General features: G+C 27.3%; 7 protein-coding genes across 11 annotated transcripts; 3 read left to right on the plus strand and 4 right to left on the minus strand.

The window, feature by feature from the left end:
• Positions 1-11,501: 11,501 nt before the first annotated feature.
• Positions 11,502-18,333, minus strand: LOC132921115 (Golgi phosphoprotein 3 homolog sauron). Its single transcript, XM_060983960.1, has 4 exons — positions 17,613-18,333; positions 14,093-14,339; positions 13,833-14,008; positions 11,502-13,723 (listed from the first exon to the last, which is right to left on the minus strand). The coding sequence occupies exons 1-4, from the start codon at positions 17,805-17,807 to the stop codon at positions 13,475-13,477; spliced, it is 867 nt and encodes a 288-aa protein (XP_060839943.1). The 5' UTR covers positions 17,808-18,333; the 3' UTR covers positions 11,502-13,474.
• A 1,091-nt stretch (positions 18,334-19,424) lies between these two features.
• On the plus strand, positions 19,425-24,969 carry LOC132919806 (phosphatidylinositol 4,5-bisphosphate 3-kinase catalytic subunit delta isoform). 2 transcript variants are annotated; one of them, XM_060981671.1, is made up of 16 exons: positions 19,425-19,735; positions 19,841-20,071; positions 20,139-20,367; positions 20,439-20,680; positions 20,747-20,993; positions 21,047-21,459; positions 21,520-21,719; positions 21,781-21,921; positions 21,983-22,261; positions 22,323-22,466; positions 22,532-22,801; positions 22,878-23,066; positions 23,634-23,776; positions 23,844-23,995; positions 24,057-24,227; positions 24,318-24,969. In XM_060981671.1, exons 2-16 carry the CDS (start codon positions 19,925-19,927, stop codon positions 24,564-24,566), a joined length of 3,216 nt encoding a protein of 1,071 aa, XP_060837654.1. In that variant the 5' UTR covers positions 19,425-19,735; positions 19,841-19,924; the 3' UTR covers positions 24,567-24,969. The 2 variants fall into 2 exon arrangements, with proteins under 2 accessions (XP_060837654.1, XP_060837656.1); XM_060981673.1 differs by having other exon boundaries at positions 19,426-19,735; positions 21,059-21,459.
• A 922-nt stretch (positions 24,970-25,891) lies between these two features.
• On the plus strand, positions 25,892-32,061 carry LOC132919808 (vacuolar protein-sorting-associated protein 25). The gene is made up of 5 exons (XM_060981678.1): positions 25,892-26,117; positions 26,216-26,361; positions 30,280-30,367; positions 30,939-31,057; positions 31,735-32,061. The coding sequence occupies exons 1-5, from the start codon at positions 26,068-26,070 to the stop codon at positions 31,848-31,850; spliced, it is 519 nt and encodes a 172-aa protein (XP_060837661.1). The 5' UTR covers positions 25,892-26,067; the 3' UTR covers positions 31,851-32,061.
• Positions 32,062-32,231: 170 nt separating this feature from the next.
• LOC132919807 (low-density lipoprotein receptor-like) lies at positions 32,232-110,120 on the minus strand. 4 transcript variants are annotated; one of them, XM_060981674.1, is made up of 16 exons: positions 109,619-110,120; positions 92,158-92,322; positions 51,778-51,906; positions 47,159-47,281; positions 46,543-46,769; positions 43,808-44,069; positions 42,866-43,129; positions 40,883-41,183; positions 40,445-40,663; positions 39,952-40,306; positions 38,959-39,157; positions 38,523-38,594; positions 34,170-34,288; positions 33,852-34,007; positions 33,636-33,653; positions 32,232-33,411 (listed from the first exon to the last, which is right to left on the minus strand). In XM_060981674.1, exons 1-16 carry the CDS (start codon positions 109,683-109,685, stop codon positions 33,367-33,369), a joined length of 2,721 nt encoding a protein of 906 aa, XP_060837657.1. In that variant the 5' UTR covers positions 109,686-110,120; the 3' UTR covers positions 32,232-33,366. The 4 variants fall into 4 exon arrangements, with proteins under 4 accessions (XP_060837657.1, XP_060837660.1, XP_060837659.1 ...); XM_060981677.1 differs by lacking the exon at positions 47,159-47,281; XM_060981676.1 differs by lacking the exon at positions 38,523-38,594.
• Positions 58,325-58,770, minus strand: LOC132919809 (mitochondrial import inner membrane translocase subunit Tim10). Its single transcript, XM_060981679.1, has one exon. The coding sequence runs from the start codon at positions 58,768-58,770 to the stop codon at positions 58,522-58,524; it is 249 nt and encodes an 82-aa protein (XP_060837662.1). The 3' UTR covers positions 58,325-58,521.
• LOC132919810 (uncharacterized) lies at positions 58,659-59,957 on the minus strand. The gene is made up of 2 exons (XM_060981680.1): positions 59,753-59,957; positions 58,659-58,944 (listed from the first exon to the last, which is right to left on the minus strand). The coding sequence occupies exons 1-2, from the start codon at positions 59,788-59,790 to the stop codon at positions 58,800-58,802; spliced, it is 183 nt and encodes a 60-aa protein (XP_060837663.1). The 5' UTR covers positions 59,791-59,957; the 3' UTR covers positions 58,659-58,799.
• A 32,197-nt stretch (positions 110,121-142,317) lies between the features above and the next one.
• On the plus strand, positions 142,318-143,152 carry LOC132923105 (uncharacterized). The gene is made up of 3 exons (XM_060986927.1): positions 142,318-142,429; positions 142,569-142,682; positions 142,757-143,152. Exons 2-3 carry the CDS (start codon positions 142,571-142,573, stop codon positions 143,089-143,091), a joined length of 447 nt encoding a protein of 148 aa, XP_060842910.1. The 5' UTR covers positions 142,318-142,429; positions 142,569-142,570; the 3' UTR covers positions 143,092-143,152.
• The last annotated feature ends 1,027 nt before the right edge of the window (positions 143,153-144,179 follow it).

Below are 144,179 nucleotides of genomic sequence, written 5' to 3' on the forward strand. Positions count from 1 at the left end.
GTAGATATGAAATAATGATTTCAGATATGACTGACTTTTTTGAAAATGATAACAATAAGGTACTATTCAATACAATATAAATTAACTAAAATTTTATAATTTTTAAAAAAGTTTCTAAGTATATTAAAAACTAAATTATATTACACTATTAAATATAATGACAATATTGAATATAAAACCATTAAAACCGTTATTAAAAAGTCTATAATACGCACGCGGCACGCATAAAATAAATTAATTTATGCAACTGGTCACTGGTGTACAACTATATGCATTTAAATGTATAAACATTTTCACAAAAGTTATCTACTTGAAAATTTACAATAAATAAAAATTCCAAAAATATCAGATTTAAGACACACTTTATATATAGGATTTACATTATACATTTGATATTTGAATATTGGATTATTAATTATTATAATAGAAGACAAATGTATTTAAACGCAAGTACTCAGTATATATTTACTTAAACTCCAATATTCCAATGTATCATATAACTATATAAGCATATATAAGCAGCGTTTCCCAAACTGTGGTCCGCGAACGTAAATTAAGTTTAGTTCAGAAAATAAAGCAATCAATTTAGTATTATTATATCTATTATTGTTTATTTAGTTTTTATTATTATTAAAGTCGGTCATAGGAAACGTTTGGGAAACGCTGCTATATAGATTCTATAATACAGACTATGTAGAGAGTGGTTCACCAAGCATACTTCCCCTTTATCCTTAAAAATCTGATTTTTGGATAACTTATTATTACAACTATAATACTATTATAAGAAATAATATTATAATTATTATTATTTAATATATGGAATTTAATTAGTAATAGTAAATTACTAATAGCAAAATAAATATTATTTTATTTTATATGCAATATAAGCTGATGATAAATATCAAATTTAACACATCCATTATACAGTAACCTCCATCAATCTAGTTATATTACGACTATATGAACATTTGACACCTACTATATACTGTAGACCGACTTTCCTGGTTTTTCAAAATAAATTCTTCAATTATTTTAGATGATTATACAAGTATATTATATAACAATACCAGATACCTATTGATACGCACTCTTGGTCATCGCAACTCATGATTATTATTATTAATTTATAAGTGTTGTATAATATCTATTAATTTATATATTTTATCTTATATAGGTTATAACATAGCAATAAACTTGCAGCAGGTCGAAAATCCAAATGCATTATTTATTTAAAAGTCATCATCGATTGTTTTGCGTAATTTCAGGGACGTAACTATGTGGTTAAATAAACTGCATATTAGACTGAAATATATAAAAGTTTATAATATTTATAGTTGGTTATTTTAATCGATCGTCGAATATTAGGAAAAACAAATTTAATATTTTGTATATACGGATTTTGTATGCAAATATAGAACATCAACATTAGGATTTAAGCCACTCAAAAATAAATAAATGTAGGCATACCCTATGTGGATTATCGATACCTAATATCTGTGTAAAAATAATTATCGAATATAATTTAGTTATAATATGTTTGTATTTGGGTGTGGCTGATGGCAGGGTTGACGCCATTATTCCGTGACTCGAGTTTGGAAAAAATAAAATAAATAATATATTATTATGGTATAGGTACGTAAATGTCAACACTGGGTCACTATTATTGAATATAGTTTATAATAGCTGATATACACGAATAAATATTTTATACAGACATAAAAAATAATGTTGAGAAGCTATACGAAAGATTTTATTTTTTCGAACACGTGACTCGATCTTGACGAATTTCGTTTAGTTTTTACCATATATTTAATTGGAAGTAGGAACGACCAAATTACATCAATATACAATTTGTATACATAAATAATGTTTTCAACGCGAGCTTATATTCTATAGTTCAATGATCAGATTAGAATATTGAACTCATAAATTAAGATCAATAAAAATATCTTGTCAAACTTCAGGTTCATATTAAAGTATAGCCGCTTTCATAACCAATTCAAACAATACACATGATCTCTTTAGACCGAGTATAATAATAGTAGCTACATCAATTATATTAAGTCAATTAAATCTAAGTACAATGTTGCTTTCTGCAGGTCAAGATTACCACATTATTATATAAAATTATATAATATTAATATTTTATATATTTATGCAATACCATTGATTATAAAATATAAGTACCTATACTATTATTTATAACTATATTAACTATATTAATACCGATATTTCTACGCTTATCCGAAATTCAAACTAGGCGTCTAATCCAATTTCGACATATCGTTATAAAATTAATATATAGAAATGGACGAAACACGCAGAATGGTTTAGGTCATATTTACTATATAAATACTATTAGTTCGCATCTGACGTATAGATGATAAATGACAAATACTAGAAATATTCAGTCTTATATAATAATAATATATATTTGTTGCCGTGACAAAGAAAATTATCATTTTTTAAACCAGTAGTACCAGTACCTATAGACCTACCAGTGTTTCACTGCTTGTGCTCCGCAGAACCCCAGGGTTCCACGAAATTTAAGTGTTTTTTTTTTCAAAATATTCAAAAATTACTTTAAAAATTTATTATTTATCTATAAAATATTAATATATTTTAATTTTACACTGGGTTAATTACAGTATGAAATGTACGTTAAATAATAGTACTTATATATTTTTATTATTACCTATTTTTCCTTTAATAAAAGTCAAATATTATATTACTTTTGAAATTTTGATTGTTATGATAACTCCTAAATAAATAATTCTATTACATTTTGTTGTATTTAGTATACTAGATATATTATCATTGTTGCCGTTTATTGTCATGTTTAATAGTATCCTCATTTTTTGAAGATAATTTTGATAGAGGTTCCGCATAAAAAAATATTATTGTTTGGTGTTACGGGATTTCAAAAAGTTTAAGAAACACTGGTATATACAATATACTTTACCACTATTGCCTATTGTATAAGACGTGACATGCTGCAATACGATATACCTATCCATTATTGATACAGAATAAAACTGTAAAAGTATTGTCTGACAGTCATGATTAAAAATATTAAACTATTTCTTTGAAAGTTTAAAAATAGTAATTTCACGCAGAATATGATGTCATATTTTTCGGGCCATTTTTCTTAGGTAATATGATTTTACAGTGACAGCGTGAAGTACAAGTTAAGTTATTTTGCCAATGAGACAGTTTTAGACTCGCAACAAGACAATTTTGGTAGCATCGTTCATATACTTTATTCGCTCAAAATTATGGGGTTTTTTTGCCTTCTCTCCCCTTGTGACATGACATAAATTATATTTCGTTGAAATGTATTATTATAATTCAATAGATTTATAATTTTTCATAGTTAAACAAATATACGTATACGGTATACCTACTACTTTAATTAAAATTTTAAATATTATTAATAAATAATAAATTAAAATAAAGCATATTCTAATGTTAAAAAGCTAAGGTTTTCAGACAATGTTGCTTAAGAGATTATTATTACATTAATTTTTACTTTGAAAAAAGTTTAATGCATTTTTATTTTTTTTTTTAATTGTGATATAAGATATTATGGTTGAATGAATTGATTTTTAAATTCTGATCATAGCTATAAATGTTTTAGAATGATGTTTGTGTGTGTATTTAATTTTGGAGGTAATAAAACTATACTATAATTTTTACTTTAAAATTAGTTTTTTAACAATAGGATTGTTCCTCATAATATTTTTATACAAGAATTTTCTAGACATGATAATTTTCAAAATATTCTACTATTTTTATGCTTTTCAAATTATAGAGATTCAAAATATTCACGTTTTTAGTTATTTATTAATTTATGTATTACTAAATATATAAACATTATTTGTTTAATAGTAAACAAGCTTGAAAATGTAATACAAACAATAGTATATTTTTATTTCAGAAAGAACGCATTTTTAAGTTGTAAGTACCTATATAAGTTAAAATAATAAGCACGATGGTCATAATTTGTTTGTTTTATTACATGCATCGTTAAAAATCATACTTATTTTTTTAAATAATCAATTAATAATTTTTTGATATCCACATTTTTCGGTTATATTGATATAACTTTTACTATATGAAAAACGGATTTTTAAAATCAATATAACTATTGTTTTTGAAAAAAAAAACTGGCTACAATGTAGATTTACATTATTATTATACACGTGCAATAAGTCAGGCGCACATAATATGGTTACGAATGTACGATGTATAGGTATACAAGTATACCTACTCAATTTAACTCATATTCATATATTCTAACTATCCGTTTTTATAAACATTTAAATATTTATTCCGCATAATATTATGTAAGAAGTATTTTACCTAAGTAAGCAGTATAAGTATACGTGACCATAATACCGCTGTTTATAATAATTTATATTGTTATATTAATTTATTATACTATTGCATAATACACATGCGATAAATAACTATAACAATAGATAAGTGCTAGTGGCATTTTTTTGTTAAATAGTATTGCATGTTTGTTTTTAATCAAATAAATCGATCGGAAATCATAATAACGCACGTCTCCGCCTTGCGTCCCAGCAGAGTACCTAACATTTCCAGTGCACGTGCATATACCGTCATTACGTAGCCCCTCGCTCGGTCATCCAACTAAAGCTATTGCGAAAGAGGACAAGAGACGACCTAGCAAATGGATTTCCTGTGTCCATAGAGTATAGTTCATAGGTTATATAATATAATTAACATAAACATTTTTTTATTATTATTATGAAGGTAATTGTTACCGCTTATTAATGCCTATTATATATAGTGTCGCTACTATAGGCAATCGTTCAAACGATTAATATAAATATTCAAAATAAAATAACATATATTTGTATACCAAATTATTGGTATTTAGCTTAGTGGCTTATAAATTAGCATCTAATATATATTGAGATGGAATAATATTGTTTTAAAATTAAAGGTTAAAACCTTAAACAATTTTATTTTTATTTTTAAGATTTGAAAATGTAATACAAGATACATAATTTGCTCATAAGTTTTCTACTTGTGATAAAAAAAAATTTTCCACGACTTATTAAATATTATTTTTATAATATCATCCATTTTTATGTGCACATTAAATGTTCATCCTTCAATTCAATGAAATAATATGAATCGTGTTGATTCTGGGAGATTCATTCACTAGCACAGATTCATAACCGTTATAATATGTAAAATCATAAAATTCCAACCTCCGACCTCTAGGCTATTAATTATTAATAAATTACTAATCGCGTCAATTTAATGTACCTATTTATAACATGCAATGATATTTCACGATTGCAGACGTGTTTTTTACCAGAGTCCAACGCGCCGGTGTAAGAAAATATAGGTATACATACACTTTATATATAATTGTACTTATATATATATAGATTACCTATATAGATACTCACCTCGTAATCATCATTTGCTGATTCGATGTATAGTGGCGACCGAGTTCTTGTACATAAAACATTATATTATATATATTGAAAAGCAGTGTTTTTTTCGACTATGATTCGGTTATGGTGCACACAATTTTATGCGTAAATTATACTCTCGCGGGAAATATTTACATATACGAATTGCACCCATATTATTATAATTTATAATAAACAGTTTAATTTAATCATGGATTTACATCGCATTAATGCACGTTTACCATAAATTCATAAGTCATAAACTCACGACACATACAAATATAGTTACCTATCGAGACTTATCACTACATATTCGTTATTTTGCACAAGAATATGCACTTATATATACCTAGTTGGATTTAAAATTCGAAATATTAATTAGAAAAAACGTATTTTACGGTTAGTGAACTTAAAATCAATATGTAAGTATAGGTAGTACTGGTAGTAAGTACCTACTCTGTTATTTTATGTCCACGAATCGCAATGGCACCCACAAAGGCTAAAAAGGCCATTGCCATTCCCGATATTTTGTCAACTATAATAATATAGTAATTCAATTTCACGCATAATAAAGTTTATTATAAACATATGGTTAGGTACCAAACCATTGAGGTATTTAAATACTCCTATTCATTGAATTGTAATTTTGCTCCAACTGAACTTTTATTTGCAGAGGCACTATATACAGAGCTGTCATAGCTGTACGTTGCACGAGTACATCGTATACCGTTATGTCGATAGGTATGAAATAAGTTAAATATATCATTTAGTTCAATAATTAGCTTTTACCCAGAGATTGAAAGACCCAAAATAATTCTTCTAATAACGTTCAAATTTTAATTTTGTATCAATTATTTGGAAGTCAGAAAATTATATGAAATATTTTAAATATGTATTATAAAACAACTTATATTTAGTATCATAATAAATATTAATAAATCAATATATCATACACCTATCAAAGAAAATATAATTTAATAAAACGTTTTATTATCTCTTTTATAATAGGTATAGGTTATACTGTTATAGGTATAGGTACTTACTACTTAGTACTTACTAATACTAAACAATTTATTTCAAGTACTTTATTTTACAAATGTTATACTACCTAATAAGTCAATTAAATTAAAATTAAGCTTATGCGCTTGGTTAATAATTTGATTGAAAATTTTTAACCACTTGTAGGTTTATTGTTATTTGTTTTATATGATTAAACATAATAATGTGATCCTATATACCATGACTACGAGTCTTGAAGTCTACATACATTGGACTAGCTGTTGTAATATTCGTGACTAAACGTTATTTAAAATTGTTATTAAAAAATAAACTTTTAAATATTGATACCTACCAACAAATTAATGTATTTTACCCATCTGTCTAAAGTTGTTATACTGCGTAATATATTATAATAATAATAAACAATCGGGTGGGTCGAATATTATTAGTGAAAAAATTTTAAAAAGATTTTCGACGTCGATGTTGATAAAAGCTCACCTATAATGATGTGTTAAAGAAAAGTAGGTACTTACTACTTAAAAAAAAATAAAAATAAAATAAAATATATATTGCAATTTGCTTTTAGTAACTTATTAAATATAGGTACTTACACCTATCCAGCTTTTTTATATAATATTACATTTACATTTATTACATTTTTACATTTAGTAAAGTGTGTGTATTTTTATTTTTAGTTCATAAATTGATAATATATTTTGAATACTTCTCTGTTAGTGTTAAATAATAATACACGAATTGGTGTCTTTAAATAATATTTTTGTAATAACTTAAAACAAAATAGATAACTATACCTATAACCGTTATTTTTCGTTAAAATATCCAGTTTTGTCAATATTCAAATTTGGTATGTACTAACAGTAGGTATAGCGTCGAACACGGGTATGAACTGGGAAAATTACCCAGAAATATTTATGGGTGGGTGATAATCAAAAATAGTTTGTTATGCAGTATCTTGTATGTATAAAGTTAGAAATAAATATAGTACCATTCGAACGTAACTTACTAAACATTTTTTTAGTAGGTGGGTCTAACACCAGTATTTTTTCCTCATAACATGAAATATAGATCGGCGCCACTGGACTTACGACTAACCTCTGAGACTGGGAGTGAGAATATGAATAAAGTTAAAACTTTTAAGCAATAATAATAATAATATAATAGTACCTAGCTATAGTTATACTAAGTTATATACTACTATACCTTATAGTATAGTATACTATATAGGTACTATAGTTAAGGTATTTAAAAACCATTAGAAATTAAATCTAAGTAAGTATTACTAAGATAGTCGCTGTTTATAAGTACATTTTCACTGTTTACAGTAGGCTGTAGGTACCTACTTATTATTTATTAAGTTATTACATTGTATATATGTACCTACCTCCTATTTTGTACTAACGATGGTACATATCTATAGCTACCTAGCTATATGTTTAAACTATATAAGTGTTGAAAAATATTTTATGTTATTTCTTAGTATAACGCGTATTATTTAATTAAACACTATAAATTATTACAGACGTTACAGTCTTACAGAAATCGTATGATAATACTTTATAAGTTTACGAATTTACGATATAAAAGTTAAACGTTTAATTCGATTTTGAAAAAAAAAATAACCTTTTTGACTGCCTTTTAAGTTTTAATATTGATTGCCTATGATAATGCACGCGCGACGAGCGTAATACTATATAATATCCAATAAAAAAGTAGCCCGCATTATTGTATGTACTGCAGGTCTGATATTTGATTAATGTATTGAAATTATATGAAAAATTAAAAGACTATCTATACGACTATACCGTACTTACTATGTGTACAATTTATATAACATGAAGTGGGGTCGGTATTCGTTTTGGCGGCCGACGAGGGCTGCGACTTAAATACTAAATACAATAATTCTATACGATGCAGGCACCCTCACATAGTCACATATATTAATAATTTACTCCCGACTTCCGACAATCACCACTTAAAATTTAAAATTATCATTTAAATGCGAGCTATTACTAATTAGGTAGACATCATTTTTTTACTGGATAGACCCACTAGACCGGCATGAAAGGAATTATTCTATTATACTGAATGTATAAAAATAACTGAAAAATTGAAAGAATAAAAAATAAATATATATAATTTAAATTGTCGATAATATTTTCACGGACTTTTCTAAGGTATTCAACTCGGCAGATCATGGAAATAGGCAATCGAATACACGTCTTAGATAAATTATAAGGTATTGGAGATCCGCGCACTTATCATGATATTCGATAGATGGTAATTTGTCATAAATTTATTCGGGATTTCATGAAAAATGCTCAAGGTTTATATCGGGATTATATGTCATCAAGGCTCAAGGACAGCTGTTCTCTATATTTTTCAACCATTATTTTTATCAACACAGTTTTTCTCAATACTCCTTCTTGTCGTACTTTATTTGACGCTAACGATGATAAGTCATTAGCTCGGGTAATCTTAACCACAGTGATTGCGATCCGAAGTTCTTCGATCATCCAGTTTTTTTAGCTGGTGCAATGCTGACGGTATAACTCTCAACGCTTACAAATGTATTTTGTTTGTTTTTCCTGATTATAAAAAAAATATTTTATTATTATAAGAATTTTTAATTTGGACTTCTATAATGTACAATATACATCCAATTTGCTATCCAAAACCACCCTTAAAGTTAAAAATCGAAGTTTCTTCCGACTGCTTATCGTGTACGCTCGCAAAGTCGGAAAAAAAACAAAACACAAATTATTGTAAAATCGCGATGATACATGTATTGCTCCGCTCAGAATCTGAAGTATAGTAAAACTATTATTTTGAAGTTTGAGTTGAAATAAGGGGTCCACTAAGTGTTTTGTGTACTGAGGCAGTGAGGCCTATATTCGGATTTAAATTATACTTCTTTCAGATTTTCGAAATTTAAAAAAAAATGACTATTATAATACTAATATGTATTATCATAATTATTGTATTCAATTTTATTTGAGAATATAATATTGTAATAAACTGTAATACCTCACTAACTTCTATAAATATTTTATTATGTGCTACGTTTGAGCGAAAATACGCCCTGGAAATGTATTGATTGAGTATCTACCATACTTACTATAGATAAATAAATTATTTATTATTATTAAATAATAATAAATTTGATAAATACCGTTATAGGTTAGTAATTATCATAGACTTATAATAAGTCTAAGGTAATTATTAATAATATATTGATTATTTGATTAATGATTGACGAAAGAGAAAAGCAAACCGTACAAGCATATATATATATAAACTTATTTAAAAATACACGATGATCTTATCGTAGGTACCTATGTACATATTAATTAGGTATACAAAATATAAGACTTCATTATACTTCTATTATTTATTATTTTAATATAAAATATGTACCTACTTACCACTAAAAAACCAATTCAAATAATCTACAGATAGCTGATAGAACAATCGATAAAACATATAAAACGATTATACAGTCGGTCCCACTAAACTATTTTAAGACTTTATGTTCTTATATTTTATTTAATGTTCCAATTTTAATGTTAAACTTACACGTTTGGTATAAAGAAATAGAATTCAGTTTGAGGCGCAAGAGACCATACACAGCCCATGTGGCCATGTGTAAAATAATTATAATATTTACTTATTTTTAGTTATTAAATGTACGTTAAAAATATCAATAGTATGGAAAATTAAAAACTGGGTATATTAGGTATATGAATATATAATATGTTTGTATTAGTTGTATAAGCCCATAATCAATTTAGTCGAAAGCTGATTTAGCATAAAAATTCCATTTGTTTGTTTTAAAACAAATATAACAAATACTATAATATAAACATTCAATTTTAATTTCTTTAGAATACAAAGTAGATTGAATTCGTTATCCAAAACCACTCTTAACGCTGAAAATAGTGAAAATTAACTGTTTATCGTGGTTATAATTTATAAACAATATAAACACTAAAACAGACGATAAAAAACACCGTAAAAAACAAAATTACAGCTAAATAAACGTAATAGCTTTTTTTAACCATAGTAATGCCTCATTTTAAATTCTTTATTTAACTTAAATATTTTTCCTAAATTTTTAGTGCTTAAATTTTGGAACCACTAAATTATATAATTCAAATTATGCCACTGATTTAACTCATACTTTGTACAATATTGATAATTTGTTGTAAGTAAAGTTTAAGGATCGTGGTTAATGACCTCACCAAATCTAGTAAAACATCAAAATTACACTTCAAAATACAGTTTGATATATTGGATTGCTATACAAATTAATGTAAATTATTATTAATGCAGATCATTGAAAATAGGTAACCGAATGCAGACTTTTGATCTTCAATGTTTAAGCAATATTCTTGTTATATATTTTTGAATTATACAATTACATAAAACAAAAAATTAACTGCACAGTTCAGAAAACACACTATAGTCTGGGACTAGCACTTGTCACGTAAATTACAATTTAAATTTGTTATTTAAACTCAACATAGACATATATTTTTTTACAAATACAATTTATTGGACAGCACATGTGAAAAGAAAAACATATACTGCAAGTATTGAGCACCTGATGTTTTAATACAATATTAGGTATTGTAATATGTATATATAATATATAATGTCTAGGTTATACAAAGAATAATAAATAATAATATATATTAATAATATTCATAAATGTTTCATCTGTACGAAACAACACTGCAGCCTAAAAAATTAATCATACATATTACGTTGAATATAATTTAATATAACAAATGTTTACGGGTAACTTGAATAATGTAAACATTATTATTTTTTACAATTAAAACGGCACAAGTTCAATACAAAATTATCAAATAAATATAATTCTGAGAAGTATATTTTAACAAATATATATATTATATTCAATTGTCATGGAATTGTAGACAGTTTTGAGTGTAATTCAGTTTGCATTCATTCATACACCATCTACATTTATTATTATTAAATTGCTTTTAATATTCGCACACTGGAGAGTACTTTTCATTTTTTTATTAAAACAATTAAATGATGTACAAAGTTCACATACATTTTTTTGTATAAGATTAAAATTATTATATTTATAAATGTATAATTACATAAGTCATTATGTTTAAGTAGACAGCGCGCTGGAAGACTAAAATTATATGTGTAAATACTTTATGTAGGTGCTAAAATCAGGGCTACGAGAAGTAAGCAGTGACCAACTTGATCCTAGTTTTGAATATTAACAATGAATACTAAAAATATAGTTATTTACAAAGGCAAGTGCATTCAACATTACAGTAAGCATTAGATGAACATGATGAGAATCTATGGCTACAGATAGAACTAATAGTTGTGGTTGTGATACAGCTTGATCACCACTTACTTTTTGTGTCACTATAAAACCACTAACCATTATAATTTATGTGATTGTTATTTTTGTTATGTATTATATATTTTCCAAAATTATTAATTTAATATCATTATATAATCATACACTTGTAGATAATGATGGTAAAAATATTGTTTTATATTATTATTTTTTAAAGCCATTTATAAAAATTATAAGAATGTTACCCATAGCCTAACCCTCACAATATAATAAACTTAATAGATTTTTAAAAGCAACAATTTTAATACTTAACAAATTATATTATATTGTAGAGTTCTTATAAATTTACTAATAATAATTTAAAAAAATATTAAAATATTTAACATAAAGTGAAAACAATATATTATAATAAACACAATAATAATTAAAATAAATAAATTTAGATGAAGTTAATGTACATAATTATTGATGGTATAATAATAATTTTGCATTTTAATTGTATGGTGTACAATATGTTAATAATGTATTTTTATATTCTAATCAAATTTTTTAAATAAATTATATACAATGTTTTCCTAACTAAATTAATCAAATTATGCGAAAACCCATCACAGCCAAATAAAGCATTTTTTCATACAACCATTGTTAATATATATTATACTCAGTACCCATACTGCAATAATGTTGAATATTATTTATTTAATTTATATATAATGTAAGAAAAGAATATGATACTACAACAAGATAAAAATTTAACTTAAGATACCCCTAGAAGACAAAATAAAAAAGGTATATTAGATGTAAATAGCCAAAGCTAATTTATCAATAAAAAAATATTACTAGTAGCTTCAACCAAAATTAATTAACAATGTTTGATGGTGCATGATATTGGAGAATTTTGTAGAACTTGAAATTTATAATATTTCCAATGGAGTAAAATGTATTATGTAAAAATGCTTATATCAAAGCTTAGTAAATGATCGTAAATACAAAAACTTTTTTTTTTGTGATATTTTTACAACTAAAATTAAATCCAAAAACACTTGAAATATAAATATTTTGATAAGTATGATATATGAATATTGAATAATGAAAATAATTATACAAATTGGTAGTTTTAAGAAAGGAATAATATATTTCATACTTATAAAACAAAATTATCTTAAATCTCAACATAAAAATTTAACTAAAAATACATTTTTAATAACAATAGCGGATTTAAGAATAAAATGGCACTAAAATTGTAGCTATATGATCAGTATTATTACTGAACTATAAGATGCAAGTTTATATTTTTATAAGTGTATCATATAAATTAACTACTCACAATTTTAGTTTAACTCATAATAACCAAAAAAGTAATATTTGGTATTACAAAATAATTAATACACATATATTACAAGGCATTCACATTTGATATTTAACCATGATTTTTTATACAACAGTCTATTGACTTTCTAGTTATTTACATTTTTGCAAATACATTAGGTTTATCTAGTCAATGCATTTTAGATAAAAAATATAATATCATTACGAAAATCAATAAATCGTAAAATGGCAAAAGATTATACAACAATATTTTTTATTACATATATATATTTCCCCCCCAGAAATGTATTAAGAATGTTGGTTAACTATTTGGTCTTAAATGGACTTATTTATTGAAATTGGCAAATACAGCCCAAATTACGTCATTAGTAGAACCTTTCATTGACTCAACTTCTAAATCCATATCTGATAATTCTCTTAGTCTTCTAGTGGCTAATTCATAATCTTCATCATTTAGTGGAGAAAATGCACTTTCCAGTACATCTGATGCTTGAGCTAACAATAATAAAGCCAATAGTCGTTTATCCATTCTATGTGGATCATTAATCCATCGAGACAAAACAGCATCTTGTACCTAATATTTATATCAAAACATCATAAAAAAAATAATTAATATTCAAACATTTTTGTTATGTAAATTACAGTATAGGTACATAAAAACAACTTAATACTGAGTTAATTACCTTTTTAACTAGTCTCACTTTAGCTTCATTATCTGTTAATGGATGCGTAGTCATATCAAATAAAAGGAAGTTTTGTTTTTCAGTGGTAAGAACACCTTTCTCTACTAAATTTTTTGCTAATCGTTCTCTCACATTTTTCAGCTGATATTTGATTTTCAAAGGATTCCACGTTTCACCTACAAATAAAAATTAAGTTAATTATGCTCTTGTAATCATTAAACAAATACTGAATTATCTATAAGAGATTATATATAACACACCACTCAAATATTCAATCCAACTTTGTATCGTTTCAGGAGGATTGGTCTCTTTGATATGCTTGAGAGCTTCATCTAATAGAACATCACCTGTAGGTGTCTCATTTTTTATAATTACTTTTCTCATTTGTAGGCTTTTCCTTCGCATACCTGCCTTTTCTAGTTCAATTCTTTGACGAAGTGCAAGTTCGACAAGTATACATCCACGTAAGCCAGATGAAATTGAATCATTCCAAAATGATGTATACCCCTGTAAAATGATTATAAAAATGAACCTTTTGTAAATATGTAAAAGTATGTTAAATAATTTAAATTCTAACTTATAAAATTCAACAAAAGTGTGACTGGCAAAGCTATACTCTAATATTAATGATATGCTTAATTTTGAATAATATATTAGAAATAATAATACTTAAAACTAGAGTTTGGTTAAATTTCAGTTTTTACTAAATCAAGCTTAAATATTAATTACAATTTAAAACTTCTACTAATTAAAAAATGTATTAGTAATAAAATAGTGTTTACACTTAATAAAAAAAAGTATTATCAAATACAACAACTGTATTAAACAATATTCAAATTGTTGAACATTTAATTTCTAACTTTAATTTTACTTTAATTTCTTAAAGTTCAAGTGTTTGAAGAGAATTATAAATAATAATAACTAATAGGTACTTATCATATTGCTCATTTTGAATCATTTATTTAAAATGATTAATAATTTAAAATAATAGTCAGAAATAAATTTATAAGACTAGTGATACTTGACAAATTTTAAATTTAAAGTTTTAGATTATAAGCCTATCTATATTTAAACATATACAAAATGTTTGATCTTTTATTATCCATACAATTATTATGTTTTAGACTCATGGTAAATATTACAGTAAATTAAAACACTTTTATAATATGTATATAAAATAATAAAATAATAAATATTATTTGTTTATCTAGCAATTGATATTTGTATTTAAAATGTTTATTGGGGTTCTCAAAATTAAAACAATCAATGTGTTACATAATTATTTTCCAAATAATTAAAAGTTACATTTACCACTGTCAACAATATTTAAAAAGCAAACATAAATATTATCTTCATTATATCATAATAATATTTTTCATTTATTAGTAGATATTTTTTAACAAGCATAATTTAATTTAATATGAATATCAAATACAGTGTATTAAATTATGAATTACTTAAATATTGATACATGAATTTATACATGAATACATCAATAATCACCGAATATGGTGCTCAAATAAACCATACAGATTACTATATTTGTACAACTGTATGTAACTGGCCATCAGTAACAAATGTATGCTGTAAAATTAGATATGAAAGTAGAATACATATAAATTATCACATAACAAATAAAATTTTTTTTATTTTAGTTCTTCGCCTTATTTAAGTTTATAACAAATAGTACACTTATTTGCACCAGTCATTATAATATTATTATTTAAGAGGACGCCATACCCGCATGTGTTGTCTCTGTCTTACTAACGTACATCATAACAAATTTTTGTTCAGTAGAATGCATTTTGTGACGTTAGCTTTAATATTAGAGTAAATTTACCTATAATAAAATTTAAAGGTAAGAATATTATCTAGACAATGGCATAATATGATTTTATTGATAATATCATTTTAATGTGAGTTATGAACATTTTAAAGTTGTAATATTTTACATAGCTATAACTCACTTTAAAATGATAATATCATTAAAAGCATTTGTCATTGTCTAGATAATATTCTTACCTTTAAATTTTTTAATAGGTAAATTACTCTAATATTAAAGCTGACGTCACAAAATGTATTCTACTGAACGAAAATTTGTTATGATGTACGTTAGTAAGACAGAGACAACACATGCGGGTATGGCGTCCTCTTAAGTAAATCTTTTTATTTATTTTGCTACTGCCTACTTACTTTGATTGTTAACTTAAAATATTTTTAGCCCTACAGACAAATTTAAGAAGTGAACATTAATACTTAGCAGCATTAGATAATTCAGTTTTATAAAGAATACTTTTTTTTGTATTCAGAATACATATTCAAATGTATTGATACATTATGTAATATTATTACTAACAAGTGGGTACAATACTTTTTGAATAAGATAAAATAATTATCATTTATACTTTATTATTTTTAATTATTAAGTAAAAATAAACATTTTTATTTCTGGAAATAATAAATGGGTATTCATTCAAATATAAATAAAAAATAATATATTTAGAATATGTATTTGACTACATTTTTTAAATATTTATAATATTTAAATTGGGCTTAAAAAATAAAAATGTTAAATGTACTTAATACCTTTATTCAAATACTGTACCTATAGATTGATTAAAATAAAACAATTACAGGAATAAATACCTAACAAAAGTTTTAATAAATGTTAATATTAAATAAATAGGTAAGAGCATTTTGCCAGACAAAAAAGTAATTAAATGTTACTCAACACATTTTTATTTTTTTTTATGAATATAAATCCATGATGGAAAGTAGTTTTATAAACAATAAATAATCTGCATAAAACAAGAAAAAAAATTTAAAAATATCAAGGACTTGGGACATAAAAGAAATCTAAATCTTAGAATTCTTATAAAAATTAAAGTTTCTTTACAAAAATTGTATTATGCTAAATATTTACATTATACATAATGAATGTTATACTACCTACCAAGTACCATGTAACAATAGGTACCTAACTATATTTAATATTTTTTCTTTTAGTATTTATGGCATTGTAAACAATGTACCTATAAAAAAATACTAAGAATTATATAGGTACATGAAAATGTGAGAGAAATAATTATTATAAATACTTAAAATAATTATTAGGCATATGCCTACTCTTATGCAAGAAGGTATAGATGTAGTTTTGTTGTTTTTTAATCGAAGTAAAATGAAAAATTTGTAGTCTGCAAGCTCTTAATTACCTAGAAAGTACCTACCTATATATTAAATAAATATATTCATAATTGTACACAATTTCTTTTCAAAATATTTTTATTAATTTTAACTCTTAAAATATTTTGTATAGTTGTTTAAAATATATCATATATCTACTTAAATTAATTTAGCACAAATAGGTAATAGAATTTTATTATTTAGATACTGACTAACCAGCTGACTGATGGGTAGTTGTGCACAGGGAAAAATTATCAATTTACTACTATGAAAAATGTCTTGAATTTAACATTGTAACATAATTATACATTGCATTGTCTAAAAAAATATTTACAAGATATTAGACCCATGAAATGGGGCCAAAAAGATCATTTTCAAATCATTTTTCTAATAGTAATACCACGTTCAGCAGTGATTAGAAAGTGTATAAAACAGTCGATTTGAACCACTGAATAGAGATATTTAATCCATTACCTGTGTGCTCGAAACGATATAATGACTAGTACGCTTAGTCGGGTATTTATATAACAAATGTTTAAGACGTATAAGCCGCTGATCACGAATCTTAATAGAAGTTAACGTACACCTACAATATACCTCTTTGTCTTTGAGACCAAGCAGCAGCACTTCTTCCATTAACGTGAGCCGTGTTTCTTTCGAGTCACCATCGTCGATGTCCTCCTCGTAGTCAAGCTTGTCTGCCGCCGACTGCCCGTTCTCCTTGGACACGCCGTCCGTATTGTCCCTATTGACGTTGCGCCTCTGCACCAGACCATCAGCGCGGCTCATCATCTCGGCGGACCGTGTTTGGGTACTCGCCTGTAATCACCCGGGTATCGTGTTGGAAACAAAATTTCCGCGAAAAATACCAAACCCAATGGACTGAAAAACGAACGTTGCCGTGCAAAGGGTTACGCTCTCTGCGTTTTTGACGCGAATGCGAATTCCGAGAGGGCGAGAACGCACAATTATTGATAAGGATTTTTTTTGTTGACGTCTACACAATATTACAGACTACAGTAGTAGTAATGGCATAATAATAATAATAATATCGTATGGCGGTATCACAATTCACGATAATGTAATACGTTTTCACCGCCCCTTCCTAAGCGCACAAATACCAAAACCACGGCCTCAGATAAAATGCAGTCGTCCACGGACGATTAAATCGTTCTGTGGTCTATGGGCCAAGCGAGATGATAACATACTAACACGGCGTGGAAGATGTTCGCTATCGCAATAACGCGTCGCGCCTAGACTTTTCCTACGAAAATCGAGATTGCGATTGTTATTATTATTATTCGTTATATCAGTCATAATAGTATATATGCTCATCATATTGTAGCATTTCGGCGGACTGCGATCCGTGATAGAGCTGCATTGGTCACGAACGTATTATGAAAATTAATTTAATGAATGTAATCGCAAGCGTAATATATTTAATCAATGGTTTAAGATTAAATGTACGTCCAATTTTACACACAGCTTCCGTCAGAAATACTGTACGAGAATCGCGGCTATAGAATTAGAATATTATAGATGATAATTATATGGTTGCAACTGTTGCAAGCTTGCGTGGCGGCCAGCTGACGCCGTCAGCAGGGAAAATGAAAAACAACGTGAAATATTCTTATCAAATTCGATAAATACCTGTTCAATCCCTTTCCGATTCTGTTCCGTTCGGTGGCGAATGAGCAGGTACTTGACATTCTACTGTTTGAATATTTTTAGCGTCCAGCACATATTGTGAATATAATTACAGAAAATAAAATTGTAGAGAGTAAAATTACAAAAAACGAAATAAATTGAAATGAACGTTTCAGAATTTGTTTTTATATCGTTAACAAAATTAACATAATGTTTTGAACAGAATTGTAATCTTGGCGAGTTGAAATATTGAAATTATAATCACAGAACGTAGTTTTACTGAAAATGATTATAATATAGACTGTAATGAAGAAAACCTTTTATACATGTATTATATATTATAAGTTTCATACAAAAACAATTTAAAAAGTTATAATTCGTTATTTATTTATCAAAAATGTTTAAATGTTTAAACTTATCTTTCTTTTTATTATCATTTATATAAGTAAAATGTATAATATATTGATATACAATTAACATTAAACATGGCAAATACATTATTTGATTTTTTTTTTTATAGTTTTGAACTTACCGCCATAACATTCAGAACATGTTATTCACAACTTGTCTATGCTTATAATAGATATTGAAATTATATTTGGAAGTTATGCAACAAGAATCTTCGCACATAGATGGCACTTGAGGCTGGATCAGTGTTACCAGGTGCACCGTCAACAGCCTGTTTCTTCCTCTTATACAGGCGCTGTATTGCAGTAGTTTTTTTCGAAATTACGGGGAAGAAAAAAAAACCAGAAATGAACAATAAATAATAATCAAATAGTGAAAATATTTTAGTACATAATGCAGTGATAAATGATAATTCTGCGATGATAATAGTGATATATTTTTTTTTATTTTTAATGTTTTTGTAATTCAGAATTCTACTTGTTATTTGTTAATGGTAATTACTTAGTAGTCAGCACTCCTCCAGTAATTCGAAAGAAACTGTCTGCCTACGTCTAATCGCGTTGATTGACACCCTTTGAATTTGACTTCCTACCCATCAAAAAATAAAATAACGAGTAATAATGGCATAATTCATGCAATAATGAATTATTATTTTAGTAAATAAGGTGAGTTGTATACATCTCATACTGGTTTGTTACCGATTTTTCATGCATAATTAAAAATTATTATTGCCTCTTTTGTTTTTTAATTTTATTTCGTTACTTTACAAGGCCTTTTAGGTACACACACCGAGAAGTATAAGATGTTTAATTATTAGCATTATGGTGTGAACAGTCTTTACAAAACAATTCAAGATGGTGTGTGAAAATCCAGCTTTCCATTTCGATTTTTGGAACGACATCAACCATGATTCTGTCGTGGAAGTCACTTGTTTAATGCCCAATAGTATTTCAATACCTTTAACTGTTTCTACAAGCACATCACTCCACGAGTTAAAAGAGGTGTGTGGATGACTGTATATCCCTTGAAGTATTTAGGTGTCACAATACACATATTATTATTTAATAGGAATTATGGGAGGAAGCAGTCAAATATCCATTGCATGGTATGTTGCACGATTCAAGTAGTTACAGCATATCTTATGTCAATGCAATGGCCCAACGCGAAATGCTTGTGGACGAGAATAAGAGACTATGTGATGTACGCCCATTTTTAGCAGTTCTTAACATTGTAGAACGCCAAGAAGATAAAGCAGATAATGTACTTAATGCCCAAATAAGTAATCTCATTGGTAAAGGTATGTATAACTATTATTTTTCGATGATATAAGAACATTTTTTATTGTGTTGCGTTGTATTATTTATTTAGGTTTAATGGAATTTGATTCATTGAAAAGTTCAGAAGTAAATCAGTTTCGTGGTAAAATGAAAGCATTAGCTGATCAAATGCAAGCTAATCGAAGACGGCAAAGTTGGTTAGAACGACTTATGTATCAATTTGCACCACGCTTAGCTGCATCTACTTTATCATCAAATGTCTTGCCTACTACAGTAACCAGGAGACTAAGAGATGATAATTTTTCAGTTGTAATAAAATTTGATAATACAGAGGTATATTTTAAAATTAAATGTGTATTTTAGTATCACACAAATTAAAATATCTATGTTATTTTTTAGACTACTTTTACATTTAATGTGGGTCTTACGACAACACCTGATCAACTGATGTTGCAAATACTAAATAAACGTGCAATGACATTAAAAACTAGGAATGAAAAGTGTTCAGATTTTACTCTAAAAGTTTGTGGCCGAGAAGAATATATTGTTGGTCAACATCCTTTAATAGATTTCGCCTATATTCAAGATAGTCTGTCTCAAGATCTCAACCCCATTTTGATTGCTGTTTCCAAGTTTAATGCTCCAGGTTAATAATTATTATTATTGTTACTGTTACTATTAATCATAAATTCATAACAGAAAATATTTTAGTTCCAGAAGAAGTAACTAAAGATCAGACTGAATACATTGAGCAAAATAAGACTCGTTCAACATTAACATTACGTAAAAAAACTAAACACAAATTGTCATTTGATATTGATGAACAATTTAAGTTTAAAGTGAACTACATTAGTAAATTAAACTGTGATGATACCAGAACTGTTGAAGTTGGAATTGAAGCGGCTTTGTTCCACGGGGGTAAAGCATTATGTGAATGTGTTAGAACATCTGAAAAGATTGTTAACAACGGTGACTGTACCTGGGACGAAGAACTAGCATTTGACATGAGTATAGCTGACATACCGCGAATGGCTCGTTTATGTTTAGTTGTGTATGAAGTCTCCAAGACATCAAAAGGATTAAGAACTAGACGTATTAAAGAATCAAAACAAGTAAATTTAAATTATAATAAATTATTATTTGAAAATTTTATTTTTAATTGTAATTTGTAGGAAATGTTTGTAACACCAATGGACTGGGTCAACACAACTGTATATGACTTTAAAAATCAACTAAAAAGTGGGTCAATCACTCTATATATGTGGACATATGCTGATGATTTGCAAAATGAAGATTTGTTACACCCACTTGGTACTGTTGTATCTAACCCAAATGTTGAACAAACAACAGCACTAACTATAACTTTTCATAGGTTTAAAATTATATTTTATTTTTAGTATCTCAACAACTAATATAGGTTTATTTATTTATAGTTATCAACCAGCTGAACACGTAATTGTATATCCAAGTTTGGATAAATTGCGAGAGTATGCTGATAAAAAAGGAAAAGAAGATTTAAAAGATCAAGCAATTGGAGATTCACAATCACTAAAAACTTACTTAGATCAAATAAAGTATGATAGAACATTTAAATATTATTATAATAATATTCATTGTGATGTTGTTAATTTATAGGACAATGGCTGAGCGCGGAGAACCTTTAGACGAAATGCATGAACAGGATCGAAAGAAACTGTGGCGTCATAGGTATCACATATTGCAATCAGTGCCTGGACTTTTAGCTAAGCTTTTAGACTGTGTGGAATGGGGTATACGGTGGGAAGTCGCAGAAGCCACTTCGTTGGTCTCTAGATGGCCTCTTTTGGGACCACAACAAGCTCTAGAATTACTAGACTATGCTTATGCTGACCAAGTAGTTCGAAGTTTTGCTGTTAAATGCTTACAAATACTAAGGTAAGAAGATATTCTCTTAAAATTAATAGTTAATCAATGATAACTAAAACTATTATTTTAGTGATGAAGATCTTTCATTGTTTCTTTTACAACTGGTCCAAGCTCTAAAACATGAATCATATTTATGCTGTGACCTAGTTGAATTTTTGCTTACAAGAGCATTACAAAATCAAAAAATTGGCCATTATTTATTTTGGCATCTCAGGTATGTTAAAATGATGTATATTTTTTAGTATAGCGTATCACTAATATTATTATCATTATTATTAGATCAGAAATGCAAGTTGCGTCTGTCTCTGTACGCTTTGGTTTGATGTTGGAAGCATATTGCCGAGGGTCTATTGAACACATGAAAACATTAATAAGACAAATGGATTTTTTGGAAAAACTGAAAAAGACCACAGAGTTAGTGAGGCAGCGCCGTGACAAAGAAAAAGCACGTTCTTTTTTACAAGAATATTTTCAAGAAGGACATTGCATTGAAGCTATGTCATCTGTAAATAGTCCTTTAGATCCAAGTTATAAGTACAAAAGAGTTAGGTATGTTGAATTTGCCCTGTCAAAGTTTATAATATTATAGTATAAAACAATGGTCTTATCAAATTATATAATTTAGGACTGAAAAGTGTCGTGTGATGGATAGCAAAATGAAACCTTTATGGATAGTTTTTGAAAATGTTGATTCACATGGCGATGACATTTACGTTATATTTAAAAATGGTGATGACTTGAGGCAGGATATGCTTGCTTTACAGATGATACGTATTATGGATAAACTATGGAAAAATGAAGGTTTGGATTTAAGGTAAGTTCAAAGCTGTATAGAGACTATTTTAGATTAAAATATCCAGAAAAGTGTTAAGAAGATTGGGAATAATCCTAATACCTATATTGTATTCTTTACATAGATGTTTTAATTAATTTTTCGTTTACATCATAAATTCATATATACACACTGCTAATTGTATTACAGTAATAAAATAATATGAAAAATTTTAATTTTATTTTTGATTTGATATTTAAATGAAAATATACAAATCATTAAATACATTTGCCAAACTAGATTTAAATATATTCAATTCTTACAAATATGAGTCACATAAAGTTTTAAGTCATGAACTATATTATATATTGCATAACAGCACACCTGTATTTAATACTTTGTGAATTTGATGAACCTAATTATATTATTAATTAACAATTATAATTTAATATTATGTGATATCATTATTATTTGTTATTAACTTATAAAGTAATACCAATCTCAAATTATTGAAGGAAAAATATTATATATTAGTATAATGTTTATTCATAAATATTTTGATTGAATATCACAGGACAGTAATTTACTTACAATTTAATTTTATTCTAGGATGAATCCATACCAATGTATATCCACAGATAACCGTGTAGGTATGATTGAAGTAGTGTTGAATGCAGAAACCATAGCTAATATTCAAAAAGAAAAAGGGATGTTTTCAGCAACATCTGCTTTTAAAAAGGGATCATTATTAGGTAAGATTGTATTGTAAAATATAATTACTAAAAATGTTATTAATTTATTCAACAATAACATTTTTAGCATGGTTAAAAGACTACAATCAAACAGAGCAGTCGTTGCAAAAAGCAATTGAAGAATTTACTTTTTCGTGTGCTGGTTATTGTGTAGCAACTTATGTACTCGGTGTTGCTGATCGCCATTCAGACAATATAATGGTCAAAAAAACAGGACAAGTGTGTATATTCAATTATCATAACTTAAAAGTTATTTTTAAATTATTTCATTTTTTTCCAGCTGTTTCACATTGATTTTGGTCACATTCTTGGTCATTTTAAAGAGAAATTTGGTTTCCGCCGTGAACGTGTACCATTTGTTTTGACTCACGACTTTGTGCATGTTATTAATAAAGGCCAGACTAGAAAAGAGGCCCTTGAATTCCAAATGTTCCAAAATTACTGTGAGAAGGTAATTCAGCAGTTACTAATTTTTAAACTATATAATTATTAAATAATGTTATATTTGTTGAAAAATATTATATAAATGTTTTTATTTCAGGCTTTTTTAATACTAAGGCGCCATGGTTCATTAATACTTTCTCTTTTTGCAATGATGATTTCAACTGGACTGCCTGAATTGGGTTCCGAAAAAGATCTCAACTATTTACGTGAGACACTTGTAATGGACCTATCAGAAAATGATGCTAAACTACATTTTAGATCCAAGTTTGAAGAAGCCTTAGGTAATTCATGGAAGACTTCACTTAACTGGGCATCTCATAATTTAGCAAAAAACAACAAACAATGACAAAAGTTTCTAATTGGCTTGGAGCTGGCCATACTGCCGTAATTTCAGTTTGAGCTTATTAATACTGTGTTTTCCTAAATTATAGTAGACAAATTGTATTTAAATTTTTAAAACAAATGTTTAATTTGTAAATGGGAGAGAAAGACGTAATTCATATTATTATGGTTACCTCAGTATGATTTTTTTTCTAAGTACATAAGTGTATAAATTATTTTTAATACATTTAAAACATGCAATATTAATATAGTATATAAATTAATAATTTATATATATTATTATCAACTATTATAATAGAACTATATTATTATAGTTAAATGTGATTTATTTTATTTGTGTAAAATATTCAACATTGAGCAAGATATCTATGATGGAGTTGGATTAAAATAAATTATAACTGCTACAATTGTCCATTGGACTGTTTTTCATAGTTATATTACACATATGACCATAACTTATAGGTTAGGCAAGTTTACAAATTTGCACACATAACGCATTAAAAATCTTCTCAACATAATTAAATAAAATTATAAATATTAGTTCAACTTAATAATTAAAAAAAAAAAAAAAATTTTATCTACAAAATATTTTAGTTTTTTAATAATAATTTTATTTTGTATTTCTATCTAATATCTGTGGTTGATTAATTTTGTTTTTAAAACACAAGTTAAATTTTTTTACCCCATATCAACAGATAGCTAGTATAGAAATTTAAATCATAATTTACCTGTTCTAAACAGTGTATTTAATTTTACATGCTCTTCACATTCGTGATGTCATATTTTTATTTAAAACTAACAATCAGTTAAGATTTAAAAAGTCACAATATTAGGTTTATGTTTTTGGTGGTTTGAGGTAGGTAACCAGTGATGCACAGTATAAGAAAAACATTTTAATATAATTTGAACGTGTTTCACTTTCAATCCTATTTTTAATTTTAGGTGCACTGTGATTTGATCCTAAAATACCTGCAAAAGTGCAAATTTCTTTTTTTGTCCCTTTCCTATTGTCTTTTTATGCTCTTTAGTTCATGGTGCATGATAATATAATTAATATATCATATTATATATATATATATAATATATCATGATTAATGGTTATTACTTATTCATTCGTGTGGGGCTGTAATTACAGTAGTTAGTAGCTACTACCACTAACGGCACGAACTAAGATATTATATATATATCTTTATTTGTCTTAATTCGTGATTACTACTCATCTTATAGTCGTTGGGCATTACGATAATATTCGTTTGCTACATTAGAGTTTTCTGTGGTTGCACTGTATTATTATCAGAGCGATAACAGTAATTTATTTTTTATTTTGTCTGATAACGATAACCGATACGATAATATAGGAAATTTGAATTTTTATTATTTTAAACTTGACAAATGCAACCATAGTTTTTACAATTTTTTGTATTTTTATCGACTTATTCTTTCCTCTTTTATAATTCCAAATTTGTAAATAACGATAACTATCTATATGTATATATAACACCGACATGGGTGACATCCAATGGCCATGGCAATACAGTTTCCCACCGTTCTTCACGTAAGTTGGGAAGGTGTCTGAAATCGACATTAATTACATTATTATAATGTTAGATGTATTTGCAATTACTAATACTATTGGTCGAATGCGGTTAACAGGATTCAGCCAAACGCGGAGACGAGACAGAAGCAATTAGACGCTTGGAGGACATTGGTGTTAGATTACTGTCGCACGCAGAAAGTGTCTGTTATTGATGTACGCGAAGGAGACCTGTTGCCAGTTTTCAACAATACTACTATATCCAGTAGGTGTATAAGTTGACTAGAATCTGTTGAACATAGTTCACAGGCCCTATAGCACTCTAGAGCCTTTTAAAATCTAGGCTCAATAGGCACTAGTATTGATAACATACTTTTTTAAAATTTACAATTAGCATTTTTTGTTATACTAGTACCCAGTTAAATATTTGTATCCTATTATTTTGAAAAATGTTACAATAGTTGAAAAATTAGAATTAATTTAAATGTTTCTTATTACTACAATTTTAAAGTTATATAATAAATTAATAATCAATTATGTACATTTGTACTCTCTTTTTTTTGTTAGTTGTAACTTACAACTTGTAAGTGTTATCTTACTTTTAACAAATAGTTCTATGACTGTTATATTTCATATAGCCAGGGTTAAAATATTTTATTTTTGATTAAACATGAATAAAATGTCAAAATAGTCTAGCAGTATCAATGCCAATAATAGATTGGATTCATTCATATTATGTTTGTTGTGGATGACTCAGAAGACAATTTATAACTCAATAATGATACATTAGTGGAATAGTAATAGAAAAATAAAACTATAGTAGTAGACTAGGTAATGATGTACCTATTGATGTTGTTAAGTAGTTTTTTGATTATATAGAATAAAGTGCCAAAGTAATATCTGCGTTTTAATGGGCAATTCAGTTGATAATATAATAACATAAAGATGGTATTTTTCAATGATTATTAATTTCTGAAAATGTACATAATCAAAAAACTGAAGGTTTAATTTTTTTTCAAAATCGAGAACATACTAATGTAGAGTATCCTAAATGATGAAAATAGTGATCTTCAGATCTAAATAAAAATAAAAAACATAATAACAAATTAAAATCCCAATTAATTTTGCTCCTACTGAAAAGTTGATAAGATCGAGATACGACCTTTTTCGTTGCGGCAGGCGATGTATACATACACAGTTATATTATTCAACCAAGTTCAATGTCAAAATTTTCAGGTGCAGTCTTTTCTATTATATATTCGAGGTTTTAATTAAAACGATAAAACAAGTTTGATTATATTTTGTGTAATCAATTTCACCTAGAGTAAACAAATATAAATAAATAAAACAACTTGTTTTCTGTTTGTGTATAAATTAATAACAAAACAATTACCTTTTTTATGATTAAAAAACTTATTTTATTGAATAAGGCAGAAAATATGATTGTATCTTTAAATAAATAAGAATATGTTGTATGTTATAAGTTATAACTTATAATGTCGCAGGTCAAATACAGATTTAAATGTTTGGTGTAAATACCTATATAACTATATGAGTCTATGGGCTATAAATTTATAATATTATGTAATATTATATTATTATATACATCATAGGTATTATGCAGGCGCGAACACAGGAAAAAATTTCGGTGGGGGGAGGGATCTAAATATATTCATAAATATACTATTTATTTGTAGGATAGGTAATTTATTTTTGTTATTTCGGTGGGAGGGGGGGGGGGTTAAACATTCAAAACCCTTCTGTGTTCGCGCCTGGTATTATGTTATGTGCATATTTTATAACTTCATCTGTTAATTAATTTACTTTACAATATTGTGTCAACAATAATAGTAGTCAGCGGAAGAATTTAAAATGAAACAAAACATTATTTCTGGTTTAAAAATATTTACTTTAAGGTCGTTCGTAATAATACCAATGCCCCTTTTCAATGAAATTTGTATGAAATGCGGAAATGGTTGGGATTGAAATGTTATTAAATTATTTCAAACAGGTTCTGCGCGTCGTATATTGGCGATGTTAAACTAAAATAAATAAATCGTAGACATAAATTAGTTTGCTCTTTTATGTAGGTACCTAATAGGTTTATAATACATTAATTCGTACATTTATAAATATGTAATAGAAGAATATAAGAGCGGCTCTCGCTTGTTTTTAATTATAATTCATAAAATAATTAACATAACTTACATACAAATTATTATATGAATTCGTTAAATAATTATCAGTTATCCACATTAGCTAATTAATATACTCGTATGTATTTATTTAATGTACAATATTACAATGTGTCAATGTACATATTTTTTTCAATCGGAGTTTTTGCAAAAAGTTTGGTATTCATTCTTATGAAGAATAAGTAATCAGTAATAACTATATTAACTATTTGAAGTGCGAATAGTGCGATTACTATTTGTATGTTAATATGTTATTTTTTCTTATGTTATTAATTTTCGTTACACGTTAAACAGTTAATGCCAAATTATTTGGTATTTAGGTATTACATTGGTAGGTACGCTTAAAAACGATAAATCATATTTACCTGTATACAGTATACAGTATTACATGCATATAGTATAGTTTTCGTCTTGTAGTTCTACAAAATTTTTAAATATTTTAAACTTTTAGCCAACTCTGTTTCAATATTTACATTACGTTTTTAACTATAAACCGTAGTGTGTTCTAAAAGTGTTGTACATTTATTAAAGAAAAATATTATCTATAGTATAATGTATTTTGTGATACACAAAAACCATGATTTATTTTATATATTATCACGCGTTTATTTAAAACTTTTATGTACAAAAATAAAAGGAAATTGAAATTTTTTTGTAATTGAGCCTGTGATGGTGTTATTATTATCGTTTATAAAAAAAAGAAAAAATTCTCTTCGCATAATCGAATATATTGTTATTATTATTGTATTATGTTTTAATAAATTGATGTTTGTGTTTATATACCTACAGTCTGCTTTTTCGTGAAATATTATTATTATTATTATGTATATACATGCAAATATACAATATACATATTATTATAAAGCGTTTAAATATAATTAAAATCATTGGCTGCTCTCTGCATTATGCAATAAACTTTGTAGACTCAATTTTGAATTTTGCAATATGCACTATTTGTCAAGTTAATGTTGCATCAAACTAATATCTAAATGTATATATAATTTTATAAATAAACTATTTCATTCTATTTAAATTTAAACTAAACTTGCTTATAGAAATAAGTATAGTTTAATAAAATCTCTAGACATTTATATACATACAACCTATAATATCTAAGTTAATGGCTTATGCTGAAATAAATTATATTTTTAAATAAAATATACAATTTTTTTTTTTTATAAATATAATAGGGTATTAAAAGATTGTTTACATAAAATATAATAACTTATTAAATTGTATGTAGGCAATCTTTTAAATATTACTATTATTTTATTGTTTCAATTAGTTTGTTTGATCAAAAATATACATCTATAGTTTATTATATTTTTAAAAATATTATTATATTGTAATATTTGTAAATATTAGATAATAAGCAAAAAAAAATAATAATTTCATATTAAATAATAATATAAAATTATTAAATTGTAAACTTTAAAAAAATATGAGGGGAAAATGTCCAAGATTCGACTCTATATACTTATATATTGATGACGAAAAAGAAGAATATAATATAATATTATGTAATTTTTAAAATATTTTAGTATTGTTTCTAATTGTATAATATTTGTAACTAGGTACCCGTCCGAATGAGTCGTATTACTAACAAACCCCGGCCGTGTACGGTGTAGGTACCTCGTTAAAATGTGACAAAAGTAATATTATACGTCAGTAACGCCCATAATATTCTTTAAGATAAATTATAGGTCTTTTATTTTGTCTTCGCTGGTTATTACAATGAATTTTTTTAATACTTAACAGTAATAACGGAAATAATTGATATGGTCGTGTACTGTGTATACTTTCCGCATGGATATTAAATATTTTATCTTTGTAATAATTATCGTAAAAAAATTAAAAAAAATATGTTTTATTTTAAAATAAAAGTTATCAAACTGTCTTATCATAGAGTTGTAATTATAATGAGTAGTGGCGTAATGTAGTACACAGTAAAATATAAAATATTAATAAAAAATATTTTTCGTTTTCAGGAAAACTGTCATCCGAAGCGATCATGACGGTTTTAGGAGTTTTACAGAAGACGGGAAATGCCGAACCGCTTGACAAGTCTAGAACAAGGTACACTGATACTGATTCTTATTTTACACAGCGCGGTGATACATATGTACTTACAAACATTTAGAATGAGATTTTGGTTTTTTTCAACCACGAGTCGGTATAATATGTGAACAACTTACTATCTATTCCGGTCATTCCGGGTCCGTATTGGTAATTTACTGTTTTATATTGCCATCATATCCACACGTGGGAGGGTATTTCTATGTTATTCTATGATGGATATCTATAATACATGTTGTGTGTCGAGAAAGTTTGACGAAAATAAAATTTGAAATGATATTTTCGAGAATTCGAGCGTTATATATGCTAGTGTTTGGCCGGTCTCTAGATACAAACTCGGGTCGTCGCACGAAATTCTTTAAAATTCCAAATCATCTTGACATGATAACTCGCATTGGAATTTCATGCGCACAGCAATAGAAATGCCTGCTGTTCAGAGCTGTAAACTATTTATTGAGTCTTGCTTTGTATAACTATTAAACGTATTCGCATATTAAATTATACTTCTGATATTCTGGAGTGTAGAAACGTAAATACGTTGTTTGTTTAAAATAAAACATATCATTTTTAGGTGGAATATTTATTGGCACACGTTGGACGAATGGGCGTCGATAGTGTACAAATGGGCTCAGGACAACGCCATGCTCAATACGGTGTGTACGTTCTACGAGATATCCAGCGACAGTGGCGGTAATATAATTGACTTTTTTTTTAGTGGTGTAGGGTGGTAGGATAAGCTGTATATTTAAATATGTTATATCAGTATCAAATGAAACATACCTTAAACATTTATAAATTTACGACAGAAATCATTTTCATATATTTATTTATGGGTTTGTTTAGCCAGTCACGACCCATAGGTTGGAAATCACTGTATTATATAATATATAATATATAATAATATAACATACGCTCAGTTTAAAACGTGTGTACGTAACTATGTCCTAGGTATATACCCAGGCACGTAAATAGGTGCTTATTTTTTTTGAGGTGGGGGGATTAACCTTCTTCAGAATAGTTGAGGCTTAAAATATGTTTTTTTTTTAATTATTAGTTACTACAATACGATCTTGGAGGGGGGGCGATCACTCTCTGTATATACCAAAATGACTAAATATATGAAAATGTATATTATACAATGGCAAAACGAACTTAAAATTTCTCACAAACGCACGTAATATTTACCTGCAAGTAAGTACCTGCTTATAGACAGTTAGACATGTTAGAGGTCTAAAAAATCACGGGAAGTAATCTATAACCTGTTTACGATTATCGCCTTCGTTTTGTCACTGAATGTAGTGTTGTGTAACTTGTATGCGTGTTTATCAAAGTATTATTATTATTTATTTATTTATTTTTGAGTATAGATCTGAATGGTATTGACGATGCCGTACTGACCAAAGCGTTGCGGGTGTTGGAGCGACGTCAACAGGCGGAAATACTTACGTTGGACGGAGGATCGGGTGTGAAATTTTTCTCGTAGACGTGGAACTCATCCTGTACCAGCTACGAGGAGCTATACTTCATACCTCGTATACAATACCTAAAAAAATATGACGTATTTGTGTGTTCACTGTTCAACCGTATCATACGTATAACGTATGAGGTGAAACATATTACACTATATAGATATGATATTATGTACGATATTAATAAGATATAAGGCCATAGTGTATAATGATCGATCATGTTTATTTAATTTGTTTTTGTTTATCCATCGATTAAAAAAAAAAAAAAAAAAAAAATTAACAAACCACTTTTCACTATATGTTTGAGTTTACAAAATGGGACTCACTAATATTTATATTATATAATTTTATAATAATTAATAAATTTAAATATAATTAAAAACAAAAAATCACAGTTATAAATAATATAAACTATATATTTATCTAACGCAATGTTACACATATATAATATATATGTTTTATCATATTTTTACAACCTCGATGACTAATAAATGTTAATAGGTCTTCCTTCACAACATCGTTTTGTAAACCGAGACATGAGTGTGTGTTTGTGCACACCTTCGTTTGAAGAATGTGTGTTTTATTTTAGCGAAAAACAATATACAGTTTTCGAATGAAATAAATCCAATACGCTTATCACTATTTGCTAAGCTTATAACTGATTCCTTTATATGTACATTTATAATAAATTATTTTTTTTATATAATATCCAATTAAAAACACGATTTGTTTGATATATAATAAGACGTTAAGCTTAAAAAATATCTTCAATATATAACGGAACTATAATATATATAATTAAATATAATTAGCTGCTAAATTGACTACTCGACAGTAATGGCGCTAATATATATATATATATAATATATATATTTATTTATACACATACATATATTGTAAATTCCTTATAATTACAATAATTATTTTATATTACTTTTCCAAACAAACCAGAAGGGACAACAAATTTACTGATTAAAATAATTGAACAACGAGCGAACTGATGCAGATCAAAGGATTTCTACTTTTGAGCAACAAACAATAATAAATTAAAAAAAAAAAACTCAATTCATAAATTTTGGCACTTACACCTCAGTCGTTAAAGGCAAACCGCATAGCTTAAATAAAATATTCTTTTTTCTTTTTTTTTTACACAAACATTAATAATATAACTTAAAAAAAAAAATATACAATAGGAACTGTTTCGTTTAAATATTGGCGTGAGGAATAATCATTATATTATTAAATGTATACGAAAAACGCTGGGAAGACTTTGAACAAAGTTATACAACATGAAATTAATAATAATAATAATATTAAAAGAAAGAAAAAATACGGAGAATAAAATAAGTCGTTCGGTAAGTTGAACACTATTTGAGCGCATTTGCGCATGAAATTGGTAACTCGCCAGATATTTCGTTGTGGGCTGGGCACAAATTGCGCTCCGTCGTGAACAACGCGATTTGTAATTTGTTTATTTTTATTTTTTCATTGACTAGTGTTGTGTGCAGAGAAACTAAAACGGTCTATACTTTAGACGTACTCGTTCGTGCCAGGACGAGTCAACGGCTCTTCGGCCTGAAAAAAAAAATAATTAAATCAAATAAACATCGCGTAATTACGTATGAATGTATGATAAACACCATCCCACGCGTGTCGCTTATATTATGTAAATATAAAATTGCACGTGTGGTACATGTTACTAGTTTACTACTACTACTACGACTACTATAACATGAATGAATATGACGTTGTACTTTAATAACATCATATTTCAATATAATATTGATCGGTGGACTTACCGAGTTGTCGTTAAAGAACTAACACGCAGCGTGTAAAAATGCAAAAAAATTAAGAGCAGAAAAGATCGAATATAGCTTAACGGTGTTGCATCGACGATAATATACATATAAGTATAGGTACTTGGCTGTGGTTGTCGGGGGGGGAGGGGGGATGGGCCATGGTGAGGAGGGGGAGAAGGTGTTTCAGGGTCTTTAAATGATAACGTTGAAGTTTACCTCCTCGCCGACAGATGTGGGGTATACCCTCGCCGGTTGATACTGACTCTTCTCCAGCGTGAACTGGTCTTCGGTTGTTTTCCTGTAGATCGGGTTGTCAAAGTTCATGCTGGTCACGTTGCGATGCAAGTAGTGCCGGTACAACAGGAAAGCGCCCTGGAATATATATAAAAAAAAATGATCGAGTATTAGAGGCGCTGATCGCGTGATGACCGTGTAGCGCGTCATAGGTATACCGCGGTATCTGTATATTATAGCTAGACTACCGCGATATACCTAACGGTCCGAGGGGGTCGGGCGGGATGCGGGCTCACTCACCAGGGCTGCGAGAGTGATCAATAGCGAGCCGGAGAATATTATTATGGCGGCTATGAGTCCGCTGTCCTCTGGTTCGGTGTGGTCGTTGACGTTTACTTCCGTCATCGTTCTGTTCGTATCTGCAACGAGAGCGAACGGGCGTTATAACGTATCGCCAATGGACGTGCGGGGAATTGCAAACAACATGATCATATTATAATATATTATGTTTATACAACTATACACAGAATGAAGTCGGTCAATATATCGTACAATATATTATTATGACCAGCACCGCCACCAAAAGAAAAACATAAATAGTAATAAAAATATTATATAATATTATATTAAATAGTGCACTAAAGCAGCCGATGACGACACGTATAATAGGTAGGTAATACATAATACCAATAATAATAGACCGAAGTAAAATAAAATGTACCGTACCTATTGGTAATTATTGGTATTTAAAAATAAAATAATATGATTTATAAGACGGTATAACAATAATAATAATATAATACGCATAAAACATATATAGATACAACGTCACAACGAGCGAATTCACTGGAGGTGAGAAATCTCATCTGGTCAGCATAATAGAACTCATAGAAGGTTTTTGATGACCGGTTGCGCGCTTTTCAGACAATATGAAAAAAAATTTAAAAAATGCCTTTCCAGAAAGCGCGGGCAGTGCGTCTTCAATATAATACGCAATATATTTATACATATTATAATATATACGATGTACGTACAGCCGACGATGACGAAAAGCCGTTCATAGAGGATCACGAGACTCTATGAAAGCACTTACCGTTTTTTTGTTTTGTGTTTTTGACCGCAAACAATGGGAACGACTGGTAAATACTAATGCAAAAACTATGTATATATATATATTACACCTAATATACACAGTACTACAGTAGCAAATATGTTATCGAAGTTATGTGTTACTATTAATACTGTTGTCGTTATTACACGTGTTTCACTCAAAAACCAAACAAAATAGATCTCCCGACAGATATTATAATATTATATTGTTACGATGACTTTGTTATGCACACTACACTACGACTGTCGGACGAGAAGAATACACTGACTGCGGGCGAGGCGCGCGTGTATATAATGCGTAGGTATATACATGCACAATAATATTAATAATATCATAATATTATACTGCACACGAGCGCGCAGCGTCGGTTCCGTCAAGGACTCCTATGCGAGCGATTCGATTTTATTATTTTACTTCCCGATGCGGATTCCAAGGGCATTTACTACATAACAGTCTCTCTCACCGGTCTCCGCAGTTGTATGGAACTCTCCGAACAGGCAAGCAACGTACACACCTAATATACCTATTACGAATAAATTATACAGTCGCGATAGTTGCGCGCACAAATATATACACATAAATATTAAAATATATATACTACTCTACAGGTATCTATATATAATATTATTATATACGACTGCTGTTAACATATTACATATATGCGACGTTTTTTTTAACTATACATATAATATATATATATTATACGCGTATTGCTATTATTATAGCTCTATTGATGAACCTCCACCATACTGCAGAAGACACGCGTATAGTATATAATAATAATGATATAATATGATATATATATATTTATTTAGCGTGTATTATCAAACAAATTATAAGCCATAATATTATTGTGTCGCATACTGCAGATATACGACTACTTTTGTGTCTTTTGGGAGCGACTACGAGAGTGCGCAACTCGCGGAGAAATGACGTCGCACCCGACTCGTTGGGTTGCTATTTCGGTACAATGCGTGCAATGTGTGTATATATATTAGGTACTGTGCGTGCTCATGCATTTTCAGAAGTGCGTATTAGGGTCTATGACGTGTATTGTGTTATTGTTATTTTTAAAAGTGCAAATTATTTATATATAATATAATATACAGGACGGAACGCCGGACGTCGCCAGATTAGATAGTCAGACGACTCCCGCCGAACGTGACTATATAGTATAGAGAAAATCTCATTTGAACCATAACACATTTCCTTTAATATAAGGTATTTATTAGAATACGTGTAAAAAATAATTTATACATTTATATAGTGGATTGAGTTATAAAGTCGATTGTTGACTTATTATTGAATATTATTTAAGTTTTAAAGTTTGACTGTACCGTACTGTCAAGTCCTAATACGAGTATATTACATGTACGCGGTAAATACGTATAACTAATTAACTAAATACACGTATTTAGTGCGTTATAGCCGTATGTTCATTTCGTCTTTGCTGATGCTTGTTCAATAGTATGCATTACGCGTCGCAGAGTTTATAAATTATAATAATAATATTATATTATATTAAAATATGTTCGCGGAACTGAGAGATATTTCGTGGCACATGCATTTTATATTGTTGAATTATAGCGTATACAGTCAGCGAAATTTTTTTCTCAACAGAATTTCATAAATCACTGTATCCGCCTGTGTCTTAAACATTGTTTCCCAGCTATATGCCACTCGATCCTAAATGGTTTTTGTTTTTACCGGTCGCCGAGCAGACGAAACCAATACGGTACTATCCAATTTGAAGTTTGATTCACAAAGGAATATTGTAAACGAGTTCTTTGTGGCTTATGGTTTGACGTTTTATTTTATCCTATATACATTTGAACGAATGCGAATGCATATTTTGTATTTGGGCATCACTGGGTTCTTGATTTAAAAGTTGAAATAAATTATTTTTAAATTGTGGCAAGTCATATTATTATAATAGCATACGTGATTTCTAGTTAAAAAGCTATAGTCAGTCGCAAAGAGAAAAAAATGTCTATGCTAATAGCATGTAAATTATTGAACAATAAATCATTCCGATGGAATTCACTTATTTTGAGTTATTTAACATTCTAAATTATAATATATTACTGCATAATAAGTATACTTTTTAAATATTTCAAAGTTATTTTTTCTGAAGCTCAAAGTTTTAAGTTTTAAGTGAATTCTTTAAATATGAAAATAATATAGTGACTCTTTTATTTTAAAGGAAAACTAAAATGACCCTCGAAGTGATGAAAATAAATAAAGTTTAACGGTGAGCGAGATCACGAGATTTTAACACGCATTTATTACTTTCTTGCGACCTCGGGAAGTTTTCTGATTGTTCGGGATGGTGTGAGCCGAAAGAGAGCTAAATAGGTATATATCCTTCGAAACTCATAAAACAAAACCCACAGTGATATTGCCGCATATTGATCAGTATAATAATATAATATAGTAGTCTGCAGTTATTACTGTCACGTACTTGGTTTGAAGGAAAATATAAAGTTTTATTTTTCAAAATTGCATTGATGTGGCAAACTTTAAACAGCTACAGAAAAGCGTATACAAAACACTGTCGACCGTTCAATTTCCGATTTAAAATGTATATTGAGACAATCCAAACCCATCGACGTGGCGCGTCGTTATAAATATAAATAATATAATATATACACGAATTTATTCCGATTCACGGTTTTCCTCAACACCATCGGTTTAGTTTTAACCAGATAGTAAACACATTACAGGTAATAAAAATGTAATATTTTTAAGTGGTTAACGAGAAAAACGACGTTTTACCCGTATATTAGAATATATTATTATAGAGACAGGCGAAGAGAACACAAAAATGTACAAGGTATAACCAACCACCGCAAGCGTGTGTATATTATAACGCATGATATGAATATATACATTATACATAATTTTGGAATGGGCAAATAAAGTATTTTAAAATATTGTTTGTAAATACACATAATACATTTAACATATTTGAAACATTAAAGATACATTTACTAAATCAAAAACATACATTTTTCTTTTTTTCAATTGTTTACCATGCCCGTTATGAACTATTATATGAATTGAGCTATTATATTATTTTTTAAGACTACATGTGGTATAGCATAAAAATAAATACAACGTTTTCTTAGTAGCTATAATGGTACATTTTGTTATTAATTACTTTTGTGAATAAGAAATATGTTTTATGTGCGACTGCAACAATGGAATTTAATTCGTTTTATATTATTATCAATATAATAGGTACGAGTAATAAAAACCTTTTATAATATTTTATGAGGTCAGGTCAAAGGCTGCAACAATTTAGTACGTATTTAATCTTTTTTGAATATAATATGTGTATATTTAGTATTTTAGACACATAGAATGTATTTATTTTGTGCTTGGGGTATGAATAGTAAAATACTTTGCCCATTCCTGTAGTATAATATATATATTATACATATTGCATTATGATATTATGTAGAAGTTTTGCACAGAAGAAAGAAGATATACATTAATATGTACACAGGTTTTCGTCCACGGATATTGATATATGTACTCACTTATCGGCGTAACATTGGCTTTTTTATAAGGTCTGTGTTTCGTGTGTTTGGATAAAACCGTTTTGTTCTTAACTGTAAAATTATTCAACCAAAAAACAAATGACGATGAAAAACAAAAACAAAAAAATAAAAACGATCAAAAAAAAAAAAAAACGTAATTCTAACTAATAATAATTATCATCACAGCAATGTCCACTCGGAAGAAAAATCAATCAATCAATCAAATACTATAATATTAGTGTTACAAAAATATATAAATAAAAATATTATAATATGGTTGAAAAAAACAATATTACCGTTACCGCGCACGCTCTTGGCGGGCGCAAAACTGCGTGTACGGAGCTACGAATATTTTAAGTGTCGCGATAGTTGTACAAATTATAATACCTATTGTGTATATCGAACAAAATTATGTAATAGCAGTAACGACGCTTACCTTCTTCGGCGCACATCAGACCGTCGGACATCAGCATCAGACCGTTGGGACAAGAGCACGAGATTTTCGGCGACTTGCTGTTGATTTGAGGTGCCGGCAGGCACAGATGAGAACAGTGGCCGTTGACGGCGGCGCAGTGGTTCACGCCGTCCGGTTGCCTGTACGGGTGATAGACGTGCACCACCATTGGGTTCTGAGTCTGAAACGACATTATAACGTTGATATATAATACATATATACGTATAAATTGACATCGTTTTGACTAAGGTCGCCGCGATCGTATGATATATGCAGGAAATTTGAGATCGGTATTCGTAGGAGACTGGAGAGGAGTACATAATCGAGACTTTTAGGTGGTCGTTGTGGCACAAATTATAAAATATAATTACACCGATACCAAAAGGAAAACGTGTAAGAGGGAAAGTCAGGTCTCAGTCCATTACACTCCCCACCCTAGATACATTCGTTACGACGAGGTGAGATGTTCGACTTTGACGACTATTTTGAATTCGCTACATTGTTGTTTTTAATAAGAATTTTAAAACGGAACGATAAATTTTAATTTATAAACTAGCGTTTTCGTGCACTTAGTGTGCCCGTTCAGAATGCATTCGTGTTAAATTTGGTTGTCTAATGCTAACATTTAGCGTAACAAGTGTGTATAAAAATAATATATTTGGTTTTCTGACTTGGTGTGTAGATGATATTTCCGACATATAAACTTTACATAGCTGTCCCGCCTGACGTTGCCTGTGCAAATGTTTTTGATATTTTAAGTTACATTTTTTAAAAATTATTTTTCACTCGGGTTAGGTCCGTGTTAGACTAATAAGAGGGGTATAGAACATATATATAAATATTTTCTGAGCTTACACGGGAGCAAATAACAGCTGTAGTTGTGCTCGTGCACTTCGTTACGTATTAAAATTACGCCTGTTATGTGGTTCAAACTTGGTTTAATTGGTTATATATACAATATAAAGATTACATTACCATGTGCAGGGCGGTGACCGTGGTGATGTTGGAACCGTTAAACTTGTTAGCCTTGATTATCGCCTTTTGGTTCCAGTCGGACCAATACAGCGAGTCCTCGAACGTGGATATGCTGAACGGGTGCGGTAGCCAAGTGGTGCTGAACAAGACCAGGCGCCTTTGGCTGCCGTCGAAGTTGCACGACGATATGGTGTGCAGCTTGGCGTCCACCCAGTACAGCCGGCCGGACACCAGGTCCAGGGTAATGCCGTTTGGCCATTTCACGTCAAACGAGGCGATCACCTCGCGGTGTGTGCCGTCCATTCCGGCCCGTTCAATTTTCGCGTTGCTACCCCAATCGCTCCAGTACAGCCACCTACCAATGAACGCGTTTGTTGCGCATTTAATAATATATTATCAGTCATCATGGTGTGACGGAAAAATGGGCTGAGTTTGCGTTTTGTTTAGATGATGGGGGGGGGGAGGTAGAGATAGCGTTGTCTTTGTAAATTACCCGTTGAGTGGATCTACGGCTATAGACCTGGGCTCCTTCAGTTCCGACCTGAAAAGCGTCTTTTGCATGTTGCCTTCGAAGTTGGCCAATTCAATCGAATCCCTGTCGGCGTTCGTCCAATAAATGTGCCCGTAAATCCAGTCCACGGCTAAACCGTCAGCTGATGACAAGCCGCTTTCCACTACGATCGATCGTTCTCGACCTTCGTCGATCGGCGCTCTGGGAAGAACAATAAAAGTAAAATCCACACATAGACGACCGAATTAACAAATCAATTATTTATTACATTATACACTATCGATTTTGAAGCCACCGGCCAATCGAAGTACCAAAATTGGTAGACAGTTTTATTTATACCGGTGTTTTTATCATTGACGTTTTGAAAATAAGCGTAAGAATATTGCGGATATATGGCTGTATTATAATATTATCACTTACTTGTAAATTTTCTTTTCGGATACGTCTCCCCAGAATATCATTCCGGTGCGGAATACAAAATCGATGGCGGTGGCAGATTTCGTGCTGTTGATTATGGCGGACATCTCGTGATGATCTAACGATATTTTCCGTATATTGTGTTGCATGGAGAATAAGAGCGACGCGTGTCCTTCCATCGCCTTGCATCTAGTGTGATCTTGCGGGTCCCGCAGGTATCCCGGCTCGCATTCGCATTTGTACGTACCTTTTTCGTTGATGCATATTTGTGAACAACTGCCTTCGATCTCGCATTCGTTCACGTCTAAAAATTTTAATATTGCACGATTAATAACCATAACCATGTCGGGGACACCCCAGTAAGTAGATTTATTGGTTCGATATAAAAATATTTAGTGTTACACACACTGAGTTTTAAAATGTGTTCCTGTAGGTTAATAAATTATGTGTATAGGTTCGACTTTACCATCCTGATATTATGAATATTTTATCAGATCTATAAACCCCGGTATCATCATAATATTGCATGTGGTTATTATTTTTGCTTTTACAGTATGAAATCGTGGTCTGAAAATTTAATTTATTATAATGAATTCCGATTTTTCATTTTTTGCATATTCGAGACAAGACTTAATGACTAATATTATGAATATATATTATTTCACGTCACGCAAATGGATTTACAAAAATAGAGATAACCCAGTTTCCCTTGACGTTCAAATAAATATCTCGGACACGTAAAAATAAAGTAGAGTCTGTAAAAATCTAACCAACATTTAACGGGAGTTGTCAGCGTTATCATTTCTAGCACATAACGAGTTTGGGCGAAACCAGAAATTATGTATAGGTTAGATAGGTATATTTATAGTTTTTTGTTATATTTGTTTCCTTATTAATTGGATATAATTTTTTTATTTACACGAATTAATACGAACCAATATGATGGCTATATGGGTCCTATACGTGTATCATTATCGACTCCCAGTGCCGCCATAAAAATATTAAGGCATCAGTGTATAAATACTTTAGTGTTATAAATTATATTCATCTATTTAAATTTGTATACAATTCTGATTTTTATCAGATTACTTTTCTTGTACAAATTTAGAATACGTATAATCAATACACATTCATAATATTTCATAGGTGATCATGTTGCAGCTAGTAATTGTTAGGAACTATTTACTTTTAAAATATGCGATTTTTTAAAGCGTTATAATTCTAAAAATATTATATTTAAAAAAATGTATATGATAGTTCATCAGCTACTGAATCAAACCACGGCAAATGTGAGTGACACATTTATTAGATAAATGTAAGTATAATAACTATTATTATATTATTATCATAGTATGTACATTGATAATCGTTCTAATTACTTTTGGTTTCGTTGAATATTATTGTATTTAAAATTATAAAATCGATGTATTTTCATCGTTTGTTTTTTATTTAAGATTATGCTTTAAAAAACCATGCGTGAGAGAAAACGGTTTGCAGGTTCCTGAAATTGTGAAATATATTTAAATAAACGAGACTGTTCAAAATTGAAATTAATTTAAACTGCATCATCGATATAATACGATAATCGGTGACATATCTGACGCAGTTTGTGGAGGCCAGCGACTATAACCATTAACCGATGATACTACATGGCTTAGGCTTATTGCGTATATAACAGTTTTCTGACGGCGCAACATCGTAAGAAATTGACGTTTAACACCGAATAATCACGTATTCGAGGGAGACCACCTGTCGATTAGCTCTATACCCAAGTCGAAGGGGGGGGGGGGAATAAATAGATAGGGATAAGTACTGTGCAAAATATCAGATGAGCGTTTATAATTAAATTATACCCCACTCGAGGTATACATAAGCCGACGATTAGACCCGAGGGTTGAACTTGTACATTATACTATAGGACGACGTCGACAATGATGATATTAATAATAATAATAATAATAATAAAAAGAAAATTACGATACAAACCGTCACATGTGTTGTTGTTGATGAGCTTGTAGCCGGGCTTGCAGGCGCAGCGGAACGTGTGTGGTAAATCGATACAGAGCTGCGAACAGCCTCCGTTGTTGATCAAACATTCGTTCACGTTGCACGCTTCCTGTTCCTCGTCCTCGAACCCGGGACAGTCCATGTTCTTATCGCACACTTTCTCCAAGGGTATGCATATGCCGCCCGTCTCGTCGTTGCCGCAATCGAACTCCGTGAACGGGTCGCATTTGTGCACCGGTTCTTCTGATATAACGAAGACGGCTGATTAAGCAATTTTATAAACTAAGTTTTTCATAACGAATAATTATATATCGCGACCCTTAATCAGTGTGATTTAAAGTGATTGCACCAGTTCAATCACTTAAAGAATAATTTTGTGGATTAATTTTTCAGGACCAATGATTACAAAGAAATTAGCGATTATATATTAGCAACCCGAGTTCTCAAATTAATTTTAAAATTGAATATGTTATAATTAAAAACTAATTTTAAGTCTTGTTATAAATGTGTATTAGATTATATGTTTTTTCGTCCGATTCCGGCGGTATCTTTAACATAATATATTTGTACGAAATCGGATATCATTTTTAGAACGATCCGAACGTTTCATTTAAAATGTTAAAGCATATCCGCTGAATCCCTAGATCTTTGTATGATAATATGCTATTTTAATATGCATATGTAGTAGTTTTTTTGTTGATATTCACTTCGTTTATTCCGAACAGAAGATAACAAATAAATATATAATAACCATAACATCGTCGCGTGTGTACTACCATATACATAATATACATATAACGGCAAAGAAATGCTTTTACCGACAGCCGCTTACGAACGCGGGTCGCGCGCGAAACACTGATATTAAACCGGTATGGCGGTGCGATTTAAATATTATATTATTATAACGTGCGGCGGACTCACTGCAGTTTTCTTCGTCGCTACCGTCGGCACAGTCGGGCGTACCGGAACAGTGGAGGAATCCGGGAATGCACGTGTTGTCCCGGCAACGGAACTGGTCGGACCGACAAGTGGTGTTGTGGCATCGGTGCGGCGCTTCGTCGGATCCGTCGGCGCAGTCCACGCTGCCGTCGCACACCCACGACTGTATGACGCAGTGGCTGTGGTCGTCGCACTCGAACTCGGAAGAACGGCACTGCGACACTCTGGTAGTTTCGGCGCAACCCTGTGTGTGTGTAAAGTATATAATGTATATAAATCGGAACCGATCGTGACAAGACGCAGTACATCGTAATCTGTGGTATATCATCGGTATTACAGTTTGTTATATACGCGCCAATACACTCGACCAGAACGACCAGATGTGGCCGCGGCGCGGGGGAGTATAGTTCATAAGTAAACCAAATTCAAATTATTCTTAAATAAGATTGCAGAGCAAAAAACATTGTTTGAAAACCTTTCAAAGTTGCTTTGAACCTCGAATCCGAATTGGATCGACAAACGTATATATAATATATATGTATATAATATTGTTCAATGTTTAAACTTTACTCCCAGAGATTAAATAAATTAACCTCCCACTCCAACACTGCAACTTATAATAAAATAAATATTTTTTAGGTCGATGAATGTTTACTAAAAAGTATTAAATTAAATATCAATTATTTTGTCCAAAGTTCGTCAAAGTTTAACTTACCAATATTTCTAAATAAAAAATTGAAAATTATAATTAATTAAAGATTATTATAATTTACATAAAAATGTATAATATACTTAAGTTATTTAAGTTATTATATAAATTATTGATCGATAATCATAGAACATTTTTTATTGAATTGTATTCACAATCTATTTCAATGGTTCGCTATACACATGATTCCGTACATATATATAAATAAAATACAAACGTATAAACTATGTTAAGATAAATGATTTATTTAATTAAATTAAACCATATAGTAAAACACAAATTGTTGAAGTCTTACATTATTTATTTTTAAGATGACTAGTTAAAACAAGAAAATCACCGAGGAACTCATATGTTTTTTCGAATTATTAATGTTTAAGATATTGCGAATGATTGTGTATAAAAATATTATTATGATTTATGATAATGTATAATTACTTAAATATTAAATATGTATCATGGCAATAATAGTTCGTGGTTAAAATAATCTAATTTCATTCTATGCATATCTACACCGTAGTCGTCAGAGAAGTGCAATAATTTTTGGGTATTTCATAATTTTTCATGGGATTTCAGCTAAAGGTATCTACTCGTAATATGCGTGTATTAATGTATTATAATATATTATATTATTAAATCATTATATTTATTGTAGGATACCGAATGATGCATCCACGACACTGGTGTAGCGAATTAGCCTATCCAGAACACCGTTTTACCACGATGGTTACGTATTTTTGAAATTTATATGAACGTACTTACAATATTTTAACAGCATATTCTATTATATCATTAAACGTTTTGTAAATCAAAATTGTTGTTATCGTGATTGGTGTAAATTATTAAGTAATGAACAATGATGTAAAATACTCGTCATACAGCCGTAATATAATTTACTAAATATGTGATTTTAGTCAATAGTTATTGTTGTGTGAACTACTTGCCATTCCATTTCTCGTGTACAAAATGTGAAATGTCTATATTAATAGGAACCGTTTTTGAGAAATAATTATTGCACGATCTTTGAAATTTGAACTCTCGCATTCACGCTCATTAGAACTTATGCATACATCAAAAGAAAAGAGCCTACTTCAAGTCTCAATGATTTCAAATATGATGAGAACTTGGGCGTTGAATTCTTTGAACTTGCGGTCGGAAATTATTATAACGAAAATGTAAAAATCCTAAATGTATACGTAGAATTTTCATAATGTTAATAAACATTCAAATAAGCATAACAATTGCGTTTGCTTTTGTTAATATAGTATATAATTTCCTATTTTCCTTTATAATATGTATATGAGTAAAGCTGGTTGTAATATTCTCGAAAAAATTGTTTTTAGGCTTTAAAAATAACAATGAATACAAATTATTAATTTTGTTCCATCATAATAATTGTTGTTTCCCGTTGTAATAAATATTAAAACGGACTCCCGTGTCACTTAATATTTTTTTACAGTTTTTAAAGCAACTCACAATAATAGGTAGGAAAAAAATAAAATGAAAAATGAAAATGTATAAATTGTTTAACGATTTCAATAAAGATAATTTTTATATTTATGGCGATAATTATTGTTATATTTCGACGATAACAATAATAGTTTCCAAAAAAGTCAAATTCCCAAAAATAAAAAAATAATAACAAACCTATATAATAATTATATAACGATTTAGTTAATGAATATATCGTGTGATTTTTAACTATGTACTTATATACTCATACGGTCACATTATAGTTTCTTTGGTCCTACTAAAAGTTAAATGCACATCAAGCTTTACATGTGGCAAATTTATGTATCGATACGCGATAGGATGCAATGAACACTATAAAATTATCGTCGTATAATAATAATATTATACATTTTATAAATTGTTTTTATACCTCGATAACTGATAAGGTACATGGCTCCAGAATAGTATCTACTCACAAAACCATTAATTGTCTCGAGAAATTATTTTTTTAGGCAACTATATAATAAATGTACTCAACAATGATCAGTTCATCACTTACGATTTCGTCAGTTTGGTCGGTACAATCGAAGTCGCCATCGCAACGCCAGTTCAACGTGATGCAAGTGTTGTCTTTGACGCACGCGAATTCGGACTCGGAACAGGTGATGTTGGGACAGTTGAGCTCATCTGTGCCGTCTTGACAATCGTCGTCTCTGTCGCACACCCAAATCTTTTGAATACACTTTCCGTTGCCACACGTAAACTCATCGTCTCTACATGTTTCGTCTACAGTAGACAGAAATAATGTTAAAAAACAAAAAACAACAACAAGCGATTAGCTACGGCGGTTGTATTATACACTTTACATATATATTTGTAAGTAAAAAAAATATATATGTGTAGGGGCTCAAAAATAATTTATTATGATATTAAATTGATAATTAGCGGATATTAAAGTCAAAGATATTAAGAAGAGAATTGTATCCAACCGACACCAAGAAAAATTGATATTATAAAATATACGTAAGAATAATAACAAAATTAAATATAAATATAATGATGATATATATTAAATAGGCAGGTATGAATGTGATGGTATGTATAAACGAATCGTCATATTTGAAGGGAGAAGAATGGGGGGAAAAAAATCAAAAAGTTATCGTTTCGTCGCTTACTGCACTCCTTCTCGTCCGAGCCATCCGAACAGTCGGGATTGCCGTCACACATCCATGTCAGCGGAATGCACTCGCCTTTGGCTTTACGGCAAGTGAACTCATCCGTGTTGCATACTCGTTTTTCTGAAATCACAACACAACAATACGTTCGTACAGATTCATGCAAATAATGATGTTAAATGATGGACGCCAATGATGATTCAATAACTACTCCATTATATGATATTATTTTCAAATGATTTACATACATCTATAATACTGTGTGTCATGCTTGTGTGTGTTATTGTGTTACTTTGATTTAGTATTGTGTACAAAGGTGTTTTTATAAATATTTATTATATATTATTAAACGAGAAGGTACATGTGATGACATAAATACATTCATATGGTTCAAAACAAATATATAATCTTATTTAATAAAATGATCAAATTATATATAATATGTAGGCGTTATACGATTGTGTATATTTAGTATTTCTATACAAGACATTATATATACAGTAGTCGGCCGATGTATTTTTTAGACTTAAGGAAAAGGGACATAGAAGTTAGACCAAATCGAATTGTTTTTTATATGTAATTATACGTTCATACATGTTTCCTCACTGTAAAAAGTATTTTTTAGTACATCAGTAATAATCTGGAAACTATCAAAAACTTAATCCGGGTTCGTATTGGAGTTTTAAAGAAATCGATTGATTGTTAAACGTCTTATTGTATGATGTTAAGTATAATTCGTAGTTTCTGACCTATACGTAGTAAATATAGGTATCTAAATATTTTAAACGATTTACCATCAAACAGATCTATCCACCAACAACAAACGTGGCTTTAAAACAGTGCAAACGGTCTATATACTATTAAACCCAACAATTTTATAAATAATTTACGAAAAAACTTTTTTTTTATTATTATTAAAAATTGGAAAGAATAAAATTTATATTATATCTTAACCGCAATATATTTTTGAAATCAAACAAATATGACGAATATTGTCTGAGATAAATAAACTGTACATAATTTATCATCTGATTTAAACAATCCCCTGTACTTATATTGTAAAAAGTAAGAACAAAGATAACAAATTAAAAAAGTTTATCGTTTACACTATTATTCCTGCATTTTATGCTTAGAAGATAATAATCATCATATTTACAACTATTAAATTAAAAAAACTTAAGGCTTAATAATAAATAATAATGCCGTTTTTAAACTTTACCTTTGTTAGGTAATAAAGATTTATTATAACAGAAATTATATATATGAAAAATAATATGTCTTATCTATGGAATTGTATGAACGGCAAACATCGTAAAAAATTTAATTTGAAAAGCAAGTAGTATAATAAATTCTACGTTTTTTGAGCAAACGAGGAATAATTTATTGTTTTATTTACTAGTACATGTACATATTTTTTATACTATAAATGTAGTGAATATATCTGTACTCTGTTTGTCGAGATATTGTGGTTACTTCACGCATACAACTGTGATCAAGGAATGTGGAGGTTGGTTGTTGCAGCAGCTAGGGCGCAACGCGTTTTGACTTGTGAGTACCAGCATTGGGTACGAAAAATAAAATAGTAAAATTACAGTTATTCTTTAGTTCCTGCTTACGAATATTAAAAGTAAACAAAAATGCCATTTTTTCGAGTATATAATATATACTAAATATATAAATAAATTTCATAATACCCTATTTTTGTGTTGTTATTTTAATGGAATTTTGATAATCATATTGCTTCTAAAATTACTATTGATGAGAATTTTTTTAGATGACATTTAGGTACCTATGTAAAATAATGTATTGAATTGAGATCTAAATTAAAAAATAAGACGATGCTTATACATACATGTTTACAATTTAGAGTTTGACATTTCAGTTCAAGGTCTAAGGACTAAACCTAACCAGGATCTAAGATCTAACCTAACCAGGTACGTGAAAAATGTTTGGAATAGTTATTTATACACAAGGGCAAAATAAATTTGATATAATTTGATAATATAATTAATGTGACCCATTAAATTAACTACTAACTACGTATATTTTGTTATAATCATGTATGCCTTAGTTAAATACAACTTTACACTCAAGTAGTAGAATGAAATTGAATAATAAGCTTTCCTGTAATCAATGTCAAAACGTCATGCTAGGTGGAAAATTGAGAAACAAAAATAATATCAATAACCTGACCGTTCATAAGAAAACGTTTTATTTTTGTAAAGCTTTTATTTGCAATACTTATATCGTTGTTGAGAACAACAATAGGAAATTTTCGTATTAGGTTTCAGTTGTAAAATAAAGCAATGTGTAAGCACAAGGAAAAAAATAACTTAATGTTTTCAAGTAGTAAGGTCCTCTTCAAAACATTTGATTCCTTCTTATACAGTTGTCATATACAGTCACGAACGGGAGTGAAGGACGTTTTGAGAATAACATATAAAAATAAAAGTAAATAAAACCTGCCTTCATTTCATCAACCATTGCGATGAAAATCGTGTCTGGAGTGACAAACTACAATAGTTTTAAATCATAAAAATGTTTTTGGGGAAATATAAAAATACTTTTGTATATAATATATAAATAATAATAACGTTTGCACATTTATAAATGGTTTAGTGAAAAATATAACTACAATAAACAATCAAAATAAATTAAATACAATATTGTTTTAAATATGAGTAAAAGGAAGTACATATTACATGGTGAAAAGAACGTTTTACGATAGAATTGGTAACAAAATATTAAACCTATGGACTGTTTTCAATAGAAAATTAAAAAATAATAATAATAATTGTAATCAAACATGTATTCACCCGGTTGTTATTTAATATTTTTGTGATTAACGTTAGAAATTTATATCTCCGAAAAATATCAACAAAATACGGTAAAATATATAAAAAAAACAGGCTTAATGGATTTTTCATCGCATAAAATAAACGTTAGGTATTTCAATGAAAAAAGATATACATTTTTAGAAAAAAAAGTTATTTCAAAAGATTGTTATTTATTTTTTTGGTACTCAAAAATGTAATATAATATTCTAATATTTAGTTTAACATCCAGATAATATTCAATAATTAGAAGTAACTAGTAAGTATACAATTATTTTTAAATTCAAAAATAAGAACGAAGTTATAGGAAAAATATTTAATTTAATTTAATTTAAGTTACCTATATAGCATAATTATAATATTATGTCATGCCAATCAGTAATGATTATATTATAGTGATCAATAGTAACTATTAGCAAATGAAACAAAGAAATATAAAATACGAAATATTCAACTAAATAGATTATAAGAAGTCTATAAAGTATATAGTAAAAAAACTTATTGTAAATGGAAATATATTACAACCTATAGCTATATTGACTACTATATTGTCTAATATGTATTATACTTTATGCACGTATAATAATAAGCCAACCAACTCAATTTAAAAATTCACTCACACGACTTTACTGGTTGTATAACAATGTAACAGTCCGTGTAAATATCGTATTTTCAATTTTGTATACGATGCAAAAAAAGAGTAAAATTTATGTTTTTTTTTTTTTTTTTTTTTTTTTTATCAAAAATCCTATTACTTTTTTACCAATATTATGGCAATTACATATACACGAGTAGACTGACATTCCAATTAAATGAACCGTGTATATATTAGGTATTCGTTTGGATCCTATACGGCGTTGAAATAGAATATATTATTTTTAAATAGATTTATTTGCATTTAAAATAATTTGTATACCTCATTTTATTTATTTATTAATACGTCATCTCATTTGAAATTCAAACTTTACATTTCACAATTATAAAATATACTATATTATAATACGAGATTCATGTTGTTTTGAACTTTTGTGGTTTATACGTAATTTATTTATTGTAAATTGATATGTTATTTCAGTAAAACTTTTTAAGGGCATTACAAATTACATTTTTGTATACAAGAAATGGATTATATTATTATTTTTTATTAAACATATAAACCTGATGTAACAGGTAGTTTTAAGTATTTCCTAGCCATTTTTGAAAAAACTACAAAAAAAAATAAAAGCATAGAAATTTAAGGTTTATCAGTTTTAAATGTTAACCGATGAGAAAAAAACTCTGTGACAATAAGTGAGGTTTAGACCAAAAATACCAATGTACACAATTATTGCCTATACTGAGTTGAACGAATTTAAGAGACGAATGCATAGTAAAGTTGTATATATACATTTAAAAGTTAAATTGGTTTTATGTAGATTTGAACGATATACATAATAATTTAATTTATATACAGAAGCGTTGATTATAAATGGCAATTTATAATTGATATATAATCAACGATAATATTACGGAATGTTATACGACAGAGCAACCTAGATTTTTGTCAGCATATATATTTTGTTTTTTTTCCCGTCTAGAATATAATAATTGGAATGAGTTGTTTGTGTGTAAAGATGGACTCAGTATTTTTACTGTCTAAACATTAAATGCATACTGCTTACATTATCTAATAATCGTCGATAAATATTATCGTCATCGGTGTTGTACAATATTATTTAAATGTACACAATACTACAATATTATATTATTATATTCGATTAATGGCGAGTTTGGGGGGACACTTACGGCATATTTTTGGGTCTTCGTCGCTGCCGTCTTTGCAATCTGCTTCGTTATCACATTGCCAGTGGAGCGCTATACAGTGTCCGTTTCTGCATTGAAATTCATTTTCTGAACACGTGACATTTGCCATTCCTGCGAAAAATATAAACCATTAATATCTACACTATGTAATAACGACATCGAATCACGCAAACGGCAATAAATTTGAACCGACATTTGACCGGGTGTGCTCTCAGGGAAACATAAAGTGCTAATAAAGTGTTAATCCGTCATAACTATATAATATGTGCGTTCTATAACACACGTTTCGAGGCACTGTATACATACATCAGCTTTCCAAATCGATTCCATTTATAAAATAGTAAATAATGTACACGAAATCACGAGCAGTGTTGTTTGGTTTCATCATCATATATAGAATGTATCTCATATACAATTATAAATAAAAGATCTTAATAAGTCTATGCGGTGTACTCGAGTTGAAATTCGTTTGAGATCAATCATAGTAGATATGTACCTATATAATGCAGGTATATACATGATTATACCAGTGGCGTATATAGAAAATAATTTCAGGGGGAGAGGTTAACAACAATTTCCATTCTTAAATTCCATCAAAATCATTTTTAAAAATTCTCATATTAAATTTAACATTTTTACTAACTTAAAAATTACTTGTCGTTTGGTTTAAATAAATTAAAATTTAATAAAATATCTGCTTATCAACACTTTATTTAAGAAATAAATGTCGAATCGTCACATCAAGATACTTCTTAACAGTATATATAAAAAAATAAGTAATTGAAAATTTGGTCCTTAAGAATACTTAAAATTCCAAAAATCAAAATTTGAATAGTGATTTTTAAAAGAGAATTCAAGTTGGAGCATGTTTGGTGAATCACTGGGTATACGGAAAGATCGTTCAAATGTCACGAGGCTCAATTTATTATTTTGATCGGGGTTCACACAAGAAATAAATTTACATACATAGGCAAAGATTTTATCACACACTATATTTTGAAAGACCTCGTAGACAGGCATTACGTGAAATCGAGTTTATCGACATGAGGCCTTTTTTTATTCGACGCGACTACAGCATTATTGTAAGTATAAAGTAGGTATATATATATACACGTGTGTTGTGCTCCTCCTGCAGTACACATGATAATCTCACATCGTTTGGTCGTTTCAAAAATCGATTTAGCCGAATGAATGAAAAAGAAAATATTATATCGCATAGGAAAACAATTAAACTGCGTCGGCGGCCATAACGATATATACTATATATATATATATATTATCGTACATACGCATACGAACGTGTGGAGCAATATATATATATATATATAAATAGGTACCATTTGCCCGAAAGGAATTCTGGAAAACTCTGCACACACACGATTTTCGTCCATCTCCCTACCTCGCGGTCCGTAATCTCATTTACCTCATTTCGCGGCACCTGATTTCCCCGGGGAACGGCAGGCGCAGTCAATTGAGCGCGCACACTCGCACATCACACACTCGCGCGCCCGCGAATAAAAATAAAATAACCTCCGCGGACTTTGTTCGGACGCGGCGGCGAGAGAGGGTTAAGTTTGTGCTTGTGCGTGGGACAGGTGCAGTATATTCACGGCCGCGGGTCAGGCAGGTATAACTATAATATGTATATGCAAAGTCGCGACGGTGAATTATATGGAAAAAAGGAGAAACGCCGCGTGCACTGAATTCCCACGTCATATTTACAGGTACACCGGCTGTTCTGTGCGCACGACTATATATATAATACAGCCTTGGATCAGTGACTCCAAACCTTTTTTTTTGTTCTACGCTGTCCCCTTGTAAATTTTTAAGAATCTCACGGCCCTTTCCCTTAAACTAGAATTGTATTGACTGTAATTGATGTAATCGGTGATCGGATTGATGCGGGTGGTCCTCTTGTATACATTTTTCTTTTATCTAGATTTAAGGTTTTTAGTCGATTTGATCGTCAACTGTGATATGGCAGGAAATATTCTTTTTTTTCTTCTTACCACCGCGCCAATAATATACAAATTTGAAATTATAAAATTGACATCAGTTGGGAATATGCGCACGCGGTGTCACACATACTCACTCACACGCGAATTAGATATTTTGCTACTGAAATACCTACTTATCCTGTGCATAGATAATGGGGACATATACATAATATGACATTGACATATCAAATAACTTTTCAATTCCGACATTCCATTCTCGACATAATTGCGTCATTCGTCAATATTATAAAAGCAATAAATACTTGTAGACTTTAACTTGTGCTATAGGTATACTCATATTTCTGCTGCAGACTGTAGCAATGTAGTATCATACATCCTGTATTACATTTTGGGCCATAGCGAAGAATCCCCGGGAAAAGGACGTTCATGTGTAATTGAACGATCGCGATACGATTTGATATAGTAATATATATAACATAATATATAAGGTAGGTATTGGGATTCGATAGTCGACGACGACACACGCGCACACATCCACATATATATTATTAAATTACACGTCGGAAGTTTATTTTTTCCGTGTGCAAAACTGTCGGCACACGCGCACACCGTTACGACGACGACGGCGGAAATCAAAACAAATTTCGATTATTTCCGCTATGATTTTCCATGCATTTATATAGAATTATAAATAATATGATAGTCGCGTGCGTTGTATATGATAATATCATACCTACGACAACGATCAGTCGCCTCCTTTGTCGATCTCATCTAAAGTGTGGTAATAATTGTATTGTTATTTGCATATATATATATATATAGGTATTATATAACGTCGTATATATATTATTACCTATATATGTGCGCGAGCATGATAATCGATGACGATAATTTACTACAGCAATAATAACTAATTGTAGAATAGAAAGAATTGTTCATCAAACGAAAAATCGGAAACTCTTCTAATATATTATGTAAAACCGAGTACCTACCTATACTATATTAAGCTGACCAATGGATATACAGGTAGTAACGATGCGGTCCGACACACCAACAGCGTTTTTACAATAATTATTATAATATTATAGGTAAGTATTATTATATACATTATACACAGTGCCGGCCCGGGATATTATGACGCCACGGCCAAATTTTTAAAAGACACCCTTAAAAATATAGATTTTATAACATTTTTATTGTTTTACACAATTTATTATTGTAGATGAATGTATTACCTAACACACTGCTATTATTTAAAATTTTTTTAGTTATACAAAAAATTCATAAGTTTTTACAACTTTGAATTTATTGAGCACTTTCAAATGTGCTTTCGACCGGTTCGCCCGTGTCTTGGGTCACCACTGATTATACACCGTAGAAGTCAGTGACCAATATTGCCATAGACTTAAAGAATACAATAATATTTTATTACATGCCCTTTGAGTGGTCTACTGCGCGTCGGTAATAAATCATTTCATTTAAAATGAGTAAATGACATAACTAAATTTAATATTAAAATATACGTACGACAGATATGAACAATAACGATAATATACGCTATATATAGCTATAGCTACAGAACAGACCAAAAGTGCAGCATGTCCGTGAAGCTATCGATGGATGACAGTTCTTCGTAATGACGTACAACTAAAATATTTATATAGATATGGGTTAGGTTAGGTATATAATACCAATATAAATATGCATAGGTTTCTACAAAATGCTATCATTTCTATGCATTAATATAGAGTATTGAATAGATTAAAACAATAATAATAATAATATATTTTATATCGGATGGCAGCAATTTAAGTTTTTTCATGTACACAACAGTCAGCAATGATATAGAGGCTTTACATCGAACTTTGTTTGAAGCAGTTTCTTCGAAAAAAAAATAATAATATAAAAAGAACGTGCCGGTAAGTGCAAGTCGAGGTAAATCTATGTATAATATTATGTGTATATATATATATATATGTAACCCTACTATTATATACTTCATAGGTAAGCAGTAGCTACTATATATATATATATATATATATATATATATATATATATAATTATATTTATTTTGCCTCTGCTGAATTTAATTATTTCCATCCATTCATTAGCATCTTAATGAACATTTTATTATGCGAAAACCGAGTGAACTTTCTTCTTATTCTTCTCTCTCTCTCTATATATATATATTTTTTCTTCTGTAGAGTAACGCGTACATCTTAAATAAGAAATTAATGTCTATGGTCATTAGGGAAATGTCTGTTACGCGAAGTAATTGTATTTAAACGCAACGACTTTTATATAGTATACACTAGAATATTATTATACGCATGGAACTAATAACCATTCGAATTTGGACCATAATTTTAATTAAACAGAATGGAAAAAAGCAGCAGATTATACAGCTGTAATAATTCTAAACGATCGGTTGGTTTTGGTTATTCTTTAAAGGACAATATAAGAGATAGACACACGGAAATTTACACAGCATCAATTAGGTCTTTTTTTTTTTAGAGTCGAACTTTGAAACCTTTAATGTAGTTCAAAATTGTTCGCTATCTAATAAAAAAAAAAAAAATCGTAAAACAAATCAACCGTGAAAAAGAAAAATAGGTAATGTCCGGGTAAATTGACCAAAATGGAAACGCGTAGCTGGTGGACGGGACAGATCTGTGATGTTTTGAGGAAACGTTTAAAAAAAAAAACGGCAACATCGATGTTTAAAAGTGACTGGAACGGCGAAGGGGACTAAACTTTTAACGTTTCTCCAGGGATTGCGTTTGACTAGTGTTTATACTACCTAAAAAAAGTTTTTTTAAGCTCGACTATACGTTTTGAATAATAATAAACTATAAAATACTTTTGTTGTTTATTGTCATTGCATTCGAATTCCAAAGTTATGATTTTTATTTCTATAATACATATATATATTCTATAAATGCTTAAATTAAGCGCGTTAATATAGAAATAATCATAATAATATCGTAATGTTGACAAATTATTTTTTAAAGTATTAATTAGTAATCGCCCAAGTATAAAAAATATTTACATAAAATATTATACATCAATATATTATGTTTGTTGTTTGATGTTTTTTTTAAAGAATTTTGCAAGTTTTTATTTTATTTTAATAAGTGTGTAATTTTAATCCTGGAATATATATAAGTAAATACTAAATTACCTACTTAAAAAGTCATTGTTAAAATTATTTTTTTTAATGTTAGGTACATTTTAATATTACATTACAATTTTCGAAAAGACTGATAATTTTTCATTAGAATTATTATAAATTCTGAAAAATACTTATGAAATGGATCAAAATTACAAAATATGTTACTACTTATAATATGTATATCTTATTTTATTACACTAATAATATATTTATGACTGTTTGTATAATTAAGCTTCCCAACTTAAAGCATTTAAATTTCAAGGTTATTTTTAAGATAACTCAGTATACAGATTCACCAGTATATTTATTTTGACAGGGTACCTATAATTTAGAATATGTCTATTCACATCTTATCATAAAATATAAAAATTTAAATACCATTTTAAAACCATCATACCAAAACATTAACATTTGAGCTTTATTTTATACTTAGTATCTGAATAGTCCCATGATTTACTCTGTATGAATTAAAATAATTATCTTTAGCATAATATTATGTTCTTGTTCATATTCTCTTTAATTAATATTTTCATCAATATTAGACTTAACAATTATCACTGTAACTAGTAACTACACATCTACACAAAGTAAATTCTAAATATTATAAAAAAATCCATGTAACTGTTATTCTTAGTATTGGAGTAAATATTTATCTATAAGTAGAGTTGTCTAGAGCCCTAAGTAAGTTTTTTGATATTTTAATTTAAAAACAAATAATTTGTTTACTTCTAAATTAAGATATAAAAAACTTACTCAGAGTTGTAGAACTTGTTCTTACTTTAAATTGTCTTTTCACTCTAATTTTCAAAATGACAGAATAAAATTGATTTTTTTTGTTTATGTTAAGTTTGCTTTATGTATTAAGATGGAATTAACCAATTAACGTTTATAAGTATCTATGTACTACATACTTAAATATTATTCTCAATACCAAAGAGAAAATTTCTTTTTTGAAGCATTGTAAAGTATTTATTTATTCATTATTTGTAAGTTACATTGAAACACAAGTAGTTTATAAAGTTCAGATTAAAGATAGCAATATGTGTTTACTTGTTATCACATCATAATTTGAATAATGCGTTGTTACACATTGTTAATGTGAACAAATTGTATTTCCATTTTGTCCAAGTACTATTATAAAACACAAAAATACTTATTTGATTTTACCAGTATACATATAATTTTAATCTATGTCATTAGTTAGCCTTCACAATTATTGTAAGTGGATGTTTGTTACAATACAATTAGTGTATTGTTATTTTAATAAAAACAAACAGAAGAATACATTTTAAGACATTAATTTATACATAAAACACAATTACCAATATTCCTCATCATAAAACATTTTAAAACAATTCAATTAGATAATAATTGTTTTACCATAAAATGAATAACAATATATTGTAAATTTTATCCCTTTATTATAACTCTTAGATAATTTAAAGACTAATATAATATCTAAGACTATATTATCTACTTTTATTTTGTTATTAAGTTCATTACAATATAAAATAAATCATTTTATCTAGCTCAACTATTCAATTTCATTTACAACCAATTAGATCTTATACTTAAAAAATGTAAATACATTTTTCCTTATTTGGCATTGGCATTAAAATCAAGTCTTAAATTTTTGCCGACATTCTCGTGCATTTGGAAATATTTGACAATGCATCGATCCAAGCATACACTTTCTCCTTTATTCAGTTCACCCGCTTTATGTTCTGGCTTGACGCATTTCTTTCTACATGTTTCTGTCATACGTCCATACATATCAGCCATCATGTCTAATTCTACTTGTTGCAAGTTAGTGAGGTTCTGTGGTATTTGTACAGTTCCAGCCATGATTATATATTTTTTTCACAAAGATGAAATTAGAACTTTCTTGGACTCTGATCGTATTCTCCTATATTTGATAATCGTATACGTTCTCTAGCTTTCATACTATCATAACGCTTGGAATCGACATATCGCTTTGATATGACAAATGAATAAAGACCACCAGTAATAACAATTGACCTAAAAAATAAAATAATATTTTTTTTAGAAATTAATGATTTAATGTTATTTAATTAAATTTCTTACAATATATTATTTAATAGTTTAAGTTATAACTATAATGATTAATGAGTAATGACTAAGGAGCAGACTAATATAATACTATACATTTTCTATATTAAAGAAATCTATAGAGTACCTACAGCAATTAAATTTCAGAATTTCATTTTATTATCATAATACCTAGCATAATATCATAAGATAGATACAAAACAAATTTTAAACTTTTTAGCATAATTACCTACTTGTTATCAATAATATATGCCAAATAAGTTTTTCATTAATATAATTAAAAGAATTACCTATTAATTCAAATTCAAATAAATAAGCTACTTTATATTGTTATTTTAATAAATTTATATATATATGTATATATTTGTGCATATAGGTATACTGAATAAAGAATTTTGTAGTTTAAACGAATTTAACTGATAAATAAACTATTTTATATATTATAATTGATAAATGATACATACTATATAATGATTGTTTAATTAGTTATTAAATTATTAAATAAGAAATAAATCACGACATTTTTTTGTATATCACTATGATATATTATGTTATCACTAAATTTGTACCTACACATTAAAATTGATAACAACTATTGTGTTATTCGAAATTGATTCAAAATATGGGCAAAATATATTTTATTCAGTTTATTTTATATATAAAAAACAATATTACATGATATATATAATTATAAAATACGATTACATTATATTATATTTATAATTTACCTAACTTAATGTTAATATAAACGACTTACCATCCAATGAAGACTTTTTGGAAGTGATTCAATTTCATGCTTTCCAAATCAACACATTATAACTGACCGCCTTATTGATAGAACTGTTTTTATAATTTAATATATTATTAAACTTATTCACAAGAATAACAAAATATTTAAAACTATTAACACGTGTTAGAGGACCGTACAGACCGAGACGATAAGGTTATCTGTGCTAATAGCAAGCCAGTAACCTACCAGATTCCGGACGAGCGGCGCGCCCGGTTACAACTATCGATTTCTTTTACAGTATGACCATATAACATAATATTTACCGTACAACACAATAATGGTGACGGGTGCATTTTTATTCCAACGTAATCATAACATACCTAATAATAATATTATTATAGTTATTAGGTACCTACTACAGTTAGTACTACCTAATGGCTAATACCTATAGAATATTGCGGTACTACGGACACTACGGTAGTGTTGATTACGGGACATGAAGATTTTGTAAATATTTTATTGAAATATAAATATACAATAATTTTTTATGTACATATACAAAATAATATAGAATGTATACATAGAAAAAATAACGAACGCGTCGTTTTCAATTAGCCATTAGGTATAGCTCTACTTTTACAAGTTTTAAAGCTGGCTACCGCACTACTACGCAACGCCAATCCGTATTTATTATTAAACATAAATTACGTATTTATACTTGCATGAACGATCAAAAATAAGTTGTTTATATGAAACAGGTACAAAAAAAACCCGTCGAAACATATAGTGTAGGCTTTTTTAAATATCTACGTGTATAATATTATAAAGACGTGTGCTGTATATTATAATGGTTTACAAAAAAAAAAAACTAATACAATTTCTCATTTATAATACAAAACATAAATTTAATGTACTGATATAATACTCGAATAACTGAAAACCATCACGTAGTATATGAACATTTGTGCTTATTTTTACTTTTCACAGCAGCGAGGGTAAATTTGTATTATATCTATATTGTATTTAGGATTTTAGTATTTAAGAACACAATTTATATTTTTAGGACGTCGGATACGGGAGTTTTTTTTACCATATATCTATGTATTTATACAGATAAATGAGGTCTTCTCAGAGCCTTCGACGGGAAGATGTATGTATTACAACAATTTAGGTTTACGTTCAAAATTAAAATATCGTTTGTTTTGTATTGGAAGCTTCTTCTTTTTAAGTTATTTAAGTCAATAATATGATTGTATATGAAAAAAAAAAATAAAAGAAGAACTTGTTAATTCAGAAAATTATCTAACAAGATTCGATTCGAATTACGAAAAACTTTAGTATTAATATAAACATAATTTATTTAATATCTATATACTTATTATTTTTACATAAAAGTATAAACATTAAAATATAATCTATAAATCATTATTTTATGAACATTGTACACATACATATAACATATTACATACGTCATACGTCGTGAAGTTCTTTTTAAATCTTTTTTTCCATTTTTTTAAAAAAATTTTAATTCATTTTGATAAGAGTATATTTATTTATACCTAAGTAAAAGGTAGCCATGCCACTCATGGCACGAGCCATAATTCAAAATGCAGTCATCAATACTTACTGCGAATACGACTTGGTGAAATGCAACTAATAATTAATATTTATTAGGTAAGTCATAATAACTCATAAGATAAACTTAATCTAAATGTTTAGTCTAAATCTGTACCTAAAAAGTAATGTATACCAAGGTACTATTATATTACATATCTTATATAAATTAACTAAAAATGAGAAATGTATATCTTTGGAATAGCATCTATAATTTTTTAAGATTCTAAGAGGGCTGGATGCCTAAGCTTTTATCTCTTCTCTATCCCACCCTCTTATCCACGCTTTAAATTTTATCAACCGGGTCATCGACAGCTATAACTTCAGTCTGCTCGTCTTATATTATATTATAGGTAATAAGTAATAACTAATGAGTAAATATCAGATACGTAATATTATATTAATCCGATCGGCCTACCGTGTATACTCGCCATCGTCTACACCTACATATAGCCGTAGTCATTGTATAATATATATATATAAAACATAATTTATTACACGAGCCGATCGCTCGATACATAATAATATATACATTCATATAATGTATTACAGCTTCAAAAATTCAATATCGAAAATACGCGTACGTCATAATATATGTTCTATATACAATACAGATATTTCGTACATACCACGCGATCGACGTCGTGCCATTAGCCGCGCGCGTTATCCTTATTCTTTCTCTATATATTTCTATAATATATAATATGTATATACTGTATATTACTGCTATATACACGCACGCACATACACAAATACACATATACTTTTATATTTTATACATAAAAATAAAAATATAGGTATGTAGTATTGGAACTAATATTTATATTATATTTGGACCGTTATTTTTTTATAAATTATAAATATTGTTAAATCAATAAAAATTATTACATTTTTTAATTACCAAAGTCTCCATCATTTTCCAAACCCATTATTATGGACCTAATATCCTTAAAACACGAAGTTAAATAGCTCATAAACTACTCATTCGAATTTTAATATTGATACGTCGTTATGATTTTCAGAAAAAAATAACCATTAAATAATTTACAGTAGAAACGGAGGGTTATCAATTAAAAAACAGAAGTTATTGTCACAATAGATTTTGAAAATTGTATAGTCTTTTATTATAATATTTAAACATTTTAAAAATTAGATTTTCAACAACTGCATTTGTGAGTACGAGAAGAAAAATGGGGTGAGCATGCTCTGCGAATCGCACTGTATATAGTTGGCAGCAACATCAACTCCTAATATTTATATATATATATATTATGTATTATATACGCATAGATATCGATTTCCTTGCTATAAAGTATACACACAGCGCGTATTCGAATAATTGTGTTATCAAAACGTTATCAAACTTTGGACAAGACCGCGCCGCCGCTGAAGCGGGGGGGTCGCCCGCCACGGTCTCTAATTTACGACGAGGGACGCTACCGTGGTGGTCGCCGCGATTTATTATTGTTGCCGGTTTATAGATAAACTCGACCGCTGCCGTCGCTCGTTCAAAAAGCAAACAACCACAGCCGCATCATCCATTACTCTTTCGCGAGCCACCCTCCCGTCCACCGCACTATCATTCTTCCACTATTCGAGATTGGGGGTGTTTTTATTATTAAAAAAAATAATATATATATGTACACACAAACCTATATATTATATATACGGTATAAAAAGGGTAACCGCGTTATACTGCAGGCGCATAAAAACTGGATAAAAAAATACACGCGGAACGGGGTTGATGGATGTGGTCATGCGTGCGCCTGCAGACCGAGCACCGCGTACACGCGTTCCTGCAGAGAGATGGCAAACAAAACGAATGTGCGCCGCGAGCGTATTACACACCCACACACAAGTCCGTATCGCCCCACGGTCATGTTTCGGGTCCGATAGCCAAGGAGAATAACAGCGGTGTATTCGGAAAATGCGAGAGAACATAACGATTCACGAGCTGCGAGGCAGAGGTGCCTTTGTACAACATTGTACACCTATACGTATTATACATAGGTACAGCGTATCTATAAAATAACGGGAGAAAACACTGATTAGAATATTTCGATCGGAATATTTTCAGTAGATTATTAATTATTATTAAGCTTAATAATAATTACTAGTAATTTATCGTTATGGAAACGGTATTACGTGAAGTACCTTACTGCATACTTATACATACATTTATAATTATCAATTATTCATTAAAATTTTTAAATGTCTTAATATACGATATATCGAAGTATAGATTTATAGGTATGACATCTAGAATTGATGCTGTCTCATAGTTTCATAAATCTTATACGTTGTAGGGGATTCTAAAATTGCATTAGATAACTTATACGCAGTTAACAAAAATGCGATATTTTATAAATTTGTATTTGTCTATAATTAGTAGGATTAGTAATTATACTACATAATATATACTGCAGTTATACAGTTATACTGTTGTGTACTTATTCTAATCCAAAATATTAGTATAGGAAACTAGAAAATGAAAACATTATAATAATTACAGATACTTACCATTTTTTTGAATTAAAATAAAAACATTTCAAAACAGTAAATAATAATGTCTGGGTCTATGTGGACATATGGAAGAATAATTTAAAAATTTAATTAAATTTCGCATTTGGAAGGATGCTAAAACTCCCCTGACGGCGTGCTAGCACTCAGTTAATGGCCCTTAATTGTACCTATGATAAAATTGATTTCCTTTTAGTACTCCTTATAGTATGGATGGCTATATCACATTAGGAGCTATAATAATTACTAGAAGCAGACTTATGCCTAGTAAAGTAGTAAGTACGGTTGGTGTATGAAGAAATCAATGACAAAAATTCTATGATTGAACGTCTGCTTTATGCGCGTCCTCGCCGACCTGCAATTACTCGAATGTTGTGGAAATCAGTAAATATGGTCATTGGTCATAGATAAATTGAAAACTATTATATATAACATATACTAATATACTACATAGGTATATACAATTCCGGTCATGCTATAAACTGCATAACCTTTCGATACTGTATATATATATAAATATTACGTATTTATAGTCTCCTTGATCTAAGACGTTATTCCACTGTCAATCGCCAGTATTATAGAGCTAGTGTGGTAGTATGATGGCTATATTGCTATATCTATAATATATAGCTCTATAGTTAAATAAGTATAACAAATAACGATATATAATCCACGACAACAAACGTTTAAAAGTCAAGAAGGTAGGGGTTGGACGGTGACCGTGAATTTTTAATTATATCCTCTCCATAATCATAATAAAACTCAAATACTACTTTATATTATACTCACGTAAGTTCTTATATAATTTAAAATGTATTTACCTTCGTACTCCGTACAAGAAATAAATAAAGCAAATAATTGTTCATTTTGTTTCTTTATAGCGTTTGATATTTAAAAAAATAAAACGTATCTGATCAGTCATTATATTTATGAAAACACCATAAAATTATATAGTATAATGCAATATAAATATAAGATATTTCTGACGTTTACGTATCTATATATATATACCATATTTTTATGATAAACTTTTATGCAGAACATGTTTGGTGGACGGTGAGTGGTGACGATCAATTTAATTTTAATCGTATTTGTTTATATTAGTGCTATAAATTATAATTAATATTATAATATTATATTAAAACATTAAATTAAAAATAATAAAATAATATCTACGTAATAATTTGGGTGTATAAATATTATCAAATTCTAAATATTCTAAAGGCCTTTACAGATAACATGTGTAGATTTAATACTATAAACTTTCTGGTATAGACATAAACTTTTTAGTAAGCGCAGTTTTAAACAACAAAGACACGAAATATATTCATTAAACTTAACTTATATACGCTGCTTAATGCTTTAAGTTCATGCTTAAATAATTTCTATACAAAGTAAATCATTTTTTCCTGTGTCTTTATTCTTTATATAAGATAGTATACCGTATTGATATTTGTATTTATTTAAGAGGACGCCATACCCGCATGTGTTGTCTCTGTCTTACTAACGTACATCATAACGGATTTTCGTTCAGTAGAATACATTTTGTGATATTAGCTTTAATATTAGAGTAAATTTACCTATTATCAAATTTAAAGTTAAGAATATTATCTAGACAATGACATATGATTTTATTGATATTATCATTTTAAAGTGAGTTATGGACATTTTAAAGTTGTAATATTTTGCATAGCTGTAACTCACTTTAAAATAATAATATCATTAAAAGTATATGTCATTGCCTAGATAATATTATTACCTTTAAATTTGATAATAGGTAAATTTACTCTAATATTAAAGCTAACATCACAAAATGTATTCTGCTGAACGAAAATTTGTTATAATGTACGTTAGCAAGACAGAGACAACACATGCGGGTATGGTGTCCTCTTAAATGGTTTTTAATATTTTTATAAGGAATGTACAAGATTAATTTTTCAACAAAAAAAAGTAAAAATCAGACTACTAAACTGTCAGTCATACGCGAGTCATAAAATTTTTTTTTTCTCGGTAATGTGCTATAGATTTATTTTTTGATATATCTTTTAAATATTATACAAAAAACAACGTTATAATGTAGGTTCTTCTGAGGAAATCACTCATGTTGGATAATGTATATTAAAACGTCATTGAACATTTTTTGCACATTTATAAAAATAAACAGAGAAAAATAAAAATGTCAATTTGCGATATTCTATAATAACAGCTAATATTGCTGTAATATATTTGATTATAACGCTGAATTTTAAAATTACTACGGTTTCAAATTATAATACACTTGTATCTCATTTAAATATAATATAATATATAGTATATACACATAATCATATAGCGATGAAATTACCAATATGATACAAACCGATGGGTTATTTATATTTTCAGAGTATAATCGATTTTTGAAGTTAATATTATTATTATTATTTGTTTTTTTTTCTACAGTAACACAATTAATTTTTTTGTACGTAATATTAGTGTTATAATAGAATGACGCATTTTTTTTTTCTTCGCCACCAGTTAATGATTATTTCCTTACACATACATTATGCACACATCACGGATGTGTTTTTGGTTGTGGTGAGCGCATTTGTGTGTGTTGCTTACTATGTGGTTGTGTAAGCCACTGCCGTCACCACCACCTACCTACCTATCAACCAGTCGACCTACCTACCTATATATCTACCATTTTTGGGGAAAAGTGTAAGGGGGCGAATGCAGCGGATGTGTCGACGGAGAATTAATTATACGAACGGCCGAGACATCGCCGCACAAAGGTCCTAAACATAATAACGCATTATAGCGTGTTGGATAAGTCTAAAGCGGATGTTTGTGAGCGGCGTCTATATTATATATATTATATTATAATAGTGGCTTTTGTATTAATATATTATATGTACAAGACGAGTTGGTTTGGTAAACACAATAGGATTACAAGGAGATAAAAAAACCATCATTTCAATATTTTTTATGACACTTAACATGATAATATTATATTTTAGTTGGACGTGATGGCTAAATAAATTTAATGCGAAATTACGTGTTACGATTTCAACAGAAATTTGCAAAAATTAGACGATTTTTTATACCTTAGGCTTTTTCCAAATTTTCATTCGGATATTATCGTAGATATATGTATCGTGTAATTGTTTTACGTATATTAGCTTTTTGTATCAAGTCAAATACTGGAACAAATCATTTCTCAAAAGGTCTGATAAAATATTATCAATAGTAGGTAGGTACCTAACAACAAATAATTAACAATATGTAACTGATGTGCGATTGACAAAAATGACAAAATATTACCGAGGTTTTGAACTTGTCAATTTAAGTGAATTTACTATTTATCGAAACGTCAAAGCATATTCAATATATACTCAGTAATAAGTTCTAACTCAATATTCGATAAATGAATGTAATGAAAAACCGCAGCGACGATCTAATGCCGACATAGCGCTTCTACGAAAATTGTTAACGACTACTCAACGAAACAAACTGACAACGTAGTCGTCGTGAACACAAAATTAGTAAAAAAATAAAAGTGGCTATAGTAGATTTAAATGATCCAACTGTTAACGTGAAACAGTTAAGTCAGTGGTTTTCCACTTTTTAACAATACTACGGCACACTTCATCTCCTACTAAATTTTCGCGACACGCTAATTCATATAATATATTATATATACATACGTACACCATTTACAGTCTACTATATTTGACGATTAATATACAATGATGAAAAGATGTATTAGAATTTAGCAGAAATATTTATTATATATATATTATATTGTTGTACAATGAAATAAAAATACATCGATCAATGAGATATATGTGCTTTACGGGTGTTGCACGAGTGTTTATATCGAGGACGAACTGTCGACAAGCTTATACTATCAGTTATTCAGCTCTTCTTCTACGGATTGAAGATGTTCTCTTATTTATTTTTTATTGTTGTGACTCCTGAGAATCCTTGTTCGTAGAGATACGATGTGGAGAATGGTAGTACAATATTGTTAATGCTTTTATAGATATTTCAGGAAATTCTGCTTGAACGTATATCACAGCAACTCAGTTGAATAAAGTTATGAATGGGAAACACAATAAAAAATAGGATTCCCGTATAATTATAGGTTATAGGTTATAGATTGGCGAATATTTAAAGACAATAATATAGTTGATAATTTTACTTCAAAACACAAGTTTAGAATGATGTCATAACCTTTTAGTAACAGCAAAACGTGTAATGTAAATTAAAAGTATGTTTAAATGCATATTTACTAAATAAGAATGGCAAAAACTTTAATGAAAAAAAATTTTTTGGCGTAGAATTTGATTCTAATTGAAAATTAGCTATACAGGCACTCCGGCAAAGGTTCACATACAACTTTTGATCCAAAAACTATCGTTTGTAGCTTAAATAATCTTTTTAATTCGTTTTTCATACTTCTATAATGTACATAAATAAATGAGATAAGCCAATAGACTATAAATTATGGTATAGTGTACATATAATGATGGATTGTACCATACTATGTATTTGAATTTTCACTTTGGAGTTGTGTGTTTCTATATTTACCGTCGGTAGAAAAGTGCAAGTACTTTGCAGGAAATCCAGTGTAATAAATTATAATAGTTTGTACAATATACTCGTGTAGGTATAAATCGGGTAGGACATAGGTATTTTGAACTTATGAAAATAAATAACATTTTTATCATATTTTAGGGATAACTTAATTTTATTTCGTTTATATGAATTGTGAAACCTTCTAGAAAAAGATCCATTCACCAGAAAACGCCAACGTCAGTTTTTAGAAACAAAAGGTTTTTCGAAGGGATAACCTCTAAAGAAATGTCATCAATTTAAAATGTCAATATTATGGAAGACTATAACTTTTTTCGGAGTTGTAAAATATTAAAATTACACCGAAAAAAAATTTATACTAAAAACATGTTTTAAAAATTTATATTACTACACTTTTGAAAACACTACGCCCAAATAGAAGGTACTAATAATTACATCACGAGTTAGGAAGAACTGAATATATCAGAAATAGCATCAAACCGTTTTTTGATGAAAAAGTATAAATATCTTACATCATTTTAGCACAGTTCTACATTGTATCTTTTATTTTCGTAGTATTCGAAAGTGTAGGGATACAAGATATTTTAGGTCAAAGATATCTGTCAAATATCTCATGTTATCTCTCCAATAATACAGGTTCATGTTCATCTCAGTCCTAGTACCTGTAACCTGTCAATTGTCATACGACTCATATGCACTTCACTAAATTATAAACACTCCACAATCCACATATATGATTTATATATATTATAGAAGCGTATATATATCGATCCAAATTTCTGGAGGTGCTATAATTGGAGCTGCGTAGATATATAATAGTTATATACGCAGCGACGAGAATGATGGAAGGACGCGTGTTGAAATCCTTACGGGATAGACGATTATTTTCCCTGGGGAAAGGCGGCGGCGTATAATATTTACTATATTATATACTGTAGTGTGGTTAGAAAGTGACGAAGGATAATGGTGCAAGCCCATATACATATAATGCACCTACATACATATATGTGTGGGAATATTATACGGCTCCGATGTATATATGTGAATACCTAATGGTTATAATATATGAAATTGACAGCTGTAACCACCGTATTCCGGGTCAAATACTTGTCAAAATATAAACGAACATTATCATATTATTTCGCGATAAACAATATTATAAAGTACATGGGCGATGTAATATACTATAATATAATAATCGTTTCGGTGGGATAAACATAATATTATATAATTATGTACGTTAGCGAAGTGCGTTGAGTAAAGACGCGTCGTCATGTGCAATACATATACTGTAGTAGCCAGAATAAGACTTTGGCGGCGGTATATTATACGCGTGAGTTATTGTACGTATACACGGGTTTTCAGTTCGTCGAGAGGATTATGAGTTTCCAAATATCCGAAACTCATACGGCGCGATCCTTTATAGTTCTATATATAATATACATGTATGTGTGTGCGTATTGCGTACACAATATATACACTCCCGTCGCCGCCAACCTCTTATACATATAAAGCGTACGAGTTTCTCATAAATTATAAGCTTATTCGCCGATAGGAACTCCGATGGATATATATATGTATACGTGCAGGAACGGGCTGGGACATGTGCACTGCAGCGTGTGTGGATCAGCAGCGAAGGGCAGGACCATACGGGACCACCGCGGAAGCTGCGAGAGATGCAGGATGGAGAGAAAAAGAGGAAGAGAGAGATAAATAGAGAGGAGACAGCGAAAAAGAGTGAGAGAGATTCATAGGGTGAAAGGGAGGAAGTGAGAGAGAAAAGAGGAGAAAGGAGAGAGAGAAGAGAGAGAGAATGAGTGAGAGACTGTACGCTATCGTCATGGCAACCGATGGTCGTGTGGCTGGCTGTTTTGGTCCGCGGAGAGCGCGCACACACAAAATATTGCGCGCGCCCGATGCGGGAGAAATAAAAATAAGGCGAATATATTTTGTCTGTCCGTTATTGATTTCGCGACAACGATTTTTTATTTCCTTTATTTTTGAATACCGTAAAAGGTGATCTTTATCAAACTGTACCTAATAATACAGTTAACCGATCTATTTCCGCCGTCTTGTTCGAGTTGCACCTGAACGCAAGTTTGTTAATAGAAAATTTGTCGTAGAAAAGTTTTTGAGAGTAGTTTATATCTACCTGGCTACCAACGCTTTAGGTACTATTATATATTAATAAATGTTCGTATTCGGGCGTTTGTTGTAAATTGTCCGTAGGGCATTTTCGGGCAGGACGATGTATATATGATGCTACTTAATAATCTATTTATAGTTGTTCCGATTTGAAATGGACCGAAATGTTTCTTATTTTAAGTACGATAGCCGGAATATTATACTATAAAATGATCGATGACATGGTCGAATATATTTAAACACAGAAAAAACAAAAAAAAAAATGATAGGAAGGGAGAAAATGAAATTCGTGACATCATAATACATCACAAGATTTCATTAAATACGAAGGTTGTTACTAACTTTTATCTATTTGATTATTTGTACACAAATAACATGATAATTTAATTAAAAGTCTGTATTTTTAAACCATAAATATTGTATAAGTCCAATATACTATGTACGTTAAAAGTTTTTTCAAACTTCAATATTTCAATGAAAGATTCCAATAAACACAATTTTAAATCCAAATACTCGAGTAAATATAATACAACAATGTTTTTGATTTTTATTCTTAAACTTTGATAATTCTATTATATTGATTTTGTTTGATAGAAAGTTCAGATTAATAGAATGTTTTATATAAATGTGAGTATGATTTTTATAAAATATAATACAAATAAAAGATCTGGTGAACGAAGATAATATTACTGTCCAAACAGACCAACCAAAATATAAAAGATATTCAAAAGAACGAATAATGCCTATTGCCTACTTGTGATACTGAGATTAATATAGATTAGATATTACAGCTCAGTATAGGATGAAGAGTATTATAAAAGAAAGTACTTACGTTAAACTTATTATTTTTATGACTTTTAAAATATTCTAATATCCTTATCATTATCAATAGATTTTTATTTTATTGTTTATGAAAAGTCTTTAAGAACAACGGTTATTGTTTATTACATATTATGCTTCTACAAGTTTGTGTAAAGTTTCATATGCTTACGAGCAACGGCCAGCAAATAATATAAATGTACAATTAATTATTATAATATTTAACTATTGCAATATTGTATTATACATAAGAGTCGTGCCTTAATTTGTCATTATAAAAACAGTAATAAGGTTTATAATATTATAATAAGTTCTTATGTGTCTAATGTCTATCTACATTCTACACTATTTGTGTATCTTGCCATTTGAAACTGTATCTATTGTAAAATATATAACACAATATAAAATATTATTATAATGAATAATAATATTTCATGTAACATATTGTATCTGTGATAATTGTAATTATATTAATATATTATAGATATACAAGATATAAGCATAGTGAAAAAAATATACACAAACTATTATGAATGCATATAAGTATATAGCATAATAATATAATAACTTGTGTATTATAGTAAGCTGATGGTAAATAAATATATATTTTCATATTTTCATAAAGGCATAGAGGTATTACTATTATTATTTTATTTACCAATAAAATTATTTATGAACTATCTACTGGTATCGAACATATACCAACTATATGTATAAAACAAATGAACCGTCACACTGAATAACGCGCAAAATTTTTCAAATCGTTTTAAAGGCACAAAATAAAGAATAATGAACCGAAAAATCACGAATGAAAGGGGAAGTAATGGGTTAGGTTGCAATTCAATCGGAGTTTCACCTTTCATATATACATACATGCATTCAATCGTTTAGGTTTTTTTTATTGTACGATTTACACTGGGGAAATTATACGAATAGTATTTATTTTATGTTTATTTTAAATATTGATTGAATACGCGCGCACTGGAATGTCGGTTAATTTGGTTACTTAATTAACGAAAGTTTATAATGCGTACCTACTATTAGATATGTATGTGATATCATAACTTTATATTATTGTCCATGTCCAATAATAAGTGAACCGATTGACATTATAATCTCTTTACAAATTTATATAAAGGATATACTACTGGTCTACATATATGAGTATAGTTTGCGCACATTTATAGATAAATTGGGTAAATAGTTCACTATCGTTTGTTTGGCAATGTTAACTTCAAAAACAAAACATTGTTCTCATATAGAATAGTTAGACGTTTCCTTTTCGATTATTGAGAATCATTTAAGGCGTACATCTAACAGATTTTTAAATGGTACACATTGTGAGCTCAATCAAAAGTTAACACGTGTATCTCACGTTGAAAGGCGGCTTACCTATATAATATTATTATTGTTCACATCGGGCTGGGTACAAATGTACAATATTGGACTTTTATTATAGTTTACGGACAACAGATTTATTGCGATGCAGAAAAACGTGTTTTATTATAAATATAATATACATATTTAATACTTATTATTATATATATGTAATGATAAATACATACAAAATATATGTTCGATTTACTTTGGATTACCCTGAGAAGTTAACTACCTGTAAACAAGAATAATAGTAAATTATAGAAAAATAAAATTATTCCTTGGAATACTAAAATATATCTATCATAAACACGTACACAAAATAAATAAAAAATGAAAAACGTGCATAAATAACATTTTAAAGTTTTAATAAATTTAAAATACGTGGTGGTAGGGTTTGGTAAGTACTTATAGAATAATATTTTAAATAAATATTATTATATTGTTTTATTATATAATAAATTAGGATTACCTATATTGCTCGAACAATTAAATTCTAAAAGTAGGTAAAATGTTTAATTTTTGTTAAAGTAATTTTTAGTATTAATACATAGATACCTAATTATATAGATATAAAAAATGTATATACATTTGAATTGGAATAAGAATTTCTTTAAACTGCAACGTTAAATGAAATAAAATGTACATTATTAAGGAATTGGAAATAATTATAATCTACAAATGTATAGTTCGAGAATCATATTCATAACGAACTATCATTATTTGAGTGCCTAACTAATAACTAATGAGTTTCGTAAGGCTGAAGGATAACAATATTTTATCCAACTGTAAATTCTCGTTTATTTTATTTCCTCGTCATTCATCTCATTCATAAGTCCATACCCCAAAGTTTCGAAAGTACTACAGGTGATTCGCTAATAATAGACTGAAAAACTATACATACACTATAATATGTAATATTTATTTTCTGTAAATAAAATCCACTGTCAAACCATCGTACTTTTTTAATAGTTCATACAATAAAGAAAAATTACGTGAAAAATTACTATTGTTTATATTTCAATTAATATGTAAATAATATGCAATGTAGTTGTAGTATAATATATATACTGTAGAATCATATACAAACAACTGTATGGGATTCATATTGTAGTGAAAAAATTATATATTATTTGTTAAAAAAAAAAATTGAAGGAAAATAGGTTTAAAAACGAAATTTTCCATGTAAATTTTATACTATATTAATAATACATGTATTGTTTTAGGCTGTAACTGTACATTATTTTCAGTTTTACTGAAATTATTTTTGATCTTACAGCACTATAAAATATTTTTGTAATGTTGGTATACAATGCCAGAAAAGGCTTTTTCTAAAAGTGTATTTAAACAATTTTAAATTTAAAGTTTTTCAATAGAGAACGCTTGTTAGTTGCTTATCATATAATATGCATTGGCCGCTTTAATTGTGATTCGACGCTATATAGGTACACATATACACACTCGACTTGGTTAAAATAATATTATATAGTTAGTAAATACTAAATACGTTTTTCAAATGAAAACTACGAATTCGTTACACGTTAATAATATTTATTTAGGACATCGATTTCAAACTTATGTATGAAACGGTTACCTACCGTTTTTCCCGGGAGACAAGGAAAAATGTTCTAGGGAGGAAAAACGGCTACGCGGATATACTTTCAGTCGAACAATATACACATACGCATATATATTTATAACAATAATACTTATTATCATACTTCGGGTAATATAATATGCTTTTTTAGTATATGATGGTCTAATGGTGTATATATAATTTCAACAAAATATTTTATTAATGTGAGTGTATTATTATACCATATACAATAAGCAATAAATAGTACTAAAATTATTATTTCAAAATATTTCTAATAACAAAAAACATTATTTATTTACTAATAATTAAAAAAAAAAAATTTTAAAAACCCCAACAATATAAATATTGAACAACTATTGTTATGTCACAACTCACAATCTATAACTAAATATCACAGCACTTCATAAGTCATAGCGGAAATATCAAGTTTCCGTGCAACGTGTTAATAGAGACAATAATCTATCTTTTACATAATTACTATTCATAATCAATGATAGTTTTCGTAGGTTTCGAATGTACTTCATTATTATATAATGAATGTATTACATTTTAATTCATATTATAACAAAGAGATATTTTGTAATTTATTTATATTACTATGAGTAATTTATTTAACTATACAGTAGACTGAACTTATTTTTACCGAGAACATCGCATATAATATAGTATACAACAATTATTATAATAATAATATTATTATTAAATTAACAATAGAAATGTAGGTATAATGTTTAAACTTTAAAATGTTTATATTTTTGAATTATAACAAAATATCAACAAAGTTCTTAAAAAAAAAAAACTCAAAAATACTATAATAATTATTGCTAGATAAGTAAATAATAATAAAATTATATTATTGTTATTTTTATTTTTATTTTTATTTAATTTACGGTGTAGAACTCGTAAAATGTGTAATTGCATTATTTTATTAAATGTTCGTGTGCTTACCTAAAGTATTATTATCATACCAACTGGCGAGAGAGCGATCATTTTCAGCCCGTTACACCACCGAACACGTAAAATAATATTATATGGCATACATGTATATATTATAATATGGACTACACAAACAGAATATGATAATTGATATTCACTCTAGAATTATTTTAGCTGTATTAGAATATGTCTGCTGCAGTAGCATCACCCACCACAGACTCTCTCGGCGTTATTTAAAAATAATTAATCTTAATCAAAGAACACTAGCTGCTGCAGCTAGTCCCGGTTGTAGATTGTAGTAATTAGTAAAGCTGTGCCCGGCGACGCCATCGGGACTTTATAATAACGTGTTTGACGGACGGACAACTTAATGACGACAAAAACCCTTTTCGCCACCGCACCGCCACAGCCGCCACCACTGACACCACTGCGACCCGCGCGCGTGATGTCAAATATGAGCAACGCTCGCTGTTTCGTTAGCGGCTGTACAATGGACTTTCTTAATGGCCGATCCCACGGTGGCATAAAGTTATTATTATAATATTATTAATTCGACCGCGCAATACATACTTCTTGCTAGAAACGTTGAGTTGGATATAAGCCCAAAGTGGCGTTCGTGACAACCACGGTATCATGCGTATAGTATATATATACAAGGCACGCATCCCCACGCGGCTGCAGAGTGAACCCTTCGTGCACTGAGTTTAATGTAACATTGTTTATCAGATGTCACCAACCGGATTTCAATTTTTAAGATTAATTTATATACATACTTATATTTTTTTTGTAGATCATTTTTAATAAAATAAAAAAAAACATCTTCCTGAAGCAGTGAAGCCATTATTTTGTGTTATTATACACGTGCATGCGCGAGTATACGAGTTTTTGTTCGAAAATTGCATTTATTTTTTTAAAACCAATCAGTAACGAAAATTAAAAACCCATAAAAAAAGGTCAACGCCATCAATACACCTACCTAATATTATGATTACATAGAATCGGTCGTATTATTATAAAAAAATATTTATTAATAAGAATCTAATAAATAAAATAATGGCATGATGATGGCAGCAGAAATACTACGTGCCGTCTATATCCTTTTTGACCTTAAATATAAATTAGGCTATAGGTAATACAATAATGATGTAGGTATATTATAATACTATGAGTCATAAATCATAGCCAGATAATGATTCAATACGATTAAGTATAAAAATATTATACAGTGCACAGTGTACCTATCTATTCACGAGATGGTAAATAAACTAATTCTCTGTTCAATAATTACCCATATAAATATGTAACTGCTCATTATAAATATATACCATAATATACAATAATAATATGTAATTATATACAAGTCTTGTGTAAAAGTTTTGAAATGAATTTAGCGCAATATAAATCGTATTATATAATATGAACAAATATTATTAAAATTATAATTATGTTACAACGTTTAATTACCTAATGAATATAATATTATGTACTTAACAATAATTTATAATTTTCATCAAACTAAATCATATTTTTAAGATTTATACTTGGTCATATATTTTAGATTATTTCAATTTGCCGACATAATCACAGTATAATAAATAATATATGTAAATTAGGAAGGTATTATTTTATTTACATAAATACTTAAAAAAGTGTATACACTATACACTACTTTTATATGTAACACAATTTTAAAAAGCAATAATAGTTTAAATTATAACTCTACGCATTTATACTTGTATTACGGAACCGTCGGAACCACAAATTATTCGATTACTTTTAATAATAGCATTCAAAATTATTTTAAAAGAAGCAATTAGATTAAGTTTAAAATAAAATTAAGAAACACTTATTTCTTTAGTAAATGGCGCCGGTGATGTCCCCTTTTACGACTTCGGAACCACCCGGTTGATGGCCCCTTATTTATTTTGTAGAGCTTCTACTTTTTTACCCTCGGAAAAATGTTGATGGATCACTTGTACTTATTCATTCAGTATTACTGTGTATACTATTCCCAAGACCGATCTGTTTTAAGTTTTTACAAACTTTATATCGTTTACATAAACAAAGACCCGCCGTAAAGGAAATAAAAAAATAAAAATAAAAATCGACAATAAAGTATAGGTAGATTTTTGATTTTGAAAACAGTAAATCTGCATTCTGCAGTCGATAAAAACATTACATTTACGGTGGAAAATACATATGGTATGGTAAAACGTGACAAAATAAGCTCTGTTTATTCGTTGTGTAACATTAGGAAATTAAAATTAAAAATAAAATAATGAATATTATTTAGATACTTACATAATAATATGGTATTGTTAAATAAGGGAGGCAGCGGTTTTTGTCAAAACAATATTCACGTGTTTTTTATGTTACTGTGTTTACTGTACACGTAGAAATTAAAATTTTAATAAACATAATAACAATCTATACAATATATACTACTAATTAGTGCAATGTATTTCTGAACATTGGTATGGTTGATATAAATGTATTTACTAAATTAATTTTCGAAGTAATATACTCGTAGTTTTTTAAAATATTCAATATTAATGATTGGTACACTACAAAGATTCCGAATATCTACGTGGCTATGTGTGTTATAAAATGCAAAATATACATGTATAATATATATCATATGTAAATAAAATATAATTTATATATATATGTACACATATAACACCATTGGCTATCGGCCGATGTCGGAAGGTCATTGTGTGTAAAAACTTTTGCAATGCAAATGAACAACAATGTTACATAAAAAATAAACATATATTTCGACGTTGGTATAGGTATGTGATAAAAGCTCAAAAACTACCGAGTACAAGCGTACACAAAAGATAAATGAAAAGTTATGAGCAACGATGAAGAGTTTGAAACCTTTCTTATCTTTTTTTTCCTCGTTCCCTGGGACTTTTCCCGACCACCTCCATGCATTGTACATTGTAAATAGAGGCTAAATACATTTATCCCCAAATTGTGGTAATATAGGTAGCCCGACGATTGAAATGACAAAGGTTTGTGCTCGAGCTTCCCTTATATATCGGGGAATGAATATCAGCTATAAAAGATAAACTCACCACGGGTTTTTATAAATCTCTAGTAAATTTTTCACCGTAGATATAATACGAGTATAAGTACAATATTGATAATAATATAAATAATATAATATATTGTGTACTGTAAAAAAATTAATACTAACACTACAGGGTTTCGTTTTTAAAACTTAACGATGTTTACCATACAATAATATACTCTGCCAACAGTTGTAAATTGATGTAAAAATAAATACATCTATTTTTACTAGGAATATATAATATGGTACGTATAAACACAACTGACCTTTATATTATTATATGTTCAGTTGATATATGTTAACTAAACAAAACCGATAGACGATAGTTATGTAAATATGTTAAAGGATATTTATTTCCTAATACACATTATCACGGGTAGACACTTTAATATTGATCAAATCTAAAACAGTTCAATGCTCACTATAATTATTTGTCTTTCAAAACTAGTTACGAAAATACAAAAATAAACATTTGGATTCGATGTTCGTTTTTACGATTTTTAGTTTTTACTTAAAGCTACGTATGAAACTATTATTACGAATTGAAAGCTTAAGATAGTAAAGTACTTACTAAGATAAGATTTCATTCATATTGTTTTTTTTTTAACTTACAGTTAATTTAATTGTTTTATCAATACAATTTTAACTTAATTATATTTTACAATACGAAATTGTATAATAATTATATATTAATTTTTGCTTTTATACTTTTTAAATGGGTTATATTATATTATATTTGTTGTTGATTTAAATGCAAACTATTTCTATTTTTTGCAAAACTGTAGTCGATATATTCATGCAGTGAAGTTTTATTTTTAATTAAAAATGCATTCGAGTACAATATACGTATTATACATATTAGTAAAAACTTTTTTTACTTTTATGGATAAATTGACATTATATATTTTTAAATTTAATTGTATGTGTATTCTATGTACATAATATATTTATATTCATACATATGATTTAAAAATAAACTTAACCGCACTAATGTAAATTCTAAATGTTATATTTTCCATTATTTTTTTTTCATAATATATTTGTATTTATATATGTATTTCAATCAACAAAAAGCTCAATAGTTATGTATGTACGAGTATGGCGTATACATATAATTATTATACAGCTATAGGCCTATAAGTACATTATTCAAATAAATAATATTATTAAATATACCTATTATAATATACAATCTATATTCTATATATTAGGTTAATAATAGCAGCAATAATATATGATCATATTTTGTTAATTAACCATAATAAATGTAAAACATTCCGCAAGAATTTTTGATTTACAATAATAATAATAATAATAATAATAATGTATAAATTGAAAGTTTCGTTTCGTCATCAAATTGATAAATATAGACACATCATAATTATAAGTCAATTACTGAATATTTTAAACTAAACCAATACAAAATATATCTTAGATTTCAGAAATTTAATATTCTCTAATACAAAACTATCGTCAAAGACAAACCTAATACGAAATCAACCCTGTATGTGTCTATCTAGTGTTAAGATGATGCAAACAAAATATTTCAAAAGTAAAAATACACTATAGTATAATACAATCATTTGTGTGTAAATATATTTTAAGTCTATGAAATTATAATAATGATTTCCTATTTGAATAGTTGGCAGGTATTACGCATAATGACGAACGCGTGAAGAAAGTGCATGCAGACGCCCAAAAAAGACAATCTATAAAATGTAAAATTATATTATTAGTATTATCACACTCGTTTTCAAATTACGAATGATCATCGTTTGAATGACTCGCGAAGGCGCGTCACAATATTGTATTGAAATAATGAATAAAAACAGAAAATTACCATAAAATAATGGACATCGAGCGAGTCGTCCACCGATGATCGACTACGTGTATTACACCACACACGCATTTCAATGTTATTAGGTGTTACTTCATAGCGCACGTGCTCACGAGGGACGAATAGTTCAAAGAATACGGCTGAAATGCTGTCCGCACGCACACATTGTAATATATATAAGACGCGTCGTGGCGGAACGGTGAAAACCTCGTGAAGTCGTGACCTTTTCATAATATTATACCGTGAATTATATTATATTGTTATTATTATACAACATTATACAGGGTGATTCACCTGCAAGCATGTTCAACCTAACTTTTTCATTTTATAACAGAAAGTTTGAAATTTATTGACAGAAGATTGTGTCTCCATACCTCGAGCCTTTACACACAAAATCTCAAGAATTTGGAAAATGTAAAATGTCTTTAAGACTTAAATATAATTAATAATTCGAACAATTAGATTTTGAACAACTGCATTATTGAAGAAGAAAAGGGGATAGCATGCTCGGCGAATCATCATATTGCGATATTACGCCGGCCCGGACAAACTGTGTACAAAATATATTATCACGGTCTCTGATACTTATAATTACCGCCATGTGTGTACGCAGGTACGGCAGGCCTCGGGAAATTGAAAGTACACACAATAGTCTAATCAAATGAAAATGTTTGCCGTAATTTGATTATACGGCGCGCGTGATCATATTACGTTATATAATTATATATACGAACCTATGCGCGTTTTTCACCTCTCCGGTTTTTATCCCGCGAAATACGCTCGTCTTGTCCGAACCGCCATTACCTACCTACTATATATACTACACACCCCCGCATGCTTTTGCCGTTTTTCATTTAGGTTTTAATTGTAATAATATTATACATCACGCGCGCGATTCTCGTTTTACAGCCGCCGCGCGCACGTGTTGTGAATTAAAACGCCGTTCAAAAATCGTTAAAAACTCATGAGGACAGTTTGTGGAAAATTGTTAAATTCTTGAGTGGCAAAAAAATCTTCGTGAAACTGTGTGCTGTTTTTCTTTTTTTTTTTAAGTTACATAATATTATTATCATACGAATACGATTATCGTGGTCGCACGCGTTAAGTATTCAACGCACATTTGGTATATAGGCGATCACTCATGCACACCTGTATATGAGATGGCGCGGTGTCTGCGCCCAATATAATACGATATTCCACGCATGTGAAATATGCATATTATAATAACATAACATTTTATTTTGTATGTATTAAGTTTTTCAATTCCGTCCCGGGGCTAGACGTTTTACATTCATGCGCAATGTGAATAATAATTAATAACCCTGAGGACGCTTTCTCAGCACAGGCATCAGGATTTGTTACGATTGAATATTATCTTTTTGTATACAAAAACGTTACATTTCGAAAACAGTTTGTACAGAAATTGTATGAATTATCTTTCGATAGTATACATTTTTTTCTTATAGGTACCGGACAAAACAGGCATACCGTTTAATTTTAAAATAGCGAATAAAACGATTAATCAAATTCGTGATAGGTTCTAGACAATTATTATACTCATATATTATAAAAAAAGTATAATATTATTCCTGTCAAATGAAAAATATATATCTATGCGTAACTTGCTGTAAATTAAACTAGCAAGCAAAGCGGTAAGTACAGAAATTGTCGTTACATGTTGCCGATCATTCCAAATAAAAGTAAAAGTTAAAATACAATAAAAGCACTATTCACATTTTGAAAGCTGTGAAACATTAAATGACAGTTATTTGATTTTGTTTTTTTTTATTATTAAACACTATAGCTTCGACAACAGAGACCATCGGCTTTACATAATATTACTTATATTTTATAAAATTTGACTAGCAATTTGGTAAATATAAAATGGAGATCTTATCACTAATAAACTATTGGATTTGTCTGTGTTAAATGTATTGCTCTGTTCAGATATTTGATTTATTTATGCAAAACTCGTCGAATTATGTAATATTGTAATTCAATTTGTATCCTAGTAAAAATGTGTACCTCAGACATTGTCATCATATCACAGACTTAACATATATTTTCAATAGAATTAACTTAAATATAGATAATTTTAGTACATTAATGACGTACTAAAACTGTAAGTACCTACATAATATATAATATATATTTAATGCATAAATTTCATAATATGCATTTTAACAGAATATACTTGATATTTGATCGGACTTACTCTACAATTACGTAATTATTTAAATGTATATGTATGTATGTAATGTACATATATATATATAAATTTAATTTTTCTAGTGGTGTTCTTGTGTGAAACGCTATAATGATTTCTAAGTTCAATTAGGATATAATGTATGTATTATTATAATATTATGTAAGTAAATGAAGTAAATACTTTACGTTTATTAGTATCTTTTTTGTCTAATATATATATATTAATACAAAATACAACGACACAAGTGAACGTCCAAAAGTAAACACCAATATAATAATAACTAAATTCTATTACATCTTCACACTGAAGTCGAAATTTAAAAAATACATTGAATGTTATGAATACCGAAAAATGTTTTAATTTGTAGAATATAAAATTATGAATGAACGTTCAATGTTTTTTTTTTTATTAATAGTTTAATGAGTATTTGTATTGAAGATGTATGTTTACGTGATATTAAGATCTCCAAGGACAAATGTATTAATTAAAAATATTCAGCGAGCCTAATAACATTGATATACACATAATAATATTGTTATTTGTTTTATTATATATTATGTACGATTGATTGCCACGAGTAGAGGGACACATATGGAAGTTCAAAAAACAAAATATTTCTAATTGGTCATTGTTATAATAGATAGAAAACAACACATCGTTGTATAATAATACATACTCGATCGATAATCATAACCGTAGTAGAGATAGCTAAGTAATAGTAATAAAATTAATATAAACATTATGCATCGGGAATTGTGTACGGTGAAATTGGGTTAAAGTGTATCGGAAAAAATAACCAAACTGATTTCGACGTTTATTATGAAAGTTAATGATGTTGTGTAGGAGTTAATTAGGGAAACACAAAGATATAAATGTATACAAACTGTAATAGTAAATAACACTAAAACGATTTATATTCGATGTTTAATAAAAAAAATAAAATTAATGAAATAAGGACAAGCTAATAGCCGATAAGTGTTATCAGAGTTCAAATTGGTTCCCATTTTTATCAATCGATGAAATTTACCTGTAATACACGCCGTATGCTATAAAAATATGTTAACGATTTTATGTAAAAGCAGAGCTGGGAATCCGGTAGATTCTGAAACATATTGATGCGCATTTACCATTAAGACATTATAATAGGTTCCTACATACAATTAATACATTTAATTCTAAGTTTAAAAATTTTATTAAACACGTTAAGAATTAGAAAGCTTCCAGTAAATTTCATATCGTTTGTTATTAAGCAAGTTACAATTATAGGTACATATAATTTTGTAGTGACGACCACTAAGTCTATATTGTAGTTTTCGCACAAAAACCCGTTAAGATTTGATTAGATGGAAAATAAAGTTTACATCATACTTAAGAACAAAGTCAAGATTCCGGTCCGAGTGTTGGGGACTTTTAGGGTTTATTGCCCGTTACTAGGTAGTAGTTTAACACCTCCATAATGCGTTATGCATTTACTGGTAACTGCTGCGGGGTTCTATAAGGTGGCTTCGTGGGTTATAAACCATTACGAGACCCAAACAGCACCGTATATCAGTAAGTATATGCTTCTCAATACACTCCTCGACAACCATAATGAACACGTAACCCTGCAAACTCCGGAAATAATTTGTCCAACCGCATAAACAGCTTAAAATTGGCAATGTCTGCTGTGATACACAGCATACGTAACTTATACCGTACCTACCTATAATACGTATAAAGTAATATAATAATATTTTTATGTTTACCGCTATATTTTTATTTCTAAAATATTTTATATTATGTTAACTTTTCATACCGTAGCATATTATAATATCTACATATTCCAATATTCCACAATATATTTATAATACTTAACCTTTTATAATATTCCTCATATTTACATATCATTTATGTAAACAAAAAACACTTTTCATTGTTTAAAAAAATAGTATAACTGAATTAGACAGAATGGATTTTTTTAAGAAGACACAAAAAACTAACAAAATTATGTATTCCAAACATGTTTAATAATCGAGAATTAATTTTGTATTGAAACATTGACGATTAAAAATGCGGTAAAATACCTTTTTTATTTCATACATTACAAAGTACTGCACTGGTTATAGTTAATAAAAAATATGCACCAGGCACCACATACACGTCGTATTATGTACCTAGATTAGTATTTCATTGCTTTTATTACTTTTTCGACTATCTTTTTCACTGTGTTGATAAAAATGAAAGTATAGTTTTTAGATATATCCCAAAGTTTTATTTTATTATACCTAGGTCCATTGGCGCGGCCCATTAATAGATGTGATATTGGATACCGGTATAATATAAAATATTGAAGTCACTGCAGAATACAAAGGTTAAATTAAAACAAGTAGCAAAATAGCAAATAGGTATACGCATATTTGATAAGTAACTATAACAGACTTTTATGAATGAATTGTGAGATAATTTACTATTGCTTATAAAATAGAATATGTTTTTCAGTAACATGTTATAAATTATAATATCATACTATTTTCATTTGTTATAGTTTTAATAAGATATTATAAATCAATTTAGTGAGTGATGAGTATAATATATAAACAACTTTATACATTTTAAATGAATACAGTTTTTCTTTATTTAAAAAGAAAAGTCCTATAAATCTAAAAGTTCTTCTGATGTTAAAATATTGTCATCTTTCACTTTGCTCAAAATCCAATTTATAATTTAAAATATTTTTTGGGAGTAACAAAATAAACTGAAAATATTTTATGCACTATCTATAAGTAGATACTTACATCAAACGCACCATGTTAGAATATTTTAATACAAAATATTATTTATTTGTTTTTAATGATTTTATATTATCTTGGTGGAAATCAAAAAAAACGGTGAAGATAAGTATAGTATCACACCAATAGATTATAGGTAACATTTTTGGATAACTAAGCTTTGCTAAATTTATTTTAGTTTTTGTTTAATCTATCTTATAATGCTAATTACTGTTGTATGTTGTCTTTGACCTATTGAGTAGAAAATAGTAACTTCTATTCGTATAATTTGTTAATTGTATGTATTATTAACCATCGTCACTTAGATATATGTCCTTGAATTACAGTGACATAATTACAGGATGATAATATATATATATATATGTATTGTATATAGACTATAGGATGTAGGTACTGCAATATATAATATTAAATAGTTTTAATTGTTTAGATTATGAGCAGAACAAAAATCTGTTTAATATTTGTGATTTTTTTTTTTTAGAAAATCTTTATTTTAAATTATAAATAGTAATTAATGTAATATACCTTATTATTATTGATTCCATATTTTAAAATACCCGCTACAGTTTTAATTGAAATGTATTTAAATACTATAATGTATCAATATTATTATTGTAAATCTAAAACTAAATATTGAACAAATAGTTTTTTTTTCTGAAAATAATCGAAACCCATTTTGTCACATCTACGAGATCATATGATGAATGATGATGTACTTATTTTATAGAAATCACATGGCACATATGTCATATTTTATTTTACTGACCAAATAAGTTGAAAAGTCCACCAATAGAAGTTTCATTAAGAGATTTAGCTGTACATATATATACATTATTTATTTAGATAAAAATTCTAAATGAGCATGAAAAAATGATGCCAAACTACAGTAACATATTAACATATATTAATTAAATTATTAAAACAATATTTCTGTACATACAAGTAAAAACATAATAATATATAATATTTATTATTTAACATAAAATTGTTTGGAAATTTTCACCCACCTCAGCTTATGATTATAAAACACACACGCAAGACATCAAATATTTGACAAGGTATTAATTATATTTTATCGATTTTATGTATCTATTTACCTATATAGGCGCTAAAAGATAGGCATAAAATTACCATAAGATCCGTGAACGCTTCGTTCAAAAATCACCTTGTTTATTTGTACTTATCGAGATTGCGTCAGTGAAATATATAGCAAAGCCTCGACAAAACAGATAAAAACTGTCTGCATATTATGCTAAAAAGAATGAATACGTTTATCGGCTGCCCAACGTGGGATTAGACATGAAATATATGCGGTTAAATAAACATTTCTTTATTCCTTTTTATTTATTTTTTAACCTCCCTGAAGATATAAATCGGTCTCTTTTTTATGTATAGGTAGGTACTAAAAAACAACACAATATATATATATATATATATATTCTAACAATAGGTACCGAAAAAGTCATAAATTGTGGTTTAATTGTTCTAAGAACCGGGGTCGGTGAGAAACAAAACAAAACAAAACAAAAAAGGAAATTGTTGTTTTTTATAGAACTGGCAGAAATAAAGTACCAACATTTATAATACATATAAATTTAATTTAACGTAAAGTGTTGTCATATTGACTAGGTTGTACACGATTACAAACGATTATATCATTGTGACTCGAGAGGTACTTCTTTCCACAAGTTACTTCGAGGGGCCTTTATGACTACAAGGTATAATATAATATAATCCAATGGCTAGTCGACCCTTTTGAATGGACGCCAATATCAACGATCAATGGAGATTCGGAATATTTTTAAATCGTAGCCATTTAAGTGCCGCGCTGGGTAAACGTTCGTGCCTAGCCGATACAAAAATATTCAAATTTTGAATAATATACAATATATATATATACCATATGTCTATGTGATATCCTTACGTTATAGAAGATATAAAAATAAAACGTTTTAAGACAATATATAGAATATATATACGTATATTTATGTATACATACCGATGACGTATTCTAAACTTTTTCAGAAAACTAATAATTCAAAACTCAACTTTTACCATATGGATATTCAAAAAAGTCTTACAAATGCAACTTACAAATACATTTTTAGCACTTCGATTTATATTTTTGATAGAAATAAAAAAATATGCGAATCTCGCAGTTTTATAAATTACATGTCAACAACCAGTTACATAAGTCAAAACCATCAAAGAAATAATGAATATGATATGCTAATGTATGGAAAAAAGTATATTATATAGTTGTTCATTTGAAATTACATAAATATTAATTTAAAACAAAAAAAAACTTTTCATATATTGTAAAGTCCTTATTAGATATTCAAATTTAAAATTCAAAGGATTTTGAATGCCCGTTTTGAATGCTAAAACTTTTTATTCCTATATTAAGTTAAACAAGAAATGTATATTATATGATAAACAATAATATTATATACTATAATATTAGACATTAAATATTCGGAGTTTCATCAAATTATCTAATTTGATTTATGGTCATATTATAAGACAAAATAATTAGACATAATTAAAGAACAAATTAATAAATAAATTAGTAGTTATTTAAGAATAAACTAATGAAAAAATATAAAGTACAATTTAAGTGCAGTAAAATTGCTGGGATTTAATTAAGTGTTTTCAATAGAAAGTAGACGTAAGAAAAATTTAAAATTAAGGAATTTTGTTACATAAATTAAATTCTGGTGAACTTGATATTCCAATGCTAAAACTATGTGAATAAAAGAAATACGTTCTAATAATATAGTATATACCTACTACATTTTAAGCATAATTTAGTCATCTGTGGATATTAAGTGTTAAGAACCACGGAACAGTATACATTTCAAAACAAATCTTTATAACTTTATTGTATGTTCAACAAGATAACAATATTTTTGAAATAATAATAATATTATGTTACTTTGGTTTGAGGTATACGGAATTATTGTTATCATAATGTGTAGGTACATATTAAACATATAGTGAACGCTCGTATACATGTCCAGTTAAATAAAGTAAAAACGATTAGTGATACGTATTTAATATTTTAATTAAAGTTTATAATGTTAAAATGTGTTTATAGTTTGCAGAAAACTTCAATTTCATATACTATTATGATATAACTATCGCATAATCATTTTCAAAATGTCAAAACGAGACAGATGTCTACGGCATAAATACAAAGTGAAGGGTGTTAAGCAATTAGACACACGGATTAACACGTCGTTAATAGCCAAACAATTTCACACGTACATGGGTCCGTACTACAGAGGATTTAATTATTCATCAGCGGAAAACTAGAGGCGTCAGATCTTCTCGTTTTAGAAGGAATGCCTCATTAAACCCACACCTTTTCACATTATTTGATTTCTTGAAGATAATACGTACAAAAATGAATGAATAGTCAATCGTTAATTGACGAGATTTTATTCCTATCCCCGTGAATTATTTTTATTATATAAGTCATTATTCATATTATCATTGATTATACATTATAATAATATATAATTAATGATATTATGTACCAAATACAAATTAATTCGGTCAATAATGTCATCTCAAGAACAAGAAAAATGTATTAAAAAGACAATATTTGATATTTTTAGGAACATTATATAAAATATTTACGTCTTACATATTATTGTACGCTCGGTTAAATGGGTAACCTTGATAGTTATAGCTATCAATGATAATAATATTGATAATCATATAATATTATTACATCGATACGATCGAGTAGTCAGAGTAGAGACTAATAGGTAATTGGCAACACAAATAGCACATAATTTGGATTTATAGTAGGAAAAACTGTAGACTGGTGGAGAAGTGGTGAGATAGTATGATAAATATTCAGATTAATGTAATATTTTTCAGAATGCAATTTTTTTGTCGTTGACGTTGATTATATAATAATCTTATAATGATAATTACATTTTTAAATTTCTAACGACAACGATTAAAGTATAAAACATTATAATAATTAATGTGTAAGTAATTAATGTAGGTAATTTTGATCATCAAGATCCAAACAACGCAATTATCAAATATCAAGTGTATATGCGGAATAGAATCAAAATAATGTAGGTAATTGAAAAACACAACCAGATGAAAATTATGACAATATAATAAGTTAATTTAAATATATATATATATATATATATATTGTATATTTATAACCATATATTTTTTTAAATTTAATAATTTCTTATTTATTAGTTTATTACTTACCACGGTTATTTTTTTCAAAACATGTTATAGGGGGAAAAACTCGACTTGACTTTGCTTTGAATTCAAGGTCGTTTACTACTAACTTTTCCTTTATTAGATTGTTCAATTTAAAATAAAATTGATTACTTATGTTCAAAACCACTGTTGATATTTCCTTTAGTTGTACATTATATTGTAGTGTACATAATATTTTACCGGACATTTAACTTATATTTCTCGTTTGGAATTTCGTAAGACCGCCAAATTTGTTCAAAAACATGTACCTAATAACTATAGTTAGTAAAATATTTACGTACCTACAGATACAATATTATTAAAACAGTAATGTAGGTACTATAGTCTATAACTGGTCAGGGAATATTAGTTCACCTTATCTGCGGTATAGAAATAAATAAAACCAAAAATCAAATTACTTGATTAATTATTAATACCATAAATAATAATAATAATAATATAATTTATGAGAAGTTGAAGGTGTACCTAATTTCTTACCTCACCTTACCTTAAACACGGAAATTCGTCTTCGTACGTACATATTTTATTGGTACCTACTACATACTAAATTTTATAATAAGTAGAGCGGATGAAAAAAACAATAATAAATCCCAGTTATGTTGTTATACATATAATGAGATTTAATATTATCATTTTATTATCGATTAGATTCGATTAAAGGTTTCGGGGGTACTGGTCAAATCGTTTCCGATGAGTGTTAGGGCGATGATGATGACGCGACCTCAACCAGATAAGTACCTCAAACTATATGTCTATATTGTAATATAAGATTTAGTAGTCATAACGGCTAGAGCCCAGCTGTGTAAAAATTGATAAATAAACATAATATGATAATAATACATGTTATAATAATATTATTGTATAAAATCTATGTGGACTGGCGTGCATACGGAGTGATTTACAAAAACCTATCCATTTCTTTCTATTATTAGTAGAATAATCTTCCAAATGTTTGTAACCCTCGTAAGATGGGGTGATTAGGCGGTGGGGCCGAGCAAAAGTATAGTAATATTCAATATTATAATATAACGATTACTTTGCGCAACGCTCTGTAGTCTGTACAACGGACCAGTGTATCATGTTTATATGTTTTATATGAAAAAAACAAATATATTATTTTCGTCAGATTTCTGTGCGGTAGATATGATAACATAAATTATATTTTAATATACAATATTAATTGTATTATTTTCATTTAAATTATTGCTAAACAGAGTAGGTCCGTATAAATATCTCCTGGCAGAGTGGCAGCAGCTGCCGCCGGTAACGCGGGTTTTGTATACGTACGCACAAGCCACAAACTACATCGTCGTTGCCGTCGTCATACTCGCACACTCACACATACGCGCGGCCGATTCAACATCACGCCATATCACATGACCCATTGCTGACCAATCAGCGATCACGTGCGTAGCGCCGTCGTCATCGTTGCCGGTTTTGGGTCGTCGTACGCCGTCGCGGCAACCGCTGTGTCGCATTGTTGACGTACAATAATAATATAACATAATAGTAGTATAATATAATAAGTATTAACTAATAAACAATGATAATAAAACACACCTGTACCGCGGCGGCGCTCGCGAACGGTAATCGGTTTAATACGTATCATCATCATCATAGGTTTTACTGCAGGTAAAAAGTATATAATATTATTATTAAGATTATCGTGCGTCGGGAACCGGAACGTCGGGAAACGTAGAGAAATTTACAAAATACGTATTTCTTTGCTGGGAATGTCGAATATATGTTATAATAGGCACATAAACAACGCATCATCCAAGACTCTCACAAACGATCTATACTCTATAGGTAAGATCTGTTTAAAAGGGTTTTTTAAACAATTTTAATTTTTGTTCGAGTATCATTTGTACCCGCGCACAATGCAATAACGTAAGTAAGTATAACTTCTTTCGATGATTATTATTATTCGTTCGATTATTTTTTACAGACAGTTAATTTTGATAAGAGGTATACCTATAACCACAAACCAACACACGAATCGCAACTTCTCGTAGCATATGAATGATAGTCGTTTATCAATTGTTTAATAAAAAACTAGAATACACCTATATGACTTAACGAAGTTTTTAAATTCCCTTTCCACCTATTGCAATAATAATTTTAGTCATATTTAAAGTTAAAACGTATACAATACTCGTATAATATATTATACTAATCTTAGCTATACGTGTATGACTGAAGTAAATAAATCGTGCGTAATAAACAAGAGTGCTAAGACTCCCCAGTCCCCAATATAAGACAGCTACAGGCCTACAGTAAGCATTGTTTTGACGGTCGTTATACAACCAGATCAGTTTATAATGTTTGTTAGAAAGTAATACTGAAGATTGCACGTACGAAATTAACGTGGAATGTGCATAATTATTATCAAATTTAAGTGCAACACTGCAACATTCACATTTTGGATACGAGAAAGCTATATACGTAGTCAATAGTCATAAACGTAAACAAAGTGTTGCAGTAGGTAGGTAATAGGTATACAATTCGCGTCTCTCCATTATTTATTTATTTTTTTATCATAAAGTACAATTATTTGGCCCGTGAACTTGAGCTTATATCATATTATTTTAGTATTGTATATGTTTAAATTAAAAACTCTCAGACTACCACACAGAAGGTCAAATGTCTTTACGATTAACTAAATTATTTTATTTAGTTTTGCGTCAGTATTTACTACTTACCTGTTTTGCACAAGTCGGGTAGCTCGTCAGTGTTATCGCCACAATCGTCATCACCGTCGCACATCCACGCTAGTGGCACGCATTTACCATTGCCGCAAGTATGCTGTCGTAGTGTACATTCGACATGAGGTATTGGCCGTCTGGTCGTGGCCAAAATCGGCTTGTCTGAAAAAATGCAATCAAACAATTTTAATATAAATATAGTGTTGTATTATGCATTTTGAATTCACGGTTGGGTTAAAAGTAAAAAAAAAAAATTAAATTAACGTAGGCTGAAGGATATTCGTAAATATAAGTATTTTTGATTTCATGATTCGCCCCAAATTTTCGACGTTTCATAACAAATTTTGTTTCATTTATTATCTATATAGACGTACGGGCAGACAGGTTATGGTATTTAAATATGATAGGTACTATTACTACTATTTATACATTGAATTATTTCATTAAATCACAGAGAACGAAATTTTGAAAAATAGATAGATGTTTGCGAGTTTCAGTTGTTTTTGAAATACATCAATTTATAACTAAAAAACTAATAATTAATTATAGTAAAACAATAACAATAATTTAATATAATTTCTACGATTATAGACTCAAATAATAATACAATATATTATAATGTAGATTATATACGCATTACATTATATATTATATTATGTTTTGTATCATATGATGATGTCAACAATTTTACACAATACATAAAAATCATTCTATGAATCTAGAATATCTAAATAAATCATATTATACGTTACGAAGAAGTCCTCTATCTGCGAATTGGCCACTTGAATAAGTTTACTAGAGTAGGTACCTAAAAAGGTGTTGTCATATATATAATTTTAAAGAAATGATGCGTCATCGTAATCAAATGATTACCTAAAAAACCTTAAGTTACTTACTAATGTGATTAATTTGTAGATATATAAAAAGAAATATTAGAAAAAGTCTTTAAAAAACTGCAGTAGCTGTACAGATAGACACCACCTATGTAATGTACCTATATACAGAACTAAAAAGAATTAAGTGTTTATAAAACTAAAATTAAAGTAAGAAAGAAAATGTATTATACTATGACCTATTTATTTATACGTACAATCCATTTTGCAGTATGATCGATAAACTTGTTATCTAGTTGATGAAAATTATAATATTCTTTGTTTATAATTATAATTAAGTAATAAATCATAAATTAAATTTTTTATAATTAAAATTATTAACTGGACTTTGGAATTCATCTATCTGTATATTCCTAGGACATACATGCTTTTAATAAACATTCAACTAAAATATTCACCATAGACTACGCCTCCACGACATTTTTGTTCGAGTTAAAATCAACACCTAAATCTTCTTAACGATAAATGGTACAAGAGATGGCCACCATCGACATGAATGTTAATTGCATTCTTATCCAATATAGGTTATTTATAGCAATTTAATTGTATTAAATATTTTGAATAGAGAATTGAATAAAGATTAAAAAAGAAAGTTCATTAAAAATTGAGAAGTAAAATTATTGTTCACTCTTAAAATAAAAAAAATAAGATAATCAGTAGATTTTAAAGAAAAATAGACAAATTCATGTAGGGACATTTTTGATAAAATAAATTACATTTTTAGGTAGGTACCTAAATCTTAATAGATGCAGTTTGGAAGTGATAGGTGCTAATGTAATGGGGAAATTCTTAGATAAAAATCACAAGCGAAGATTTAAATGTGAGTAGAAATAATTAAATTATTTTAAATGAATAAATGGTATCAGTTACAAATTATGTGACGTAATCATAATTTATGGTAAAATTATGCTAATAAAACAGACCAATGTAATTAGGTAGGTAAGGACTACACAATATAAATGTTCACATGCAAGCGATAAAAATAAAACTATCTGATATCTGATATCTATGTCTATGAAAGTATAAAATGGTGCGTTTAAAATAATTTAAGTATAAAATTCAATTTTAAGGTCATCTAAATATGTTTTTGAAAAAAATTAAAAAAATGTCAAAATTATTTAATTGATTTATTTTTAATACTTTTTAACTTATAGACTTAAATGTTTACTATTCATGGAAATATTTATTTAATTGTATTTCTAAAAATTGCACTTATATATTATAGTTTATATAAGTATGAGTGTAGGTACCTAATAGCGTGTTAATTATAATTAACATGTAAGTAGATTTAAGATGTATACATAACTTCGAAGTATATAATTAAATGTTTACTAATTTACAATATATATAATTATCATAATAGTATAAATAAATGGATATAGATTATATTATAATACCATATAATTAATTAATGAAAGTTATATGTCATTATACCCAATGATATTGTATTTGTATGTTTAATTTTTTTTTCATAATTTTTGAATGCATATTTATTATAAAAATACAATTCATAAATAAACGTTACAACAAATTAAATAATATGAGTAATAGGTGCTCTAAGTTTAGAAGAAACAATTTAAAAAAAAAATCTAAAATAAGTATTAATAATTAGAGTGTAAAAAATGCAAAATCTTAGAAATTTTAATTAAAATGTATTCAGTCCTTTTTTCTGGGGTTTTCACATTTGTTAATACAAAATATATATTAAAATTAAAATTAATATTATTAACAAATGTAAATTATTATAAACGGGAACTATAAGTTAGTTAATTTTTTTTTGATCATGTCTTGTAGGTACTACGTATACGTATGTTGAAAATGTGCCAATAGAAAAATTTCGTCTACTTTTGTCAGCAGAATCGTAACTGCAGCTCAACTAATTGAATGATTTGGCGACGAAAGTAATTTTATTTTATTCAATGACTCATTTGGCTCATGCTAAATCGATTTTATCTTTACTGCTATTTGTATTACAGTGTAACACGCATTGAGCTTATTTTTTGTTATAATTAATTATTTATTTAGTATACATTTTTATAAAATAAATCTAATTTCATTTTATCTCCACATTCCACACTAAATTTTTTGTAAGTGTTTACTTACTAATATAGGTACAACTGCAGTTGTGTAAAAATGCGGAGCTTAATATGTTTTATTTAGAGTATAAATATGTAACATCAAATTTCTGAATTACGCTCAGTCAAAATACAACATTGTTAAACTTGGCCAATAAATAATCGAAGTAAAAAATAAATACTATGATGTTCTTGTATTTAAATTCAATGTCCTCGATTGAATTAATCATATTTTGCATAGGTTAATTATAAACGATAACATTCATTATACGGGACAAAATAATTGTAAATACTCACAATAATAAAACATACGAAAAAAATATAAACAGGTAGATAAACCAGTTCAAACGATTACGCAAGGTCGATCAAACCGAGTTTATCGCATTGAAGGACGCCTTACGTCACTACAACTAAAGTACCAAGTGAAGCATAATATCATCAATGAATTATCTCATAACTGTACAGAACCCATCACATTGTTTCAATTTCCAATTATTAATCAACAATGTGTATGAAATGTCGGTACGAGATATTTCGCAGGTACCGTACTTCCGTAATATCAATAAAATAGAAAAACCACAGGTGCGGTGTAAAATAATAAATATTATATAGTATTAAAACTTTTTTGTTGTACCTATATGCTGTTACATGGAATTAAAAAAGAGCGATGGGGGATTTTATAAATCATAATCCATCAAAAATACAATTTTGACAAATCGGACATATTCCGATTAAACCTATACCGAGCTTCACTGTAGTAGGTACCTAATACTCTTTTTGGAAATTAATTATTGTACGCAGGAAAGGGCATTAATATTATTAATTTTGAACTACGAGTATATGACTCAGTTTGTCGAATGAGGTATACCGTATACTATCATGTATTTATTTTTTAATGGTGGCATTATTTCATAAGTTATTAATGTAATGTTAAAATGGATTATGGGAAATTATTTTATTAGATTATTTCATTAGAATACTTTTTATAGAATCTATTATGTTATCACCCATTTGAGTTATAAATAATAGATTGTATAATGTTTGAAAAAATTCAGCCTACAGCCTTAACAAGAAAATTATTACTTAAAATATACATTATTTATAAATATTAAATATATATATTATATAATAAAAAAATTATATGGTTTTTTTTATAAATCAAAATAAATATAAATTTAGTCTGGATATATTAAAAGATTTTATGAGTGTTTTAAATACCAACCGCAAAAAACTTTTGAAGTCAAAGAAAAAGGGCGAGTAAATAAAAATAAAAATTGTTCATGTTCAATTGTTTTTTCCTCTTTTTACCCAGTAGTGTGAGCCGAGGTTTGAGTATCACTCAAACGTAATTTGGCGACAGCAATTCCCGAGTGTCCTCCAATACTACAACACTGAGTACTACGCTATTGAGTTCTACTACCCCTGCCAATTATTTTGATCGTAAAAATTATGCTAATCACCATGCGAGATATTACACGCTTTATGGTCAAGATATACAATATTTCCTTTTTTGTTTTATTATTATTATTTATAGAGTTATCAATATTATTATGAATGAAAAACAATAATATAATTATAATACATTTTCTTTTTAATACTTTTTAAATGCTGATTGCAAAAATTCATTAAATTCTTCAAAAAGAAATTTTTAGAAGTTTGCTAAAGTTTGAATCTATAATACATATATTTATATATATATAGAAGCATTAGGATTTAGGGATAATTGACGACGTCGGTGTGTATCTATAACAACCGCAATAATAGCGATATTTAAATTATTATATTTTGTAATTTTTGGTTAGCTTAATTTTAAACAATCTAATCAATTTTGAAATTGAAATTTTTATTTTAACATGAACGAGTCTCATAATACAATTATACAAACCAATAGTTCTAAAACCATTATTGCAGATAACGATGATCAGGAAATAGCAGAATATGGAGACGGCATGTTTATAAAGCTAAAAGATCGTGATATTAGTGTCGCTGCTAATATTAAATTTGGTAAATACTTATAATATAAAATATTTGCCATATACTTTAAGTCCGATTGTTTTTATTGAATTGGTTTTAATTTTGAACAATAAATTGAGATGTTTATTGATAAAATACACTTATTTAATATAATATATTCATTTTAAGATAAAATTTCGCATTAAACCATAAGTAGAATAATTATACCGGAGTATAACCAATAACTCAAGTACTAGTTTCTTTATACAATTTATTTTTATTCAACAGATTCATCTATCAACAAGATTAGAGCCCAAGAATATGGTATCACAAAACCAAGAAATATAAATCTAAGCTTTATTGATATTGTGGATAGTGCTTGTCTTCAAAATATATTGAAAGCATTAGAAATAAATGCACCAAAATATACATACATTCAGGTTATTAATTGTATTTCATACACAAATAAAAGTGTTAAACATTAAATTTATTATTAGGATTTAAATCTAAGTAACAACAACATAAGAGGTGAATATGTCAAAAACATAATTTCTTTTTTAGAGACCAACAATAGGATAAAAAAATTAAATTTGTCTGGAAATTTTTTGAATAATGAAATTGGTTTGATAAACATTATTCAATAATATTAAACCTAATGGTTATATTATTTTATTAATTATAAAAGAATTTTTGTTTTCTTAAAGCTTTGTCAGCCCTTACGAAAACTATAGGAAATTTAAACGAATCCTTAGAAGTGTTAAGATTGCAATGGAATGGCATATCTGGTGAAATTTGTACAAACATAATTAAAAACCTTATGATTAGATCGAAAAACTTAAAAATATTGGATCTGAGTTGGAATAAGTGAATATTGAAAAACATAACACAGTTCTAACGATGAGTTTAATTAATACGAATTACAATGCATTATTTTAAAAATTACATACAAAGTTGCAATTAAAATTGTTATATAGTTTCAGTGATGTTGGTAAAATATTAGGTCAAGGAATAAATCAAACAACCAGATTAGAACATTTGGATCTGAGCAACAATCCGTTAACAGACGAAGATATTGTTGATATATTGAATGGTATAGTGAATCCTACTTCATTAAGGAGTTTGTGGATAAAACATGTATTTGTGAATGAACAAATTGAAAAAGTAATCAAATCAAAAAAATTCGTATGATTTGAAAATATTTTTAAAAATTATATGCTCAATATAGGCAATATCAAAAGCTCAATCACGAGTATCAGATTGTAATGTTAAAGTGGCTGTTTATATGGGCATAAAAACTGATTCTGAAGTCGATATGAAAGCATTGTACCTAGAAAGAATTCACTTTTTGGGTGTTACTAAACCAAAAAAAAAAAATCAAAAAATAGATATTGGGTTAGTTTTACACGATATTAACCAAAAATAATAAAAATTTGAATCAAATCTTCTATTTTATAACGTTTCTTAACATAATAACTATAGTTAATTTAATTAATTTCCATATATAATCTTAAATTATTAGTTAAAACTTGTAATATATTTATAAATATTTCAAAATTAACGTAATAATTTATGCAATCTCAATGATAATAATCTTTCATAAAATATTACCCAATACAATTTAATATAGTTGCACTTTGGTATTTATAACTTACCTATAAGGGCTAAGAATTTGGAAAATAAGTAATGAGTAAAATGTTAATTTATAATATTAAATTGATTATTCGAGTTACTTTAATTTATTTATTTTTATTATAGTCTTATGTTACTAAAAATGAAAATTGAGGGAAATTTAGAACCTATGAAATTAAGTTTGTTTATGTCAACGTTTGGAAATTTAAAAAACGTAGCAATAACTGAACTACTAGGAGATTTGGCTAATCAATTTAGAAATGCAGATAAAACGATTAATGTAGCTCTCATGTTGGAAAAGTACTTGGAACTATATCCAGACACTACATTAGAGTGACTAATTATTATTATTAAACACAAATCATTTAAAGATAAAAATATAAAAAATAAATTAATAACTAATTGTTATATATTATACTAAAAATATTAAAATGTTAAGTTATTTATGTTTTGTATGTATATTTATCTAGTATCAAATGTATTTAAGTTTATTAAATACTATAAACATTTTTTAAATTATTATGTAGGTAAATATTATATAAAAAAATTCAAAACAATTATGCATACAATCATTAAACTATTTATATTTAAAGATTACCATTATTATCTCAATGCGTCTTTGCTAATTTAGTCATCATTAATGCAATTCTATATTTCTAACAGGAAGAATCTGTCAGTAACCATAACAATTTTTAGGTTATCACGAGATTTGATAAGATCATTGACGTAATGTTATTATAAGACATTGATATGAAATACATGTGCAAAAAATATGAATGTATTATTATGTATTCCTTGGAGTGTAAAGTGTATACATGGTTATGGTTATATATACATACTTATAGAATTATATGAATTATACAGGCTTATGCGTTGTAGAGTGAATTAGTTTGAATACCTAATACAACATTATCTAAAAATAAAACTGTAACACAATAAAAACTCTAAATGTAAAGATTAAAGCCAAAATGTAGTGCTACTTTCTTGATCATGTTCATAAGTTTTGAAGAACTTATTATATTATTATTTACATATTTGTAAATATAAAATATAAAAAAATTTATTAAGTGAGACAAAATACATTTGATTACTAAAAGTCAACTTAAATTGAAAGATATTAAATAAAACATTTTACGAGCGGTAACCTAGTATAATGACGATAACGGTGGAACGTTTAACACTATGAAATTGGTTAAGTTACATATAGTAGCTAGTTTAACTTTTGACAGAATGTAGAAAAATCCTTGCCTTCATAGAAATAACTAGACAGTATAATTTAATTAAAACCATCTCTTCCGACCATTAATCGTTTGCAAGCTGTAAGGATGGAGGCGGCTTCTTCGAGAATAAAAATATTTTGGCGGGATAAAAATTGGACAAACTATAAGTGGAGGAACGATGAATCATTTCTCGGAGAAACTTGCGAGAAACGGCAGCGACGACGAATAACTGTTCGAAATGTCAGAACGAATTAATCATCCCCTGAGACGCAATTTCATCCCCAAGACCGACCGTATTTTATAAACGTAAGTCCTATGATAACATATACAACGACAATAAACAGAGAAAAAATATTATAAGGGGGGCATTAAGCATAAGTTTCGTCCTATACACATTGTAGAGGAACTTAATTTACCCATCGAGTATTGTGTTCTTGAAATTTGATCAAATTTGATTTAGTTATTTAATATAAACTATAAAGTTAGTAGTTACAAAGTCTCTGGCATCCCACTATGTTATTACTATTAGTATATTATTTAGTCCAATGAGAAATCAAATTCAATCAGCATCGCCTATTTCAAAATGTATATTTTAAACGAAACGAAACGAAAAGAAATTTGTTTTTTAGCGGTGTATTAGTATGTGTATAATGTATATAGTTTTATAAATGTAACACTCTTTTGGTTGATGGATGGTTCATATAGTATATTTTTTTGTATATTGTATATAATGGGCGAAAACTAACATTTTTCTAACAGACATCAGATAAGAAGTAATAAGTTACTTACGTCGTATTTTGATATTATTGTATTCATTCAAAAGAGTATAACGGGAACTTCTTAAATTAACTTATTTATTTTTAACATGTTTTTCTAAATATTATTAACTAGAAGGTTCAGCAGTGGATCACACTAAAAAATAAGTTAAAAATAACCAAATATTCAAAGTCAATGTTTGTTATGTTTAATTTATTTACTACATTTTTAGTACGGATTATTGTTAAACAAATTATGTTAATAGGAAGTAATATGCTAAAATTGAAATTATAATGCTCAAAATAAAATAATTATAAAAAATATAATAATTTGGCACAAAATTGATAAATTAATTAATACATAAAAAAAAAATCCATCTAGGTAAGTATTAATATTCGGGGAAGGACTACACCATATTATATGTTATTTTAAGATGAAAATACACATGAAATTACTACAACAACTATATACTTATATAATATAAATAAATAAAATACATTTAATTTTTTTATTATTTTCAAGCTTCTAAAATTTTAATTTTACTATATAATATGTTAAATTCACCAAATGTCTAATAGAATTAATGCCTAAAGGCATCAAGTTAACGATTAAACATTTCAAAAGAAGTATTACCATAAGAATAAGAACAAGTAAACAGCTACATAATATAAGCACATAATAGTACATAATATAAAAAATAAAAGTTATGTAGGTAACTACAGTAATATAATTATTGTATCACAGATAATATACAGATGAACTGTGTAAGTAATATATGACGAGACAACTTTGGTGTACTAATATATTTATATGCCCAAATTATATAATATTATTATCATTTTTAAATAATGCCATATTTAAATAAATAAATAAAAATGCTTTTGATGATTTTTACATTTAATAGGTACATAGATATTGGCTAGTTTTTCTATCCATAGTAATTATTTATTACAGTTAAAACAAATTAATATAATGTTTTATTATATATAATTTAAACTACTAAGTTATATTATTGAAGGATAACAACTTTGGAGATACTAATGCATCTGGAGTTTTAGCTTCCGTGATTTTGTATTTAGTGAGGCAAAAAAAAAACCTTAAGAAATTTTCTGACATTCTTATAATTTTATACATTTGACTGCAAAAATTATATTTGTTGAATGAGTATACATTTTATACAGTATGCATACATAACGCATTTATTAAACATATTTTACATATTGTTTATAATTGCGTAATATAATAATATAAGTCTATTGTGAAAATTATTTTTAGAATGAATATAAACCATAAAAATTCTATTTGGGTAATTAATTTTTTATTTACCATTGTATACAAATAAGTCAACATATCAGTGAAGTCTATACTAGATATAATAAATTGAATTACCTATATATATATATATATATGATCAATAAAAATGATTTGTTCGTTTAAGTAAGTTTTCATAATAGATACTATTAATGATTCTTACCAATAGTTTGTATACCTTTATTAAACTTATACTTGCAATTGATTAAAGTATATACACATTAATAGGAAATTAACAATAGACACAGTTTGACACCATTATATAGGTAGCTTTAAAACAATCATGTAAGACACTTCCTATAGATAACAGAAACATAAATCACAATACTAACCACAAAGTCTTCAAAGTTGTTTTTAAAATATTATTACTTATTAAAAATTAAAACAAAATATTTAATATAGAATTTGGCAATGGTCTTTTAAAATATTAATTATGACCATGAATTATAAAAGGTAATTATAATATTATAATTTATAATGATGTAAACCGTGATTATATTTTGTTGATTCGATTACAATATACTAATGTTAACGTAAAATAATATAAAACATGTTAATTATACCCATATATTTATTCATGTTATGCTAGAAACAATCAATAGAAAGTTCTATTTTAATATTTTAAGTTTTCTGTTGTGACACGTATGACAAATATTTTTAGTGACCTGCGTTTTTTTTGGCACTTAAAAGAGACGCGTAATTTTTTATCAGATTTAGTGATAACGTGGTTATAAACAACACAAAAATAGACGAATAAACAACATGGAGCATAAGTATCGTATTATTAGAAAAAAAATATTAAAAAAGTCAAACCAATTTACCAATTTCTATTAATTTATGGCGTCGATTTTTTTCTAACAATCTACAAAAATGCAAATCTATTTTAAAAGGATTCTATTTAGAATGTTCTGTAACTTAAATTATTATGATTTTGCAAGTTTATAAACCATTATTTCAATTTATATTTAGATAAACATATACCATAAATCAATTATATTTAAACTTGAATCTTTGATCAATTGTAACATATTTGGAATTGTATTATCATTATTATTTTTGCGTCATTTCATCGTATATTACTAATTAATCAAGGAAATTGAAAAATTAAAATGTTATTTAAAACTCAATTCACTGCAGTATTCGATGATTAGTTTAGATATTATATTCATTGTTAGCAATGTTATCCACTTCAAAAAGGTATATAGTGTTTTTCAAGGAAGTTAATTTATTAATATTGCACCTGAAATGTTTACAAAATATTAAAGATCACCATATAGGCAGTTGTATAAAGTTTATAAAATTAATTTTATATATTAATGTATGATAAAAATAGACTAACATCATCTTAAATGATAAACTTAATACGTAAATAAAAAAAAAAAAGATTGTTTTATGTTCATGTTTATCAATTGCATTGATACCATCAAGTTGGAATGTTAAATAGACATATTTTTTTGCACAAGATGTCTGTTAAAACGGGACTATGACTGCAAATTAATTTCAATACTAGTCAATTAAACCCGTTTTATAGACGATATAATATGAATTTTACGAAAACAAAAGATCAGTACTAATAATGGATTTCATTCTACTCATTTTAAACATGTGTCCCTATAAAAATATTTTTAAAAATTTAAAGGAAAAGCAGCAGACTCAAAATAAAATCCACCAAATAAGTAATCGGATTTTCCGCGCGTGAACAAGGGAAAGTTCAACGTACACTGCGAAAGTTTTAACCGCATTAAAATGTAATTCACCAAAAGCTGTGCGTAGTCAACAGTGGTGGCAATCTTTTTCCCGTGGGCAGGAAGCAAACGACATTCGACGACACCTTCACCGATTTAATCAAAGGTTTTTCCTTCGGAATTCGATTTTATCTCGGTTGATTGTTTAGAAAAAAGCCATACCAAAAATACTAAAATTTCTAAGTCATTAAAGATTTTACTTTATGTTTAAATATATAAGGTATTGTTTTCTATCATTTATATCAAAAAGGCGGGTCGTAAAGACAGTGTTTTTCAAATATTGTATTTAGCCCAAAATAGTAATTTTTTTTATTAATATTATACATTATAGTTATTAGGTATATAATATTTGCTAAATAACAATTATAAACTATTTAATACTCACATAGTTATATATATTGTATCTATAGATAAACATTATATCTGTGTAAATAAATATAAATCTACCTACACATACATAATTATATAATACCTGTTCATGGCATAATATTATACAACCAACATAGTAAATTAATTAAAAATATTTAATACTTAATAAATCATTCCTGTTTTATATGTTAACACGTATGTTGTTATTATAATATCTAAACTAATTTTTCACAAAACGGTGAACATTTTATTATGGTTATCCCAAAAGATCATAATAAAAATTAAAATGAATATACATTATTTATCATATCATAAGATAAGATAAGTCAACGAAGGAAAATAATTATTTACTATAATATTATAGTCTTATATAGTCTTTACATATTATTACTAATATATTTTTTTTTTAATGACGTTAATATTTTTGTGCTTTTAATAAAGAACTCTTTTAAATCGGTATTAATCATTTTTTGTTTTAAACTCAAGTTTATTTAGCTACATAATATTATAACGGATTTTGACTAACTATACTCATGAACTTCATTAGTGAACGATATTAATATTTATATATAATACATATATACATAAATTATTTTTTCATTATACGAATTACGCGACGAAGTAGTCATTACAAGTATGTGATTAAACTTTAGTCCATAAAACCAACCTTAATCCATTTCTTGATTTTTTGAGTTGTAGATTTTGAAATTACTTTAATCCTATCATGTCATTGTAATAATTACAAAATAAATTATTTATTTCCGTTATTTCACATTTCCACTGTTTTTTACACTTTTAAAAAAGTTATAATTATTTTATGTATTTTTCTATGATAAATTCTCTCTCACTTGCATTTCAATCTTTTTATAGTTTTTTTATGTTGAAAAAAACAATTAGTTTTCCAAAACTTATCGATTACAATGAATTATTCATTTATAATATTTTTATTGAATGAAAACTGTTCTTAATTTATATTAAGATTACCGATTCACAATATTGAAGTATAAAATTTTCTGATCAGCAATGTTATTGAAAAAGTTACAATAATATAAAATATTGATCAATTTCTCTCAAAATAAACAAAAAAACGTTTTTATTTTATGTTAGACGCGTCATTAAAATGGTATCGGTAACTTCATAAGTATTACAGACAATAATAAATTACGTCAACAACTTTTATTTTATAATATTTTACCATCGTCAAGATTGAGATTTCGTATGATAGACACCATAATGGGTTTATTCGCAGGTGCATTTAAACATAAATATTATTCACATTCCCTTCGGGGGCACAAGTCCAAATATTATTAACGTCAAAATAGCTAGGTAACGTATTCGATTTCGCTATGTCAAAATAAAATATTTAGTTTAGTAAAATGTGTCATTAATATCAAAATGTATTACTAAAATAGTTTATAAAAATACATAGGTATCAAATGTTCACATATAATATATATTTAAGCATAATATGATATGAATTTTACACAAAGTAATCGTTTTTGTTATTCATCGGAATTCGAGTTGAAATAAAATTATCAACAATCAAACAAAAAAAAAACTGTTAAATCAAATTTCAACGATTTAAATTTTTTGTTTTAATAATAATAAAATCAAAAACAACATTAAACGTAAAATAGTTGTGTCAAAAAATAACTTCCAATTTTAAATACCTATATATATATATATTCAATTAAGTTTTGACAACTCGGGTCATTAGTTATTATTGGTTTTATATTGGTTTTGTATGTACTATGTTTGTTACTGTAGGTGGTACTGGTGGTTTTTGGAACACGTGTTTCCGTACGTATAGGACATAGCTTCGTCGCCAAGAATTCAGGTGGTATAAATAATTTGAAAATTTCAATAACACATTAAAAAAATCGAGAATATTAATTGTAAGTTATCATTATTTAGGAATATTTTAGGAATATCCGAATATTATGTACTATTGTAGTAGGTATAAAAAACAATTATTTTTAATTCTTGTTTATATTTTAAGTTTTTAATACATTTAATATATTTATTATATGTGTATTACAATACATATACATTGAATAATTTAAAAAATATATTTAAAACTATTTGCGTATACTGTTTGAAAAAATCAAATTTTTATTGACATGATGTGTACCGTTTTGATACCCAGATTGATGATTATAATAAGTATGTGTTTGGATATAATACATTAATAACAGACTTAAAATTGAAAATTGAATAAACGGAATTTGCATATAAACGGAATAGCCTAACCGGAACACAGACAAAGTGTGTTTAAAGGATATCGGAAATGTGCATCACAACGTTTAATTCATTGTACTACTCTTCTCCTCCTTTCATACTAAAAAATGACATAAAAAGTTTCTAAAATAAAAATTTCGACTGGATGGACAAAAGACGAGAAGGTTCAAGAAAGAAATTGTACATTAATTATTGATGTATTTCCCAAGCGGTTTTTTCCTCGCCACGTCGATATTGCAGGCTGAGGTAGGTATATGATGTTGAGGAAGCTGTCGAGTTAAGACGGTGATTGATGAAGTACTTACCGATGATCTGTGCCTGTGCAGGGTGCGTGTATCTTATATAGGTATATATTACGATATGAGAAGAAAACAAAATAAATAGGTATTCACATATACCTGGGTCACGGTTAATGGTAAATGTGTCAAAACTCCCTGATACTTCGGTATGTCACCCCCCTTTATAGCCGACCTCGTGACAAAACATTTCGACCATTTTGATTACAATATAAAACAGATAGATGTATTTTATATTTTATTTATACACCAAAAGATATAAGACTCGATATCGGTAAACTTTTCAAACAATATCTTACTAGGAAATTGACCACATACCGAGAAGAATATCCAGTACATATTATATTCAATGAATCGACATGTAATAGTCATATTAAAGTAATATAATATTACGGAATTCCAATATATTATGTCAAGTGAGTGGGGACGCGAGTCCCCTGTCATTTGCTAAACGCATACTGTATATTTGTCATCGGTAGTTAGAGCTCGATGAATAATTAGCTCAGTACGTATAAATGATCATCCTATGAAAATCATAATATATCATATCCTTTTGAACCGACAAACAAAATGTTCAACATGTTTGCTAAGTATGCATAGGTATTATATATGACTTAAATTATCAACCGCTGTACTCTCAAGTCTCAAAGTATTTTTTTTTCGAATTAGAACTATTAATTTGAAAGTATACATGCATCCTAATAATGAAATCTTGTACCATAATTGGTAACCAACATAAATGAGAAAAATCAAACCCTAACTATGTACAGTACATTCATAAAATTATCATATAATTTAATTATCTATATACTAGCTAGCTTGTCCTTCGATAGTGATACACTAATATTATACACTATAGGCTCCTTAATTCAACTTCAATAAATAGTAGCTACCTATATTTATATCATATAAATTAAATGTAAACTTTTGAATTTAGTAACTTCATTTTTAAGAATATTTTGATAAAATTATTTATTTAGGATTATTTAAACTTATTGTAGGTAGTTCTACTAAAGATGTTCAATTAAGTATTCAAATGTTGTAAATAATCAATAACTTATCAGATAAAAATGTAATACATTTTTTGTAATTTTTAAAATCATTATCTGTTAATTTTTTAAAATGTAAATTTACCTATAATGCGTAATGATTATAGAATAATAAGTAATAACTACTGAGTAGTAATGACATACGATATTATGATTGAACTAAGACTGAAATGGCAAGAAAAACAATGTCACTGAAAAGCCCTGAAAAGTCTAAGTATTGCAATTATTAATTTATATGGAGAATAGACTTTTTAAGGTGGTTTTTGATGAGTTAAACATTGAGATACCCAAACATTATATTATTATAAATAAATATTTTGAAATTTCACTAACTAATGAAAAATAATTCAAAATATTTGGCATTTTATATGTACTTTATTAGTCTGTTACAAATAGTTTAAAATATTTATATAGGTGCATGCTGGTGAACCGTATATGTATTATGACTAGTACCTATCCTATACTTACTAAAAAAAAAACAGTAAGAATTTAATCGGATAAGATATTTTAGAAAATTCTGTTAGAACAACGTGATATATTTCAATAGTGAATTTCACTTCAACGCATTATTATTTTTCGATAATATGTAACGAGTGCGGTGTAAGTAATTTTTTGACTCGTTTTGGCATGCCCACGCCAATTCATCACCCGCTGATGTGACTATATCTAAGACGGTAGCGGATAAAATTTGAATTCCGCATCTGTAGTCGAGAGGCGTTAATCTAACCTCTTCTCATATATAATACATAATATCGTATACATATATAATACTTGTGGTGTATATATACCTGAAGTGTATATAATATATTATAGGGAACCATCAATTTCACCCACGCCGCACACGCCAAATCCCGAGTTCCGCTGTTTTGCCCCATTAGACAGCCTTTGGGTATTTTACCTAACCTACCACCGCTCTACTGCAGCAGAATTACACCATCTAACGTTCCCTGAGTTTGCTCGAAATCTATAGATGTAGGTTAATATTTGCATGTAAATAATATGCGTAATAATAGCTAATAAGGAATAGACCATATACATTTATCAAAACTGCATACCTATTAGATAAAAAAAATGACAATAGATACTCAAGAAAACATGTTATTCTTTTTAAGTTAGGTATTTAGAAAAAAATAATTTAAATAATTACAATAATAATAATAATGATAATAATAAAGCACTCTCAAAAACCGCGGGAAAACGACAAACGCACGTGTCAATAACTATATCGTATATACATATATCGTAAAACCCAATATGGCTAAGTGCTTGGTAATGCATTTGTATTCTCACCAAAAATATTTCTAAACATTACAGTAGAATATAAACGTATTATTGTTGTAAGATGAAATAAAAACCATAAGTGTACCAATAACATTTTGTTAATGAGTAATCACATTACATGTACACTACTTGCAATGCATTTTAATGCGGCTATTAGAAAAAAAATGGTCAATGTCTCATTGACTATTTGATTAATAATTATGTTTCCGGTTTGGTTAAGAATATATTTTTTACTATATATACGATGGTCGTTGCGTTCGTTAAAGAATTATACATTGTCTGCCCCTAGTGTAAATCGTTTTTAGAGTGTTATTAAAATATTGTTTTGATTTTCCATACCTATACATAAGTAAGTACCTATGCAAACGTATTGTCAACCGTGTACACATTTTAAGCATTCGATGAAGATCAATCAAGCAATCTTATGCACTCAAATTATTATTGCTCGACAAGAATCTTTCGAACGAATTTTTGAAGACCGAATGCCACCATGCAGTGGTATAACCTAACCGAAATACTTATAATATTTGCTAGGTAAAACACGGATACAAATATTATATCATAAAATCAATTTTTATTGGCACGTATACAAGATTATAATTAGTGTACATGATATATAATTATTATAATATTAGACACTCACCTGTGGACTGGGATAACGCGCTACCAAAACACAGCAACAATATCGCGAATATGATACGAGTCCTCATTGTTATTTAAATATAATATTAATATTATTATCTACTATCGCTGTTTTCTAAACGAATCGCATACGCAGCGTAAGTGTATTATACTCAGTATGGGTGATCGAAAAAAAAAAACACTCGTTGTAACTGTTCGGTAAGATCGCGCGATCCGAACGACGTATATTAATCAGTATTAATTTCTGTGACAATTTATTTGACGATCTAAACGGACAAATTAAAAAAACAATAATAAATCTAACCGAATGAAAAAAAAAACCGAAAATACTATCGAACAGCCAGGAATAAATTATTGTTAGTCGTTACTATACGCGAGAAAAAAACGCGGAGAAAAATCGACGGTAAACGAATAAATAACACGCAGGAAGGAAGCGCGAACGAACCGACACACGACGTATCAGCGAAACGATCGACTGACGACTGGGTGGCTGGACCCTACTAGCTCGTGAACGGATTGCCGGTGACGCGGCGGCGTCGGCGGTAACCGTCGCCGCCGCCGACGCGTTGGCCGGGAGAGGGGTCCGGACCCCCGCAGCCTACCTTACACGCGCGCCAATTATTCCGTACGCAGTTCGCGTACCTGTATATATATAATATACCATGTACCTCTGACGAGTATCTATGAACAATATTTCTATAATATTTTCTTTCGCCGCGCAGCCGTCCAGACAATAATATTATCAGGCCTACGATATTATCGTCAGTCGCCGATCGTCGCGGCGTGTCCGTCGAACGTTGGTTCGACCGAGTAATTTCTTGGACAACTCGTACAGACCATAATTAATATACGACCGATAAAATGTCGTTGTCAAGTAACGTTCGAGTCATGCCTATCACGGGAATAGAAAAAATCCAAAAATATCTCTACTCTCTATCTACTCTTTCTCAGAAAAATCATATAATATTATACTTATATATCTATAGTGTTTTTATTTTTATTTTATTCGCAAAATTGATAATACTAATTAAACGGATTTTAGGTTTAGGTTTAGATCTTGTATATGGAACAAATCGTATAAACGAGCCGTAATAAGATGCATTTCTGTAATGCGTAATTGATTGGAAATAATAAGTTAACTACATATTTGTATTGAATGAAATAATGAATTATTGTACATTATATAATTATATATAATTATATTGACGGATTTGACAACATTACAAAGTTTCAATAAATATATTATATTCGGGGACAAATTAATATGATTTTTGTTAAGTTATTGATCAAACAGTTTTTATAAAAAAAATTAATTTTTAAATTTAAAAATATCATATCTACTCAAGTGATCATCTTCCAGAATATAATTCCCATGACACTACCAAACCTCGACCGAGACTAGCGAGCGAGACGAGTGTATAATTCCAGAAATTATTTTCATCTTATTTTCGTATAAGTATATCATTGTTATGTACGTATTTGACATTTTCCTTCGGTACAAATCTTCGTCTGGGTACGTTACATACATTTTATTACCAAGTTTAATGGTCAAAGCCAAGAGTAATATATTCTTTTACCATTTCGGTCCCCCGTAAAGAAAACACGCGCAATTCTAGTAAAATGAATGTATACGTGAATTCATATTTTACATCAGTTAAAAACACTGCTTGCTCTGTTTTTTTAAATAGTATTTGTAAATAAAATATATTTAAATTGTTGTGTACTTTGTTTATGTTATTTAAGGATACTTACTATTTAACTGTTGTAGTGGTAAATTTTTTTATGAACCAACTATATTAAATCTATAGACTATAATAGTTGTTATCAGTTTTAAATGTTTTAATTAATATCTGACTTGTTCTTGTTGGCTAATTGGTTAATACTTAATTGATACCATATACAACTCTGCAATATGTTGAAAAATAATAAACGAACATTGAGCGAACATTGAGGTACTTTAAAACATATTAATGAAAGTAATTCAGGTGAGTCAATATTACCTCGTAACAATCTATCCAAAAACTTAATGCCCGAAATACCTCTTTGCTTCGCTAAGGAAACTAAACCAAGTTGCGATGCAACAGGTTCATATAGGTAGTTATGAGGTTTACAATGAATATTCAATTTAAATCTTGCTTATAATTTAACAATTTTTGTTAAACCTTGTCCAGCTTTCAATCATTATAGTCTATAGAGTATAGATACACTGTTAAGTTAATCTCGATTTGAATACTATACAATTCTAAAGTACATAAATTAAATAATTTTAACTCAATAATATCTACATAAAATTTAATTATTTTCACGAAATTGAAATTAATTACATTCTATTGAGTGTATTTCATTAGAAATACGTTCATATAAATTTATTAAGATTTTATTATTTTAGTCTTTAAGTACTTGCAGTTTTCATGTTTTAAAAGCTTATTAAAATAACATAATTTAATGAATTTACAAACTTATTAAGTCTTAAATTGTCTACTACTAAACAGAAATCTTTATAGAGGTTTACATTATTATATTATATATGTATATATCTATGCATAATGTATATATACAATTTTATATTTTTTTTATGAGTAACCAATACATTATCTCTTTGATACAGTTCATATATTTATGGTATTTTCAAGTGGTTCCGATTAATAAATTGCTCTATTCTATTGACTATTGTAGGTAATAACTTAAGACTATATACCTACTTTCAGTTAATGTGGTTAAAATGTTTTATAGTTGTTTAAAATGAAATATATATTATTATATACATAGTAAACTTTTCATAATATAGTGTTATAAGTTATTAATCTTTTTTCACAGTCAAATTGATCTAATTTAAAAAATTCTTATTTGTTTTTAAACTCGTAAATATTATACCTGATTTTTACTATTTATTTATCTATAAGATGATTATAATCAAACAATTTAAATATAAAGACTACGATTAAAATCTTTGAGGTGGTTTTAAAATATTTAATTCCCCCTTCACATCACTAATATCTATAGTGTTAAATTATTACAATTAAATTATTTCTAAGAAAATAGTGAATAAATTTAACATGAACATATATTAAGATTATTATTAAAGAAAGATAAAATCTAGTAAAGAGCTAATCATAATATTATTATTATATAAATTATAACGACAATTTTCAACTGTAACAAGAACAATTTCTAAAATCTCAAATATTCAAAAGTGAAAATAAATTATGAGCTTATAGCTAATGTGTTTGAACTAATAATTGAAGTGTTTCTGAGTTTCGACAGACTAATTTAGTATAGTAAAGTCTTTTCATTTAACTATAGTTAGTTAATGGTTTAATTAGCTTAATAAATTAGTAAGATTAAATAACCATTATAATAATTTAAGCTTTTTTTTGTCAATTTGAAAAATTATTGTTTAGAAAAAAGTTAAAACCATTTTTATATAAATCTATAATAGTGATTAAAATTTAAAAAAATGTATATTTTTTTTAATCTAATCACGCTGTAGACAATAGATTTCTTTGTTTAATAACTTAGTACATTCCAAATAAATAACTGTCTTAAATACTAAAATATTTAATACGAAGGAATATTATACCAAGTATATTTTTTATATAATAGTTAGTTAGGTATTTACACAAATTGAATGTAGCACAGTCATAATAAAGCGCAAATGAAAAATGAATCAATTTTTTTTTAACTGCGATAGGTTGATAATTTTATCTATATTAACTTAAATTTAGATTTAGGTCCATGAATTCACGAATCCACAAACCAACAATCAGTGTATACTAAATCCTTCACACTAGTCTATAAATTTTAAGAATGTAAATAAAGCAATACTATACAATAGTAGTTTTCAATGTAACTCAAGCTTTTGATATAATCTATCATAAGTCACAAAAGGCCCATTTTTAAACTAACAAAAAATCCTTCGTATTCCATATTACATTCTGGTCAAGTCTGTCCTTAAAAGTTATAATTTTTCAATTTGAATTAAGATGAATTTTTCAGACGTTCAGTACATTTTCCAACAATAGCTATAATAGTCCCCTAAGGATGCAACATATCTCTTTTTATATACTTTGTTTTTTATTCGATAATACGCCGAGATATCTTTGATAACACCAAAAAGTAACCTCTAGATAGTATTTCTATAATCATCTTAACATAATTTAATCAATGTACATTTTTACAAGTCATGGTCTAGATCAGATCTGTTCAAATAAATTCTTATTTTGTTAATCTATCATCAGACTAGTGTTCCTCACTGCTCCTATGGCATTCTTATATGGGACTCTGCCCAACCTTCCAACCTAAGAAGGATTCAGTTCTTCTAGTTGATTTATCTTATGAAACTTTGAAATAATAATATCTTCAAAGATTTAAAAATTTCAACTCATAATTTAACAAATCATACTACATATAATTTTATTTAAAGTTAACCTATCACCAAAACCTGCTTAATAATCCATTGTCGTCCCACACAACTGCAAATAACACACAGAGATGTCTAAAATAAACTTAAACCAGAAAATTATTAATTTAATCTGTCAGATGACATTACTTTTGTGTTAAAAAGTTTTAAATGAAGCACGGAAACTATTGATTTTATATCGTTAACAGTTTAACACATACCTATAATATTGCTAGACCTTTTTTTAGGCGGAGAATTGTATTTTAACCAATTGAATAAAATGATTATAAATTAAAGATACATGTCTACTTAATTCTTGTATTGCAAATTAAAATGTTTTTTCTATTAGTATTTTGGTAATATTTATAGGCTTATGATTTAAGACCGTTTGTTATCCAATAGAAAAATATCAATATAAAAAAATATAATAAATGTTAATTTAAATATTTATAATTACGAATGTTTATCAAATTATAAATTTTAAATGTACAATATTAAGAAATTTAGCACACTCTTAACTGTTGATGTATGTTTGAGTTTAATAATAAAAAAAAATTCAAATAGATTTTTTTCTTTTTTTTAGATACGAATACTATGAATAAAACTTCTATAATGAAATTTAATCGCTTAGAACCCCCTTATAATGTATTAATTCGATTAAGTGTAATATTAAATAAATATATTATTATTATGTACGAGTATTAGGTGTATATAGGTACTATACTTATACATAGTTGCGGATAAAATGTATATTGTATATTAAGTTTCAGATTCTGAGAAATCCCAAGAATGTATTTGTTTTGTTGTGGTATTTTTATTTTATCACTTTTTTTCTAGAATAGTTATTTGAGTGTTCAAAAAGTTTTATCTGGCACCTTTAAAGATTGGCTGTAATCTAGACTGCGTTATAGTAGGTACTTTTAAGAGTTAATTTTACGATTGTTCTCGAGAATGTGTAAGAAAAATAACCATACCGAAAACCATCAACATTTTTTGAGTTAACCATAACGTCTATACTATTTTACCAAACTCAGCTGTTTAACTACAAATCATCGTAATTTTAATTCCAAATTTAATCTTTTTTTATGCGTGAAAATATTTGAACTTTACAGAGAATATTTTAGAAACTTAGAATCAACTAATAAAAATTATTAATTGTTAGATAGGTAATGTATAATATATGTTTCTACGTTTCATATCCTACCTACTAAATAATACATAATACTTTGTATAAAAACCTACTTAGTGTTTTATTTTAATATTTTAATATTTTAAACGCCAAAGCTTAAAGCTTTTTAATATGCATCTCATCATATAGAAAAATTGAGAAAAATATGTTTTTAAAAAAGTATTATTTCATTACCAAATTTTTAAGTGTTATAAGATGGTACGAGTTCGAGAAATGTTTCTCAATTCAGTGATGCTACATTGGTACACGTTACGTGATTTATCAAGATGTATCAATTACGTTTATTATATTGAATATGAGAATAATCTGCTGAATCAATTGTTGCCCAATTAGCTTGATATAAAAATGCATTGTCATAGATGCCGCGAATGCATAATCAATTGTGGTAATAAAATACATCAGTGCATATACTTACAATTCAATATTTCATGCTATAATCAAACAAAATACTTACGTAAAATTACACATATTAAACTTGTTGAAATATAAAACTAAAAAAATTGATTAAACTTCAAAAAATTAGTTATATAGATATAATAGGTACAGCAGGCTACTTACAAAGATCTTAAACGATAAACGGTATGTTTGTTAATCACAATGAATTTATAAATATTCCACGTAGCTTATATACTCATATTATGTTAAAAAAGTATATTTGATACGAAATAATTTTTTGGTGTTTTTAATTTTTTTTTAAAAATTAAATAGTAACAATATTTTTAAATGATTTAATAATATACCTAAGTAAAATTATTGAATAATTATTGTCCTTGTAATAAAACAACACCTATAATTAAATTCTACAATTCAAATAATTTATTTGTTTGTTATAAATTGTATTTAGAAAGATATTTTACTATTATTTCAATAAAAAAAAATAAAAAACAGAATAATCTCACAACGTATGACAGTAAGTATAAATATCAAATACGTAACATTTCGTCAAGTTCAATCAATTACGCACCTAAAATATATTTTGTACGGTATATAAATTTTGAATGGATGCCAAAGAATTGTTTATAAATGATTTGTTATTTTCTATTATATTTATTTGATCATGAATATTCACTATATATTTGTTAATTTTTATTTAGAAATTACTGCATAACCAAATTGTGTAGTAAATTAACCTTGTTAAAATAGATTATTCAAATTTAGTAAATTTACTACATAAATCCTGCAACTCTCTAAAGAAGTAATTTATACTTAATAACTATAAATATATATATATTATACATTGTACATGGGTTATATTTTAATAGTGTCGTGTGTGAAATTGATTACAAAACTTTATAATAAATTCCATATTAAATACCGATGGGTTTAATGCTATGGTATGAACTGAGTAAGCTGACAAAAGATTCACAGGAATTGTACTACTCTACCATATTCTGTGAACTGTATTAAATTATTATTTATTTACATATTCTTAAACATATAGCAATATAGGCAATATATTTTTAGATTTTAAATTGAGTTTTTACTTTGGAATGCATGTATTATATTTTTATTGTAGAATTTGCACGCATGGTTTTAAAGCATTACATACTGCGAGTGTTAATTGTCCTTATAAATAGGCACATAATATAATAATAAATTACCTATACCTATTGTGGTTATTATTACAATATTTAATTAAATAATAAACGAACTAAATAAAATAAAAATTTAAACTGTGTTAATGTAGATTAACATTGTATTATTATGTGATGCTGAATTTTTTGATAAAAAAATAAAATATGTATACATAAACGTTCCTTTTATTAAAAATTTTGGATTAAATAACAAAACATTTATTCATGATAGATATTTTAATTATTATACAATACGCCCACGATATAATTTTAGATATTTTTTTATATGATATACGATCCGATAGATTGTTCTTTACACATTGGAAGTTATTTTTATCATTTATGTAAGGCAATTTTTTACATTATGTACAATATTATATTGATGTTACGTATTACATGGATACAAAAAAACTGCATAATATAATGTTACTAACTGCATGTTATGTCATATAATTTTGACTACTAACGGACTTTGTCAATTTGTCATCATATAATCGAACGATGAGAGGAAGCTTTGGAACAGCACTAATTGTATAATAATCAGACTGCAGATTTCCCTTTTCAAGTTTCCACATCATCTCTCTGTGTGGGCTCGGTACTTGACATATATTATTGTGCTATTATATAGTTTCAAATAAAATATGTTATAACAATACAATTCACGGGAGACTTTTTTGATTACCATTACTACAATTTAATTTTTATATAAAAAAAAAACCTATACTTATTAAATCATATCATTTTATGTCAAACAAATGTGTCCCCTAATAATGATACATTTTAAAAATATAACATTATTTGAATTATTTTTCGGTTAGAAATTCAAATTTTTTTTGTTTTATCTGAGATAGAAAATGTAATAGAAGATTCTTTAAAAGTTTTTAAACCTATATTAAAAAAAGTAAAATTAATTTTTTATGAATGTTTTAAGTTTTTTGACATACTTATTCGTCCGTAAAATAACTTTTATTTTCAAACGGTTTTTGTTATTTTGTTGTAATTGAAAAACGAATAACCAGATACTTTACATTTTCACTAAATGTTTATATGATCATTTTTTACTCATCATAGATTTTTAAAATTATTTAGACTTTTTTGAATTAGAGTATTTTGATATTTTACATTTTTTTAGTTTTATTTCTTTAAATAAGGATGAAATCTTGAAAATTTAATACAAAGTTCCCCATAAGTAGTTCATACTGATACCTAAAAATCCAAAAGCATGTTTTTTTGTTTTAGATATTTCAAGTTTAAATTTGATTAAAATTACATATTTAAACTATGAATAAGGATATTAATTATTTTGTTATAGTTCAAAAACATTGTTTGTAGGGTCATACGACTTTTACTACCTAATATTATTCTATTTTATCCATCCAATATTTTCAAATGTAATGTTTCCAGCAAAAATTTACTTAACCGACTGTATTATGAATAGTAAAATAAATTGCTTTACCTAATAAGTAATAACAATATAAAAAAAAACATAATATGAATCATACTGAGTGATATAGGCAGAAAGACCATGTTCATTAAGAATCGTATTTTATGTGGAATAATATATCATTGATTTCTAATTTAACACATCCGTGATCAATCACAGAAGTGAACCACTCTAAATTTACTGTACAGCAAAGTGATACCCGTATGCCAATATTTTTTATTTTTATTTATTTTAAATGCAATGTTTTATGATTTTATAAACAATTATAAACTAAAATTCTATAATCATTGGTTTCTACTTGCTACAAATGAAGAATCTAAAATAAAAATGTCTATATATATAATTTAATATTAAACTTAAATATTTTTGGTAGTCTAGTTTTTTCCAGATTGTCTGGATCCAGACCATCACGGACTGTGAAATTCCATTTTTTGATGTAGACCTTATAAGAGGTGTATGACTGATGAATCATATTGAATTCACGTTTTTATTATACAAAATAATAAAATACGAAAACGATTTATTACAATAATGATAATACTGTGATAAATGTGAAATGCGATAATGATGAATTGCTATAGATGCATATATTATCTATATTTTATAAAATATATCAATTGAAATCACTTAAATACAACTAATTTTTATAGACTAGTTTACTATTTTAGTTAGTTAAGTACCAATATATTTGATTCTTAAATTTTTTTTCCTTATTTGGACATGTCCTGATTGGTCCTGGCGATTTTGAGGCTCATAAACGAATGAACCTTATATCTGTAAGTCTTATAGCAGCGTCCACTGGGCTAAGAAAATATCACTCTATTCGTTGTGAAACTCCACCTACATGTTTCATAATATGTTAGTGTGACTAAGATAATAATTCTAGAATATACACCCACTTGGAATTTTTATTCCAAAAGAAATGGTATATTCGTATAGTATATTATCAGTTTATTTTTTAATGAGCGTTGAAGTGTTTTAATCATTTGAAAGACTGAATGCGCCCATATTGAATATAATCAATCGACTAACTACATAACCAAGAATTTAGGTCAACATGACTAAACGAACAGAGATATTTTAATAAGACATTGGGTTTTACAAATGTACTTAATTAAAGTTAATTGTTAGTTGTATTAAACTGTTTATAGTTTATTCTAACCTACTATTTTGTTTAGGATTTTTTGTAGCGTTTTATAATAAATTCAATGATTGTTGGTGTTAAATTATTTTAATTTTTAAATGTTTATTGATTTGATACATTTTATTAATATTACCATAAAACATAATCGCTTATATACTAATGTTTATGAATTATTATTCGTTAAATGTGCCTATTGTATATTATTGTATCCAAGTTTTAATATTCATTCAAAATTCAAATTAGTTGAAACTAAAATTTCAATATTTTGAAACATTATTTTATGTAGTAAATCATTGTGATTTACATTATGCATTTTATTTAGAATTAGAGCTCTTGAAAATTGTATGTATCGTTCCCTCCAGTCATCCAGAAAATCACGATAATGTTACCTAAACGAAATAATTCTCTGGAATACGAGCAATTAAGAAGTATATTTGTATGTCATTTTTTCTCTTATTATAGGTAATTTATAATTTTAAGTTAAAATTATATTTAAAAATTGATTAATTATTTAGAGCAACCGATATCGTATGATGAAGTAAATATTAATCTGTAAATTAAATTAAATGTCAATCGTTTTATAGTATAATTTTAGTATTATTAATCTTTAACTAGACGTTACGAAAATTTATTTGTGAGAAATTCTGCCTACATCATAATGTATTGGAACTTAGGTCTTACATATAAAATTTAATATATGATAGAACATAGCTATTAATACACTATTTATATCACTGTCTACTATTCTGAGGTATAACAACTGTGGTAGACGCTAAGTGGATGTTAAAATTTACCAATTATCAATTAACTTCAAATTTTTGTTATGTTTTACCATAACATTTTTAACTCACATCTAAAAGGAAAATACACAATATATTTTTTATTATTCCATTGCTGAATATTTTGATTTAAATATCAAAACTTCCAACAGGTTAGGTTAGGTTAGAAAATTCAATATAGTTGTAAATTTTTGGATAATAAATTGTATATGTACCTGCAAAAATGATACTAAAATGACAAAACTTCAAAACTTTTAACAAAAGGATTCTTTTTTTTTTAAATACTGTCAAATATCCAACATATTAATATCATAATATTATTTAACATTATTTGATTTTAGTTCAATAATTTAAGTTATTTTATCATAAATAATTATTAAATTTACTATAACATTCCAATGCAAATTACAATTTTATTTAATTTGTTTATTTTATTTATACTACTAGATATACGCAAATAAAATGTGATTTTAATAATTGTATAAGTATCAATAAAATAATAAATATTTACTTATAAATCTCAATAGTGAAAAATTATTAAACGAAACTTTTAATTTAAATAGATTTAAATTTGTACCGTATTTTAACAAAAAAAATAAAATGATTATTGGTTAATGATAATATTAATAATTATGTATTATTAAAGTAAAACTAATTAATATATATATGTGTCTACAAAGCAGAATGTATACACCAATACGATTTGTATTAATTCTAAAAATTGTTGACAACTACATGAAATTACCCTTACGTATTTTTATTTTATACTAGATCTATTCACTTCCAAACATCGATAATGAATTTGATAATTGTTATGAATTGCTTGTGAAATATTGTACTTAATAATTACATGTAGATGGGCCGAGTTTGCAAACATTGTATACAGCAATATAATATTATTTAAAATTGTTTTTTCACTTTATATCAATTCATAATAATATATATTATATTACAATATAATAGGTAAAAATTAACGATTTATGATATTGATAATAATGGCTAAATACCTTTTCCAGTTGATATTTTTTTGGATTATTTTGATTTTAAAATTTTTTTTAGTAAATTAAAATAAAATAAATAGAAAAAAATAAATCAATTTATTATCAGCCATAAATTATTATAATACTCAGGACCACCACACATTCCCATATTTAAAAAAAAAAATCAGAGAAAATTGCCTTTGAAATTATCGTTCACCAACACCACTGAGTCACTTAGTAAAGTAGGTTTGTAGTAAAAGTAGGTTATTTTAGTGGAAATTTCGGTGTTACTTTAAATTATAAAATACTCAAACATTTGAAAATAGTTCATAAAATAGTTTCTCTTGATTAAACAAAAAAGTTTTAAACAACAGTTTTTACGAATAATTACGGTGGAAACCAATATTATAGTTATTTTGTAAATTTTGTGATGAATTGAAAGAAGATTCAGTATTAAAGTGTTTGTTTATAGCACAATTTAAAACAATTTGAATAATACTGTATTGTATATGTTCTTAATAATCGTTATCAGCAAACTTTAAATTAACATTATAAACCAAAAATGTTACCAACCAATAAATAATACGAGTTAACAAAATGTTGAAAGTTTAATAAAAATCGACCACATATAATAACCAAACGCATTTAGATAATATTCAAATGTTCAAATATTAGCGCATAATACAAAAAACAGATATTAAATATCAACTATATAAAAGTTATAAGATATTCAAGTATTTTTTAATACATATTTTTTAATTAAATTAAAATTCTTAAGTAATTTTATAAAAATCCTGGCTGATGATAGAATCAGGAGTGAAAATGTGAAGAAAAATCAATTGAAAATATTGTTTTCGATGGGACATTACAATATTGTGTGTTATAAATTTTATTTAATGTTAATAATTTATATTCTTATTCTTTTTCACTCAGATTTGTTGTACTATCTTAAACTCTCAGCTCACAAAAACACATTCAAGTGGGATGGCGAGTAAACTGAACAAGGGAGAATCTCCTAGTCAGTGAAGTAAAAACCGGGTGTGCAGAGTGTGCACCACACACGAGCCACAGGCCTCATACTATATTGAAGGGTCTCAAAAAATGTATAATACGGCCACACAGGGCTTATAGATTTTGGTTTGCACACAGGCCTCAAGTAGCCTAGCTATGGCACTGCTTATAGTTAATGCTCAAAAGATAAAAAAGACTATACGAATATTGTTTTTAATCAGAAGCAACCAAACATAAACATATAATACGACCTATCCGATATAAATCACCACTGATATATATTTTTATTTTAACATTAGATTAAATTATTATGACACTGTAATCTGTAACTTAAAAATGTAATCATGATTTGAATTTTTTATTTTATGAAATGCTAAAAAATAGATTATTATTATTTTTTATTATACCTATTATATTAATATCATTAAAAACATAATAATAATAATATATTCCAATTTTCATGGTTTATTGATAACCTTGGACCTCCCCAAATTATTTCAATGAGATCTATATAAAATAAGTACTAAGTACTTATAAACATAATTGCAATTATTACTTTAATGATTTGTTGTTTTTTTTTGATTTTGGACATACATTTGATGTAAACATATAAAGATGAATAGTGAATAATACTAATCTTCATGACATTGAATTACATCTACTTTTAAGTAATCGTTGAATCTGTCTTCAATTGTTTTGTGTTTATATCAAAAATATATCTATAATTAGTTAAAAATGATTTAATTATTCATTGTAATTTTGCTGGTATTATATTATATTTAAACTGAAGCAACACGGAAAACGAAATAAATATAGATTGATTTTAACCTGGTCGAAGTCAAGTACTTAATACACCTTAGGCTATAGTTATAAAAAAAAATTGTTTTAAATTATTTGTTAAGTAACTTTTTTTCTTGTACTTGGGTACGTAATTGTAAATTAAATAAACAATTGTTGTTATAAAATAATTTATTGAACATACTTCATATATGTATGAAATTCAATAAACTAATTATTAACTAATATAAGGAGAAAATCAGTCCAAATTCAAAATTCATAAGCATATATAAGTTTGGGACAATTATTTAAAAATACAAGCCATTAATATTTGATAACTGTCGCTTATTAAAAAGTGAAAATTGTATTTTAATATTTTTAAAATATTTAAGGGAGAGGTTTTTGTAAAGTAACTCGAAACCTGCTCTTGCGGTGCATACGTACAAATGTTATCTCATATCCATAAAATCTAATCATATAAGTTATTAAGTTCTTACCTCCTTCATATTCGTAGGATAAATATAAATTAATCTTTACTTCTACTTTCAACATAAGTCTAGGTGACATTTTCTGAGATCATCATGGCCATTGTGTAATTTATTGTGAATCAAGATATTTTCAGAATTTCAAATCTAGTATAGCGTAAAACGCTATTTTAAAACAAGACCGACTACATTGAGAATAGTTTCAGTTCCGGTCGAATCGATCTAAACTCTACACATACTTAAGGAAAATATTATTCTGAGATTAATCGAGATACTGTTGTAAAGTTATAATAAAAAATAAAAATACAGTAGTAAATTCTGAGTATAGTCAAGCCTGACAAGTCATCTATAGTCATATAATATTTATTCATTTAATTGCAATATTAATATATTATTATAGTAATATTTAAGTTATTAAAATACACAATAGATATTAATAGATACAAACGCGAAAATTAAGTAGCTTATAGTATTATTTGTTAGCACAAATAATTAAAATCGCGTTATACTTTCTAACGACGATGAAAAATAAAACATCCATTGTTCTTAGCAAAAAAATGTTATTCCTTGATTATTTTGTTCATTTTCAAATTGATAGGTATATATGTATATTTCTTAAAAATATAGTCTTGAAAAAGGAAATTGAAAAATATCATTAATTTTCTTATGTTAAGTTAAAATAAAAAAAAACCAATGAATTACTAATTTTAAGTCCAAAAAATTAACTATATCTATATTATAATATATTACGTAATAACATTTTTTGGGCATAAGTGCCCAAAGAACCATAGACATTTAGACATGGTGTTTAAAATGCATAATTTTTAACATTTTAATTTAATGTTTTTTTTTTTATAAACGATGCATAGTCTTATAGGTTAATTTATTAGTGTAAGAAATAGTATAAGATATATTTTGTTACAAGTGGATGACTAATCGAGAAATATATAAACTTTAAGTGAACGATACAATATCTGTAAAAGGTATCTACTTATTTACTAATAATAATTAAAAAGTTTTAAAATGAAGTACTGTAGTACATTATTAATGTTTGCTTTTGTAGTAAATATATTTAATAATATTATTTTTATAATATTGATCTAAACGCATCGTAAAGTATTTATAAATATATAAATCATTTTTAAACTTTACTTCATATATTACAAAATATAAGTAAATTGAAAAGAACTCAAACTTTGAGGCATTTATTTAATGCCCATTGAGTATAGTACACTATATAGTATACTAAAATACTTGACCTAGATCAATAATATTAAACAAACATCTTCATCAAGTATAAAAATTTGATTCAATTTTAGATGACATTTTTTAAAGTATTTATTGCTTATATTATTCTATCGTTTGTTAATTTTATTTTTTTTAAATAATTTAAGTAATATTAGTGTTTTAAATATTATTTGGAATTCTAAGTGTTCATAAATTATCCACTCAAATACTATAGTTATGAATCGTATTGATGTTAATGCCTTTAAACATAAATTGATTTGTTAATATTTAATTTTCAACTAAAATAAACTGTAAACAACACCCAGTGTAAAATGTAAGTTTGTTATTTTTAAAATTCCTCAACTATTAACAAATCGATAACCGTATATACCCGACTGTGAAAATTGATTAAAAATACTGATAATACGATCTTATAGAAAATAACAGTCGAACAGAATATTATTGACAAGTATTCAAAATACGGGTTATTCAAGCCGTCTATGCACTCAAATGCCGTTAGGGGCTGGCTTTGTTCATTACCATTTATCAACGTTACGCTGTAGTTATACATAATAATATAATATACAAAATGTATAAAATTGTCGATACATTTTATGTGTTTGTACATTGTTATGGATCGATTTTCAATCAGAACGTAATTATTACATAAACGAAATGAATGCTATACTCACGTCATCAGGGTAACATAATATAATATAATATTATATATCTCGGATGGTAAATAATCGCATCGTTATGTGGTCTAATTACCTATAGTGATGAGTACGAATCACAAAATACCTATTCGTATAGTGAAACCGGCAGTATACATCGACGTTCATGGACCATAAAAAGTGTCCGTTTTAGACAGGTGTTTATTTCAAATGATATTTACTCAAATTCATATAGGTGCATATCTACGTATACGTATATTTAATGAAAATATTGTATTTTTTCTGAAAAAGAAAACCATTAGTAGATAATAATATAGATATTACGTCGTAACGTTATAGCCATATGGGTACAAACACATTAATACGCTTCGTAAGATTTTATTAATATTAAATATACGCAATTATTAATGTTATCGTTATCGGCAATATGAGAGTACCTTACGGACTCGGTCGTAATCCGTGTCTCGACGTGTAATCGCGTGCCTCGTTGTCATCAATGTGGTGCATATAATAATATGTGTACGTATGCAATTATACTTGAGTTTGAAAAAAACTCCCGCCCGCTATCAAAATATAGAAAATAAATATTACTACTGTCTGTGTGTGTGTCCGTAATAGACAGGGTCCGTTATAAAGAATTCGAAGTACACTGAAATATATTTTGCCGGAAATCTAACATTTTGTTCCTTAAGATAAGTGAGGTTTTACAGTGCAGCCACGTAGTGCATCTGAGTACCCGGATAATTTGCACTGAAATTAAATTTAAATATTATATAGTATCTTTCAGATCCACTTTGTACACCATGGCACGCCGAAATTCGCGACAGACCTCGACAAAGACAAGTGCAACGAATGCGCTATTTTATTTCTCGTCTATAGGAATTATTCCCTATCGTATCGGGAAAAAAGAATAATATGCAAAGTATAAATCAGACGTATTTACGTATATATTATAATATTAAGTATTACTGTTGTCGTTAACAGCAACAATATTGTGCCAACTCGTGCACGTGATATTTTTATAATATTACAAGTTATGTGCAGTATTTTGCACGTGTGGCGACACGCCGACACATCAAGGGTGTGTCTGAGTGAGTGTGTTTCTGTGAATATCAAAGACGAGTGGCAAACATATGTGCTGAACCCGTAGAGGAAATAAGTTTTTTCAACAAACTTACTGGTAGCATGTAGAGCGTAGGTATGTAGTATTGTATATTGTGTACAGCGCGCAAGATGTAACGTACATAATAATATATTATGACATATACGAGAGTGTAAAATATCAGGTATATCACGAAGATCACTCATATTTAATGATAGTAATATTGTCTGATCATTGCGTGATACACTCTGTATACTGCAGATACCTATAAACGTGTACTTCGCATATAAACTCGTCCGACTGGCTATGACGTATATATTATATAATATATATTATATATATATATATATATGTGTATCCGATAATTCTTATGATTATTATCATTTCTCATTTTGTTAATATCACGTCATTTTTATGTTGGTTTTTTATTGCGTTTCGTAAAAGTATATAACGGTTGCTAGTTGCTACCACAGTGCCACCGGATATATCCATATAGATGTACTGATTTCAGAGTGCGTTGTTTAAATTCGGTGGAAAATCAAAAGGTTTTTGTTATAATATACCCGTATTATATACGCACAGTGTGCAAAAATATACATTTATTTTTACTCATTCGTTAGTCGTATATAGTATTTTTTTCTGTACAGATATAGCACAATAAATCATTAATCCCAATTAAATTTCACCTTTCCTGTTAATATTATAATTAAAAATATGTTTACTCTCTTCCCTTTCATTATTTACCAATAATAATATAATAAATTATCAGGTAATCAGTATTAATAAATTGTATCCTTGAATTAAATAAATTGTATACTTAAATAATATAATGTATTGAACAAATACACATATTAAATAATGTGACATTATATCTTTGTATAACTTATAGATATTTAAAAAAAAATGTGTTAAATATACGTTATTGAGTTCCTATTGTAATGTTATCTGATGAATACCATACGTATTTAATAATAATAATAGGAGCTTGATAGATAAAGGTTAATAGATATCAATGAATAATCATTTAAAAAATTATATTTGTTGTGAGTGATGTGGAGACGTATCCCACACACGCTGATCTGTTTAACCTATAGGTACAATTCGAGTGCCCTCTAAAATTAACCACAATAAGTGTATGCTATTGATACTTATTTGCTTAACCTCCAGAAATGGATTATCGTTGTCAACTTTTCAAGTAATAATTGCTTCCTTGTCACACTGACACGTCTACTCAGATCATCAACTCTTAAAAAAAATTAAAATATATTTTTAAATTATTAAATAGTAATAAATCATTATATATTATATATATGTATATAATCCCGATAATAAGAATTAAAAAACTATGTGTATATTAGTAATATTATATTATTATATATAATTAATTTTACACTTAAAATATACAAAATAAGAACATATAATGTTCAGTTACTTCATTGAATCCACGTATATTTTATTATGATTAATAATATCTGAATTGTAAGTACCTATAATAAGGTATTACTATAATTAATGTACTATATTTTTTTTATTTTTTTTCTATAGATATTTGTAATGTGATTAAAAGCAGACTGCAAAACTGTTAATTATTTTGACAACGAATAAGAGGAACGTCAAAAATAAATCTCTTCGTACAATCGAGGAAGGTATAACAAATAATAAAAGTAATAAGTGCTTTTTAAACACATGATACCTATGTCACCAAAGATTTGAGTGTAATTTATTATATTTTCGCTACTTGTGTTAATATAATACAATATAATTACTTGTAATTTCATTGTTTTATATTTAAAAAAAACAAAAGGCACAGGGAATTTATATACTTTTTGTTTTAAAACAATTTTTTAATTAGATATTCAAAATTGTTTTGGTGTTAAACTTTAACATAAGTAAAACATATCCATTATATGATTTATACATACTAAATGGTAATGCATAATAATTTTATAATTTTAACAACTTGTATAATATGTGCATGTCATATAGGTATAATATAGTTTAAATTTTACCGAGTAAAAGTATAACTTTACTACATCATAATTTACAAAGATTATAATATTATATGTAGGTATGTATATTCTATTAGATCTCCTTGCATTTTAATATATTTTTAAAATACTAAAATGAGTTGGTATTCAAAAATAAATTTAATGATAATATGAATTTCATTCATATTTCATTGATGTCGGTCTCCTGAGATTAAATTATATACAGTATTCATTAAAGATTATTTTATTCTGAGTGAAATGAGTAAAATCTAAATACAAAGCGTATAATATTTTAGCTTATAGATACTTAAAATAATGATTGAGTTGCTAGAAAAAAGTACGCTACTCACAAAGTTAATACATTGTGACTTATAATAACCTTCACACATTTTTTATTAAGCGTAATTTATTTTATTTATTAAAATTTATTATTTAAAGTACCTACTAAAAAAAAAAAATGTCAAATAAATTTACTATGGTTAAATCTTGTTCAGTTAAAATAATTCTCTGTATAGATTGTAAACAATATATGGATGATTATTTTGCGATTTTAAAACAATATTTAATATGAATGCTTTGATAACAAGTGAGAAAGTAGGTTGGATTTGAGTGTATCTCGTCATCGAGTGGTTAGTTGACTGTATTAGATATTGTGTTAAATTTGAATTTAATAACAAATCATTGCATACGAAAGACTTTTCTAAGTGAAGACGACCTATCAGCCAATATTACCAAGTATATTTTACCATGATATATTTCATCGCTATTAATGTGATTTATTTTACTATTAAAACATTACGATATAAATAGACAAAAGTTTAAAATGAATTTAAAATTTTGAAAATATCATTAAATATAGCAAAATATAATAATATATATATAACAATTTTAAATCACAACAAAATAACTAAAATTGTAATATTCTGTTTAAATATCTAATTTTGTCGAAATGTTAGCATCAAATATTTATAAAAAAAATTATTCACGTATATTTTTTAAAATTTTTGAGTTTTATTAAGAATCTTGTATTAAGTTTTTAAGCCTTAACTATAAAAATTAAACAATTAATATAATTAATTAAATTGTATACATTTTTAACGGGGAAAAAATTTGAACACTGGGTTATTGTTATTAGGGGAAGGCGGGGTAAGTCCGTACATAACTGTATGATAAAGTTTTTTGAACAATGAGTCAAGATAGAAAAAAATTGTTGATGTTTATTTGTCCATGACCGTTATTATTATTGTTGTCGATAACTATTAACCTCATTTGTAATAAATTCCCGCTCAAATTCTTGCTATCATAGAATATGTATAATCACTATTTTTTTTTTTCATATTTTGTCATTAAAAACTTTTTTACTTCTACAGTTCTATGTATTTGATGTGAAAAAAAACTGCATCAATTTACGAAAAAGTAAGTACAGATTATTTAATGATATAATTTGGAGGAATGTTGCTTATATTTTTTAGTTAATTGCTGATAATTTGAAGCCACCTACTGTGGGGCAAAACCGTTGGGGCATAAGCGTATACTATACGGAATTGTCCCAGCGTTCTATTTTTAGTATTTTCAAATGCGTCAAAAGAAACTCATATTACATTTTAAGATATTTAAAAACCATCCTAAAATAGTCAAAAATGTTTCGTAAAAGTCATGTCTAATTAATACTAAATACCAATAAGAATATTTAGAAAATTAAATATTCATTTTTACATATTCACTACAAACGATGTATAACATAATATTCAAGAGTCTTAAAAATATAACATAGGTAGTTGTACTTTAAATAATTTGTCAAAAGAAAAAGAAAATTTTAAATTGCGAGTTCTGTGGATTGCGTATATTGTTAATGGTATCTTATTCTATGTTAATGCGTCGGAACTGCATTAATTAGTGTTGCACTTTAACTTTCTAATCTCACATTTATTTTAATGCAAATATAATAATTTTAATTTATGTTATTGATTTGTTCATTATAGAGGTCGAGAGTCGAGACTATCAAAAACATAATAATGTGCATTTATGATGAAAATTATGGCAAATAATAAAACGATTAACCCTATAAACATGGATCGAATGCAAAATTATTGTGTAATATGGCGCAAAAATATATACGATAACAAATTTTTATGTTTATTTAAAAAACTATAAAAAGATTAACGATGAAATCGATGAATGATGTTATGAAAATGCAAAAATTTGATAAAGAGGATACGCACTTTGATAAGAAGACGAAAGTAGATTTCTACTAAATAAAATTTACGTAAGTTTACTATAGTCTACTTCACTTTGGAAATTTTATGTTTGCATGAATAAAAGGTTATAAAAATATATATGATAGCTTCTCTGCATAAACCGTCCTTGAGGAATGAAACATTGTTGACCCTTACATAAGTTTGGAGTGTTTATTTTATAAATTTTCTTTCTTTTCAATTAATTTGAATGGTAAATACTTAATAACAAGATGCGTCTATTTGAATATTTTATTAAATTGTAGTTATATTATATTATCCTTTACTCGAGTATCTAAGAGTATAATATTTACTCGGACTACGTAATATATAATATAAATTATTGCCTTGGGATTTTAAATTTGTCTATTAATTCATAATAGTTAAATTCTAAATATAATATATTTCTAAGAGATTAAAATAATCATTAAACTGGTTAAAAAACAAGTTGTAAGTTGTCTAAATGTATTTAAGTACTATATTATGTAAGCCCAAATAGTGCATTATATTATTATATTATCTTATAATACTATAAGTTCTATATTATTGTGATTATTAAGTCATATTTGATTATATTCAATTACTAATTAAGACTTATTTGGTTTAGCATAGAATACTTTTTAATCTATAATGTTATTGTATTATTATTACACACATTAATTGTATTAATTAGTTTAAATATTGTTTTTTTTTATCATAATTACATTTTATAGCTTTCCGTGCAATTAAAAAACAGTAATACCTACACTTTGTTTTATAAAAAAAGATAAATGAATTTGATGCATATTTTGTTGCAATATAAATACAATATTTTAAATAAATTGTAAAATAGTTATTTATTTATATTTTAACATTTTGAAGATAATGAAAATTTCAAAAACAATACTAAGTGTACTTCATTTACCTGTACAATCAATAGTTCATTAGTAAATTAATTATTACATTACAATGAAAGCCATAAAATAAAATAGCACATATTTTATTAAAATTAAATATTGTATTAAAATTAAAGTAACTTTAATCTTCTTTAATCTAATATTTATAATTTTACTAAATTGCAGAACTTTAAATATGTTTACGTTTTAGATTTAGGGATTTATGAATTTATTGTTTTACAATGTTATGTATAAAAATTTTTTATCTCTTGTGTCAATCAACTAGATTTTTTTAATCACGTGTGTCTTAAATGTTTTCATTTTTGTAAATTTTTGAAAATTTCATACAAAAATGACGATCTTTTGTTCTGCTAAAAGCACTTTATTAATTTATTGTATGAAACTATTCAGACTTTCAGGAATCTCTTTTAGACATTGAATTATTCACTTTATATTTTAGAGCATTCATAGTGTTATTACATTATTCTATTACCTATAAAACACGTAACTGAAAATAATATAATACTATACGCTCTTGCAGTATTGAAATATATCGGAATGTTTACTTAGATTTTTTACAACATATCTGTATTAATTAAAATAAAATGTGGAAATTTTTTATAAACTTCTGATTTTCCTGATTCAGAGATTTTTTAGATAAAACTGATAAAACTTATAAATGAATTTGAATAGGTTAGAAATTCAAAGAACATAAATTGTGTTCCTTTGTCTATTTTTGCTGATTAATTTTAATAGTTTTATTATCATTGATTTATTACTAATTAAATTCACTGCAACATTAAAGTCTGTTTTATATTGTTATTTGCTTATTTTTTTTGAAGTTTAAAAGTATTGCAAATAAATTCTATCAGGGAAAGTTGGTTAAAATTAAAATTATGTTTATACGATAGACATAAATCAATAAATAATTATTGAAATAAAATTGATTATACTATCGCAAAAATATAAAATCGTAATTAAAATAAATAACATTTATCAACATAAATTGTACAAACAATATAATGTGAAATATATATTATAATACGAACAACTTTACTTATTTAATAAAACTGTTAAAGCTATAGATTAATTCAAAAATTACTTGGTAATTAAATTTGGGCTCAATTTATTTTTTACAATGAATATAGTTTGTAGGAATGAAAGGTATTTATTTCTATTTAATTTATAATAAACAATATATTATGTATATTATTATGATATGTGTTAAGCCACATTATTGCAACTTTTATATCTTCTTATAATCTATATTTAATGTTAATTTAATTGTAATTTATACGCGTATAATGCTTAATACAACAACACATAACGTAATATAGGTAGGTACAAAACCTATTAAATATTAATCAATTTTAAAATATATAATATCAAAAATAAATAAGGAGTTATGTATAGCGGTAAGTATTATATCAGTGTTAATGATAATATTTATAAATTATCACTAAATTCACATTTTATACATTAGTGGTTCAATTGTATTGTTTTATTTATCATTTTTTGTCCTGAGTAAATAAATGAAATTTCAGAAAAACAAATATATTATGATTACTAAGATAATCTGTACCACAGAATTTTTTTCAAAAAATAGAAAATGTCTCGATGTAAAAAAATTGAGAATAAAAAAAAATCCATTGTTTGCTTAACTAAAAAACAACGTTATTATAACAAAACGCAATTTGGGTGATAAGAAATCAAAATATTATGCATACCTTACAGAGTTATATACGACTTTTGTTTTGTTTTTAAGAATTAAATAATTGCATTTTATTTTTAAATTTTAAATCAAGCACAGTTGCCATTTAAGTGTTCATAAATAACACAATCTGAGGAGTACACACTACATAATAAATGTTCATCGTATACGAATGTTAATAATAATGTGTTTACATAACCTGTAGCTTCCTTGTATACATTACAGCGCAGCATCGTAGTGATCATTTTATTTTTACCTGTACGCCAGTTTTCTTCGTTATACGCGTGTAATACTCATATAACATTTTAATAGTACAGTTATAATATCGAATGCAATGTTGATTATGTGCGGGTGGACATCGATCTGTCGCCTACGCATACAATGCATGTTTATAAAATATAATATTGTAAATATTTGCAGAATATCAACGGAACGCGATCGAATTACGGAGATATATTATACATTCGACGAACGCAGTTCACCATATTGATCATCATATTAAATAACAGGGACTATGTAATAAGTATACATCGCTCGGTTTTAAAGTCACGTATTATTATCATGTTTTAAGATGGCGGCGAGAGGTGATTTGGATTTGTATTTTGTAACAATTAAAGATATAAAAATTAATACGGTTATAGGCTCAACGGCGTTACCAGACCTGACGACAAAATTATCATTAGTATTTCGTAAAAATTCTGAGATTGAATAAACAGTTATTTTGAAAAATTTTGGATTAGGTCAGAGCTAACTTTATGTACGTTAAATTATCATTGTCTAGGGTTCGGAAGTTATAGGAGTTAAAAAAGACAAAATATGCATGCAAATAAGCGTGAAATAATTGAAAAATACTTATGCATGAAAAAATGTTTTATATGCAAAAAAATTGATTAAATATGCAAACAATTATAAAACAATTTAAATAATTCAAAATAATTCATAAGACGATGGGGTATGTTGAATAAACATTGTAAAATGTGTACATCGAAATATTATATTTCTTTTTCAAGAAGGCCTATGGGCCCAAATATGAAATGAATTGTCGTTATTTTATAATATTTGAGGAGAAGCTTATAGCAACAAAATGATTGGTAATAATGAAGAATATTTCTAACTTTTTAAACAATATTTGATTTTTTTTTTTTTAAATGACTGATAAGTTAAAATACCGTTTGAAAACCCAAAAATACTATTAATGTGTAAGAATACTATGAACTGCTAGTCTTTTTACGGTCATATGGCGTAGTTAAACTTGAAAGATGCGTTTGAGACGTGTCGGCCATTACTCGACTGTAACCTCTGATGAGTGACATAATTACAATGATCTGAAGAACCGTGGCTGACTAGAACCAAAGTCTACGAATTATCGTGCAATACTAAATTTATTGAGATGTACAGCTATAATTGATAGTCGTAGGGGTTCAGAGTGATCAGACTATAAAGTGCCATCTGGAATATCGGAGGTTTTTTGGGTGTTATGGGTGTTACCAAAAAATATAATATTAACACAGTATTGTCGGTGTTTGAACAATAACGATTTACGGGTACCTATTGTCTATTATTACGGATACAGAACAAAAAGCGCGAAAGTGGCGTCCGGGAACTTAAATAATGAAACCTTTGCAGATAATTTGTTTAACTGAATATTACTTACCGAAATATATTTTATACACTTAATGGATCATCTCGAGTCTCGACTACTGGCTATCACATTCGTCAGCTATCGAGGTCCCATTATAATACATATCAATTTACGACAAATACGGTTTCGTGGAAAACCTACGATTAACGATTTAATATAGATAAGTACCTAGCAATAATCGTTATTGTATATTATTTGTAGTGTATATTAATCGTGTTTAATAGTTGATTTAAATTTTAATATTGGCACGCAAATTATTCATACTTTTATATTTTAAAATAACACGATACAATAATGTTTAATATATTATACGCAATAAAACCTAATGTTAACAGCTGTACGGTAATCATCATAGAAAGTAATTGTGGAAATCAGCTATAACTCATAATTTATTGAATGAAAATGTCAATAAAGAATTTAATGTTGTTTTCAGTTTTTTTTTTGTTTTATGTAAGTACGTATGACTAGCACTTTCACAAATTGCAATGGTACAGGGCAAAATACATTATTTGTTTTGAGCTTAGCTAAATCATTATTTAAAAATCAATATAAAATATTATTCATCGAACTTAAAAAACAATGAAATAATTATTAGATAAAATCCATTTTTCTATTTTTTAAATGAATCCATACATGTATTTGACTAATATTATTTACCCGATTAGTTGCTTTTTAAAATCATAGATAATTAGTATTTCCAATTACTAATTACTATATAATATATTAAATATTTGCATCTATCCTAGGGAGTCACATTTTGTTGATATTAAAATACAGTTAAACTTATTTCTGAAGTGATACAGATATGTCAGAAATATTTATATACCCTATAATTACGTTAGATTTTACAAAATAAACAATCAATTCTATTGTGTTTAGAAATATATCTCATAATTAATAAAGGATTTTTAATTTTAATGTGTACAATATTTGAAGTGTTTAATAAATTATAATAATATTGTAATAACTAAACTTATAACTAATTTATAGTCACACATGAGTTATGACATTAAAAATAATAATATTTACCACATAGTGATCGATGATATTGTATCTTTGAAGTACCTACTACAGTAAAATGAATATATTAATATATTATGTACACAATAATATTACGTATTAGTATTATACTTATCATACTGAATCATAACTTCATAACTCATAAGGTATTAACATGCGTATAGATTATTATGAGTATACGGAAAATTCTATCTATAAGAACATAATATACCAAAGTTTTATTAGTTTTGATTCTAAAATGGTTTTAGATTTAATTCAACCAATAATAGGTATTAATATAAATATATTGTTTTATTACTGTTACGCACGAAGACAAAATACATCTAAATACTTAATTTTAGTGTTTTATTAACCTTGATCAAAATGTATGTGCCTGCCTAAACCTTAATAAATTACGAAAGTTATTGTTTCGATTATTTTAATGTATGGACTATTATTTTAAAAATAAATACTCTATGAAAAATTGATGAACAATTTTCTCCCGTTAGAAATATATTGACGTCATATTATATTGATTGGCTGTGTTGAAAAATTGTGTCACAAAAAATATGATAAACAGTATTTGAAACTAAAATACGAATCGTTATTTTTATAAATTCGGTGACTAGCTCGATAATATTATGTACAACAAAGAAAAAATTACGAGAAAAAATGATGAAGAGCGCATGTATAACACAATATTTGCATATAAATGATAATACAATGATTTATTTGGAATTTATAATGCACATTACGTATACCGACATGTACAAGCCATTGGTGGTATATCCTACTTGTGCATAACAACGATTGATATAGTTTAGTTTTTATATCGATTGTTAATCTTTTATCTGCGAATCATAAAATTCTGCAATGCAAATATTATAATAGATAATATTATAACCAAACGGCAATGTTATTATAATAATGATCTTGGCGTAACTAGATAGTAGAAAGCTGTTCCCGTGAAATTGGAAACAATATTACTTTATGTCTTTATGAAATAATATAATATTATGCACTGAAGTATAATAATGAGATGAATGTTCTATTCTCTCTCAGATCGCCACAGAAACCTAATAAAAATCGGCCTCGATTAGTATTTCAGATAAATAATATGCATCTTAATACAATATAATATTATTTTAAGAACGTTGTTGATAAATTGCAATGTTTTGAAATATTACGACGGCCACGTCCGAGACAATAAAACGGCAATTATCTGCACCTATTATTTTACTAAAACATATTATAAGATTTTGTAATTTCGTGCACTTCAAAAACACGTTGTCTGATATTCCTCGCAGTTTTCTAAATGCGTGAGCCAATTTCGCTGAACTAGAACTACGTACGAATTCTGCTAATGTCATGAAATTATTATGCAATATTGTATTATATTTTTTGAAAAAAAATAATAAATAATTATATGCACTTAACGGATAATATGACCATGATAATAATATTAATGATAATCATTATAAAAATTAACTAAATGCGTTCGCTCAAAAATTAATGTTTAGTGGAAATAAAATTTTTAACGTTACACAATAATGTTATATATTTCGATTGACGTGTCCAGATAAATACCACAGTAGACGCCGCTCACAAGACTGACGGATAAAGCAGGTTTAATCACTTATTAAACTCAAATTTCGTAAATAAAAAAAAGGGTAAAAAGAGTTGACATTTTTTGTAAAATTTTTAAATAAATTAGTTTTGAAAAGTTATTTGTATTGTAATGGTTTCAATTCTTATCTTATCACAGTATCGCACTTCGTGTTTATCGCAATAGTTTTCATTGTAGTGTAAGATTTACTTACACGACCGATTACCTGGCCCAATCAATCACGAGTACATACCGCAATTGTATGAGGAATCTTATTTATATTACATTTTCAAAACTTAGATATAAAAAAAATACTTTTTCTGAATTTCTAACTACAAAATAGTTAGCATATTTTGCGATTTGATCAAATGTTTTTTTAGTGTAAATAAGAAACGATAATACAAACATTTGGTAAAAATGTCAAATATCTATGATTATTATATTATTATATTTTTTTTAAATAAAATAAATTTTGTGGAAAAATTTGACTTGCGTAAATATTTTGTTTTTCCTTAATTTTTTTTATGTTTTAAATTTTTGCTTTTAGGAAATTTTATTTCCACCCCTCCCCACCACTAAGTTACCAACTATATCCAATTTTCTATCAGAAATTCGCCCTTATTTTTGAAAATGGAAGGATTTTTACTGTCCCGATTTGTCTGTGTTTACTGTTTACAGATATAAAAAATAATAACAGATCATTGTAAAATAAACATTACATTTATTAATATATTAATGTAATATCCCTACGTGATTACGGAAAGGGATTTTTTGAACAGTGTTTTTTGAAATCAGGATTCTGAGTGTGCAGCGATAAATATAATCATCATGTTAGGCTATATAATTTAACGTATTCGGACAGATTTAATTTTTAAACGTATAATATGATTGTATATGATATTATTCAAAAATACGTGTATTTATACTTGTGTGTAAATGTATTGTTAGAAAATGTTATATTGAAGTGTGGACGTCAACGCCGCCGCACAATGCCTGTATAAGATAATATATAATATAAAGATATGTAAATGCATTATCTAAACGACATTCACTTGACAGTTTGCGTTCTTGTTTGTTCATAAGTCCCATTTAAATGAGTATATAACCTCAAATTATCACATAATATTTTAATAGGCATACACACGATAAAGTAGGTATATAAATGATAAAGGTATCTATCATAGAGAGGCGTTTAGATGATTGATTATAAGTGAAGTTTGGATTTTTGGTTATCAAAATATAATTTATACGATTCTAATATTCTGTACAAATACTTTTATAATATTTTTTAAATTATTATATTTAAAGGTACGTTCTTATTTATAATTTTTCCTTAAAATAATAAAGTTTTAATAAATATACATATACGTTTTAGTAGGTAAATAATCATTTTAATAAAATAATAAAATATTTTTTTTTTTTGTAACTAATAAAAAACTAAATATTTAAATGTCTGTCTGTGTTATGTGGTGTCATATTTATATTGGTTAAAATGTTTCTGTATAACGAATCACTTAGATACTAGAACGTTCTCAATTATAAAGAAAAATAAAATCACTAAAATACTGTAGTTAAATTTACTATAGTAAGTATAATTATTTAATAGGTTAAATATCTGAAACAGTATAATATTATAATATAAATATAATGTACTGATGTTAGTGGAAAATGACTATTCATAGTTGGCGAGAAGTTATTCGGAACTTGCTCACTGTTTTCTCTTGTTGAAACCATATTATGTATTCCTCACAAACTCGACAAAATATTGTGTCACCTTCAGTAGTAAATGTTGAGAAATGTTTAATAAACAATTATATTTATTGAGCTAACTAAGTTTTAAAACTAGTATGTAATTTTGGTATTTAAAAATAATATTGGCTTAGGCAAACTAACGTGAAAATTGTGTACTTACATTACGTAGGATGCCTAAAACTTTGTAGTTATGTTTTAAGATAACAAAATTTAAACCTACCTTCTTCGCATATTCTTAATCAGTTAAGATTAATCAGTTTTATCAAGTGATATAATAACATCATCGTTTATCCCGAAATTACTTCAATTAAATCGAAATATCTATTTTGTTTGTTTTACCGTTGATTCTACACTCATATATAGTTGTAAAAGTGGATACGGGTTATTAAAGAGTGATAATAATTTTCCGATGAAAACCCAAGCATAATCTTAAACAGCTACTTACATTTCTGAAAACATATTGGGGATGTGGTAAAAAATCTTAAGAAATAAATTACAATTAGGCTTTACCGAGAAACACTCATCAAAATTTAATGATTCATTTAAGCTCAATTATAATTAGGTTTTTCTTAGAATATTTGAATCACTTATTTGAAGTTCATATTCTAAAACCGATATTAATTTTATTGAGCTTTTTAAATCGCTTTCTTACATTTAAACCCTTTACATTCAATATGGTTATTGATAACTACTGCAATTATATATAAATCACTCCAATCTTAGCTTCTAGATGTAAATTAGCTGATATAACTTTTATTTTTAAACGAATTAATGTTAAAATTGATGTTATTGATTTATTAAATTTTATTTCTTTTAATATTCTAACTTAGATTTTAATAATCTGTATACATCCGTGTTTTGTATACCAACAAACATCACAAAGTATTTGAAAAACTTTCGTATTACTTAAACTATAGATCTATTTGATAAACTCTCAAATTTTGGATATATAGTTTTCATCCATAGGAGAAATTTTAAATTTAAATTTAAATAATGATATTTAATAATGAGTATGCAAGACTACTTTATTATAATATTAATTATTATATACTTATATAATATAATGTTTATGTATTTTACGTAATTTTTATGAATTTAGAAAAACTATTCTAATTTCTTACCCGAAATGTATTATTAGGTTTCAGCCCGTTTTATTCATTAATTATTTGAATAATTTAATAATTATTACATTTTTTTAAATAACGATATATTATGCAAAATAAATGTTTATCGTTATAAATTATTAATTATATGTATTTCTAACTCTTGTTCAAAATTTTAATTCTAATAAAATATATAATATCCTAAAAATCCAACCTCTATATAAATAATGAGCCACATCAATACGTTAAACTAAAAATATGGGAAAGTAAATTATTTAATTATTTTAGTTAGTTAAATCATAAGTTAATAAGAATTTATTCAATTCTTGAAAAATATTAACTTAACTGAATTTTTTTTTTTTTTTTTTTAAGTTTGTGAGTCTACACAGGCTGCATCAATCGGCCTACGATAAACAACATATTATATTATTATATAGATAGAAGCATCATCGTTTTTCTAAAATGTGGTAAATCGAACGAATTACATTACCTATTCCGTGTAATATAACATGCTATTTTTCCCATTTTTTATGGTATAATACAGCTGAGTATTTAGCCAATTATCGCAATTATCGTTTCTTCTCATATCGCTCTCTATCAGCCTTTGCATCTCTTCTGGGTTTTCTGCTTCTATCAAATTTAAATTCAGATCCTTATTACTTAGTAGCAGCCAGCAGGTATATAAAAGAGTAAAAGACCACTTCTATTGGGAAAAAGTATAGTAGCTCACTTTGTATAATATTATCATAGTCATCATCTGTCCGTAGTAAACTAAATTATTGATATAATACAATAGTGCATCAGCTATGTTTACTAGGTCCTTGAAATTTTCGTATCAGAAAGATATAATATATTAATGACAATTTGTAATAAATCATTAGATAAAATACAAAAACCACTTGCATTTAAACATGGGCTAACGTTAATTAAGTTAAGGTGTAAAAAATGCATAATATCTACTTAGCTACAGTTATGCGTTAAAATGATTAAACTTATAAAATCAAATATTTATGTAAACCGCGGTTTAAAAATATTATACGCATTATTACACAATTGATATGTAAAACGACCTTCATTCGCTGAAAGTTTTATGATTTTTTCGTGCTGGGAACTAATTAATGCATTTAAATGAGTGTTTAATTATGTGATGCATAATATTTAATGAAAACTTTGTGTTTAATCTGTAAATGAAAAATTTGAAAAAAAAATATTAATTAGAAATTCAGTTGTAGTAAGAATATGAGGAGAACTTTAAATTAGAGTATTTTTTCAAAACATTAAATATTCAGGGTATGAGTCAAAAGGAATCTAATTTATAATATTAAATTCATCACAGGCACGTAAACAAAATATATGTCGGGGGGGGGGGGTGAACACCAAACCCATGTGTAAACGTGCCTGATTCATCATATATTTGTATCTAACTCTTTATTTATAAATATTATGGTTTAATATATGTACACAAAAAAAAAAAAAGAAAATGTTAAAATTGGTAAACTTGTTTGGCCTTGTTTGTTATACAAATTTCTTATATTCAACTCATAAAACCTTACAATAAAAATTACTTATTTAAGTTTCTCAAATTTTTTTAACTAAATTTTATAAAAATTACAATATATTATTATGTTATCTATAAATTAACAGATTTAGTCGAATAGAATAAAGGATTGTAAAAACTAAATGTATACTTTTTAAATCTGCGTGTCGCATGTTTTACAGTTCTATTTTAAAGTTATTGTATTTTGAGCTTAATCGTTTTTATCTACAAGCATAAAAAGGTCATATCTAATAATAACCCTACATTGCACATTGTATCACCTGTGATACAACTAAAACATATAGTGATTACTGCTATTTATCAACAGTTAATATGTTGGTAGTTGTCTTGTTATCTTTATTATATATTTCTAGAGATTATATTATCTATACTTTTTAACCGCCAAATTGAATGATACCACGATTTTTGATAAAATTAGTCAGTGATAAAAATTCTAGAACAGTGATTTTTAAAAATCATATATTTTTGGTTTACAATGTTATTGAATGCTTAAAAAATATTTATAAATTGTGTATAACATCTGTATTTAACGTTTTTGTTGTTGAAACCCAAATTAGTAGTAAGTATACAGTTATTTTTGGATGTTTTTAAATGTATCACCTGTGATACACTGTGCAGTAATGACATACTTCTACTTACATATTTACCTATATTTTTATAATTGTATTATTTATATTTTACAATATTATTTTATTTAGAAATGAGAGTATTAAAAAAAGGCTTAACTGATGAGGAATTAGTTGAACTGTTAGATTGGAATATTAGTGATGATGACCAAGATGGGTCTGATATAGAAGATTTAGATGACTTAAGTAAATGATTTATTTTGTATTATATTTATTTAATTTAACTTTAATTTTAATTGGTGTTAATTTAAATTATTTAGATGATATTGTTGAATTGTTTGATAATGATGAAATTCCTTTAATAATAAATAATGACAATGAAGTTACAAATGACTTAGATATTCTCAATTTACCAGTAGATTTTGGTGAAACCCAGCTAGATTTTACTGAAAGGTCAGAAAGTACTTATAACTTACCTACTGAAAATCAACCAAATAATGTAACCATACAAAGTAGATCTAAAGATGAACAGAAACTTTTAAAAAATAAATTATCAAAATTAAATTGGAAAGAAGCAAATTTCTGTCCTGAACCATTTAATTATGTTACTTATATGATAAGTATATTGTTTTTTTTAAGGATGTTATTTATATAAAAAGTTTATTGTTTTATTTTAATTTGTATTTGATTGAATAAATTTCATTTTTTTCATTTAACATGTATTTTTATAGCCAAACACATTATATTAAAATATTGGTATATATAGTATTTTTCAAGTCTAAGCTGCACAGTGTATCATGTATGATACATTTAAAAAAGATGGATTCCTGTATTCAAATTTTATAATTAGAAGTTAAAAATATTTTTTTGGAGTTATTTGACTCATATTACATCAGAAAAATATTTTTTCAAGTCAAAATTTGGATGTAAATATTAATGTGTGCATTGTAGGGATAAGAATCAAACTTTATACCAGTATGATGTTAAACGTAATTAATAATGACATGAAAAAAAAATTAATCTGTTGTTAAATAATTGTGATACTTAACTGATAATATTACAACTATATTACTATATAAATTTAAAATTAATATATCAATGACTGACAAAATGATATAAAAATACAGTTTAAACCAATTAATAATTTACTTTATGATTTATTAATTTATTGTTAATTTTTTTTAAGATCATAGGTACATTGATATTTTATTATATTCAGCCAGTAGTATTCGACAGACAACCTTTTAACCTCCGTCAAATAAAGATAAGTTATAATGGTTTAAACAAGGCGCCACATTAAAATTAAATCATGAAAAATAACTTTACTATCAATTATTCATAGTTTCAAAAATACATTCAATTTTAATAATTTAATATAACGTTATATTGCAATATTTTAACATTTTTAACGGTATGTATAGAAAACGGTCAGCATTAGAGAAGAAATTTATTTAGGATTATAATCGATATCGTTCGTGCTTATATATATAAATATAACACACCGTATTATCAAAAAAATATAATATAATATTTAATATTCGAAAAATATATTCATTCGAAAATATTTGCGGGTAGTCAACTGCGCCGCAATTAGTATAACATTTTAAATGATTTCTGTGTTCTAATAAAATAGCACATTTACACAATCATACAAATACACACACACACACACACACACATTTATATAGATAACATGGTGTGTATGATACCATATAATATGTTATTAAAATGTCCCATCACTTA

The sequence above is a fragment of the Rhopalosiphum padi genome, chromosome 2, assembly GCF_020882245.1.
Source record: "Rhopalosiphum padi isolate XX-2018 chromosome 2, ASM2088224v1, whole genome shotgun sequence".
Classification (NCBI taxonomy): domain Eukaryota; kingdom Metazoa; phylum Arthropoda; class Insecta; order Hemiptera; family Aphididae; genus Rhopalosiphum; species Rhopalosiphum padi.

Bases quoted from the DNA above. Each gene is read 5' to 3' on its own strand.
- LOC132921115 (XM_060983960.1), bottom strand. From the start codon at position 17,807: ATGATGAGCCGCGCTGATGGTCTGGTGCAGAGGCGCAACGTCAATAGG. The intron at 14,340-17,612 runs GTATATTGTAGG...ATCATTTTACAG, and splicing joins TTGGTCTCAAAGACAAAGAG to GGGTATACATCATTTTGGAA. The intron at 14,009-14,092 runs GTGTGTTATATA...TTTTATTTGTAG, and splicing joins TTGGATTGAATATTTGAGTG to GTGAAACGTGGAATCCTTTG.
- LOC132919806 (XM_060981671.1), top strand. From the start codon at position 19,925: ATGGTGTGTGAAAATCCAGCTTTCCATTTCGATTTTTGGAACGACATC. The intron at 20,681-20,746 runs GTATATTTTAAA...GTTATTTTTTAG, and splicing joins TAAAATTTGATAATACAGAG to ACTACTTTTACATTTAATGT. The intron at 23,996-24,056 runs GTGTGTATATTC...ATTTTTTTCCAG, and splicing joins TGGTCAAAAAAACAGGACAA to CTGTTTCACATTGATTTTGG.
- LOC132919808 (XM_060981678.1), top strand. From the start codon at position 26,068: ATGGGTGACATCCAATGGCCATGGCAATACAGTTTCCCACCGTTCTTC. The intron at 26,118-26,215 runs GTAAGTTGGGAA...TGCGGTTAACAG, and splicing joins AGTTTCCCACCGTTCTTCAC to GATTCAGCCAAACGCGGAGA. The intron at 30,368-30,938 runs GTACACTGATAC...TATCATTTTTAG, and splicing joins CTTGACAAGTCTAGAACAAG to GTGGAATATTTATTGGCACA.
- LOC132919809 (XM_060981679.1), bottom strand. From the start codon at position 58,770: ATGGCTGGAACTGTACAAATACCACAGAACCTCACTAACTTGCAACAA.
- LOC132919810 (XM_060981680.1), bottom strand. From the start codon at position 59,790: ATGAAATTGAATCACTTCCAAAAAGTCTTCATTGGATG. The intron at 58,945-59,752 runs GTAAGTCGTTTA...TTTATTTTTTAG, and splicing joins CAAAAAGTCTTCATTGGATG to GTCAATTGTTATTACTGGTG.
- LOC132919807 (XM_060981674.1), bottom strand. From the start codon at position 109,685: ATGAGGACTCGTATCATATTCGCGATATTGTTGCTGTGTTTTGGTAGC. The intron at 39,158-39,951 runs GTAATGTAATCT...ATGTCGTTTCAG, and splicing joins CGGTCACCGCCCTGCACATG to ACTCAGAACCCAATGGTGGT. The intron at 38,595-38,958 runs GTAAGCGTCGTT...ATAATTTTACAG, and splicing joins TCTGATGTGCGCCGAAGAAG to TTAAGAACAAAACGGTTTTA.
- LOC132923105 (XM_060986927.1), top strand. From the start codon at position 142,571: ATGAGAGTATTAAAAAAAGGCTTAACTGATGAGGAATTAGTTGAACTG. The intron at 142,683-142,756 runs GTAAATGATTTA...TAAATTATTTAG, and splicing joins AGAAGATTTAGATGACTTAA to ATGATATTGTTGAATTGTTT.